At 42.0% G+C, this 144179-nt stretch overlaps 1 pseudogene; it reads left to right on the forward strand.

Annotated features, from left to right (window-relative positions):
- Window positions 1–6688: 6688 nt before the first annotated feature.
- Window positions 6689–6807, forward strand: LOC126482823 (5S ribosomal RNA; annotated as a pseudogene).
- The last annotated feature ends 137372 nt before the right edge of the window (window positions 6808–144179 follow it).

A 144179-nucleotide genomic window follows, 5' to 3' on the forward strand; every position in this document is an offset into this window, starting at 1 on the left:
GATGACCACAGATGTTAAGTTCCATAGTGCTCAGAGTCATTTGAACCATTTTGAATGTGCCGTCCGACGGACTTGGGCAATTCCAGCAGGACAATGCGACACCCTACACGTTTAGAATTGCTCTAGAGTGGCTCCAGCAACATTCTTCTGAGTTTAAACACTTCCGCTGGCCACCAGACTCCTCAGACACGAACAGTATGGAACGTATCTGGGATGCCTTCCAACGTGCTGTTCGGAAGAGATCTCCACCCCCTCGTACTCTTACGTATTTAGGACATCCGCGCAGAATTCTTGGTGTCAATTCCGTCCATAGTTACTGCAGGCATTAGTCGAGTCAATTCCACGTCGTGTTGCGGCATTTCTCCGTGCTCGCGTTTTTCCTACACGATGTTAGACGGGTGTACAAGATTCTATAGCTCTTCAGTGAATAAAGATACGAGATTGCATTCAGGTGGAGGGGAAATGACGAGGTTGATAAGTGGGAGAGAGAAAACGTGAAATGCGGCAGCCTATACGGCGTGTGATTTTCAAATGCATAGGATAAATTGTTGATGAAATGGAGTCACGGTGAGTGGAGTACACTGCTCTACGTAATTGTCATTTCTTTCCCAGATTTAGCCAGCCGCGGTGGCCGAGCGGTGCTAGGCGCTTCAGTCCGGAACCACGCGGCTGCTACGGTCGCAGGTTCGAATCCTGTGTGTGATGTCCTTAGGGTAGTTAGGTTTAATAAGAAATCTAGGGGACTAATGGCCTCAGATGTTAAGTCCCATAGTGCTTAGAGCCATTTGAACCATTTTTCCAGATTTAAACGGCGATGGGCTTATTGGGTTGTGAAAGTTTCTAGTGCGCATGCGAAAAACAGCGTGTTGCATTTGAAACGGCGAGCGGGGAAGGAGACAGCCAAACGGGGCCTACCCGGGGGCAAGGACTAGCTACTTGGGTGGTGAGCTCTTAGAACAGAGTTCGGAACGCCCGTGCCTAGGAGCGGCAAGCTATTGCCCTCCTATACGGCTGCGCAGACTAGCGACAGGCTGATGTCAGGTTGGCGAGCAGTGAAGCGAATACTGCAGAAAGCGGCGGCACCTTTCCGTGTTTTGTGAACCTTCTTTGAGGATAGTCATCTACCGGTTGTGGGCTTCAGGAAAGGAAGTCTATCCTCGTATGGCTGCTGCTTTCTTTCTCGAGCCCTGAGGTGCGAGATTAACAGCGTAGGTGGGAGAAGTCGCCAAAGGCGTAATAGTGTGTGACGTCAAGATCCCAGCACCGAAGTCAGGCGTTTATTTGTAGTTGGGGAGTTTTGGCGGGATTCTCTACTTGGAGGGAATCCTCCAGGTTGGACAGCAGTGCTTCTTAATTTTGCAATTGACAACTAGCCGCCGGCCGCTGTGGCCGAACGGTTCTGGACACTTCAGTCCGGAACCGCGCTGCTGCAACGGTCGCAGGTTCGAATCCTGCCTCGGGCACAGATGTGTGTGAAGTCTTTAGGTTAGTTAGGCTTAAGTAGTTGTAAGTCTAGGGGACTGACGACCTCATATGTTAAGACCCAAAGTGCTTAGAGCCATTTTTTGGCAACTAGCACTGTTTTGTCGGGAGGGTATGAGAAGATGGTAAGACAGAGTCACGAAGAAGCCACAATGCGTTTTGTGGCTTAGGTGTCCACGTCGTCTTGCACTTTGGTCGTGGATGTGTCTGGATCGAATCTGTGGATGGTAGCTACAGAGGACGGATCGACTTGGCATTGTATTGCGGTTAGCCCTGCAACATCTTCGCATTGCGCCAGGGAGTTGACAACATCATCTTCACAAAGGGTTAGCAGTTTTGTCGTGTAAAGCGCGGCACAACACCGCCATACTCAGGGTGAGCAAAATTCGCAGCACTGGAAAAGTAGTTCAGTTTGATTTCACATTTGCGGAGTCAAAATTGTCATAAGTTCATTACACGTATATGAATGTGTGGACTGCTTACTGTCACTGTTTCCGTCTGAATTTTCAGGATTATAGAGACTGGAATAATCGTTGTACTTTATTTGAGTGTAAATTCTCAGGTCGCCAAGTAGTAAATCCCTAGATGGGCAAGTAACACAGCTGTCCATTTAAACTTAACCAGAATTTGGAAACAGAACTGTCACGATTTTCATACTTGCATTTACATGTCATTAAGTGATGGATAAAGTGTGGATAAATTTGAATATCTGTCTGATTATCGTTTCTGTTTGGTACCTCTGCTACATCAAGTTATATGCCGTTAAACAGTGTTCAGGGAGATCTTTTTTATCATAGTCAATCATTCGCATTAAATTATTATAATCAGACAGCGTCAATCACATTCAGATTTATGCAGATTCCCCACTTTATCTATGGCTAGGTTCATAATTTCGCGATATCCATTTACCTTATCGCACAACTGAAATTTAAAGGGTAGATTTCGAGGGAGTGGCTTGTCCGCAGTTATTTTGTAGGGGTTGGGAATATAACCAGCACTGGGTTTTGCAAATGGTGGTTCTCTCTCATAACTTGCAGACACACCCAGGATTCAAGCTTCTCTGCTGACTGCCGACTACTGTTTCGAACACTGGAACCAGAATGAGGAAAGAATACAGCGGGGCAGGAATAGACATATGATAACTTTTTTTCTTTTTTTTTTTTGACATACGATAACTTTTTTTTCTTTTTTTTCTGTCATTTTAAACGTAAGAACACCCTGATCTTATCCAATATTTGACTGAAATAGGCGAGCGAAACTCGAAAGCGACAGAGTGCGACCCAAATACATATTTCCTGAGAACCACGAAAGACTTTATCCAACCTCGAAAACACACCCTACAACTACCAGCTATCGTTTGCGCTCCTTAGCTGCTGCACACTAAAAATAAAGGCCATTCCTCGTTCGACCGACAATCACCGGAGAAAGTCAAGTCATTCTGCGATACTTAACAGTGGGGGAAGATAATTCGTTAAACCTGAAAAACACAATAATTATCTTTATTGCCTTATGGGTAATTTTCTATATTCTTCTGAACGTACAACTTGCTCTCTCGTTCGCCATCTGCAGCGTTTCGCAAGTGTTACTTTCGCACCCAATTTGGGGGGTGGGGGGGTGAGGGGGGTGAGAGGCGGGGGAAAAACTCATTAGATTTTGAAACAGCCAATCATTAGAAGGCTACAATTCTGCAGTTCTGCAATACCGCTGTCTCTCTCACACTTCGACTTTTAACGAAGGGCCGCATAGGACACTCTTTTTCTTTTTCTTTCCCGTTCTGCGTTTCTCTCTACAGTCGATAATTGGCAATCTGTGCCGAGCAGTGGGGAGAAATTTTCCTTAAAATTAGAAAACGACAGTAATTCTCTCCTTAGCGGTCCCGCGTATTGTCCTCTCCTTCGTACGAAGGCCTTTCTTCACTTCCAAAGGAACTCGTGTGTAGGGTAGAGATTTTCAATAAAGTTTGCCGTCTTCCTCACTCAAGTCAAGTCTTTGTGACCCTCAAAGTGACGTCAAGTTTCGGAGTGGGAGAAGTTTCTGATTCCATTTGAAAATCAAACTATCGTTTCCGCCCTCATTGTATTTTTCCTTCCTCTGCCACTACGACGCATTAAATTCGACCTGCCCATACCATCTTCCAACTGCAGTCGCAAATGGAGTGAGGAATTACAGAAACAGTCAGAAATAAAACGCTTTCATGCCCCATCTTCTTTCCAGGATGCTGTTGGTACCATCTCCCGGATGCAAAATTTACATGGCACACTCAATACAGCGTCACTGGCATGACACAAAGATGATATATTTCATTTAGCTGTATGAAATTGGCTAACCACCACTTTTCATTATTAACTCCTTTGAGCAGTTGAGAATAAGATGCATTATTAAGACATCGTTAGCATAATGTGTCCACCGAAACCCAATAACAAAAAGTTTCTGACATGCTGAAAATTCTGTAACGAAGTCAGGAAATTCATTTTCGTAATATTCCCGTGTATCATTTTACAGATTTGTTGCTCCAGGTAAAACTAATGTGAAAACAGTTCGGCTCTTCCAGAAGAGTTCGCAAGTTTAAGTAATATGAATTAAGTGTAAGAGGGTGCAAGAGTTCTGTGCGGGACGTGGCAATTTAGCCGTGTCACATCACGTGTTCTCTCCGAAATGTCAGTCCTAAAATCATTTTGAACAGACTATAGTGAATCAGTTCCTTAGTCAAAATGAAGGTTTTTTCATGTCATTTGTCTGCTTTTCTAAACGATCATTTCAACACCATTTTTTGTACATTCACCGTCATTTTCCAGAAGAAGTTTTATTAGTTAGTCACCCGTTTCGTCAGATGCGGCACCTTGGACTGCGTTCACAGTGTCACCGACATGGGCCGTCAAATGCCGTCGCCAGAGGTCGCCCGATAACATCGAATGATAGTTTTTCACAGTGCCTCCAAACTTCTTTGTCAGTTTTTGGCCGGGTCAGGGAGGTAACGTTAGATTATAATATATTCTATGTATGAAGTAGGTTAGATTTTAGCCGCTCTGGGCGGTATGGATACCGCGACACCTCTGTGCTCGGACTCGAGTTCTGCTTTGCGGCGTTTGCTTTCAAAAAGGTGACGAAAGCATGTGAATGAGCTGTATCTGTCTCGAGGAGAGCGTGGCGATTACAGTACACTCTGTTCTCTGTTACAGGAACTACAAGACTAGTTTTACGACTATAAGAGATGAAAGGAAAAATGCCTTGGCACAAAAGTTAACAAAGTGACGCCACTTTCCTTCTCCCACAACCGATGAGCGTTAAAAAGGGCTACCCTCTTAGAAGCTAACATACTGTGTTCAACGTTTTTCGAATTTATGCGCGTGTATTGTGAAAATACGTAACTTCAGTGATTCGCTGCATTAACGAGCTCTCCATAACACTCTCTTCCGAGTACGGTTAACTATGCTGCAGTGGTAGGATGTGTGACTTCGTTGTATAAAAACTTAGCGAATGAGGTTATGATCACATAATGATTTACGTAAGTGGTGAAAGTGGATGGTGTTTCTGTTATATGATTCTTTCTTTCGCTTCAGCCTGTTTCCCACAATGACGCAGGGTCGGCATAGTTAATCGGATTTGGCAAGGTTAACTGAAGGTGTGGCCGGATGCCCTTCCTGCCGCCACCCCGTAACCGTGGGATGTAGCACTTCCACTTTGCTGTCTTCAAAATTCGCCAAACACTTGACCGACTCACTCCAGTTTCAAGGGCACACTGTGTCACAGACTTCGGTGGTGAGCGAGTGAATTGTTGTAACACACGACGGGAGTTAGCTGGACTTGTTACTGTTACAGGTCGTCCAGATCGTTGTCTGTGTAAATCTGTAACACAGCCTTCGACTTCCAATTTGTCTCGAATGCGATGAATCGTTAAACGTGTCGGTGGCTCTGTTTGATACTCATTTCGCCTTTGCCGTTGAACCTCATTAATGTTTTCGTACTTAAAATACCACTTCAAAACTGACTTCCTATAATCGAATGTAAGCCTTGCGCTAGCCATGTTTACTCGAGTAACAAGGTGCAACTAAGAACAAAACACTGACTATCTGGCGACTGCCATCTGATAAAACAAAACAACGCAATACAACCCTTTTGTTGCGATTGCCGGACTACAAACTATTGCACTATCAAAGATAAGACAACTCCGTCAATTACTTTGCCAGTTATGGACTTTCAAACAGTGGAAACATTTTTTTGGACCCTCTGTATACCACGATTATGATTTTTCACCCTCAGGATACCACAACCGTATCAGTTTCTGACGCTCCATGTCTCGTGTCGTGTCGCCCGATATGACCGAAGAAAACAAAACTGATCTGAATTTTACCGACTGTCGTCCGAAATATGAACGTTCTGGGGATGAGACCGGCTGTATTGTGACCACCCAAGTAGCAGCGCACTTATTTGAAAAGATCGGGCGTCTTCGGCCGATGTCGGTCGTCGGCGGAATCAGCCGATACCGGTGCCGCTGCGACCGCAGCCTTAAGTAGGGTTCTGTCTCGGACACAAGAGGCGACCCACTGTTGGCAGCGGGCGGGCTGTCGCTACAGCGCTAGCGGGCATTTGTCGCTGCCCGGGCAGCATCAGAGGTGGGGGGGGGGGGGGGGGGGCCCACCGTGCGTCACACGAGGACGCCGCTGCCGTAGCCAGTCTTTCATGTGACAGCCGTCCGCCGCCTCTGACCCAGTCCCCACTCCCGTGCCGAGCTGTGCATTAAAGTGACAAACGACGTTACGGACGTCCCACAAGGTGGCTTTTATCTGATCAACGTGTTTCTACAAAGTTGTCGGATGGCCGCTAAGACGTGTCGCCGCCTTTTTCTCTCCTCTTCAGGATTTCTTCTGAGAGCTTTTATCTCCTGCTGCAAGGGACGTTTGGTAGGGTCGCCGTGCTATACCAGACACTCACTTCTATCCGCAAATATAAGTAGAAAACGAGCTCTACTTTGTCGTGATGTTGGCATGTATGGTAAATCTAATTGACTTCATGATATTAACGAGCGTAAATCATGAAGCAAACCAAATATTCAATCGGGAAATTTTATATTTTACGTGTAACAGACCAATACATGGTCTACCAACCCATAAAGAACATTTAAAATATGAAAAACTGTGGAAGTTATAAAATGTAGTAAACAGAGTGGACATGCTACCTAATTTCGTTATAGTATACCTTATTCTGTGGCAACGGCCTTGCCACAATGGATACACCGGTTCCCGTCAGATCACCGAAGTTAAGCGCTGTCGGGCGTGGCCGGCACTTGGATGGGTGACCCTTCCGGGCCGTCGTGCGCTGTTGCCATTCTTCTGGGTGTACTCAGTCTCGTGAGTCTCGTGATGCCAATTAAGGAGCTACTCGATCGAATAGTAGCGGCTCCGATCAAATAAAACCATCCTAACGACTGGGAGAGCGGTGTGCTGACCACACGCCCCTCCTATCCACATCCTCAGTGATGGTTCAAATGACTCTGAGCACTATGCGACTTAACGTCTGAGGTCATCAGTCGCCTAGAACTTAGAACTAAATAAACCTAACTAACCTAAGGACATCACACACATCCAAGCCCGAGGCAGGATTCGAACCTGCGACCGTAGCGGTCGCTCGGTTACAGACTGTAGCGCTAGAACCACAGTGAGGATGACACGGCGGTCGGATGGCGCCGATGGGCCACTTGTGACCTGAAGACGGAGTGCTTTTTGTTCTGTGACACTATGTACTTCGTGATAATGTACTTGGTTCCACAGTAATTTTGTTTTCCACAGTTAAAGTTAACTTAAGGCACTTTTCATTCATTTTCAGCATTGGTGTCACTGTCACTAACATGTGGGCAAATATTACACATCAAAAGCATAGCATCAGATGAACCGGACTGCCCACATTGATGGAACCATTGTAGTCAAAGGCAATACGGAGTCCAGGCACTTTTATTCCGTCCACAACTCCTTACAAGTGGCTCTCAATCATTATTCTTTTGTTCTTAGACTTCGGTTTTCCCTCGTACACTGATACCACTGTGCTACAATTGTTAGTGGATTATTCGGTTAACGTTCAGGTCGAACCCTATTTCTTACATTTGTGTTATGAAATTAACTAACTTCATTTTCCCTTAATCGTAATAACGCTCCGGTTTATCCACTTTACAAATTGCCACATTGTTTTGTCACCATTACTGCGATATGTATGGTTTTTGAAAGTACTCCATGGCATTAGCAAATTATCAGTTGCTTTGTATATCGTCCATTTTCCTTCCAAAACCGTCTCAAGCGCTCCACGAAAGTCATCAGTTGAGTAGGATTATCTTCTCTTGTTCACATATCTCATTTTTGGCTTCTTCTTCTTCAGACATTTCCTTAGAGATGGAGCAATTGTTTCTCAAATAGACAAAAACTTTAATAAGAGTTTTTGCCATTTTCCCAAGCGAATGATTCAGTAAGAAGGATTTTAAATCCAACTATGACTTTGATTGTAAGTATGTTACATTTGTAATACAACTGCATGTAAGTAACTAATTGCTTGAACAACTCACCTTAACGAAATTCTATTAAAGGATCAGAGCAGCATATGACGTATTTCCCCCAGCTCAACAAACAATAAACTACCTGTTGCTGACAGAGAGTTCATTCCCGCTCCGAGTGTTTTACTCGTGTGAAGACACTCCTGTCATTTGTTGAGGACTATTGTAGCTGTGTCTAGCAGGCCTACTTTACTTGAAGATAGAGAAAGTATCTGCTATCATGAAATAAAGTATGTCATAGAGTTAGGTAGGTTCACCCAACAGGGAGCCCCCAAAGACTGACTCATTCTTCACTTTCCTGTAACAAAGGGATTCTTTTTGATATTTCATTACTGAGCTATCAGCCTTCTGACTGGTTTGACACATTTCTATTATCCTTTGCCGTTACCTTTACCGCGTTCTCCGTATTTTCCTTTTTTCTCCCGCTCTGCGGAGATCCCTTTTAGTGTTCGTTTACGTTGTTAATTCTGACTGTATTTTGTAATTTAGGTCAGGAGTAATGGTCTACGTGAATTTGACGTTCTCAATAGGCAATATTTTAATAAGTTATACAGACAATTTAGATGAGTAAACACTTGATTTGAAGATTCATAGAACTCGAAAGGCATTGAACAGCTACCGAATGTACGTTAACAGGTGGTGCTTAATCTAAGAGTTTTTATCAATAATACCAACATGCAAACTGCAAACGTTTTAGTAACACAGGCAATTTAGATGGGAAATATTTAATATGAAGGGCTCGTTGTGCTTGCAAGTGTGCGCGATTTTATATATTTCTAGAAATAATAAACGCTTATTTTGATCAAATTAATATGGGCCTATAGGTATGTAATTATACTTGCATATTACACTAAGCAAACTCGAGGCATGTGTGTGTTTCTGTGGGTGAAATTTTGCTTTAACAAGAGAATATGTACCGACTATTCCCGAAAATGTACCAGCTCAGCTGAAAAGAATGAATTACATACAATGTTGACAGTTAACAGATGACAGTTGAAATTCATCACATAACATTGTAAGCAACCTACACGTCTCTTTTATACTCGGTATATATCATATTATTTTATTAAAGAACTTATTTTTGAGATATCACTTCTCTCATGTAGCACCACCATCTTGGGAGATAATATTTAAAGGGAAATTATCACACGTTATTCGGCCGGAGAGAGCAATTGATAGTGTTAGATAGGAAATTAGGGTAACTGCGGTATATGACGAACCCAACGACAAAACGGATTAAAGATTAAATCTGTGCTTCGCCTTCCATTTGTACCAGCACGGATTTAACAAACCCCCTTTCTGACACAGCAGTATACAGACGATAAAGCTTTGACGTGTGGCGATTCCGTTACCACTAATATGTCATTTTCTTTATCCATGGTACTAAACTGTGTATGAAACCGTTTTCTTGTTGTTACTACTTTGGTGATTTCTTTGGACTTGTCACATACTCCACGGAAGACGAGGCTTCCGCATCACCCCTGTAAAGTTTTCTCGAATGTTAACACTTTTGCCTCTGAGTAATTACTTGATAAAGTTGTTCCCAACTTCATTATCGCCGAAGGATTATTGGTGACGGGAAAACCACCTTCCCCTGTGTTAACGGAATGAAAATTATTGAACTCGACATTGATTCAATTTAAGATTGGCATCTGACCTTAGCTTACTGAATCACTCCTCTGATTACTCCATTTTACCTTAATCTCATACTATATAAGAGGCTCTTCTTCTCTCCCGTTAGAGTCAATGGCCGCAGAAGCGTGCAGCATGCAATGTGGAACCCGCTGCTATCTGAGTAACGTGTTGAGCCATGCACTTGTGGTTTGGCGGTTTGCCTGGAAACAGGATCTTCGGTGTGAAAGTGGGGTGGGGGGTATGACACTCGCACCGCTGTGAAGAGGTCCTCGACATACGAGCGATATTTTTAACTCTATTTAGGGCGTATGACACACCAGTGCTCTAATCATGTGTAAAGAACAGCAGGAGCAGATCATAGCGGATATAAGCGTACTAAAGCAAAATGAGGAGGTTCTTATCTAAGTGCCAAGTAGCGACGAACAACGTCTAAAATTCATATGTATTCACGAATAAACAGTCCGTAAAATTTTACCAATTTCATCCACCACATACGTTTCAGTCGAGAAGAAGAAAAATTTCCGTGGGTGAAGAAATTTCATTGCTGAAAAATTATTGTAAAATTTTCGTTATAGGGATTCGTGGTGCATTAAATCGGCGCATCCCATATGTGTACAAAGAAATTCATTTAAACTTGCAAACTCTGTGCAGTAGAGGAGATTGACAGTCAACACTCGATCCCCCTATCACAAATTACGATTACTTTCTATGTCTATGTACGTTGTCCGAAAGCCACTACACAGTGCACAGCAATGGTTTACAACGTTATCGATTTTCAGTCCTATTCGATTAGCTTACTGATCAAAGAAAAAGTACTGCCATGTTCCTCCGCACTCGCCCTAATCTCTTTTATTCTTGCAATCCCTTCCAATTATACAAGGCGTTCCACAATTCTTATTACAGATTTCTAGGAGTTATAGGGGGACTTACTAGATAAAGTTCTGATAAGGAATCATTGCCCAGAAATGCACCATTTGGAATTAAAGTAAGTCTGAAAGTCACATAAATTCAAAATCTCCCGAAATCTCTTTCCGACTGTACAGGAGATTCCTATACAGTATTCTACTTATGGTCTTCTTCCTGTAGTTACACAAAAGGTATCCATGAGAACTTCGTCATGTTTCTTCCAAAGTTTCCCACTTATATTCACCGAAAATTCCCCGCAGTAATTTCGTGTGGGCTGTACCGGCCAGGTATGACCCTAAAAGGTTTCTGTGAGTTCGTCCGATGTCTGACGTCACTCCCACTCCAAGCTACTCTGAAAGTGGTCGCACTAGCGACTTAAATCCGACTTCCTTTATGAATGCGTTGTACATTCTTAGAATCCTTTCAACGAATTTAAATTTCCGTTCGTCTTCTCTGATACTGATTTTACGTGATCGTTCCACTTCATATCGCTTCTACATACTTAAACTATACGACGTTCACCATTAATCCTGTAATAGAGTATCACTGGACTTTTCCTGTATGTTACATGCATTATATTGCATTTATCCATATTTACACAAGGCTGCTATTCTTTACAGCAACCTAAAAATTTTTTCCGTGTCTTTCTGCATTTCCTGACGCTCGTCCAATTATGATACTATTCTGTAGACTGACACGATAAGCCTCACTGATACATGGACGTGAGCTAACGCACCACGAACGTCGTATTTCATACACATATAAAGGGTGAACCAGAACTCTGTCGAAATACTTTCAGAGGTTATTCCGGGATGCGTGAGTGTTCTTGTGTAAGCGACTAACTGTCTCCTGTGACTTGTTCCGGAGTTATTGCATTTCGTTTGCTTTCTCGCCCCTTACCTTTGTATCTGTACTGCACTGAAAATAGTGCAGAACAGTGAAATTGTCGGCTGTATGTCTCCATTCGCTCGCGGTGTTTGCTGTTGATAAGAGTAACGCTGTTTTTTAACTCGTTTCCCTCGGATTTTCATTCTGTGCTACTCTGTTCTGTCTAGGATTTTCTTTTCCAGTTGCGTTAGCTGTGCGCTGAAGTTGGAAGTATTGGCGCTCGCTGTATTGCAATAGTACGAGTAACGAAGATTTTTGTGAGGTAAGTAATTCATGAAAGGTATAGGTTATTGTTAGTTGGACGATATGCATCCCTTGTATGGGTTCGCTGAATGCAGAGAAACAGCGGCACAACGACGCTATGATAAACAGTTTACGCACCTACGGCAACCGCGTAACAGTACCTCCGCATTTGTCCGAGGATTGTCGTATTACTCTGCAATGTGTCTTTTTACGTGTTGGTAATTCCATACAATAGGCTTCTTCACCGTTGTGAAAGTATTTTTACGAGGGCAAGGCTGACTGTGGTAACAAACCGAATAAATCATGATTACACTGTTACAACGTAACGACCAGCTGAACAACCCCTGAAAGGCTCACGCGGTGGAGTTCTCTAGCACCCCATATATTTAGATACAGGGTGTAACGTATATAACCGCAGACATTTTCATATGTGGTACCTGAATTTGTACACACATCACTGTGTTAGTTGCTTTTTCTCTGTGTCGAACAGTCTTCTCACAAACATGTCAGGAACTTTAGGAGATAATTTTTTTGTATACGGTTGTAACTGCACCGTTAAATGGACTACTGCTGTCAGGATAGTCTAAACTGTTTTGCCTTCACGTATCCACACGTAAACCTGACCTGCAGCCTTGGGAAAAATACCCATCAATGGATTGCACATGCCACATGTACTAGGAAGTACTACCCAACCTAAAAATATCTGACTTGTAATGTCTGTAATTATTAGTGCGCAGTGGACGTAAATACGGATGTAGTGTTGTTCAGTACACCGTCCACAATCACCAATAGAAATATCTGCACTTGTACCTTTTACACTCTGTATTGGATCTATACCGTGTTGTTAGAAATAGTCTGGATAGCTTGTAGGGGTGTTTCAGGGTGGATAGCGCTGAGAAATAACTGTTTAGACGAAAATTCAATACGTTGCGCCGTTTCCGAGTTAATTAGCACTGAAATTGAAGAGGCACGCCAGAGATTGTGTGGGCAAAAATGTACTTAGTTTGGTTTCCTAAAAACAAATAAGAGAGCAATAAAAAAATGGTCATGGGACGCTAGTAACGATCGACCTGAGTCAACGGCAGAGCAATCTCGTTCGCTATCGTCTATGCTAACAGAACAATTGATACTAATTGAATCGGGTGAGCCTCTTGAATTTACGCGTGCGACGGCGTCATTGGCTGAGTTCAGCGTTAATTAACTCGGAAACAGCGCTATGTACCATATTTTTGTCTTAACAATTACGTTTCAGCACTACCTGCGCTACAACATACTTAAAATCTTTTCAGGCTGTTCCTGATCACCATGCTTATGAGTATTTTTCCTTTACTTGGATGTTTTTTCGTGAAAAATTAGTAGCATTCAGATGTCGTGACAATTTGTACGGTGAAGTAGGACATCGGTTCTTGATTATTTATTTGCCGTATTGCTATAGAAGCAACCAGAGAGGACCTTTCTGCTCTTTTCAGTTGACAATTCTCAGATTCAGTAGTCTGTGTATTAAATTATATTTTGTTGTAGTTAGTCATATACGTCGTTCTTAGATGTCTCTTACGTATTTCTTACTCACTGTAAAAATACGTCACTTCTCTTACGGATTTCTCGCTTACTATAAATATAATCTATGTCTCTTACGAATTTCTTACGTACTATAAATACACTCCATGTCTCTCATACATTGGTTATCGTCTATCGCGATAAATCTTTCGCATTAATAATGTGAAGTATAGTTGCTTGAAAAATATTGAAATATCGTTTATCATTTTAAGCTCCGTTGAAGTAAGAACACCTTCACGTGAGATTATTCAAAGGACGAAATGTTTATTTTGTTTCTCACCAATAATAAATCATTTATTTCTACCTTCTGCAGTATAGCAGATCAAAGTGCAAGGCGTTGCTTTCATGCCCGGCTTAGATAATAATCCAGACAGTTTTCTACCTGTGTGAAACAGTATGAAACTGCTTTTTATAGACGTTAAATTCAGTTCTACGTACCGTTTTTCGTTTTACAGTTGCAGTGGAAAGAAATGAGAATTTGGCGTCATTGGCCGGGAGGCCCCTTGCAGGGCAGGGCCAGCCGCCTTGGTGCAGGTCTTATTACATTCGACGCCACAATGGGCGACCTACGCGCCGGATGGGGATGATATGATGATGAAGACAACACAACACCCAGTCCCTGAGCGGAGAAAATCTACCATCCAACCGGGAATCGAACCCGGACCCGTAGGACGGCAGTCCGTCATGCTGTCGTGGCGGACACAGTTACAGTATTAAAAAATGAACAAAGGGAATGAAAACAAAACAGCGTATCACGTCACGGCCGCTGGCCGTCACCTAGTCCGTCGCTTTGACCGACGCGGCGTTCGTCCGTTCACAACGAAGGATATAAAACTGTGTTGCTTCGATTCACGCTCCTTTAACTTGAAACTTAAACAATAAACATTTTGTAATTATTTCCGAAATCATGATGGTTACAATCTCAATAAACATGAATTCTCTTGCGGTCTTCAGTATGAGGAACGGATTGCTCCATCTCTCCATGTTAGTCTATCCTGTGCAACCCTTCTCATCTCTGAATAACTACCGCCGCACTCATCCATTTGTACACGTTTACCGTATTCCCGCCTTTTTACCGCAGTCAACAAAATTTCAGCCCCCCTCCACTCCCCGCTCAGCATTTCATGTCACTACCAAACATGACTCATAAAAAACGGACTCAAAGAGAGAAATAAATAAATAAAACCTACTCTCCATGAAAGAATCATTCGAACGGGACGGAAATCTGTGCTGTGATGTACATGAACAGGCAAACAAACGATTACAGTTTCTGGAAGTTTGGATGAATTACTGAGGAGAAAGAGCATCAGAAATTGAGCAAGTTAAATAACATTGGCCCTTCTCTGGCCCATACGAAAGCAATTAGGGTATTTTGCTTGGCATCGATTGAAGAGTTGATGGAAGTTCACCCGAGAGATATCGTGCCATATTCAATCCAATTAGCGCGTCAGATCGTCAAACTCTTGAGATGATTGAAGAGTGCTGCCCAAAATCCTCCAAACTTTCTCAATTCAAATGTTCAAATGTCTGTGAATACCTAAGGGACCAAACTGCGGAGATCATCGGCCTCTAGACTTACACACTACTTAAAGTAACTTATTACACTAAGGACAAAACACACACCCATGCCCGAGGGAGGACTTGACCCTCCGGCGGGAGGGGCCGCGCTCTACGTGACATGGCGCCTCAAACTGCGCGGTCACTACACGCAGCCTTTCTCAATTGGAGAGAGATCCGGCGACCTTACTGACCAAGGCCGGGTTTTGCGATGACGACGACAAGCGGTAGAAATTCTCACCGTGCTCGGGCGTACATTACCTAGTAACGTTCCCGTATAAATAATAAAAATGATTTTTATATTTAATATCTTAACTCACGAAAACTGATAAATTTTGACGTAAGCAGCGCTACGCCATGGCCCTGTGAAATCAGTCTCAATCTGTCCGTGAGAAATAAACTGAAAAATTCTTACATCATGGTGTCGCCGGATAACGCTGTCTATATATCTGCTCGTAAATGGAACAGCTTAGTGCAATGCTGGCCTATCTACTCATACTGGACAACGTTTGTCTGAGATATGGATTATTAGAAAAAAAAATGACTTTCCTTATTGACATAGGTGCACAGCTGGTCGTCTGATTACTAAAGAAAACATGATTAAAATATGAGAAAATTTCTGAAATACATAAATTTAAATAAATGACTGGATCGGGACTGGCAATGACTAAAGGCAAAATTATTACTTCCTTTTCTTGTTGACTGGTAAAAATTATATTCTGAAAATCTTTTACATTATTGATAAATATGTGCAATCCATTATATGAAAAATTGAACATTACAAATCTGGGTCAACTGGTGCTGACGAATCACAAAAAGATTGAAACAAATTCGTATTGACAACTGAGACAAGTGACTTAATTACACGCATGCCAATAGAAATAATAAAATTTACCTTACAATACATGGTTATGAAGTATGCTGTACCAGCGGTTGACTACAACTGCACTGTAGCAGTGAGCGACTGCAACTACTGCCGAGAGTGCTCAGACCTGCGACTCTATTGCAGCGAAGATACTTTGTGTCGCAGGCAGCGCGTGAGCAATACATCGAAATTACATTTGCTCCAGCAGGGTGGTGAATCTCTTACAACCTTAATGAAATATAGCCCCAGAATGGTTTGCGATCAATGGTAAGAAAACGGGACGTAGAATATCGCCGACGTGTCGCTGTGCTATAAGGCTGCAGCGGATGATAGCCAAAGGAGTCCTGCTAAGAAAAGGAATGTCATCCTAGACCATCATCCCTGGTTGTCGGACCGTATGGCGGACGACGCTCAAGTGGATATCCCATCGCTGCCCGGCGGCTTTCCAGACACGTCTTCGGCGTAGAATCTCATTAACTGGAGTATAATTGTCTTCGATGATGAGTTACACCTCCAACTGAGTCCCGATGATCAGCGAAGACGTGTGTGGATACACCCCAGACTGAGACGCCTGCTAAACCCGCTGGGCAGAACAGGTAATAGGATTGAGGAAAGGGCCAAGGATTGAGGTCAGTTTCTGCTTCTAATTGTCATTTATTTTAGCTTAATAACCTGTGGTGTGCGTACTGTAAGACCTTCGGTACACACACCATCAGATTATTGACTTGTCGCTCTAACGAAGTAGGCGAGTGTCAGCAATATGTCTTGTGGCCTTATTGTGGCGTTTTTATCTTCTGCCGTTAGGTCAGACGATAGAAATGCCACTTGTACACTTAGAGTAGTAGATTGACGGTGACCAACTTTAAACAGAACTTGATTAATTTTCACACACATTTATTAAAATAATAAAAATCATAGATATTACGTAACTTGATTCTGGATGCTGTTTACAATTGACAATCTGATGTTCCTTTGGTCTTGGTACGCTAATCTTATTCTCACACATCTCTAATACTTGACAAAGTGTCTATTCATTTCTCTTCATGGCTATGCACAGGAATATGATAATCTTATTAGGTGCAGACTGAAACTTGACTATAGACTAGAACAGACAAATGCAAACTAATGCCGACTAATGCAGACTGGTGCAGACTGGTGCAGACAAATGCAGACTGACTAATCGGAGGTCTGTACGCTCGTTATAATACCTCGTGCGTTCAGGTATCACTGCGCGAGTGTGATCCGTGAGGAGAAAAGGTTCTACGTTAACAACAATCTGATCGGCTGCGATACATATTAATACGCAAACCGGCGGAAGCAGAATTTGGTCCGTCTCTTAGGCAGCGCCATCTCGTAGTGCGGAGACGGACGAGCGCTGCGCCTACGCTGTTGTGCTTAGCGGGGCGCTCTCTAGTGGGAAAGTTGTGTACGTGCTGACTACACGGAACTATGTACACAACATAACCTTTACAACCAAAGCGGCATCAAAGCCAAATCTTTACCAAATGCAAATCTTTCACGGCTGAAGGCCTCCAACAAGAAATCTTAACATGATGAAAATCCAATTAAGATAGCAATAAAATAATTCATAAACATACGCAAGGTGCAATAAAAATGGCTGAGGGCCACAATGAAATTCCAAAATTTTAGAATATATTACCATAGACCTTTAAAGGCAAAAGCCCAACAAGAAATCTCAAAATATCAAAAATTCAACGAAGATAGCAATAAAATAATTTAAACCCCAAAAAGCAACATATACAAGGTGCAACACAAATGGATGAGGGCCACAGTCACATTTCAGAACTTCAGAATACATTGCCACAGACCCTTAAAGGCAGAAGGCCAGCATGTTTAACAACAAGACATCTTAAAATCCAATTAAGATAGCAATAAAATAATTTAAAGAAGCAACACATGCAAGGTGCAATACCAATGGCTGAGGGCCACAATTAAACATCAAAATTTTTAAAATATATTACCATAATCTTTAAAGACAGAAAGCCGCAGTGTTTAAGCTTGAAAGATAAATTTAAAAATTATTTTTGAAAAATGTTTAAAAAAACAAAACATATAACCATAAGCCTAAAACTTAAAATAGCTGACAACAAATAATTAAACACTGGTGGTACCCAGAAAGCCTCCAGGGAGGTTGGTCTGCCCTCATTCACGTAGGTGAGACAGGTGGTGAGCCCAACTATACTTGATCTGTCGGAACCCAACCACGGGACAGACACAGACCGACCGACACAACGTCTTACTTCCCGTCAATCAGTGCATGAGGACTCAAACCGGCAATGTTACAAACGTGATAATCCACAATGGAGTATTAATTAGCTGTCAAAATTACACATCATGTTTGACAGCGACAACAGGTGAGGAAAGGACGCTGCCTGAAACCACGTTAGTGGCCAGGGCAGGCAACCGGAACACTAACGGCAACTATACAGAAAATTCCACTAGTACATTAGAATTTGAAACACGGTTGTAGTTAACTTCGCCCACAAGAACACTGACTGAATTTACGTCAGCGCCCAGGGCAGGTAACTAGAACACTAACGCCCACAAGATAGAAAAAATCCACAGGTGCACTCAAATTGTAGTCGACCAAAACGTTAATAGCAAGCGCATGGCCTCTAAATCTCAGCAGTAGAACCACTCGGTGTTGCTCACCGGAAAACCTCCCCAACAGCAAACCACCGAAGTGAACCACCACAACAAGAATAGACGTGGCTTGGGTAGCTGAAACCACTACTCAACTTTGACGTCCTGGGTCGGCGAACCACGAAGCTCGTAGCAATCGGACAGCTCCACACACGCTCCGACACTGCGCAGGGGCTGCCAGCGGCCCCAGCCGACTGAACCGCGCGCAGATAAGTTCCCTCGTCCTCAACAGCCGACCGATTCACTCCAGACCCCCTTGCCGGAAACTATATGCACCAAATCAAAGATGTTACACGGCGCAAAGATCGATACACATCACTGCTGCCAGGCGTAGAAGGAAGAAGAACCACGACGTAACGGCGACAAGGGCGGGAAACCAAACACAGAAAGACAACGAAGTTCACGAAAACGCATAGTTGGGAGAGAGCACAGCTCACAGACAGAGGTCGAATATGAACTTCATTGTCCTCCACCGTACGAGCCACAATCAGGACCGACGCTCCTGGGTGACAATACCTTTCATAATAGGACCCCTTTGGCTGTCTTCCTCTACAGCCTTACAGTACAGTGGTACGTCGACGATATTCTACATCCCATATTGTAGCTCTTACTGACAAGCCATGCTGGGCTCACATTTCAGCTAGGTAGTGCCCGTCCATTAAGGGCGATAATTTCTACTGCTTGTCTTTGTGCATGTCAAATGACCTTGTCCCGCAAGGTCGCCGTACCTCTCACAAGTTAACAACATTTGGAACATTATGAGCCCACCAACCAGCTCGGGATTTTGACGATCTAACGCTCCAGTTGGACAGAATTTGGCACGATATCTTTCAGGAGGGCATGCAACAACTCTGTCAGCCAATGTCAAGCTGATGAACCACTTGCTTAAGAGCCAGAGGTGGACCAATACATTGCTCACTTGCTCAATTTGTGAAGCCTCTTCTCTTGAACGAATCATGCAGTCTTTCTGAAGCGTTAACACGTAGACAACATACGTCGCTGAAGAGGGAAAGACAGCGGTTTGATCGGAATTTCCGTCACACTACAAGATAACACCGTCGTCAACGAAAAATCTTATACTGATGCTGATCTCTGAGGTTCTGGTTTCATTTGTTGAACTTCGAGCCCGGTTAATAAAGAAGTAAAGTAAGTTGAAGTTTGACTATAATAATATATTGATCGAGAAAGAGACAGAAGATGTAATTATTACCTCAATGAAAAAATCGCAAATAAGTGGGACATGCAGAAAGGCGATTGTAGTTGCCTGAAAGAAATTATTTGTTTGGTTACCAGGTCACATTGTAAAACACGCAGCTGCAAAATTTGGAAAAGTCTATACGGGGAGTCTTAAAACATCAGTACGTTCGAAATAGTTGATGCGCTTCACTTTCTGGAGTAGTCGCTAAATCTACTGCTTAAGGTTGATTTGTTATTGATTTTTGACGTGCTTTACAGTAGACGCGAGATAATAAAGACCGACTAAGTTGAAGGTGTCGAAACAGTCACACGTGTAACCTATCCAGCTGTAAATTAATTCTGAATTTTAAAATTTTCCGCGTGAGTTTATGTTCGAATATATTTCGGGCACGCAGCCGGTCGTCAGCTACACTCCACGATATTTCAACTGGGCACTGAAGTCATCCTCATGTGAGCCATAGTGAGCCACAGAAGACCAACGGAAATGTTGTCAATTCCGCAGCATGTTGTGATATTTGACTACTTTGCGCGTAAATCAAGATAATGGTGACAGACGGACTACATTACCTGGCGGCAGCGTCCTCGCCGGTGGGACTGTGAAACTCAGTTGCCCTTGGCTTTGCTGCTCGGCTTGAACGTCGGCGTTCTTTGTAGTCTTCGATCAGAGCAAATCGTGGACATAACAAGTTTCTGCCCATTAGCCGACTGATAGCTGGTGCTATGGTTCATTGGATTTTCCGCCATGCTTATTCCCACGGAATCATTAAAAACGGAGCTCAAAATGCTGTTACTGCGATAATATTTATTGTTTTATGATACTGCAGTGAAAGTCCGGTGGAGATTCAATGTTTGGCAACAGCAGACTTTCTTAATTCCAAAAGGCGAGTGCAGCGCTTATGTTCAGTGCAGCGTTCTTCCACGGTGCCTGTCGTCTGGCCTACATGAGGCGTACCACAGTGACTCAGCAGGTCGGCAATCTTAAACGGTGGACAGAAAACTACGTTCACCTGGAAAGTAGGGAGAATTGTTGTTATTCAAATGAGACGTTGTCAACAAATGGGAGAAAAGCCAAAGAATTTGACAACGTAGACTCCTCTTCATCCACTTCTTGGTTCTTGGTTTCAACTGGTAACATTCTGTTAATCTGCTTGGTAGTCTCACAACATTGTATTCAGGAGGGCGAGCTCTTCTGGTAAACTATCTGTTACTGAAACTGTATGAGCTCTGTGAACAATTTTCTGAGTCAAATCGACGATTGTAAATGCAATGTAGCTCAAGTAGTATGATAAACTAAATGCCCTAGAGCGCCATCATTCTTCTGACGAACTGAAACTTCCAGAAAAGCCAGCCTTCTTTCTCTCATTCCATAGTGAATGGGTTGTTCTTAAGAATGGGGTTGAGGTTGATGTAGAAACTCCATTAATTTATCTCCTCATTGAGCCTACACTGTGATAGTATCGTCGACATACCTCCAAAATACATTTTATTTACGGCCATTGATTCAGGCGCTTTCTTCTCAAATTCCTCCATAAAAGTTTGGCTACCAGGGAGGCAGAAGGCACAAAGTACTCATGGTTGAACATGAAATAGATTGAGAAAAGAACATGTTGAATCAAAGCAGTGGCGTCCACCTGAAACTTATTGCAAATTACTGCCAAAGAATACGTGAGAGGAACCTTTGTATGAAACAGAACTGCATGAAAGCTAACTAACCGGTCCGCAGGCTGAAGATAAAATCGGCCAAGTTTCGTGTGTGATGTGAGCATTTGCCCACTAAGGGTCTCAGCAAGGAAGCAAGATGTTCGGCTAAATGAGATGTGGGAAACCAGTGTTGCTTAATGTTGCCCATAAATGTGGACCTTCTTTATGAGTTGTAGGAAGGTCATACAGTCTTGGTGGTGTGCAAACATGTTGTCGTAACCTCTTGATGGTCTTTTAAGGTAAAGAGGAAAAGTTAAAAGTGCAGTAGTCTTCCGCTGCACACGTCCTGTAGGATCGTAAGCAATTTTCCTGTAGGTAGAATCACTTGACAGTAATTCTGCTGTTATGTATTGTGGTCCGTCTGTCACCATGATATTGACACATGAGCGAAATACTCACATATATTACGGAATGGAGGACTTGCTCGTCAATTTTCGAAAGATCATAACTGGCAGTTTCCCAGTCGAAATACCGTGTACTGTAGCTGGCGACGATAAATCTGAGTCACACAAATGGAATCGTCATTAATCTTCTCCTCCAGTGACGACTAATGTCTTTGCTACAGTTGCTAAGAGCACACACACACACACACAACACACACACACACACACACACATTTTTTTTCCTTTATTATATTTCGATTCCCGCCGAAGGGGGCGGGCTAGCAGCAGCTTATTATGCTGCTCTGCGGCCTACAGACTTTTTAAAACGTAAGAAAGAAGATAATAAACAATAAAAGCAGGCGATAAAACGGTGACTGAAATTGTAAAACGGCGGAAAATTGTGAAAAGTTAAAACATAAAGCCAGGGTTGGCAAAGCTAATAAAATATACAGGAAGCAGACAGGGAACATAGCAGACAGCCAATTAAAAAACATGGCGACAGTCTGGTTTCTGTTCGCAAGAGATATAAAAATCACACCCAGCGACAATATGATGTCCGTTCGCAACACTTCGCAGAAGACACACAACACAGAACAGTCACTGTAAACACTGTACTAAAATGTGGGCACAAAGATAACACGCCATAGCCGAGGGCAGGTTGCGGGGGGGACCTGGGCAGATGGGGGGGGGGGCAAGGAGGGAGGAGAGGACAAACGAAAGAGAGGGAACCAAAGGAGGGAGCGGATTCATAAGGGTGGGGGGGGGGGGGGAGGGGCAGGGCAGATGCGAGAGGGAATGGGATAAGGCAGAGCAGGGAAATGCAAAACGACTCGGGGGAGAGAAGGGGGGCAGAGAGTGGGTAGGTGGGGAAAAAAAGAGGATGGAAGGTGGGGGGGAGAGGGAGCCCAGGAAAAGGACGAAGTAAAGGATGGGGGGGGGGGGGTGAGTATCACAGTTCAAAAATGGTTCAAATGGCTCTGAGCACTATGGGACTTAACATCTGAGGTCATCAGTCCCCTAGAGCTTAGAACTACTTAAACCTAACTAACCTAAGGACATCACACACATCCATGCTTGAGGTAGGATTCGAACCTGCGACCGTAGCGGTCGCGCGGTTCCAGACTGAAGCACCTAGAACTGCTCGGCCACATCGGCCGGCGGATCACAGTTGATAGGAGGGATAAATGGAGGGAGAGAGGGCATCATCCGGGAGGGAAAGTTGATGGAAGCCACCTTGGGAAAGGAGATGAAGGGTGTGGAGATGGAGGGTAGGGGGGACACAGTGAAGACGTGGCAGGGGGTGAGGATTGGAGAGGAGAGGAGCAACCAGGGGGTGAGGGGGATCAAGGTGGTGGGAGGTGTAGAGTATGCGGATATGTTCAAGGAACGGGAGAAGATGGGGGAAAGGAATGAGGTCATAGAGGATCCGCGTGGGGGACGGAAAGCGAGTCGGAGTGCATGGCGCTCAAGGATCTGGAGGGACTTATAGACACACACACACACACACACATGAACCCAAAGTATTATGACCACTGCCCACCCATAGTTTTTCTGTCACCAGTTAGGCTCGGGGCGCCCGTGGTTTGTTAAAGTAAGTATATTAAGCGGAGTAGCGACGATGCGTAAGCGAGTTTGACGAAGGTCTCATCGCTTTCTGCAGTCAGAGCATCTATGGAAAGTGGTTGAAAGACTAAAATGGGTATTACACCACGGTCCGCCGCGAACGGTACTAGTCCAGCGAGACAGTCATCTAGCGGTAGAAAGGGTGAAGCTAAGAAAATTAACAGACACATTATCCGCGCGCCAGAACAGACAGCAGTTCTAAACTGCCGTCGATTCTCCCGTGCGCACTAGGCAACTATAACTCGCGCATGCGCAGAAGGGGTACCACGGTGCTTTCTGCTTGTTACTTGCTTATTGTTAGGTGGCTAGTGGCTAATTTCAGATTTTCTCTTGGGGATTTTTTCGCGTATTGTTTGACTAAGTAGGTTTCATAAATGCAGAAAAAAACTTTTTTTGCCAATACACTCTCCTTTATACAAGCTGATTGTGAAAGCATTTTTTCTATTGATTGATTCGTATTGTAGAAATGAAATGGTGCAAAGAGGCGTTAAGCGTCTTAATTCAGGAATATAGCTGTGTCATAAGGTACGTCGGCTATTTTGTTTCATTCTGAGTAATATGCATATATCTTTATACCGTGATTTTTAATTTGTATCGTAATGGCTTAGTTTACGAAAGATTACGTTTGATTTTATTGCATCTCATGCTTTATTTCAGCATTCCAGAAAAGAGAAACAGGCAGTGATAGGGGCAAAGGTCAGTGTAGTTTGGCCCACTGCGACAGATGAGGACTGCAAATCTCTGAGTGGCACATATATATATTCCAAACTTGGAAAAATAACACAAGTGCACCTTTAAGTGCTGGTCCTTTAAAGTGTTGCAAATTGCAGTTCTTATATCGATGACAACTTTCGAAATGGGGGGCTGTGATATACTGTGGCTAGAAGCCAGACTCTTAAAAGATTCCCCAGTCACCAGGAAACATAATGTTACAACCAGCCTGCAACGTAACAGGGCATTTTCTGGTATTTTATTCGTGATCTGTGCTGGTAGGGCCGGCCAAGGTGGCCGAGCGGTTCTAGGCGCTACAGTCTGGAGCCCCGTGACCGCTACGGTCGCAGGTTCGAATCCTGCCTCGGGCATGGATGTGTGTGCTGTCCTTAGGTTGGTTAGTTTTAAGTAGTTCTAAGTTCTAGGGGACTGATGACCACAGCAGTTAAGTCCCATACTGCTCAGAGCCATTTTTTTGTGCTGGTAGGATCACAAACCGCGTAAACATATGGTTTAATTCTTACTTTCGGGAATGCGAGACAGACTGTGTCACACTTGCTAATTCCACATTTTATCATAGACAGCAGCTTCTCGAAACAGGCCATGTCCCTCCTCATGAAGTTCCGAAATTCTTGCGGATCTTAAGGCCTCAGTTCTTCCATAAGCATCGAATATAATCACCTGCCTTCATCCCTTCATTTCAGCAGGGTCTAACTCAACAACGCCTGGCTTTTTGTTTTCGTCCTCGTGCTTCTCTAATCCGAAGATTTCCTGTCACTGCCAGGGCAATAGCTCCAAAAACAGGTGGGTCCTCTGTGTGCAAAATGCTGTATAAACACATATACCTGTATAGCCAAATGTCTTAATATAAAACTAACTGTTGAGTCTGTAATTCATAACAGTAGTAACATACATTAGAGAATAATAATTACTTAATAAATAATGATAAAAAACAATTTCTTATTAAATAGGAATCATGAGCTCACATAAATAACTTCAACGAATGACGCTCCAAAATGTCACAAGGTCCCTCTTCTGTTACGCGCCATAGAACGAATGACTTTACGCAAGATCAGACAGTTCTATTTGCGTTTCGCGCTTTATCACCCTCTACTGCGCATGTGCGCTAGGTATATCCTACGTGGATGGCGTAATAGGTCTACGTGAATCAGCCTATAGTTACAGATATGCACGCTCCAGGCGCTGGTGCATAGGTGTACCACTTACGCGCATCGTGTAATAGGGGCTTAAGAGTTGGAAGGTCCTCGCCTGTCAACAGAACGAGGAGGTAGGAAGCTTGTCCGATATGTAAAGCAGGCTAGGCAGCGATCAGTGCTGATCCAACGACAGGGTACTGCTCGAAACATGCACCGCGCCATGGACGCAGGCCGGTAGGCGCAGTATTATGTTATTGGGGACTATCAGTTGTCCTCCCGTGGCAGCTCTCGTAACAATCGAAGGCATCATGACACTTGTGGGCTACGTGAACATTATTGTGGACCACCTGGACACTTTCATGTAAGATGCCTTCTCTGACAGTTATGGAATCTTTCAGCGTAATGATTGTTCGCCAGAATTGTAATACATTGGTTTGAGGAGCATGACAGCTACTTCACGTTCCACTCCCACAAATTTAGGGAAATTTAGGGAAATTACGTGACCTGTGCCAGACATTGGTGCCAATTATCTCTGGAAACCCACCAAGGACTTGTCGAATCCATTGTGCACAGAATAGCAGCCGGATTACCTTCGGATTGTGGACCAAGGCACAATGAAGAGAGCTGAAAATGATTCTTATATAATAATTTCGATTTCAGTCAGACTATGCATGCGTCAACAGAGTCTTATTAGGGGCGACCAGACTTCTTTCAGCAGGATATACCCGAAGATGGTTAGTAGACTAGAAAGCCTTCTACCTGCGTTTCAAGTCTAGACTTTAATAATAAAATGGGAAGATATTGTTAATCACAACTCAGGGAGAAGTTGTGATCTAAATGGCAATAGATTTATTCACAAGAAAACAAAAATGACTAAAAAAATATCGCACAAACATTTTTATTTGACAAACGCTTTCAATAACATGAGGTCTATGGTGAACAAAGTAATCAGCTGGGGATCGACACACGACACTAACCGGAACACTAAGAGCTATATCTTACTTTATACACGTGAATCCGGGTTATGGCACAAAAACTACGCTACCATCAAGCATCTATATTCTACCGTTTCAAAAAGAAAAATATGGTTCGAAAGAAAAGGGTTCTGAGAAAAATATATTGGAGCCCTACTCCGTAGCAGCGAATAACTTACCCTCCTGCTGGTGAGGGAGGCACACCACGATGCGTTCGGCGACTGAAGTCATGGACGGCCACAATCTGTTATTAATGGTGCACGCCCGATAAATGCAAGTATGCGGTCTCGCGTTCAGTTAATTCGAAACGCAGGTACTTTCCTATGAGCCTCTGAAACTCCGATGGGTTCCAGTGTGCAGGTGGACCAATTTTCTGGTCTGCCAAACTAATTTTATTCCATGCCATGACTATGCATGATGGAATATGTCAAATGTTTAGACAGCTGACTCAAGACAAATAAGTACACCCAATCATCACTCATTCTGTGTGAGACGCTAGAAGCAGTGCCTCTGGCAGCTCAGAAGGTGACTGGCACAAGCTCTAAGTGTCACACTAGCAAAGGACACAAGTCTCACCATTTAGGTAGAGACCTGCAGTTCTTTACTAGCAAAGTGCCAGTACAAGAGTTCTTTTCTTTCTGTCCTCATTCCTCTGCAGCTCGGTAGCAAAAACTTGTTTTCATCTGAGACTTCCCCCACTTTAGCACAAGCCAATCACGAGCTGGAGAACGGCATACACCGATCTCATCAATCAGAGACTTTAAAGTTAATTGGGAGAAAAGAAAAAAAAAGATTCAGCTTTGCAGCCACTTTCCCAAGCATTTATGCTGTGTCTTTTGCTAACAACATGACCAGGATGGAACCACACTCCTCCATAAAAAAGTTTGTTATCTCCCCTGTTGCATCCATTTCCAAGTTTCCAATGAACGGCCATAAACTCGCTAAAAGCCTCTTGCTTTCACAATATGTTTCGTAACAGAGTCTGGACGTATGGCCGCCAGTGACCAATCGGACGGAAATTCGCAGAATGCTCACATTTGGTCTGTCTGCTTCCTGCCTAACAAGGGCGCAACCTCTGCTTTATTGGGGGTGTACAATGTGCTGGCCATTGCAGTGGCGACCTCTTGGCGCTAGTCAGTCTACCCGGACGCGGCTACCTCCTGACTGGTGCCAACTAACATATCTGCACAATGAGACCGCAGAACTCGGCCGTCTGGAAATGTTTTCACCCAGGTTCTGCAGGAAAAACGCTCTTCCTTTGGCCCACCGTCGCTGTGCTCTTTTACTGCAGTCATTTAAATTGGCACCTTATTCCTATACGTTAAGGTAAAGCTTACCATTATTCCTTCCCTAGAGCACGCAAACATGAGCATTAACTACTGCCCACCATTTCATCATGATGTATGAAGTCAATTGCAATAAAGATCACATTCCCTAAGAACATGAAATGGCATAACACCAAATCAGAAGTGAGAGTGCCCTGCAATCTGTCAGACTTTGCGCTGAACTACCATGGTAGCAAATTTGCTGAATCCAGAATGAGATTTTCACTCTGCAGCGGAGAGTGCGCTGATATGAAACTTCCTGGCAGATTAAAACTGCGTGCCCGACCGACACTCGAACTCGGGGCCATTGCCTTTCGCGGGCAAGTGCTCTACCATCTGAGCTACTGAAGCACGACTCACGCCCGGCAGTCACAGATTTACTTCTGCCAGTATCTCGTCTCCTACCTTCCAAACTTTACAGAAGCTCTCCTGCGATAAATCACCCCGGAGGAAATTGTCTGTATATCGTCGGATGAGGATGTACCCGAAGGTTCGCGCTGCACGCCCGAGGCGTTGGATACGCCGACGGATGAATCTAACTAGGCCTATATTTGGTCGAATATGTAGATGGCGTACAGAGTTCACACAAACTGATGGCGTAAGATTTGAGTATGGTAAAATGGGCGCCATTTAGAAGCATGACGAAACAGCCAAGAACTTTGCAAGGCTTCAGCATTATGATATTACAGATGAATTTAAGTTTTTTTTCTAATAAATATGCTTCTGTAATTATTTTATTTTAAATTTGCTGAAATCAGGGAAATTTAATGGAAAAATCTATACGCTGGGAAAGTTTTAATTTCACTTTCAGTTATCTTCAGGGCAATAAACTGGCGATTTTTTATGAAGACACCTGTAATCGGTGTCGAAACTTGGTAAAATTACAAAATAGTTGCAGCGGGTTAGTTACCATATTCTTGTGATGCCACCTGTTTCATTCCATTAATAAACATTTTAAATAATTAACTCTGTACGGGCGAGAGCGAGTCAAGAACTGTAAAATTTTACATTTTTCTTCTACGTTTCTGCCTGAACCGTGTTGCGCGAAAATATTATCATTCATGGAAATATGTGAAGCTACTTCGCAGACCAAAACTGGGCGCAGATGTATAAAGGTACTGTAAATGTGGAACGCATTGTTAAAGACCACGTGCCATCGTCTCTGTTTCAGGCACAGACATTACATATAGCAAGCAAGTGCTCCCTGCGTGCAACTAATAACACTAAAACATTTGTCCATAATTTCTTGTTAAATGTAGATTTCCCTATATTGAATTAAATTGTATGCATACATCATTAACGTGCTGTGTGTCACAATATGGTCGCTATTTTCCTAATTTATGTGCAATGACGATAGAAAAATTTCATCTGTGCGCCCTGAAGTAAATTGCTTATGATATCCAGCAATTATTCTCAGCTTAATACTGTAAATATTTTTTCAGGGCTTTATTTCTTTCAAAATTTTTTGAAATTATTTTATTGCATATATTCATTTTGGTGAAGTTAGGAAAAGAACAAAACAGCTGCACATCATAGCAATCCCGTTGAGATGAACGCTGAGCAAAGAGAGCTTGACACTGTGGATGTATAAAATTCTCATGTTTCTGAGCCCGAATCAGAATCGAGCACTGATACGCAGTGATATGTTTTAGCTGGATATCTGTGTAAATACGATATTCACGCAGACAACACAACACTAAACGCAGACTTTGAAATGGATGAATTTCAGGTGAAGCAAATGTTCCAATAGACAATTTTTCCCATGAATCTGATATGCAAACCAATAATCAACCTATTATGTCAGTGTTGTCCAAACATAATGACTTGCCAATTGAACAACAAGAGTTATATAAAGATCTTAAGAGTTTTAAAACAGAACAGAAAAACAGTCCATTTAAATAACAACTTTAACAGCCAATTTAAACAATTCACCTATGATGTGTCACACTTGAAAATACCTCTTCGCGATATTCCGCAAGTTGTATCAGTTTTGACATTTTGACAAAACTCCAAAAGCAGATATGTGGTTGAGTAAAGGAATTAGAGAATAAAGTAAATATTATCGTCGATGGGAGGGGGGGGGGGGGGGAGTTGGGAGGGGGGCGAAAATGGAAAACCGGCTTAAAGATCAGTGCAGTGACTGGCAAAGAAAGATACATAAATCACTGCTAAATTAAGTTCCGTACTCGAACGAGTTGTGAGTGAAGAAATCACTGCCACCGTGTCAAATCTGGCAATTCTAGTGACTCTGTTCAAACAGAGCTCGAACACATTAAACAAACTATAGGTAAACACATGTCGTGCCCGATGACTACGAACATTTCTAGCATGCAACAAGAGATATTTGCAGTCAGCGGTTTAGTTCGAGATGCAGCACCGACTGCAAACACAATTTGTAATGGTAGCGCTAACTCCACTGTTCTTCCTACGCTGTGTGGTAATGCTATGACTTCTAGTCGTTTGTTACCGAGTAAGGTACCATACAAAAGCTAGCCGGAGTGGCCGAGCGGTTCTAGGCGCTTCAGTCTGGAACCGCGCGACCGCTACGGTCGTAGGTTCGAATCCTGCCTCGGGCATGGATGTGTGTGATGTCCTTAGGTTAGTTAGGTTTAAGTAATTCTAAGTTCTAGGGGACTGATGACCTCAGATGTTAAGTCCCATAGTGCTCAGAGCCATTTGAACCATTTGCACCATACAAAAAAAAAAAAAAAAAACCGGCAACATCTACGTTGCAGAAAGTCTTGCTTCAAGAGAGCCTACTATAATTCACACAATTTTAGCTTTATGTATCAAAAGAATTTTCTACATCAGATTGCACTCATTAAGACTTTAATGGTGTGTTGTCGCCATCCGGCTCGGACCAGCAAAAGATGCGCTTCAGGATAGGATACATGTAAGGAGATGGAGATGGGCGAGACAAACGGCTGAGTACTGTCAAACTTATGATCAGTTGGAGCGAGCATTTCTGTCGAAACATTGTTCATGAGGTTATCAGGAAAAAATTATAAAGCAGATTTTTAACCCAGAACAATTCACCTCAAAGGAAGGCTGTCTCCGTCGTTACTTCTAACAGTGTTTAAACAAGACCCGTTAAAGAATTAAGCCAATCTCGCACAAAGATTTGCTGAGAATTTTGAAGGAAAAGTTGCCATTTGATAATCGTTAACATTTAGTTCACGTACCGAAAGACGACCTAGAACACCTTATGTCGGTTTCAAATTAAATTTAAATCACATAAGAAGATTTGAAGGCCAGTAAAAGTAATAGTAAGGCTACAGAAAATAACTTGGCGCTGACGACCAGCCGTGCGCGCAGAATTACAGGAACGGTCGATTTAATTGCTTCTGCGGTCTCTTTGTGATGTCAAAGCCGACGTACCCCGAGTATGACGAGAGACGATCTGATTATCGCCGGCTGAATACAAAAAGAAGTAATAACACATAATTCAAAACAGAACCAACCACGACATGGTCAGGTGCCAGCCGATCCGCCTGACAACAGTTCGTCATATCAAGGCCGTTCCGTGAATATCATTGAAGTAACAAATGAAGGAATATATTGAAAACACTGACAAGAGGAAGGGCAGGGATGATACGAAATCGATTAAGACATCATGGAACATCTTCCATGGTACTAGAGGGAGCTGTAGAGAGTAAAAGCTGTAGGCGAAGGCAGAGATTGGAATATATATAGCAAATAACCGAGGATGTAAGTTGCAAGGGCTACTCTGAGATGGCGAGGTTGGTAGAGGAGAGAGATTCGTGACGGGCCACATAAAACCGTTTAGGCGAGACAGGCAGCCTCACCAACAATATCTAAATAGGAAGGCAACCCCAAAGACAGAGAGCCGACGCGACGCACTTGTCTCCGTGCAGTCGTGGTAGCAATGATAAATGAAATATTTTCTTCGACTGATAAATTTACAAGTTAACAATTTTCGTAATTTTTGTTTCGCTTGTACTGTGAAACCTTACTTCTTGCCAAATTTCATAATTGGTGATCAACGGGAAATATCTTTTAGGTTTTGATTAGTGGATCTGCAAGTATCGAAGTATGTGGCATAAATGGCCGTAGCTCTTCAATGCATTGACTTAGAAGCTAAAGTTCGTTATACTGCCAAGGGGCCATAGACCTTGCATGTGACATAAATTTCATCCTGACACTGCTATCCGTTCCTGAGAAAAGGGAAGAAAAGACAGAAAGACTGACAACAAAGCAATCCAATAAGGGTTCCGTTTTCACCGATTGAGGCACAGAACTTTAAAAAAGATTGCACTACTCGAGATAGACATCCATGTCAGCAGGCAAGTAACATAAGAATAAGGAAAATAAAAAAAGAAGTAAAATGGAAAGAGACCCACTGATGTTGGTGTAACAGTATGGAAAGAACGCGCAGTGCGTTCAAGAAAGGCAAATATACGATTAGAGAATTTCTTATTTAGAAGAAGCTCTTAAAATTGTTAACAGGACGAATCTCTTTCGAATTCTAAAGGTAGCAGGGATAAAATACTGGAAGCGAAAGGTTATTTACAACTTGAAGAAAAAGTAGACTGCAATTGTAAGAACATTAAAGGGAAGCTGCACTTGAGAAGAGAACGAGACAAGGTTGTTGCCTATCCGATGATATTCAGTCTGTACATAAGGAAATCTGTGAAGGAAACCAAGGAGAAACTTGGAAAGCGAAAGTTCTAGAAGAAAGAATAAATACTTTGTCTACAGCAGCTGAAGGGAGTGTATAGTATCTTGAAAAGAGATTCTAAGGTGAAGATCGTCAAAAGTGACACAAGAGTGATAGGATTGAATAAAATCAGTCAATGCTGAGGGAAACAGATTACGAGAAAAGTACTGAATGAGTTTTGTTAATTGGGCAGCAAAATAACTGGGTGATAAACGACGCAGAGAGATTAGAAAATGCAAACTGGGAACAGCAAAAAAAAAAAAGCATTTCTGGGAATGGCGCGTTGTCTTGTTTGAAGATTTTTCTGGAGTGTAGCTTCCTGTGGATGTGAAACGTGGATGGTAAGGAGTTCAGACAATCAGAGAATAGAAACTTTTGAAACGTGATGGTGCAGAAGAATAATGATTACACGGGTATATCGAATGATAAAAGGGACGGGGGGGTGTTGGGGGTATTGGATCGGAGTAGGAGGAAAAGAAATTTATAGCACAACTTGAATAAAAGAATGGAATGGTTGATTGGACACATTCTGAGGCATCAAGAAATTGTTAGTTTGGTAGTTGAAGGAGGCATGCGGAGTGTAAGTTGTGTAAGAAGACAATGCTTGAACAAATAAATAAGTTCAAATTGTTGTAGGTTGCTGTAATTTTTTTTTCTTTTTAGTGGAGGAAGATAGATTCGTTAGACAGCGTTCATTAGTTTTGTATCTTCTCGATAATGCGACTTCATTATTTCTTGTAGTCGCAGAAAGTTCCAGTGGGTACTCAGTTGATGTCAATTTAAAATGAATTTACTGTAATTTTAGGCATTTACAAGTGGTCTATAGTCCACAATGTTCATTTATACCGTGCATAAAAAAATGGACGTTGCCAACAAATATGGAACATAGCGACTTCAGTCCTCCTGAGTCCCATAAAAGCGCTGGGTTGTATGTAGAATGTGGAATATGTCGTAAAAGAATGTACTGGGAATACCAAACGGTACATATGTTGTCATTTTTGTCTTAAGGTCGCGCAGCTGCAGTTATACAAATAATTTAGTTTATAAACCATCTTTTGAAAAGGTAATAAAAGCCTTGGGTAGGCATAACGCGTTTCGCTTTGTTTTAAGGCATCTTTAGTGATGGCTGCAATAATGTGATTTTTCAGAACGTAAACAGTTCTCATTTTGCCAAGGTCGTAAGCAGCTGTGTTTTAATTTAAAACAAGAAATGGGTTTACGATCTTGGCAAGCAGATTTGGAAAAAAAATCATATTTTTACAGTGACCTTTCAACAACCTTTACAACAAACCGAAACACCTATGTCGTAAAAAGTCTTAAGTCATAAAAGACGATACATAATCTAAATTACCAAATAGCATGCTTTAATTTGAGTTTCACTGATGCCTACACACAGCCGAGAAGGAGTCAATTTTCCGTTCATGCTTAATTTGAGCCGGCCGCTGTGGCCGAGCGATTCTAGGCGCTTCAGTCTGGAACCGCGCGACCGCTACGGTCGCAGGTTCGAATCCTGCCTCGGGCATGGATGTGTGTCAAGTCCTTAGGTTAGTTAGGTTTAAGTAGTTCTAAGTTCTAGGGGACTGATGACCTCAGATGTTAAGTCCCATATTGCTCAGAGCCATTTGAACTTAATTTGAGAACTGGTGAAGGCAAATAAGTAAATAATTTTACTCTTTAATTTTGTCTTATTTCTGATCTGGTCGTACAGCTGAACGCGTAAACCGTTAGCTTGCTGATTACCGACTGTTGGTCTGGTATGTCAGCCACCCTGAGTGTAGCTTTTAAGCGGTTTTCCATACTCATTTAGCCAAATGCTGGTCTAGTCCCTAACAACCGTCACAGAAAATACAGTACACAGTTTACTGTCAACATTAAATTCTCAACAATTCGTTAAAAAAATGGAAGGGGAGAGGGAGAGAGAGAAGAATAAGAAGAAGAATTTCTGTTTCTGACAGGTTGAATACTGTGGATGGAAAATAGATGATTTGAGATAATGTGTTTCAGTATCACATTATTGAAACTGTTTAATTTGACATAATTAAGAAACATATTTTTCACATATATTGCCCTTAACATGTTATTTTCAAATGGTGCAGACTTTATAAAGCTACAATTACATTTTAAATGTTTAACCCTATCAGATCTATAGCACATTATAGTGTTCGCAAACTTGAAATTGGGAAAGATCAACATACCGTTCACAACACTTTCTTTTTGGCCAATTACTGGTATTTTTACTCTGTGTTATGGAATCTTTTTAGATCACATTTAGATTTCGAAGTCATTAATTGGCCAAAAACCGCCAAAAATTTGAAATAAACAAAACCTCCAAAAATGGATTATTGAGGACCATATTTTATAGTGGCCAAAGAATTTGAGTTTATACTTTTAAAATATTTGTGTCGTTCACAAACACCATTTTCGCCTCTTCCTCTTCGTTTCTCGATTAACTGGTTGGTAAGATTCTTCCTCAGGATCCTAACTGTCAATGTCTTGAGGTTCTGTTTTTCCTTCGCGATACAGAACGTCTTTTTATTTCTTTTTGTAACACCTCCTAATGTTTTCAAAAGATAATATTTTCGTTGTGCTGTCATCCCTGTTGGAATCACTGCACCAGAAACCCTACATATCCATTTTCTACCCGAAAAATGTGATGCGCAAATTCTTTTCCCACTATGTCGATTTTGAAATGTACACTCGTCTTTGTGGCTAACGATTAACTCGAAGTGGATGTATTTAATTATGTGAGATACTTCCTTAAAACTGCTATTTTTCAAGACATTTAGCCAGTCTATGTATTCACTGCAACTTCAGTTTTCTCATTTCTAGCAACTACAGCAGAGTTAACATGTGACATAGGTATAGATTTTTGGTGCTGCAGTTACGTCAGCAGTCAGCTGGCATTTAAGGCCTACCAACTGCAAACTGTTAACATCTGCAGGCATTTATAAGCCCTGCATAAAAAGGAACCACTTTCGTTGTTCGGCAGTACTGTATTCACTGAACGTTCTTCTTTTACACAAAGCCACTCTGAGCTCCTTAAAATGCCTACAAAATTTAGGAGATACTATTTTGTAACACGTTGCATACGCAACTGCGAGATTTAAAAGGGGCTTCTGTGGGCTTCTTTCAGGTCAATGTTATTTCCCCATAACGAAATGAGATCCTTCTTCATAACACTGACATCGATCGATTTTATTGATGGTTTTTATTGCTGGTGGATTCAAACAACTTTCAGATCGATGAGAGCTTGTCAAGTATGAAGTAAATTACTACAATATGTATAAAAAAGAAAACAAAGTTTTAGAAACTATTAAACGTTTCTGATTCTCTGAAAATTTACTTCTGTTACAGGAGGCCCCTTCTCAGTTTCCGTCTCACAAACATCGTTTGGTGTTAAAACTGCCATGCTAGAAGTATGCAGGCAGCAAGGGATCAGACCATCTGATTCCGTAGCCGCAATAAACGTAAAAAAATAAATAAATAAATAATAAAAAATATCTCTTGTTTGTATTGTGCGTGTTGGAAATTCATAGCTTTAAATGTAAAAAAAGACAGTTAACCCTTTCCATTCTTACACCGCCTCAAAGCGAACGTTAGGGATGACAAAACCGCATTTGTAGATTCAAGAATTTTAACAATACAGTTCCACTGAAAAGCACTTTATCCGCAGGTAGTAAATGTAACATTTCATATTTTAATGAAACTTCTGAAGTTTGTGGAGAATATTAAATGAAGTAATTTTCGTATCAGCATTCAGTGTAGTATAAGTTACCACAGATTATTGATGAATGAAGAGAAAGAGCCGCTATGTGCTGAAATACGGATAACAGCGAGAATCATCTCTGGGGTTTGGATTCTTGCTCTCCTGTCCATGTAAAGTATAATCACTGAGATTTAAGACTTCCTTCGTGAACATGACTTTCTGTACATTTATGTCAAACTAGGCCTACACTATTGGAAACTTTCGCGTTTGATTCATCTCAAAGTTATCAATCACTCTGGTGTCACAGGGTGGTATAGGAGACTATTTTCTATGAAATAACTCTTGCACATGTCTACTACAACAGAAATTTCACACGTTTGACGCGACCTCAGGAATGTAATTTTCCTTCAGGAAATGAAAGAGGTAAGATGAAAATGCAGTATTTGTAAGGCTGAAATTCAGAAGTGAGTAGTTAGAGAAAATACAAATTCAAATTTTAGCTTTAAGTTGACTTTTTCATTTCATTTTCGTTGTTACATATCGTATACTGTTTCTTTGATCACGAAATAAATTCTCGTTTCCGGTTTCGTGATTGGAACCGAGGGATTCACTCGAGGGACGTTGGGGGACCTCTTTCGCTCAGCTTCATTGACAGGGAAATTGTCCCCCGAGATTAACTGCCGTCGGAGATCGATTGCACAGAGTCAGATATACTACTACTGTATATACTTTCTGCTTTACGGAAGTCCAAGAGGAATTTTCCAGCGTCTAACGAAACGAATACCTTATACTATACACAATATCGTTCGTAGTTCCGGGGAGCTTACTAATACATGTTCCTATATTACCTGTTCCATCAATATTAGATTTAACGATGATTTAATTCGTACCTGAGTAGGTCTTAGATTTCTTACTTAAGTAAATTAGGATAGGCACAAACTATAGGACGACCTCTTCGTTTTGCAGTACTTTACCGTCACGATAATTTTAGTGCTACGCACGCCCCACTGTACTTGACCACTGCAAGTCGTTTTTGCTGTCTGATTGTATCATAAAGGATGCATGAGCGTTGATTTCGGTATTAAGTAGGTCTAATGTTCAGATCTCATGGAAAATTGACTGAATGCAAATGACATTAATTGTAGTATGATAGTTCCTCTCGATTTAGGTGCAATGAAAATCGAAATAACTTCTCCACCAACTTTAGCAGGGTACATGTATGAGAGTAGAAATGTCTTGAATGATTATTAAAGTATAATAAGTACACGCAGATCAATATGGTAACTGTTCAACACTGTAAACAACACGGATATGCAGCATAACGCTGTATTCATAACGCAGTTGAAAAGAACCATGGACGCGGAAATGAAATGGCTCACTTAAGCATGCATTCGTGTCATGTCATGCATGTGACATTCATATACACACAGATAACAACACTGCAGCATTACAACTCTCTCAGCTCTTCCGTCAAGCGTGTGAATTATCCACTGTTAGATAACGTGGCAGCAATAATGAAATTTTCACGCATATGTGAAATGCATGTTAAACACAATTTAAATGTGAATATATTCTCGTTCGGTATTATTAGCTAGATAAACGTAAGAAAAGTTTGTATTTCTGACAATTTACGAACATAATTTATTGAGTTACTTTCAAGAGAGTTATAAATTTTTAAAACGAACATTGCTTTTAACATATAGCCGATTGTATTTATACAAACTGTGTACAATCAGTGTAAATAAAATTTCCTTCAATTTCAGCTGTAGCATTAGCAACATTCAGATATTTAGGGGCGGCGGCAGCATAATCGGCCGTGCACAGATGGCGTAGTTTTCATTTAAGTGAGGCGTTCAAATTGGTACCCATTTCTAGGATGTTCTATGGCTCAGTAATGCATATTAATGACGGTTTACTGCGCCGTAATTTGTGAACGTGAATTCATCACAGAAATAACCCCTGGTAAGGTGTCCATCGCGAAATTATTAAAAGCCTTTTCACAGAATTCTCCGACTGAAATCATTCCAATGCAATTCCTATGTCAGTGGCAGGTGGTACGTGTGAAATTGTGACCGTGTACTTTTCTCCACACAGATGTAATGGTGATGTCGGGGGCTGGTGCAACTTCTTGTAACACGACTTCCATCAGTACATCGAAGAAGCTTGTCGCTCTGTCACACTACCAACTTATCGTCTCGTCTGAATTTTCTTCTAAACGTGGCACTGCATTACGTACTGAAAATGGACTTTTCTTTGAACACCTCACTTAAACGAACATTACGCCACAAAACAGCCCGATGAACCCAGCCAGTTATATACAACATGTTACTCCACCCCTGAAACTTTGAACGTTTCAACTTACGAACTAATTGATAGAAATTTCACTTAAATTTACCTGTACACAGTTTGTTTAAATGCATCAGCTGCATAATAGAAAAAAAGATGTTATAGTAAAAAAATATGTCACTGATGTAACTCCCTGGAAAATAACTTAAATGAACTACACTATTGGCCATTAAAATTGCTACACCAAGAAGAAATGCAGATGATAAACTTGTATTCATTGGACAAATATATTATACTAGAACTGACATGTGATTACATTTTCACGCAATTTAGGTGCATATATCCTGAGAAATCAGTACCCAGAACAACAACCCCTGGCCGTAATAACGGCCTTGATACGCCTGGGCATTGAGTCAAACAAAGCTTGAGTGGCGTGTACAGGCACAGCTGTCCATGCAGCTTCAACACGATACCACAGTTCGTCAAGAGTAGTGACTGGGCTAATGTGACGAGCCAGTTGCTCGGCCACCATTGACCACACGTTCTCAATTGGTGAGAGATCTGGAGAATGTGCTGGCCAGGGCAGCAGACGAACATTTTCTGTATCTAGAAAGGCCCGTACAGGACCTGAAACATGTGGCCGTGCATTATCTTGCTGAAATGTAGGGTTTCGAAGGGATCGAATGAAGGGTAGAGTCACGGGTCGTAACACATCTAAAATGTAACTTCCACTGTTCAAAGTGCCGTCAATTCGAACAGGAGGTGACCGAGACGTGTAACCTATGGCATCCCATACCATCACGCCAGGTGATACGCTAGTATGGCGGTGACGAATACACGCTTCCAATGTGCGTTCACCGCGATATCGCCAAACACGGATGGGACCACCATTATGCTGAAAACAACCTGGATTCATCCGAAAAAATGACGTTTTGCCATTCGTGCACCTAGGTTCATCGTTGAGTATACCATCGCAGGCGCTCCCGTCTGTGATGCAGCGTCATGGGTAACCGCAGCCATGGTCTCCGAGCTGATAGTCCATGCTGCTGCAAACGTCGTCGAACTGTTCGTGCAGATGGTTGTTGTCTTGCAAACGTCCCCATCTGTTGACTCCGGGATCGAGACGTGGCTGCACGATCCGTTACAAAAGTGGTTCCAATGGCTCTGAGCACTATGGGACTTACCATCTGAGGTCATCGGTCCCCTAGACTTAGAACTACTTAAACCTGACTATCCTAAGGACAGCACACACATCCATGCCCGAGGCAGGATTGGAGCCTGCGATCGTAGCAGTAGCGCGGTTCCGGACTGAAGCGCCTAGAACCGCTCTGCAACCGCGGCTGGCGATCCGTTACAGCCATGCGGATAAGATGCCTGTCATCTCGACTGCTTGTGATACGAGGCCGTTGTGATCCAGCTCGGCGTTCCGTACTACCCTCTGAACCCACCGATTCCATATTCTGCTAACAGTCATTGCATCTCGACCAACGCGAGCAGCAATCTCGCGATACGATAAACCGCAATCGCGATAGGCTACAATCCGACCTTTATCATAGTCGGAAACGTGATGGTACTCATTTGTCCTCCTTACACGAGGCATCACAACAACGTTTCATCAGGCAACGCAGGTCTACTGCTGTTTGTGTATGAGAAATCGGTTGGAAACGTTCCTCATGTCAGCACGTTGTAGGTGGCGCCACCGGCGCCAATCTTGTGTGAAAGCTCTGAAAAGCTAATCATTTGCATATCACAGCATCTTCTTCCTGTCGGTTAAATTTCGCGTCTGTAGCACGTCATCTTCGTGGTGTAGCAATTTTAATGGCCAGTAGCGTATGTTACTAACTGCGCAGAAAGCGTAAGCTATTTTACGTTTCAAATCACTTCGTATAAAGGTCAGCCACAGCAGAGAAGACATATTTCAATTGATGAAAACCGCAACAGCTGCGTCAAAGTAATTTTTTAATCGCAATTAGTTTCCTGACAACATGAATAAAGAACACGGGTACCGACTCCCAGCGTCTTGGTTGCCAGCTGTGACAGCTTTGCGGAAGGACAGCTCTCGCAGAGCAACAGGCGCGCGGTAGGCCACAGCGGTGGAGGGTACACAGAGCGCTGACGCGGCCCAGTCGATACTAGGCAGTTAATAAACAATGCTACGGTGTAGCCGCCGCTCAGTCTACTATTCGCCAATTTCCATCAATGGCAAGCAGTAAAGGAAACTCCAATGGAAAATGCCCCTTTCCGCCAAACACAACACGCAATGCAAAGACCAATAAGATGAACTCATAGTACCCTTCCTCCTCACCCTCACATCCAATGACAGCACTCCTCCATAGTATATAAGATAGATACATAAGTATCCAAACTAATCCCTCCAAAACCCAGGCGATCATTGTAGGCAAAACCACCCCTTCCTTCCGCCTCCTTGATTTCTACATGACCATCTGTGGCCGTCCTATCGCCCTCACTCCCACCCATAAGTATCTTGGCGTCACCCTCGACCGTCGCCTCTCCTGGACTCCCCACCTCCGGACAATCGAAGCCAAGGCACGCTCCCGACTCAGTCTCCTCAAGCTCCTCTCCGGCCGTACGTGGGGTCTGGACCCCTCCACCATTCTCCACACCTATAAATCCCTCATCTGCCCTATCCTTTGTTATGCCCATCCGGCTTGGATCTCCGCCCCCCCCTACTTTTTACAAATCCCTCCAAATCCTTGAACGCCATGCTCTCCACCTCGCGTACCACATCCGCCTCCCCTCCCCTACGCGGATCCTGTACGATCTCATCCCCTTCCCCCACCTCCTCCTTTTCCTTGAAAGGATACGGATCCTGTACACCTCCCGTAAACTCGATCCTCCTCACCTGCTCGTCTCCCCGATCCTCTCCCACCCCTGCCCACTGCCGCGCCTGTATTCCCACGACCCACCCGGTCTACATCTCTCCACCCTCTTGACCCTCTCCCAAGGTGGCTTCCGCCAGCACCCCCTCCCTGGTGATGTCCTCCTCCCCTCCATCTACCCCTCCTATCAACTTTGACCCTGCCCCACCCCCCACTTCCAGTGTCCTTTCCTTTAGGCACCCTCCCTCCCTTCTCTTCCCTTCCCTTCTCTTTCCTTTCCCCCCGTCCCCTCCCTCCACCCCTCTTCCCCCGGCCTTCCCCTCCCCCTTATACCCTCCCCCCTATCTCCCCTGCCCGTGGCATCTCTGCTCTCCCCTCTCGCTCTCCCACTCCCCTTCCTCCTCCTCCTCTCTTGGCAGGTCCCCGGACTCGCACACGCATAGTGAACATTCGCGCGCCGGAGATCACCGCCATCAGTGTCTCGTGTGTGTGCTTCGTTTTGTGTTTCGCGTTCTTTCGCAGTTACAACTCCACTGTTCAGATGTACCGTCGCCGTCCTCCGTGTTCTGTGCGCCGTGTCAACAAGTGTTAGTGTTTTTATTGTCCAGCGTGAACGGCTTCATGTTTATTGTTTTTTGTCTCTACTTGTTTTGACTGCCATTTTCATTGTATTGTCTATGTCGCCTCTTTGTCATATGATTGTACCACTTAAGGCTGAAGAGCGGCGTACTACGCTGCTGACAGCCCGCCTGTATGAGGTGCTAAAATTACAATAAAGAAAAAAAAATGTATCCAAACTAGTGCTCATTCAGCAATTAGCAATACAATCTGAGGAACGCGGCTTGAAACAGTCGCCGAAACGTCGGCATTTTGCAGATGACAATGCGGCCTCAAACCCAGAAGAATTTTATTGACTAGTCAAATCTTCCTCACGTAAGAGTATGTCTCCGGTGTGTATAAACGAAATACATCAGTAGATGCGAAGCTGGTTAGAAAGAGACATCATACCGTGGAACTGATAATCACGATCAACAGTCTCTTTCTACAGTTAAGGTCTCACATTTTCATTTGAATCACTTGCAGTTGCTCTGCTCTGTCGCTTGGCATCATATTGTTCTTATTGGAGAAGATGTAGAATAAACTTCCTTTCTTCTGGCATGTCACTCACTGCTCGTCTACATTCTGCTTATTCATGTGCAGTCCTATACATGTATTGAAGTTCCGAATGGCGTTGGTAACTGAAGTAGTGGAAATTGCGGGTTCCCTTCTACCGCCTTAATTCCTTTGTGTACGTCAGTGGTTCGCAGCCTGGAGATAATTAGCCCCCGAGGTGTTCAATTATTTTTCGTTCAAGAAACCAAGTTCTCTTAGAAGATCATTACTCTTATTATTACTTCACAAGACCGTAATGCTCATGATAACTACATTTTTTTCAAATATTGCCATTAATTAATTGCACAGTGTTGTGGAGGTTACAGTTTGTGAAACTGATATATGAACGTCTCCCTCATATAGTCCACCCACTACTCACATACTTTGTACTCTGTATCCCACATCTATGAAGTAAAATAGAGACATTTATGTCATATATGAGTAAATATCTCATGAAAATGTCTTCCCTTTGATATAGGTGATTCCCCAGCAGAGTAGAAATTGCTTCATTATTCACTTCACGACAATAAAAAACTAACTGACAGCCCAGTAGTATGTAATGACTAGTAAGGTGACGCATTATAATGATTATAGTAACAATTGTTATTATTATTAGCAGTGGTCAGACAAAAACTATTTGTTGCCTGAAATAATTTAATTTCTGCCAATTCAGGCGTAAGAAACCAAGTAATTAAGTACTTTACAAACAGTCGGCCACTGTATAGTGTCCTCACTCTAATTTGCGTGATTTTAAACTGTAATGCATTGTGTGGGCGAAGCAAGTGTCGCTAGGAGGAAAGGTGGTGCTGAAGAAGCATGTTTTGTTAGCAGGTACCTACACTTACGGACAGTTAGCTTCCTCTTCGGGGAAGCAGTTTCATATAACAGTCGGAATGCACTGAGAATGACTTCGTCTTCCTATACCAAAGTTTCTCAGAAAAAGAACCGTACCTTTGTCTCTTTGAGTGACAAGTTTCTGGTGTAACGAAACATCCATAAAACCTAAATATCATTTGTCTTTTGTCATTTTAAAACTCAAAAATGTTCAAATGAAATTCTCGTTCAGTTTATGGTTTACTTAATTTGGGGAGAGGGGAAAGGGGTGATGGTCGTTATTTGATTATACCTGATCCACGGAGAGGTAATAGTCTCAGAAAGGTTGGGGACCACTGGTCTACGTTATATACAAGACTTCTTGTGTCTTCGACAACAAAAAACCAAAGTTCTTCTGACAGTCGTTTACTGTTATTGTAGGTGGTGTGTTAAGGACACAAAAGTCATTTTTCAACTTTGGTGTTATAGTTTATTAAACACATGCTGGCGTTATTCAATGAGGCATAGGAAACGACATGCGCAGCCTCCTCTGTGAATACACTAAGTATCCGGCTTAAGGGGAGATTGTACTTTATGTACTTACAATGTTAAATTTGTCAATTTTAGGTACATTTATAACGTGAACGGTTCATTTCGGTATATTCACTGCGGCATACGGTAGGCGCGGCTAATAATCGTACGGCACTGCGGAAATACTCGTACTTTTTCAACACACCGTATCTGACATACAAAATTTCTGAAAGTTGATTGCATCTCCAAAAGGCAGAGCACTGGTCGACCATGCACGTCTGATGAAAATATCCAGCAACGGTATCTGAGACGCATTCACACGGAGCCCTCGGGAATCCAAAATGCTGGCAGGCCAGGAACATGACCTTCCTCAAACAACTGTGTGGCGTGTTCTGAAATGACGCCTTCGTATGAAGCTTTACATGCAGAAGTTGCTCCAGAAATAGCATCCCGGCGACCGTAACACAAGGTACGAGTTTTACTATTCAATTTCCAGGGTATGACACAGGACACTTTCTCCGAAAGACTGATATTTTCGGACGAATGGGCGTTTCATCTTTCATGTACAGTAAACCGCCATTACGGAAGAATTTGCAGGTGAGAAAATCGTGACGTTGTCGTTGAACATGAAAGAGTTTCACAAAAAGTGAATGTGGTTTGTGCAGTTTCTGATCACAATGCTTATGAACCTTTCGTTTTTGTGGACGAAACTGTGACAAGAATGTAATACTTGAGCATGCTGCGTAATTGGTTGTGTCCTTTGTTTCATGACGATTCTAATGATTTCATTTTTATGCACTATGGCACCCTGTTTCAATTTCACGCCGAGGTGCAGCATTATGTTATCAACATCATTCCATAACTTTGGATTGGAAGAAGTGGACAACAAAATCTTGTTCATAGCAATTTGGCCTTCGCCGGCCGTTGTGACAGAGCGGTTTTAGGCGCTTCAGTCTGGAACCTCGCTGCTGCTACGGTCGCAGGTTCAAATCCTGCCACGGGCAAGGATGTGTGTGATGTTCTCAGGTTAGGTAGGTTTAAGTAGTTCTAAGTCTAGGGGACCGATGACCTCAGATCTTAAGTCCTATAGTGCTTAGAGCCATTTGAACCATTTTTTGAATTTGGCCTTCCATGTCATCATGCCTTATACCTTGCGATTTTTTTCTGTGGGGGCACATAAAAGATTGTCTTTACTCCATCTGTGGCAGCTACTATTCAAGAGCTGAGAAATCGAATTGTTGAAGCTGTCGACTCCACAAACAAGAACCTGTTCATTTATGTTTGGAATGAAATGGACTATTGTTTCGATGCCCTCGAGCGGCGCATGCTGCTCATGTTGATGTATGGTATAGAGTCTGTGCGAACATAAAACTTTTAATTCTCCTCTATCCAGTGACATTCACAATCTGTTCGCATCTTTTACAGCTTGATGTAATACCCAACTGAAACTTGTCGTTTCTTTTTTAATCACCCTGTATGGCTTCGGCTGCTGGTACTGAAACCTGCCGTCTGTGAGTGGTCTGTTGACGCTGAACATAGGCGGTAGTCACATTATCGTGATTGGACGATGTATAGCTTAAATTGTTTAACCAACGCATGTTAGGAAAGCTCCAAGGAGGCACGAAAATTATCTGTTCCGGATGTAACTGGTGTTAGGCGTGACACCATTAGGCAATGACTGGAGTTGCGAGGTACCACACCATCCCGCTGCAACTCGAATTCAGCAGCAGTTACTGATTTGCTGACTACCGGACTTCCGACTGCGTGATCTGCCCAAAGACGACATAATCAACACGAGCTATCATCACTTCCCAACCACTCTTTTCCGGCACCAGTCTGGCGCTAGATACATTTTCTGCCTGACATTTTCCCACATTTCCCCTTCCTACCTCTTAAACACTACATAATCGGTTCTTACTATCTGATACGTCCTTCATTGCAGGTGATTTAGGAAGTCGGCTGTAGCTCACGGCGGGCTCACTGTAGCAGCAGCTAGCGCTGGCCTGACGCTGCAGTCGGGTGGCCTCTGCCTACCTACCTCGTGAATCACTTTATTTATCAACGAAAACAGTATCAAAATCACTGCAGTACTTTCTGAGACTAGTCCGAATACAGTGTGGTCCAAAAAAATGTATCCACTGTTTAAAAGTCCATAACTGACAAACTAATTGACGGAGTTGTCTCGTCTTTGGTAGTGTAATAGTTTGTAGTTCCGGCACTCGCCACACAAGCGTTGTATTACGTTGTTTTGTTTTGCCAGATGACAGTCGCCAGATAGTCAGTGTTTTTTTTTTCATCTTAGTTGCACCTAGTTACTCGAGTAAACATGGCTGGCGCAAGGCTTACATTCGATGAAATGAAGTCAGTTTTGAAGTGGTATTTTAAGTACGAAAACATTTATGAGGTTCAACGTCAATGGCGAAATGAGTATCAAACAGAGCCACCCACACGTTTAACGATTCGTCGCATTCGAGACGAATTTGAAGCCGAAGGCTGTGTTAAAAAAGTACACAAACAACGATCTGATTGACCTGTAACAGTAACAAGTCCAGCTAACTCCCGTCGTGTGTTACAAAAATTCACTCGCTCACCCCAGAAGTCCGTGAGACAGTCTGCCCGTGAAACTGGAGTGAGTCGCTCAAGTGTTCGGCGAATTTTGAAGACAGCAAAGTGTAAGTGCTACATCCCATGATTGCTACATGCAATGAACGAGGACGACCCAGATCGTAGAATGGAGTACTGCGACTGGTTTACAAACATGGTGGGCAACGATGAAGAGTTTGCAGAGATGATTGTGTGGTCTGATGAGGATCAGTTCAAACTCAATGTTACAGTAAATCGCCACAATTGCATCTACTGGGCCGCCGAAAATCCGAACGTCCATGTAGACAAAGCAGTGAATTTGCGAGGAGTGGTGTGGGTTGTCTTACCGGGGTTGACTGGGCCATCTTTCTTTGACGGCACAGGTACCGGTGAGGTTTACCTTCAGAAGCTTCAGACATCCATTTTACCTGCCGTCCGAGACTTGTATGGAGACGGAAGAGTTTACTTTCAACAAGATGGTGCCCCATCCCACTACCAAAATCGTGTTAGGTCGTATCTCGACGAAAATCTACCAGGAAGATGGATAGGTCGTAGAGGTGCTGTGGAGTATTCACCACGTTCCCCAGACCTAACTTCTCTGGAATTTTACCTGTGGGGAGCACTAAAGGACGCCGTTTATCGACAAAAGCCACGGACATTGGATGAACTTCGAGAATCCATCGTTCATTCATGAGCAAATATCCAACTGAACACGTTGCAGTCAGTAGTTCCTGCTGCAGTTCGGCGGCATCGTTTGTGTGTGGATGTTAATGGTAACCATTTCGAACACCTACAGTGATATCTTTAATTTGGACTTTAAGCTACACTTTCACGAAAAATGAGACAACTCCGTCAATTAGTTTGCAAGTTATGGACTTTTAAACAGTGGATACATTTTTTTGAACCACTTTGTATATCGACGGAAACCACAGCAAGGGACTTAAATTAATACGGGGTTTTAGGGCTGTAACTATAGATGTTTTTATTGGTGACTGGAACAATATACTGAATGATAGTACATCAGTATTTACTTCAGACTAATAATTATAGCTACACAAGTAATTCGTTTTTTGGTTGGTTAGTACCTCCAAGTGCACACGGCAACTGCGAGCCATTACTGCTTATTCTCCCCTGGGCAGCAGGTCACGTTCACACTACAATAGTGTGGACGCGTAGACGCAAAACAGTGAGTTTACACTGACAGCCGTAGTACACTTAGTGGTGCAGTTACGACCGTGCGGAACACGTCAAGTGGCAGGTTATGAGATGTGTTTGTGGGCAGACTGTGAGACGCAGAGAAAAATATCTAATACACTGAAGTGGGTACAAATCAATGATCTGCACTTACACCTCTTAACACCGTGTATACGTACAGACAGAAGACAGATGTTTGTCACCTGATTGGTGCAAATCGCATCCACGATAAACTTTCTTTAAATTCTGTATTATGCATTCAAAAGATTTTTAATGTCGTACTAGAGACAACATCGGCTCAGTTTTGTGGCAACGTACGAGGGGCATTCAATACTAATGCAACACATTTTTCTGTAAGCAGGTTGGTTTCACTGAGGATTCCAATACACCATATTATTCCCCACTGAACGCCCCCGGGAGCTGAGTGGTTAGCGCGACAGAATGTCAGTCCCTAGGGCCCGGGTCCGATTCCCGGCAGGGTCGTAGATTTTCTCCGGTCAGGGACTGGGTGTTGTGTTGTCCTCATCATCATTTCATTCCCATCGGCTCGAAAGTCGCCGAAGTGGCGTCAAATCCAAAGACTAGCTCCCGGCGAACGGTCTACCCGACGGGAGGCCCAGTCACACGACATTTCTTTTTTTATTTATTCCCCACTCTTCTGGCTACAAAACAGTGTTTCTCAACATAATATCCATTCAATGTGACGGCCTTGCGCCAGCTTACTGGGAGGGCCTGTATGAACGCATGGTACCACTCTACTCGTCGACATCGGAGTCACCGTCTTGCTGCAACGATAACTTCCCCATAAACCACGTACAGTGTCCTGCGGAGTGCATCCTTCACTGGTCTAAACAAATGGAAGTCGGAAGATTCGAGATCTGATGTGTAGGGTGGATGAGGAAGAACAGTCCAGTTCAGGTTTGTGAGTTCCTCTCGAGCGCGCACACTTGTGTGACGGAAGGAGAATTTCGTTTGCATTTTTATAGCGACGAAGTCGTTGAAGTTGTTTCTTCCTGAGTATAGCACAATACACTTCAGAGTTGCTCGCTACATCACGAGGGAGGACATCAAACAGGAAACAGCTTCAGGGTCCCAGAAGGCCGTCGCCGTGACTTTACCGGCAGAGGTTGCGACTTTGAAATTTTTCTTCGCAGGGCAGGTGGTTTGGCGCCACTCCATGGATTGCTGTTTTGTTTGCGATTCGAAGTGAGGGAACCATGTTTCATCTCCTGTGACGATGTTCGACCAAAATTATCATGATCAAACCATAATGCGGAAGCAATTCTACAGAGATTGTTCTTCTTTCCTCTTCATGGTCTGTTAAGCGTTGAGGAACCCAGCGAGCAGACACGTTTGAGTACTCCAGCACGTGGGTGACTCTGTCAGAACTACCAACAAAGACGTGTAGTTGTGCAACGAGATGTTCATTTGTGATCCATCGATCACCTCGAATGAAACTGTCTGCACGCTCCAACACTGCAGCAGTCGTAGCTGTGTGCGGCCGGCCGACACGCGCGGGATAGGACAGATTCCTGTGATCCTGTTGCGATGATGACAGACGTCTCGCCCAACGACTCACCGTGCTTTTATTCACTGCCATATCTCCGTAGACATTCTACAAGCGCCTATGAATACCTGCGATGCTCTGATTTTCACCAAACGAAACTCATTGACAGCTCTCTGCTTGGAACACACCTCCGTTACAGACGCCATTTTGAGGGGTACGTATGGCACCGCAGCCTGTCGAAACTTCATGAAACTCTAAGGACAGAAGCAGGAATATTCCACTATGTCCCACAACAAATTCCGCATGCTTTCGACCGAAACTGGACAAGAAAAAGTATGCGTTGCATTATTTATTGAAAGCCCCTCATACGAAGACAATGACATCTTAATCACGCAGATGGCTGCTACATATCGCCTGTATCGCCTAATGCTGATTGTGCTTTGGACATGTATAGACAACAGCCGCAGAACCAAAGGGAAGCGCAGGCAACCGGAAGTTCATGATCCCACCCAAAGAATGTTTTACCAAAAGCGTATATTTTTTACATATAGTATAACAATTTTATAATTTCTTGACTGAATTTAAGAAGATAAGGTAATAATGGCAAGGAAATATAAAAAATAAAAAGCAGGACTTAACGCAGGAGGGTTTACGATTGCTTGGCTGAGGGCTACCTAGATGCGTCAGCTTGCTGCTTGACAGGTTGCAGGAAACATTCCCGCCAGGAAGAGGCGCCTATTCACTGGATTACGATAGGTGCAGCCAGAAACCCGACACGGTTCGTGAGGCCAGAGGTGGTAAAACCAAGCACAGGAAAATAAGACAAAACAGAAACGGAAATAACCTTCACTAATGAAAAAGTAACAGAAGAAAAAAGTAAGAGAAAGTTTGACTCTCCCAAACTTGGGATTAAAAAAATAGCATTCAATCCGTTTCCACACCCATGTAGTCATAATTTGCAGGTTTGTCTTCAGAGTCATAGTGCCAAATACTAGTTCGTGCAAACTACGAATCTGCCAAAGTTATGCAATTTTGTTGCTATCACAGTTCTTAAATCAATTGCATTACACATGAACTTCTAAATTTTTCGGAGCAATGCCTTGCAAGTAACGTATTCATCTGAATTCAGTTTCTTGGACATTATGCTAAAGTGTTGTACTAACAATTAGTGTAAAGAAATTGTTATTATTGTTTTAATTCCGAATCATTTAAAATTTTATTGTTATTATTATTATTACATAAATCACAAGGTCACGTGGTTTGAGGTACAAGAAACGGTCTAATATCTGTAACAAGTAAAACTTTGTGGTTCCCGCGTTCCACTTCAGCCACTGCATATTTTTACTATTTTTTTATGTCATGAGTCTTCTGACTGGTTTGATACGGCCCACCACGAACTTCTCTCCTGTGCCACACTCCTCATCTCAGAATAGCAATTGCAACTTACGTTCTCAATTATTTACTGGATGTATTCCAATCTCTGTCTTCCTTAACAATTTTTATCCTCTGGTACATTGGAAATTTTTCCCTGTGTCTTAACAGATGTCCCATCATTCTGTCCTTTCTCCTCATCAGTGTTTTCCATATATCCCTTTCCTCGCCGATGACCCTCCTTATTTCTTACCTAGTCAATCTGCCTAATTTTCAACATTCTTCTGTAGTACCATTTCTCAAATGCTTCGATTCTCTTCTGTTCCGGTTTTCCCACAGTCCACGTCTCAATACCATACGAATCTCCAGACGTACATTCTCAGAAATTCCTTCCTCAGGTGAAGACCAATGTTTGATACTAGCACTTCGTTTACTTCGTAATCTCCATTTCAGATGTTAAGATTCTCGTTGTTCTTAAGTCCACTACTTCTCATTACTTTTGTCTTTCTTTGATTTACTCTCGATCCATATTCTGTACTCATTAGACGGAACATTCCATTCAACTGATGCTGTAATTGTTCACCACATTCCCTGAGGATAGCAATGTCATTTATGAATCTTATTGTTGATATCCCTTCACTCTAAATTTTAATGCCACTGTTGAACTTTTCTTTTATTTTGTCTCATTGCTTCTTCGATGTATAGAGTGAACAGTAGAGGAAAAAAGGCAACGTCTCTTTGTTACACCCTCTTTAAGCCGAGAGTTTGGTTCTTGGTCTTCCCTCTTGGCTCTTGTAGATATTTTACATTATCCGTCTTGCCCTACAGTTTACCCCTATTTTTCTCAGAATTTCTAACATTTTGCACCATTTGACGTTGTGGAACGCTTTCTCCAGGTCGACAAATCCAGTGAACATATCTTGATATTTCTCGTCTTGCTTCCATTATCAGTTGTAACGTCAGAACTGCCACGCTGGTGCCTTTACCTTTCCTGAAGCCAAATTGATCGTCATCTTGCAGATCCTCAATTTTCTTTGCCATTCTTCTGTATATTATTCTTGTCTAGGATACTGATGTACTGAGGAATGATGAAATATGTTTGAAATTCTCTAAGCCAGTATAAACTGCGAAAATTACTATAACAGTATACAAATCTATTGAAGAGGGAGTCACATCTTTAAAAAGAGCAGTCACTGAAGTTGAGCTGACAAAAAGGGTACAAGTCTTTAGGTAAAAGAAGAAGTAATTCAAGTGACTGACGAAAGAAAGGAACATAAAAATGATCACGAAAAGACACATTTCAGCAATATAAGTCAGTCAAGAATGAAATAAGTAGGAAGTGCAGGGATGCAATGGTGAAATGGCTGTAGGAACTCAGTGAAGCACTCGAAAAAGAAAAAGTTGCCGGGAGAGTCGGAAGAACGTTCGGTGTTGAAGGCCTCTACGAGGAAGAGGAAGACTTAACTGAAGACGTGACAGAAGATGAAGTCAGAGTCAATATGGAGAATATAGTAGATCCGGTGTTACAGAGTTTAACAGGCATTTGGAACGCTTATGATCAAAAAAGGCAGTAGGGATCATTAAATCACCAAACAACTATTCTGCATGATGTGTAGAATCTATGAGAATGGACACATGTCATCAGATTTTCGGAAAAGCGTCAGCCACACAATCTCGACGATAGCAAGGGCAGGTACAATAAGTGTGGAAGTTACGGCACGTTCTGTTTAATAGCTCGTATATCCACGTTACGGACCGGAATAATGTACGGATGGATGGGAGAGAAAACTGAGTATCTGTTACATAAGAAATAGGTTGGCTTTCCGAAACGTAAATGCACAAGAGAGGCAGTTCTCACATTGTGCTTCATAATGGAAGCAAGGCTTAAGTGAAATCGAGATACATTCTTAAGAATTGTCGACCTAACACAGCGTTTATCAGTGCGAAATAGTGAAAAAAAGTTCGAAATTCTGAGAAAAATAGGAGTAAGCTATAGGGAAATATGAGTGATATATAATATGTACAAGAAGCATGAGAATAGAATAAGACTGGAAGACCAAGAAATGTCGGAATTTAAAAGAGTGTCAGAAAGGGATGCAGTCTTTTGCGACTACAATTCACCCACTACGTCAAAATCACAACGACGTAAATAAAAGAAAGGTTTAAGAGTAGGATTAAATAACAGAGTGAAAAGATATCAGTTATAAGATTCACTAATGACACTGCTGTCGTCAGTGAAAGCGAGGAAGAACACAGGATCTGTTGAATGCGACGAATAGTCTAAAGAATACAGGATATGGATTGAGAGTAAGTCGAAGAAAGACGAAAGTAATGAAAAGTAGCAGAAGCGGGATAAAGTTAACATCAAACTGGGCACCATGAAGTACACGAAATTCAGCAATTCTGCTACCTTGCAAGCCATCTAACACGAGACGGACGAAGCAAGGACGACGTAAAAAGCAGACTGGTACAAGCGAATACGGCGTTCACGGGCAAAAGAAGTCTACTAATATCAAACATAGACCTTGATTTGAGAAAGAAATGTACGTTTGGAACACAGGATTTTACGGCAGTGAGTCGTGGACTGTGAGAAAATCGGAAAACAATAGATTTGAAGAGTTTTCGATGACGTACGATTTTGAAAATTAGGTGGACTGGTAAGATGAGGGATAAGGGGGTTCTCTGAAGACTCGGCGAAGAAAGGAAGACATGCTAAGTACTTTAAAGACGACGATACGGGATGATGGGACATGTGTTACGACATCCAGGAAAATATTGATGGTGCTAGAGGGAACTGTAGAGGATAACAGCAGTGGGGGAACACAGAGATTGGGATAATTTCTTCAAATAACTGAGGATGTAAGGTGCAAGTGTTACTCTGACATGAAGGCTGACACAAGAGTTGAATTGGTGGCGGGGTACATCAGATCCGTCAGATGACTCATGACTCAAAAAAAAGCATCATTTTGTTTTTCACAGTGGTGATGAAAAGAAGCTATATTCGAAGGAAGGTGAGGGTGGGGGATGAGATGCAACCTGTCATCTCCGCCCCCCCCCTTCCCCCGAGAACCAAATCCTGCATCTATGTGAGTGGTCGACCTCACCAAACGAAGACAGTGGGAAGAGACGCAGAGCCGACTGTAATGGCGCCATTGCGGGTACTGGCAGGCGCAGGTTGCTGGTAGTGGATGCTCGGTCAGTGGGCTGGCGGCGTGTCCTTGGGTGCGGTCACTGGCCGCGTGGGCCCACGGGCCTGGATCATTGTCGGACGGCTGTGAAGTTGCGTCACGCATCGCCGGTACAGCGACCACCCACACGTGATGCAGCATGGGCCCTCGCATACAAAACCTTACGGCAGAGTGTACGACTGCGGAAAGGAATATACACCGGCCGAATTTACAATAGTAAAAGGTAATTAGAAGCAAGTTAACACAGAGCCGTAACGAAACTAGGTTAAATGTGGAGACCGAGAATATATACAATAGTTTACTGCGCAAGTAGTACCTCAGGCATCAGTGCTACAAAGAGATACATAAAATAAATTTGTTCTGTGCCTTCATATAGACCATCATTGTATGACAGTAGACGTAAACATAGTGAATTTAAAAACTTTGAACTTTCTGACTGTACACTGAAGACCAAAGAAACTGGAACACCTGCCTAAAATCGTGTAGGACCCCGAAAGCACGCAGAAGTGCTGCAACACGACCTGGTATAGACTCGACTAATGTCTGAAGTAGAGCTGGAGGGAAATGACAATATGAATCCTGCAGGGCCGTCCACAAATCCGTAAGAGAACGAGGAAGTTAAACAGGACGTTATAAGGCATCCCAGATGTGCACAATAATGTTTTGGAGGGTTTGGTGGCCAGAGGAAGTGTTTAAACTCAGGAAGTTATCCCTGGAACCATTCTGTAGCAATTCTCGACGTAAGAAGTGTCGCATTGTCCTGCTGGAATTGTCCAAGTCCGTCGGAATGCATAATTGATATGAGTGGATGCATGCGATCAGACAGGAGGCTTACGTACGGTCACCTGTCAGAGTCGTAATTAAACGTATCAGAAGCCCCATATCACTCAAAATGCACACGCCCCACATCATTACAGAGCCTCCACTAGCTTGAACAGTCCCCTGCTGACAAGCAGGGTCCATGGATTCATGAGGTTGTCTCCACAACCTACACGTCCATTCGCTCGATACAATTTGAAACGACACTCGTCCAACTAGGAAAGATGTTTCCAGTGATCAACAGTCCAATGTCGGCGTTGATGGGCGCAGGCGAGGCCTACAGCTTTGTGTCGTGCAGTCATCAAGTGTGCAGGAGTCGGCCTTCGGCTCCGAAAGCCCATATCGATGATGTTTCGTTGAATGGCTCGCTCACTGACACTTGTCGTTGGCCCAGCATGAAATCTGCAGCACTTCTGTCACGTTGAAAGATTCTCTTCAGTCGTCGTTTGTCCCGTTCTTGCAGCATATTTTCCGGCGGCATCGATGTTGGAGATTTGATGTTTTACCGGATTCCTGACATTCACGGTACACTCGTGAAATGGTATTATGGGGATATCCCCCCTTCATCGCGACCTCGGAGATGCTGTGTCCCGTCATTCGTGCGCCACGTTCAGACTCACGTTCAGACTCACTTAGATCTTTTTGTTGGCGCGTTATAAGAGGAAGGGGAGAACAGCAATATTTTCTGTTCAGAGGATAAGCAACCCCGTACCCCACGCAGGAAACTAACGTTTGAACAATAAAGAAATATCCGAGGACTTACGACTGGAAATTTTTTTTTTCGGACTGATTTAGTGCTGCTCGCAGCAAATTCAGCGCCTGGGCAACCTCCCCTCTTCAGTGTGGAACTTACACTCAACTTCGTCAGTAATCTGTTGTATATATTTCTGGCTAATAGAAGTCAACTGGTATCGAACATTCGTCCTAATCTAAGGAAGAAATTTCTGACAAAATACGTTTGGAGCTCCTTACTGTATGCTAATGAAACACTGACTGTGGGAAAACCAGAACAGAACAGAATCGAATCATTTGAGATGTGATGCTACCGACGAATGTCGAAAATGAGGTTCACTGTTACACCAAGGAATGAGGAAGTTCTCAGCAGTCCGTAATATTTTTTGAACTTCACATTTGTTCTACTTTAATTTCAGTGCAGGTATCTGATAAGCGAATTATATAATTTATCTAATGTAAATGCAAGCAGTAACACCTGTTACCACACTGCCGCCTAGCGGACATGTGAGGTAGCTTGCCTGTCACGATGCGCGACTCAGTACAGCTCCAGACGAGCTTGCCGGCCGAAGTGGCCGTGCGGTTAAAGGCGCTGCAGTCTGGAACCGCAGGACCGCTACGGTCGCAGGTTCGAATCCTGCCTCGGGCATGGATGTTTGTGATGTCCTTAGGTTAGTTAGGTTTAACTAGTTCTAAGTTCTAGGGGACTAATGACCTCAGCAGTTGAGTCCCATAGTGCTCAGAGCCATTTGAACCATTTTTGAACCAGACGAGCTTGTGTATGGCCGCACGTAATCGGTGGATGTTATGGGACAACATGACTGTAAACAATATTTTTGGTAATAATTTGCTGATTGGTAGCGATCTACCTGCTGCTAGAGCTTGCGTTTCTATTTCAATTTCCAATCTTGTCAAAACATAGAGAGTAATAATGAAAAAGATGAGTTACGACATTTATGAATTTGATTACGACTGGTATAGAAAATATGTTTACAAAAGCAATGTGTGACAGCGTCGTATGAAAACCCGAAGATGACAGCAAAGTACTACTGAAAGTGGTCATTCAACATAAATATTTAAATTTGATCTTGGGTCTGCATTTTTTTTTTTTCAAATGTATCATACTAAGTTCGCTATCAGTCCCACTTCTGCTGCTTCTCATGACTTTCGCCCTTCTTTTATTCACTATTTATTCATGTTCAGTTGATTCTTCATTACTTTCGACAAACCCATTCTTCCTCATTTTCACAGAGGATAACAACATCAGCGCATGTTATCACTGATGACGTTTTCCCTTTATTTAATCCCATTCGCGAATCATATTTGGTTATGTCTTCAATGTAGAGGACGAATAATGAAGGATAAACAAAGCATCCTTAACTAAAACCTTTTTAACCTGAGCTCATCTCTTCCGGTCTTTCATTGTTATTGTTCCCTGTTGATTCTTCCACACACTGTACGTTACTCGCCTTTTCCTATCTGTATTTTCCTGAGATTATAAATGTCACACTATTTTACGTTGTTATTCTTATCTCGACGATTACTCTGAAACTGTCTTAAATTGGCTACAGTGTTACTTTCATTATTAAACGCAGCGTCAGAACTGCCTGTATTGTGCTTTCTGCTGGCCGTTGTGGCCGAGCGGTTCTAGGCGCTTCAGTACCGAACCGCGCTGCTGCTACGGTTGCAGGTACGAATCCTGCCTCGGCATGGATGTGGGTGATGCCCTTAGGTTAGTTAGGTTTAAGTAGTTCAAAGTTCTAGGGGACTGATGACCTCAGGTGTTAAGTCCCATAGAGCTCAGAGCCATTTTTTTTGTGCTTTCTCTTTCCGAAATGCAAACGGTTCTGCAGTTATACTTGCCATTCTTTTGCATACATAATCCTGTTTATAAAACACACTGCATTTCACCAGTAAACTACAAAACCAATGTAACCGTTTTGAAGGAGAAGAGAGTAATACTATAGTCAGTGTATAAAGCTTCCAGCAACTTTATACAGAAGGCAAATTAGCGAGAGGGGTTTTAAGTAGATGCTTCAGGAGTGTCAGCAGTGAGTTGCTAGAATACAAGGTGACGGATCATAACCACAAAGTGGACAAGGACTGTGAAAGGAATCAAAAACGCTATTGATTAAAGAAACCACGCCTGCATTACTCTGCAGTGATGCAAGGAAATCATGGAAATTGTAAAAGCAATGGCCAGTCAAGGCTATTAGAATCCCGATTCTCTAGATTTTGCATCTGATACTGATATCTCAGGCCCTCTAAAAGTTGTCGCAGATGTAATGGGTGGTTCCAAAGTAAGTTCGATCGGTGGGCATGGGATTCCATCGAATGTGAGGACAGATGAACTACAGTAAAACTCATCTCGGGTATTAATAATCGCTTCAGCTGTATTTAGTCCTTTATTATCGGATCACTGTCGGTTTCATGGCACTATAAGCGACATCTTCAAGTGAAGATCTGCGTAACGAAAAATCCAGAAGCGATAATAAACCTGATATATACACTGGTATGGTAAATTATTAAGATTTAAAAAGAAATTAAAAGATGTTAAAAACTTTTACAAGAGAATACCAAACTGTGGCCATTCACATGACTAAAACATTAAAGCGGAAGAGGTCGGAACCTTTTTACCCAACATTCGTTGTCTATCAGAACGAAACACCGCTAAAGGGGGGTATTTCGTGGAATAAAACAGCTGAATTCCAATATAGTGAATGGGTCCTAAACAAATCAAACCATCGTGATCCATTGGTAAGGAGAAAATAAATGAAAATTTTGGATCAAGAATGAAAAACCAAGAAGTGCTTGCACAAAATGGAGAGATGTTGTACATGGACAAAATCGTCAAGTAAGTAGCTATTGGCGGAAAAGCCGAAACCAAAAACCGCACTTACAGCTTCTCCGGCCTGTACGGAATCGCGATCAAGTGACGCGGTCGCGTGTCTTGTGATACTAACGGCAGGGAAGTAAATAACTAGTCTGCGGACGGCTCGCGCATGCTCTAAGCGGGCTCGACCGAATGATTGGTGGTATTTTGCGGATTTCACGAATGGTGAATGAGAACAAGGAATATTGGGAAATAAGTACAAAACCTTTTTTTGAAAAACAACCTGTAGAATAGCACTGAGATGGTGACAGTTGACATATTTTTCGTTAATAACGCTAGTAAGTTATGCTAAAGTTAGAGCATAAAAGAGAAATACCACATGCATGTATTACGGCAAAGAAACAGATCTGCCGGCAGAGTCCACTGAATAGACCTTACAACTTTAAAAAACTTTAAGTACATTAAAATTCTAAATATTATTATTTCATAAAAATGTTTAAAAAAATTCTTCACTTTGACAGTTAAAAAGACCCAACACTGAATTTTAATGCTTATGAAGAGTAGATAAAAATTAACAAATCTATAAAGATTTTAAAACATCCTTGAAAGGAAGACGTGAAAAACCTAAGATAACAAGGCGGATGCATAGGAGATGGGGAGGTGAGGTGAGAAGGGGGGAAGGGGGGGGGAGGAAAATGAAAAGACCAAGGACAAACAAAGGGGCACTAGGTAAAGAAAGTACACTAAGTCAACTAATTTAGGCAGTCGAAATTTACCAAAATGCTATGGTGTCTCAACTCCGTTTGTCCATTAAGGGTTTGATGTGGAAAACGATTGGGTCCCATAATTTCGACCTCCTCCAGGATACCTAATGTGTGGCCCTTGTTTTCTCGATGTAATCTACAAAGTTGTCTACAGCAGAACTCTTTATTCCTACAAGAAGTCGGACCATGCCATTGCCTGCTGTCTGTTGGCGTCCCACGGCGTCTTCGTACCTCTGAGGTCGCGCACAGGCGATGCGCTGCGGCAGCGGCCAGCTGGTGCTAACATGGTCAGCTTGCAAACTGGCTCGGCTGTGGTTAGCGAGACAGGTGGCGACTTGGCGAAAGTCTGCTGCGTTCACAGGATTCCACTGACGGTACGGAAACTAAAAAGCGTGGCCGATGGCTGTCAAACGAAGACTGTCTAAACTGATACATAGGTCTGCTGGGATCTGTTGTCGAACTCTTCGTTACTGTGGGGATCATAGTTCCGGCCTATTTATAGTTTTCCTGCATCAAGCTGTTTTGCCTCCAGGCGGCCAAGGCGCGTACGGACAACAGGTGCAATACTGCGTTGGTGACTCGTTACTTGCCACACGTTGATGCGACGCAATGGGTGGTCAGCAGGTCGAGTGTGTCGGCATCTACGATTGTTTGGGGAAGGGGAGTTCTTTCTCAGTGACGATTTATGCTCTCAGATAGTCCAACGCATCAAAATATCGAGATGCCGCACGCTCACGACATCTGTGTAACAATGTCATCGCCTAGAGATCTTAGGAAGGCGGCACATATTCTCAAAGACTTCACAACAGCGACAAGTGGCAAGCTCAGTACAAAAAAGACGGCTCCGTTAAACATAGGAAAAGTCATTTACGGTCTGCTGGAACTGACTTTAGTAAAGACATTACATGTGCGTTAAAAATACTTATGCCCAAAACGCAACGCGAATCGAACCCAAGACATAGTACTGAGTAGCGTGACTGTGTGTTACGTAAAAGACCAAGACATTACGAAAAGTTGGTGGTAAATGTTTTGTTTGATAAAATGTTTCATCTCTCTGGCTTGTACCGCTGAACTGAATGCACACTCTAACATTTTGCTCGATGTACATTATATCTCTCAAAATCTGTAACAGTTAATAATTTCTTGGTTTTTGTTTGAAAATTTATCTAATATAGTAGAAGTTAAAACAATATTCTATTTTTTGTGTAAAAGTAGCGACATTTCCTGAGTAGTCCGATGTTAAGATTAGTGGGCTGTTCGCATCGTCGGCCGTCTTTATCGTGCATAACATTAATTGTGTTAAACACAGTCCACAGAGGCAAGTTTTGCTAAAGAGAAGTGATAAATTCGTAACACCTTCTGAAATATCGAATAACAGTGGTAAGAATTTTCAGAGTTTCCTTTAACCTTCATTCGTGAGTACCGGACTGCATGTGCTGACGACGTCACCTAATAGCAGCTACTACGAGGAAATTTTACGTTACGTTAAGTAAATGGTATTCATGAGGTTAACCAAATAAAATATGTATGGTCGACATACACATCGAACCAGATACCTGAGCTGAATAACAGAGCATATGTTTCAACGACTTTGCTCAAAGTTTATTTAAAAGTGAAATAATCAAAGTTTCCATTCGGATTTTTAATACACGTGTTTAAAGCAAAGGCAATATTCACCAAGTATGGTTCATGGTATATTGACAGTCATAACAAAGCACACCTCAGTAGAGAGGGTTTATTTTTTATTATTTCGCGCTACAATGGCACCCCATAACGCTGGACTTCGATAAATAAACATTGTTGGATACATTTATCAGATTCATGTGTATGTAGATGTACATAACCTATGGGTTTATCAAGGCAATTATGTTTTCTTTTCCATGTATTTGGAAAAAGAATTAAGTGGGATTGACGATCAAGCAAGCGCTTGAGATACACACTGTACTGAACGATACGTGAAGAAAAACTCAGCTAAAAGCCACACGACAACAATAACATACAGAATCTACCCAAGGTAAGAACTTATGAGCATGTATTGAGAAATTCCAGGACGTGTAGTAGTGAGCCTGCGGTGCACGCATTGTTTATTTCTCAATAGTCGATTTAAACTGGCAGTAACAGTTGCTGCAAGGATCACGTCAAAAGCACCTGTAGTAAATACAGTCTTCAACTATTTCAATACAATCGGCTTCCAGCCAGGCAATTTCTGTGTATATTTGTGTTTAGTTTTAAGCTCTTCTATACGATGTCATATGTGTGCCCTACGTGTACAGTACTACCTTATTAGAGAAAAAAGATAATGGCCAAAACTTAAGGAGAAGACTGACATGTCTTAGCACAGCGCCTTGTAGGGTCCGAAATTCCCTGTATAACAAAGCCACTCTAACGAACCAAAACACTGTGACCACCGGCTTGGTAAGGTGCTGGTCCGTTTCTGAAACGACAAAAGGAGCGATTCCAGGTGACTTGGACTTGACAAATCTCTGGCAGGTTTCCAGATGTATGTGCCATCAGTTGCCTATGCTCATGTCATGCAATTCCCGTAAGCTATGCGCCTGTGGTTTTTAGGTGTGTAACTGCTCCTCGATTGGGCCTAGATATGTCAGCATGACCTCAGACCAGACGAATTTGGTGGTCATGACATCGACGTGAGTTCAGTATCACGCTCCTCAAAGCACTGTTGCATGATTTTGTGCCTCCGATTACCGCCACAGCATCCATGTAAGTCCAGGTGAATGTCCTCCGTAGTATATAATTTCCACCCAGGTAGCGTATTAAGCGCGAGCATGTTTTGAGCAGCCAATATCCTAATTGACGACCTATCGAGACACGACCGTCGACATAGTTACAAGGAATGTGATTCTTACGACCAGGCAACACGTTTCCATTGCTCCATCATCCAGTATCGATGATCCCGTGTCAACTACAATCGTAACTTGAGATGCCATTAGATCAGCATGGGAAAATATAAGGGTCATGTGCTGTGGGACCCCATGTCCCACAACGTGCGCTGAACGGCTTGCCAAAAACGCCTGTGCTACCACCACAGTTGTAGTCTGTCGTCAGATCTGAATTAAATCGACGCCTGTCCTGCTTTCCGCCGGAATCGTATGTTACATTGCGAACACCAAGTATTTTTAAACCTACTTGCTTTTTTCTGAAAGGATCGTTTCTTTAGTTTTTCGTGGTGGACGGAGGCTCTGCCTGGTGCCAAATTTTCCTATTTTGTGTCTTGCTTTGCTTGATTTTAAGCCGCTTGAATCGAATGAATGAAACTGGATTAACTTTTTCCAACCATTTGCTGAACAGCTTAGGACTTTACTGGTGAAGGAAGATTATGTTTGTATCCTGAAAAAACAAAGAAAAAAGAGACTTATACAAGTCGGCACATTCTTGAAACGTTTGTTTACACCTCTAGATTATAGCGGACTGAAATTGTCAAGAATTAAGTCTTCCAGACACGATATAAAGACTCGGTCTTGATGTCATGTAACAAACACTTCAGCGTAGAAAAAACGCCATGGAACAGCTGTAATGAAGAATAGTCACACGTAAGTGAAATTTAACAAAACTTTATCAGTAGGTTTATGAACAGTGAGTTCTTATCCGTATATCACCACTTAAGCACATTAAAAGCATATGCTAAGCTTAGGCACAAGTGAACTATCAGTAGCTATAATAGTACAGTCCCCAGACAACTACTTGTTACTTGCTGTCGTTCGTGTTCTTAACAGCAAGTAAATGTAAGTTAGTTGTTTGTAAGATCTTAGCGTTAAATAGTACATAATGAATTTGCTGTGAAATAATCCATCTGTTACGTAAAAAATAAAATGAACTGATCGTATGGCATTGCTGGCTGGGAGGCCCATGCGGGTACTGCTGTGAAATGGGAACAGCTATTAATATTAAAATTTCGACGAGTTCCACGACTCAACTCTTTATTTCCAGGAGTTACGAGAGGTACCTCTTCTAGTTATTCTTGTTATGGCTGGCCAAATTCGTCCACGGTGTCAGTTCGCTTCCTCTTCCAGCGGATACAGTTGTCTTGATTACGCCTGTCGATACGAGCCCGCACAGCAGAGCCGCTTGCGCGGTTGCCTACATGTCGGTGACGTTTAGGGTTTCACTCAAACTGGTAGGTATATATCCATTCATCCTTGTTGCTACCACACTTCTCGTTAGTGCACATTCATAGGATTACATTTTTCTGTATCAGTTTATCGCAGCAACGGTATTGCTTAATATTAAACCAGTTTGCCCCACAAAATTGAAGAAAATGTCTTGAAACGTAGACTACCAACATTTCTCATCTTTGTGTGGCAGACATACGAGCTATTACTCACATGAAAGCATAAAAACCACAATTTTAAGTTAGTGAATCCTTCAAAATTGAGACAAACATGAAATTAAATTTCCTGACAATGTAGATAAAGTAAACAACAAAATCAAAACTTTGAAAGTTATTTCATCTGAGCACAAATATTGGAAAACTCATTATATGCGAAACAGATTTTCTGATTTTTGCTATTGCTATTAGTTTTGAGAAATTTTCAACACGAAACTGTATATTATCAGGACTATCGTAACAGACGAAATTAGGCCTACAAACAACTATACACGCTTGCTGTGAAACGTATGGTTTGTAATGATTCAGACTCACTTGTTTCGAAATCAGAGAATACTAATCTGATAACTGTCAATATTTCGTTACAGTTTTTCATTGCAGGGTTCGAACATGATGCGTATTAGGCACCTGTGAAAATGATGGATGCCTTTACAACAGTATGTTCCTCCCGATGCCACAGAAATGTCAGAAAGCTCACGAAACATGTAACCTCTTTTTTGTGTATTTTCGGCTCTTGACAGTTTTTCCCAGAAATAATATTCTCGGGCGCTAAATGTGTCTTGTGATACAAAACCTTCAGTGAGAACTTCGTTACCATCGTCATGTGGCAAAGCAGAATACCGTGTGACTGTCAACGGTATCCTTTGGTCGGTGTGCTACATCACTGATACCTAATCAGTTCTCACGTAGGTGTTTTCTCCGACGCCACGTCCCCTGCGCCTGCTTCGACCTCACGATGAATGGATCCGAGCTGATACTAAGTTTCAAGCCACTGTATGGAATAGTGTTTTAAATTTTGTACTTCAGTTTATGATAATACTCCAAACACGACTGCTTAACCTGTCGACAGTAAGAAAAGGTAAAATCTGTCACGCAAGCCATTGACTGGGTTGTTATTAACCCTGCTTCCCCGCGGTACTTTCAGTCGGTGGGTGGCTGCCCGTGCACTCCAGGTGCCCTCCACTGCCAAGGAAGTTCACCGGTACTTGTTTTATAGGAGGTTGAGTTGACCTGGGGCCATCCTGTAAGGACTGGAATCAAAAAATATCCCCACCCGCAAGCTGGACTGAACACTTCACTTCCAGGGCTCATGGCCATCGACGACAATAGCTTATGAAATATAATTCCAAGCTCATTTTCGTGTATGTGATCTGGCTGGTGGGGTGAAGGGACTCTTGGGAGGGTAATCAATCTTCTGACTCGTTTGATACGGCCAAACACTACCTCTTCTGCGACTACTCAGAATGTAAAATGTGTCCATCTCGCTCACTTGAAAATATTCTGATGTCTCTCGTTCCCTAAATTTTTTATCTTTGGCGGTGTCCAGTAGTACCATGGCAGTTATTTCCTGAGGTATTGACTCTTATCCTGCAGCCTATTTCTTTGTCTTGTCAAAGCTTCCCACATATTTCTCTCCTCGCCGATTCTGTGGAGAAACGCCTAATTTTTAATCTTATCTACCAATACGTTTTTGGGCGCACATTAGCGCATTGTTACGAAAACAGCTGGCATAAGTTCCTGTATATAAACGATATAACTGCACGTGCATAAATTCATTCTGCATTCTACGTAGGGGAGAGGGGTCGTGTAAAAGCGACGTACGTGAGTTTGTGCAACACGATCCTGCATGAGAACTTGTCCACTTTTGACCGTCCCAGTCGAGAAATTTTTTTGGTAAATATTCCAGCACATCAAAAAACTGCACTGTCCAGTCACATTAATGTAAACACCGCCTCTGTTCGACGTCAACGCGCAATGACCACTCACAGACGACGGTTGGCAGCACTAGCAGCGCAGGGCATATAAAGCGTATCGGAGGTATGATGAAATAGTGCAGTCGTCCTCGTAATACTTAAACAGAGTGATTTATCTGACGTACTGGAGGTTAGATTAGATGATTATTATGAAGATCCGATAGAACAGATACCACTTCATATAGATAAGGTGTACTGGCCAATGATCTTCTTCAGTGCGGATGCACTCACATTGCTCAAACTCTTACGCAAATTGGTAGACTGACTGCCGTGAGTATTGAGTATAGTGGGTAGACGCACTACATATGTAGTGTGCGGACAGTAAGTTGAAAATGTGGATCTCAGGGGAGCGTACCCGAGATAAGTCCCTGCAGTCACAGCATCCTCTGTGTCCTCGATAGCTCAGTCGGATAGAGCGTTTACCATGTAAGTAGGAGATTCCAGGTTCGAGTCACAGTCGGGCCACACATTTTCAAGGGTCTCCGTTGATATTCATCAACGCCTGTAAGCAGCTCATGGTCAAGATTTCATTGCAATTTCATTAGATGATTATTGGTTTTCGAGCCAAGGGTGGAAACATTTACGAAATGGCATACCGGCGGGGATAAAGTATACTGTGCCTGGAAAAATAATGTCAACCAAAACTGTTGCCAAGCCCACTGCAGTGCAACATGAGCCTTAGATCACAGGGGTGAACGACAGCTGCGGAGATGCGTGCGGCCGAAGAGACGTGCAACTGTTGACCAGATGACCGCCCAGATCTACATCTACATCTACATTTATACTCCGCAAGCCACCCAACGGTGTGTGGCGGAGGGCACTTTATGTGCCACTGTCATTACCTCCCTTTCCTGTTCCAGTCGCGTATGGTTCGCGGGAAGAACGACTGTCTGAAAGGCTCCGTGCGCGCTCTAATCTCTCTAATTTTACATTCGTGATCTCCTCGGGAGGTATAAGTAGGGGGAAGCAATATATTCGATACCTCATCCAGAGACGCACCCTCTCGATACCTGGCGAGCAAGCTACACCGCGATGCAGAGCGCCTGTCTTGCAGAGTCTGCCACTTGAGTTTATTAAACATCTCCGTAACGCTATCACGGTTACCAAATAACCCTGTGACGAAACGCGCCGCTCTTCTTTGGATCTTCTCTATCTCCTCCGTCAAACTGATCTGGTACGGATCCCACACTGATGAGCAATACTCAAGTATAGGTCGAACGAGTGTTTTGTAAGCCACCTCCTTTGTTGATGGACTACATTTTCTAAGCACTCTCCCAATGAATCTCAACCTGGTACCCGCCTTACCAACAATTAATTTTATATGATCATTCCACTTCAAATCGTTCCGCACGCATACTCCCAGATATTTTACAGAAGTAACTGCTACCAGTGTTTGTTCCGCTATCATATAATCATACAGTAAAGGATCCTTCTTTCTATGTATTCGCAATACATTACATTTGTCTATGTTAAGGGTCAGTTGCCACTCCCTGCACCAAGTGCCTATCCGCTGCAGAACTTCCTGCATTTCGCTACAATTTTCTAATGCTGCAACTTCTCTGTATACTACAGCATCATCCGCGAAAAGCCGATGAATCAATGTGCTACCAATAGTGTCTCCTCAGCGACCTTTCAGCGAGAGCTGCTGCGTATGGGCCTCCGCAGAAGGCACCTGGTTCATGCTCCCACGCTGACTGCTGCTCGTCGGCGACGAAAGCTGGAATTTACACGCCAGTATCGCAATTGGAAGTCAACTGAGTGGCGAAAATCGGCTTTTTAAGTCGACGGACGGCCGTTGGCGTGTACGACGTAAAACGTCTGAAAGCAAACACCTTGCAAGAATTGTCGGAAGGGTCCAAGCCGCAGGACGGAACTTTACGGTCTCCGAAATGTTTTCATGGTTTTCCCGGATGGCCTTGTCATTCTGGAAGGCACGGTGGACTAACACAAGTGTTTACTATCGTTAGGGGCCATGTACACCACTACATGCAGTTTGTTTCTCATCGGCAGGATGGCATCTACCAGAACGACAATGCAAAGTCTCACGCAGCTCGCCGTGCGCGTGCGTTGTTCGAAGAGCACAGGATGAGTTTACAGTAATCCCCTAGGCACCAAACTCCTGGAATTAAAACCAATCTGGAACCTGTGATACCACCTCTATCGAGCTGGGGGGGCCCTCTACAGAGAAACCTATTGCAGATAGCCACAGCACTGGAGTCGGCATGACTTCTCATCTCTTCTGTATCTTCCAGGACGTCACTGACTCTCTTTCTTCACGACTCGAAGTGGTCCGCTCCACGAAAGGTCCTTAATAAAGGCATTTGATAGAGGGTCACATCAATATGAACGGACTGTGAAACTATCACGTAAATATACTCACAGACTTCATGTTTTTCAAACGTCGTATTGAAACTCATGCACTGCTATTTCATTAATCATTACCATCATATTTTTCCAGATTCTCATTGCGTGTTCGTCGGCCTTGAAATTTGAAATAGTAGGGTGATAGTCCATCAAAAAGCACGAAACTATAGACCAGCGATCTGAGATTGAGGTTTCCTTTTCATAACTGATGAGGCCTCCCCTGTACGTCACTTAGGCTGGCAAACTCCTCACTGAAACTTTATTAACAACAACGAAAGTGCAGTGCAAAACACAAATAAGTAAACACACATCAAATAGGTAAAATAAAACGCAGGATGGCTTAATCAATACGCTAGAATGTCTGTGCGTTAATGCACTCAAAATAATTAAGGCAACCATACCATGTTTGGCATAAGGGACAGACAAATTCTCAAAGTTTTGTTTGTGAGTGTTCTAGGTTTAGTGGCTGAAGCATAATGACAACGGTTCAAGCAAAGGCTCATTGTTTGGAATGGGTTATTCAAACTAAATTGGACACACAGGTTAAATGAACTTCTAAACACGATATGGGAAGCACCCACACTCACGGACGTCGATACGTCGGTGGTACAGGAATATCAGTAGATGTGAAGCATCGTACTGGACGATCTGGAACATATGAAGCCGATAGAGTATGGATACTATTGGCTTCTCAACTTTCACTTCAGACGTGTGTTCGAAGATAGCCGCAGGAGCTGCAAATCCCTATGGTGAACGTGCACGAGGTTCTTCGGAAACAAGTACAGATGTGTCCATATGTAATGGAACTGTTTCATGCATTGACACCAGATTGCAAGCCACAACTTACTAAATTCCCTGTGGAAGTTTATCATAGTTTAAAGGAGGATGGAAATTTTCCAAACTACCTAGCATATTCTGACGAACTAACATTCCACGTGTATGGTAAGGTAAGCGAAAACAAAGTTCTCATCTGGAGCACAACCAATTCGCGTACTGTGACCGAAGACAAACGTTTTGTTCCGGTAGGGAATGTGTAGTGTTGTTTGATGGCTGATTTCATTGTGGTACAAATTTTTCTCAGAAAGAACAGTTAATTCTGACAATAATATTGATATGTTCGAGCTGTTGGCTTTACCACAACCAGCTGATTGCCAATAAACAGTCGTTTTTCAGCAAGATGCTACGCTGCCGCTGTGGGCTCAGACTGTGCGAGATGTCTTGCACCAGGTTTTTCCAGATCGCTACAATTCCCTGAGGTCCTAGGTCGCTGGACATAACACGGATGGACGTCTTTCTGTGTGTTTATATCAATGATAGAGCGCGTCAACCACATCAGTGATTTAAAGAACCGAAACGTTGCTGCCATTATGCTACAGTGGATGTAGATGCGTTGCTCCGAGTGTGGATAGAGCTTGAGTACAACTGGATGTTGAGTTTGTTGATAGTGATTGAACGGCCTAAAAACTTTGTGAGATAATGTGTCACTTAAGCCAAACATAATCTGGATATCGTAATTAATTTGAGTTCTGTAGCTCATTAAGGTTTCGCCTTATCTTCTGAGTCACCACTTATAGACACAGATACGTACACCAACAAAAGTATAGATAGACATACATCGAAAAACGTACAAAGCACAAACCCAATAAATAAGTACACAGATACAAATCACAAAATACAAATAAATGCAGTTCCAGATACGCAGATGCAAAGCACAAACACGAATAGGTAAAAGTCCAGAAACACAGATACAAGAAAAAAGATGGGCAGTTAGAGGTCCAGATACACTGATATAATATACTAACACAAAAAGATATAGATCACGGTACAGACAAATTACAAGTCGGAAACTTAAGCAAATGCAGACACTGGCACACAAATACAAACATTATCTGAACATAAAAGCACAAAAATATTTGGTAAGTATTAAAAAAAAATTGCAACTGTGGCATCGGAAACTCCTACCGTAACGTCTGTGGTTCCAGCAGCTTCAGCGACAAATATTCTGCAACTACGGAGACGGCATCCTCTACGCAGCTGCGAAACGGTGCCGGCAGAACGTAGTTTGTCTTCACGCGTACCTGCAATGACGCCCCCTTCCTCTGTCTCTCCTCTTCTTGCTAACTAATAACGCCTCCGCGACGTCAACAGATTCTTCCGATAAAGCGCTTGTAACTTCCTGTTTGCAGCTGCGTCTGTTGTGAACTGTTCCCCGACAAATCCTAGCGCTTTGTAATTTACAGATGCTCTACAATGCCAGTCATGGTTTCCGTGGAAATGGCTCTAGACGTCACACTTTCACCGATTCTTTACATGAGATACAACCTAAAACACTCTTACTGTGGTATTGCCCAAAGGTCTTGGTGCAACAAAAAAGTCGGCACCTCGCATCGATACCACTGAAGTTAACGACGCCTCGCCGCTTTCCGTAACGATGAATGGGAGGCGCTGGGGAAGCCACACTCTCTCTCGTAGTCCGTAGCGCTATGCGAGGAGGCCGAATTCACAGACAAGGATATACTCTGTGCTGACATACTGAGGAACGTTCGGCAATTTTCGTGACATCCGATCATATGGACAACATAATCGACATCGTCTAATTAGGACACATTTGCTACTGATGTTTTAGACTGAAATGTCATTCTGAATTTCGTGAACCTTGTATTTCAAGAGAAGTGTTTAGTAAAGGTGTGCATCAAGTGATGTTCTGAGATCGCAACAGTTGTAAATATTCGCTACATTCCTGTGGCAATGGTTTCTATAAGGATAAGCAAATATTTTTATCTCTTGTAATAAAGTGAGGTAATATTTCATATGCTCTAGTTCCTCTCCATCGTCTTGCATAGCAATCGATGAACTCCGAGTTAAACCGGACGATTGCAGTTTCGTCAGATCGCAACACTTACAGCATGTTATTCGTAAACTCTAAACCAAACAACAAGGCAAATGGTCGTTCATTGGTCTAACGCTGGCTGTTTGTGCTGTAAATCGTGATACATCGTTCATCGGATGGTTATCACACAAGCCACTGACGCCTTTTACAACATGAGTTTCGATCTATTCGTGTTGTCTCCCAGTTTCTGACACTGCGCACGAGCATTATTGCATTTTTATAGGGTTACCCTAAGAAATTTCGAAAAGACGTACTGGATCCTATACCGAAGGAACGCAAACAGTTGCTTCTACCCGCTCCGTATTTGAAAAAAAAAAACTGACCATTGACCGTAGCAGGCACTATTGTACCTCATATAAATAGCTGTCACGTGTGCAGCGGTTTTCATGACTAGGATGCGTAACTCTCTTAACTCGCCATTTTTGCTTTCTTCTTTATGTATACCTTGATATTAATCTTTTCGACAATCTATTACACTGCAAGCAATAATTAAAGTGTATTTTCGCTTGCTTTCAAAACTGCCGTGTCCATTGCTAAATAATCGGATCTGTTATACGTTGGCACCTACAGTACTTCAGAACGGATAATAAGGCCGAATTTGTCGTAGAGTGCAAAATTAACTATGTACATACGAGGTTATTATAAGTGATTGAAATGACCTCATACATTAGGTGCAGCCATATTACTCGACATACTGTCACAGCGCTTTGCAAACACACATAAATACTCAGAAAGTTTTTTACATAGTGCTATATGTATGACCCTTCCCCATTGCTGATACTGCTGATATCAAGTCATTAATCAAGTTCTTCCCATTTTGGGCGCAGTATGTGCCTATCAGTGTGTTCAAATGCCCTGTTGATGCGAGCTCGCAGTTTTGGTTGGTTTGTCGCTAGGGGAGGCTTCGACACTGATTCTTCAACATCGAGTTAGGTCAGGACAGCGTGGAGGTAATCATCAACTCCACACCGACCACTCCTTTCTCAGTTTCCTGTTTAAGAATTCAGCAAAATCATTATTGTGAAGTGGAGCACCATCTTGTTCGTAGATGAAGTCAGCACTATCAGTTTTCAGTTGTGCCATGAACCAGTTCTCCAGCATGTCCAGATACATGTGTCCCATAACGATCTTTTCAGAAAAGAAAAAATTGACTGCACGGAACATATAAATTTTTGGTGAATCGCGTATGTGCTGCACGGTAGCGTGGGGATTCTCTGTCTCCCAAATTCGAACACTGTGCCAGTTCATTGTGTCATTCACAAAAGATGATCTTTCATTACTGAAAATCAATTTATCGTAAAACCCATCCTCTTCTATAAGCTGTTGCTATTGTGCCGAAAATTAAAAACGTCTCAATTAGTCATCGGGACTCAGGATTTGCAAGAAATGCAAGCGATAAGGCTTCAGCTTCATTCGTTTCCTTAAGACCTTCTCAATAGTCGGTTGTGGTATATTTAGCTCTCTGCTTGCTTCTATGGCTACATTCGAGACTCGCTTGCACGCGGTCAATCGCTTCTTCATTCACTGCAAGGCCTACCAGTTGATTTCCCCTTGCAGAGGCGTCCTGAAGCGCATACCATCGCAGAATGGAGTAGGCCGTTGGTCGGCCTTTGTTGAACTTCGTTTTGAAGTGTCTTTGCACTGTTACGGCAGACGGATGAGAATGCATTTCAAGCACATCAGTGCTTTTCTCGGAGCATGTCGCCATCTTGCCTATCTGCTCACTGCTGCACCCCCGTTGCAGAAATCTGAAGTACAGCTGCAGCAGTACAAAACCTTATGAGTCTCTCTATATCAGGGTCCGGTTTTGTGACAATATGTCAATTAATGTAACTACAGTGAATTTATGAAATCGCTTCAGTCATTGACAATAATTCATAATACATGTAATCAACAGCCGTGGTGGAACCACTACATTGTCCTTCAGTTACTTAACGTTTGTGATTTCTGGGACTTGCCAATATATACAAAACTGTATATTCCTAGATATTTCTGTGCTTGAAAAATTTGTAGCCCTGTCTGCTGATGCAGGCGTTTCATTTCTGTGTGTACTTCCCTGTGTGTTAAGTGAACAGGCTTCTGCTGTTAAGTGCTGAATCTTATTGATGATCCTGCTCTCTTAACTGATACCTGAGACCGGCTGCTACAAGACTACGTTATTTTCTTTTTTGTACATGATAATTGCAAAAAAAAATGTTTTAAAATTTTCATTACTATAAAGGGAACTAGGGATATACAGTTACTTGTGAAGCAAGGCATTGTGTTTCAAAGTGAAAACGCTCACTAATGCAACTGGGTTCGAATGAAAATGTCATTTAACGGGTCAAAGAGTTAATTTACGTGAAGGATATCACCATGGCTGTCGTAGGTCAATAAAAATGCGCTGCCTTTACGGACAGGAACATGAATACAACCGGTACACTTTTCCTAGAGCCAGCATTGTCTAGCTGCCAATGGATACAAAGCACTGGTGAATCAGATCCAAAATGTACATTCAGCAGTGTTGCTGGGAGACCATGACCAGGATCCATCTGACAAACAGGCTAAGGATATCTGAATGTGACGCTAAAGACAAGTTAGATGACATGATGTGTTTTGATTTTCTCAACTTTTAATTCAACACTAACGGCCAGTAGTGATTTGAGTCGAAGACCTTGTTGACTGGTAAACAAAGGAGAAGAGAGAGTGCTGGAAATGGTCAAGGCTATTGACGTACATAGCAAAATACTGTTATGAAATTAGAGTGAAATGTACCAGACCAAATGTTTTGTTCATACGAAGGGTAACTGTGATATAAAAATTAACCACAACGAGGAAGCACACTCCATTACTAAGTTTACAGAACCGAAAGTAGTCGAATCTGACTACTTGAGTCTGCCATAGCAGCAAGAACTTTCTAAGTTTTTGAATGATTGTCGAGACGTATCTTCGGAGAAACCAGATGTTATTCGAGGACACGCCTATCATAAGCACGTTTATAAACAACAAACCTATTGTCGTGCTGCCTATACTGAACCGTGGATCCCGAAGGAAGTCATGATGAAGGAGATCAGAAAAAAATGTTTTCTCAGATAATAGTAGTTGTAACGATTCCTTTCTTTCAGTAGTTGGAATTTATTCCTTGTGTATGTTACTTATAAGTGTAAATAATAAGTGCATGGATGGATGTGCATAATTAATGTGAATGTTAAGATTTTTCATAAATGTTAACGAGTGTGCTCTTGAGAAAAGATACTACGTTAAGGAGAGTACTGAAGGAGGCAGAAAAACTTCCTGATGGTAAGTCTAAATAGTTTTTTCGTATATCCTTATACACTCCTGGAAATTGAAATAAGAACACCATGAATTCATTGTCCCAGGAAGGGGAAACTTTATTGACACATTCCTGGGGTCAGATACATCACATGATCACACTGACAGAACCACAGGCACATAGACACAGGCAACAGAGCATGCACAATGTCGGCACTAGTACAGTGTATATCCACCTTTCGCAGCAATGCAGGCTGCTATTCTCCGATGGAGACGATCGTAGAGATGCTGGATGTAGTCCTGTGGAACGGCTTGCCATGCCATTTCCACCTGGTGCCTCAGTTGGACCAGCGTTCGTGCTGGACGTGCAGACCGCGTGAGACGACGCTTCATCCAGTCCCAAACATGCTCAATGAGGGACAGATCCGGAGATCTTGCTGGCCAGGGTACTTGACTTACACCTTCTAGAGCACGTTGGGTGGCACGGGATACATGCGGACGTGCATTGTCCTGTTGGAACAGCAAGTTCCCTTGCCGGTCTAGGAATGGTAGAACGATGGGTTCGATGACGGTTTGGATGTACCGTGCACTATTCAGTGTCCCCTCGACGATCACCAGTGGTGTACGGCCAGTGTAGGAGATCGCTCCCCACACCATGATGCCGGGTGTTGGCCCTGTGTGCCTCGGTCGTATGCAGTCCCGATTGTGGCGCTCACCTGCACGGCGCCAAACACGCATACGACCATCATTGGCACCAAGGTAGAAGCGACTCTCATCGCTGAAGACGACACGTCTCCATTCGTCCCTCCATTCACGCCTGTCGCGACACCACTGGAGGCGGGCTGCACGATGTTGGGGCGTGAGCGGAAGACGGCCTAACGGTGTGTGGGACCGTAGCCCAGCTTCATGGAGACGGTTGCGAATGGTCCTCGCCGATACCCCAGGAGCAACAGTGTCGCTAATTTGCTGGGAAGTGGCGGTGCGGTCCCCTACGGCACTGCGTAGGATCCTACGGTCTTGGCGTGCATCCGTGCGTCGCTGCGGTCCGGTCCCAGGTCGACGGGCACGTGCACCTTCAGCCGACCACTGGCGACAACATCGATGTACTGTGGAGACCTCACGCCCCACGTGTTGAGCAATTCGGCGGTACGTCCACCCGGCCTCCCGCATGCCCACTATACGCCCTCGCTCAAAGTCCGTCAACTGCACATACGGTTCACGTCCACGCTGTCGCGCCATGCTACCAGTGTTAAAGACTGCGATGGAGCTCCGTATGCCACGGCAAACTGGCTGACACTGACGGCGGCGGTGCACAAATGCTGCGCAGCTAGCGCCATTCGACGGCCAACACCGCGGTTCCTGGTGTGTCCGCTGTGCCGTGCGTGTGATCATTGCTTGTACAGCTCTCTCGCAGTGTCCGGAGCAAGTATGGTGGGTCTGACACACCGGTGTCAATGTGTTCTTTTTTCCATTTCCAAGAGTGTAGTTCAAATGGCTCTGAGCACTATGAGACTTAACATCTGAGGTCATCAGTCCCCTAGAACTTAGAACTACTCAAACCTAACTAACCTAAGGACATCACACACACCCATGCCCGAGGCAGGATTTGAACCTGCGACCGTAGCAGTCGCGCTGTTGCGGACTGAAGCGCCTCGAACCGCTCGGCCACCGCGGCCGGCGTTATTCTTATAGTAATTAGTGTTATTTCTATGGAAGTATTCATTTTGTGCACATCTCATTTCTTGATGTCCAGAACCCCGAGTAGTACTTGTTTATTAAAATATGTCATGGAAGTTAACAAACAAATACAAGACAACGTATCACTGACGTTTAAATGCATGCAGCGTAAACTTCCAGGTACTGGTTCAATGTCATAATCAATCTTACGTATATCGGCCCGTATTTGTCTATTTGCTTTCTTGGGTTGTTGTTGTACATGGTAAGATCGCCATTTACCCTTGCTCTCGAGTTTGTTTTTCAGTGTGAAGAACAGAAGTGCATGCATACTGAGCTGGTGCGTTGCTGGCGCCAGTTTCCATCAATTGTCTTTTCATCGTTGACTTCGATGCTTATTTGTCTTCTTCACATCTTTGGCGGTGGGGGATTTTAACTGCAGTGCGCGCGCTTTTCTGAGGGCTGGTGTGCGGGAATCCGCGGTGTGAGGTGGAGTGACGTGGGACTGTGTTTGTATGCAGCCGGCGAGAGACCGAGTCGGCACGACGAAGGAGCGTGGCCAGCCGCTATAGCGAGTTTAACCGTTACAGTGCAGGTATTCTGCCCATGGTGATGGGGATTTCCTCGAGGTTGAAAGGACAAGTTCCATCGAGTTGGTTACAAGTTACACGGGCCGATTGAATTGGAATCGTCGAGTTGCTTAGGTGGGTGGTGTTCATATTAACTAAATAGTCAAGAGTACTAAAAACATTTGGAGTTGTTCCTGTTGCTTACCACTGAATTTGGTGTCGTAACTTGATATCTTGACAGCAGTTAAGGAAGTGCAACGACGCCCACCAAACAGACACGAAGCGTAGCTAAACACGTAGCTAGAAGTGTAACTAAGTGGTGCGTAAGTCTGTGTTTGGCGTTGCAAGCTGCGCTGAATTATTTTTCCCGTTCTGCCTGTTATATCATTATTTTAGTCTGACCTTTAAATGAGCGCCGAGATTATTCTTGCTATTCTAACATTCATGCCATTACTTTAGTGAGGGTTATAAGGGATTGGCTAACCAAATTTTAACAGTCGTAACTGCCGAAGTAAATAAATTTAAAGGAAGGACGTCCGCATAATACCTGTGTAAATAAATAATAAGCCGGTACAGTCAGACGTGAGAGATGTGCTATTCCGTGTGGAAAAGTAAATGCGGTGTCGAAAATTGTGGGATAGACTGTGTCGGTGCAGTGCTCAACAACTGACATTCCAAACGGTATCTCGGAAGCAGCTAGCATCGTGGAAGGTGACAAAGCAAAATGTAAATAAACAGGCTCGTGCATCGCTAGGTATATTGATTTACGTGAAAAATCGTGGTGCAAAAGAATCGAGACTATGATTAGCGGCAAATGAATAGCAGTATGCCGAATAGAGGCTGCATTTTACAATGCAAAAAAAGTGATACTACAATAAAAGTTGAAAGTAATGTGAATGACCAACATTAACCACTTCTTTACAAGTGCTATTAAGTGTGTATTTTGTGATATGATGCTATCCTTTACTTTTCATGACCACTCGGCGAGTTCATAAGTGTTGGGAGCTTGAGCCTGAAATTCGCAGTCAGGAGAGGGACACAAGGTTTCTTTTTATTTCTTTACTTTCGCTATGGGTTATGAGGACCATACAGCTAGGAACGGTTATGAAGTGCCAAAGAAACACAATCGCAAAAAAGCAGAAGAGCTCAAAATGACAAAATTAGCATGCAAACACGCTCTTAAAGTAAAATAAAAGAGCAATTAGACAGACGCCAGAGAACCGACGGCAGTGATGACAGTGACATTGGAGCAGAGTTACAAACAGTACTATACAGCAACATTATGAGAAACATACATATGCCCTTAGAGAAAGGACAACACATTAAAGGGCAAACACCGTACATCATACAGTAACTACAACAATAGCTGAAGAACAGAATTGCAAATACTATCATATAACAATGTGAGAATTATGACATACAGATAGACGTACTTACAAGAAAAACCGAAAATTAGAAACAATACAACCAACGGTACGTTCAATAGTGCCAGTAGAACAGAGACATAAAATGCACAACAGAGCAACAATGAAAATTTAATGTACAAATACAGGACTGCACGCAAATTAAAACACAAAATTACGAGTCCGATTACTAACAGGGGTGATGCCATTTGAAAATGGAGACCACGGCCACTCATAAATTAAATTTGGATGCCGGTGGCTTTCGAATGTTCTGTGAGCATATTATATTTAACAAAACGGTGGAGTAAATCACGAGTACTGTCAGGGGGGGGGGGGGTATTGTCCCGCAACCACTTTCCTATACATGTCTAATTGGGCAGAAGTGTACTTGGAACATGCCGATATGATGTGGTTATGATCCGCTACTGCCGTTGTGTCCTTATCGGCGACGCAAGTTTCAGCCCTTCTGTCTCGAAGCTAATTCACTGAATGGACCGGCCGGGCGTGCGTGGCACACCAAAGACCTACGGCTTTGTAAGCCAAACGATGTCTTCAGTACCGAAGGATATAGTCTTTACATAAGGACAAAACAACCTAGGTAACTTAAAAAAAAGAATAAAGCTCCACTGTACGGAATGTTTTCAAATTGTCAATTAACACTGAAATTTACAAGTGTTTAAGAAACATCTGCGTAAATGTTCTAGATATTTTACAAATTGAAATTTTCAGCCGTAATCAATGTGTTTCCCAAGCCATGGTGTAATGAAAAAAAAATATTTATTATGTAAAAAATGAATGGATGAAAATGGGGAAGAAATGTCTTTAAATATTTTTGTTATTTACTCTTTCAGTACGAACTTTGTTGTAAAACCCTTTTTTTTGCTTGTGGTAATAAAAATTCATTTAGATAGAATTAAGCACATTTAAAATTACGTGAACTTTAGCAACCCTCTCATGCTGACAAATTCAAACTAACTGATTAATAACATTTATGACTTTGAAAATTATTTAAATTATATTTTTTATGTATTTCGGCCTTGGCACATATTTTCTAGATGCAGTGGGTTTTTAAATATTTACTAAATTATTTTCCGGCGTTAGCTATGGATCACAAGACTGTCTCTGTTAGCAAAAAATGGTTAAATATTGCCAAGCCGACCTGAACGTTTAATTATTATTGACAAAACACACTTCACTATACGTTTCAGTTATTTGCTTTAGAAATTGAAAGAACCAACAGATCAACAACTTCAACGTTAATTATCCGCCTATGAATGCACAAATGTAAAACCAGTAATAAAATCAGTCAGCCTCAGGATCGCTGTAAAAGAAAAAATATTTCGTAATTCACTGCTAATTTTACCTGCTCCCGATTTACGGGTTTGGTTAATTTTATAGCGGAACAATTTTTAAAATGTGCCGCCGCTGCAAATCGTTCGGTCGCGGCACAGCCCAGCAACACCAACGATAATCGCTAAAAATGCTGAAAATTCTTTAAAGAAATATTATAGATGACATGGGCAAGCTAATTTACATTAGTAATACACAATTTTGATATAATGTATTTAGACCATAACAATAATTAAAATTACACACCTTTATAATTTCTCCTCTAATGGCGGCTAAAGATAGATACAAACAAAAGAAGTCTGCTCATTCATATAATGCTACGTCACAGGTTCCTCTCTCTCTCAGCTCTCGAGGAAGACGACAAAGAATGCACATTATGTATTCCTATTTATACTATTGCTGATTGTGAATGTCTCTTTGTAATCTTACATTATTTTCCTCTGTGGCTGTATTTTACATTTTTTTCATCGCAGATATTAACATATTTCGTAATTACATTATGAGTATAGAAATATTACAATCATAAATACATCGAGAATATTATTACAGAAAATATTACAATAATAACCAACGTCCTTTATACAAAATTAAATAATATTTTTTGTTAAACAATTACAGTTTATACGAATTGGTTCTTAGCGGCGTATATAGTACAATTAAATTTTAGTTTATTAATAGCGTGTGTGCTGCCAGGGAACGTTACAATGGCCATAATTTTATCTGTGATAGTATATGTGTCATTAATATTAAGGTAATCTGAATCACAGACATACAGGTCTCAACACCTTACACAAATTAGGTGGTGTAGTCTGAGGGATCGAGGCAGGTTTTCCATCCCAGGTTTTTACATGGCTTGTAATCCAAATTGGGAAGAATTAATTTACTTACATCCCGAGAAGTAGCCAAAGTCTTTTCTGAACTAAATCCGTTCTGGCACACAGCACACAGTAGTTTATCCCACATTTTCAAAGACAACTTCGTAACCATTTTAGAATAGGAAATGATCTATAACACATGCTTCAGCTAATTACTTATGTACTTATCGTAGCAATATGAACGAATTGTGTATTAGTGAAAGGGCAAAAATGAGATATTCTCTTTATGTAACTATGTGTTACTAACTCGACGATACGTTTGAGCCCCAACACTTTGTTTTCCGCCCTAAATTTTCCAGGGGGCATTGTACCGTCTCATGAAACTGACGTCAGTAAATACGTTAAATCTAGGTTAAAAATATTCATGTCTAATCAGCTAGGCGTATTCAACAAAAGACGTTATACTGAATAGCATGTTTGTGTGTGATCTCACAGAAAAAGACATTACAAAAACTAGATGGAAAAATTTTTGTTTGCTAAAATCTTTCATTTCCCTGTCTTGTACCGATAAACTGAATGGACGCACTAATATTTTGCTCGATGAATATCTCTCAAGGTCTGTTACAATTAATAATTTGTGTTTAAAAATAGATTTATTATTTTAAAGTTTAAAATAATATTTTCTTTTTGTTTGTGTAAAAGTAGTAAGATTAGTGGATTATTCCCATCGTTGGCCGCCTTTCCGGAAAATAATACTAATTTTGTAAAATACGGCCCGGAGAGCCAAGTTTTGTTAAAAGGAAGTGATAAATTCTTAACGTCTTATGAAATACTGAATAATAGTCGTAAGAATTTTCAGATTTTCCTTCAACTTTCACTCGTACCGGGCTGCGTATGTCGAGTTCGTCACCTAATAGCAGCTACAACGGTGAATTTTACATTACGTTCAGTAAATGATATTCAATGAGCCTAACCAAATAAAATGTGTAACGTCTACATACACATCGAACCATATACCTGAGATAAATAACAGAGCTCGTGTTTTAAAGAAATTTCAGTTCCTGATATCAGGAAAAAGGATTGCGTGTAACTTAACAACTCCACAGCAACGAAATTTAACGGTATTATTGAAAGTAATTCTACGCAAAGTTTATTTAAAAGTGAAGTCATTACTTTTACAATATGCATTTTTAACCTACAACGTGTTTAAGACAGAGATATCATTCACCAAGTGTTTTTCATGCCATACTGACAGTCATAACAAACCACGCCAGTGTAAACAGCCTTTATTTTTTATAATTTCACGCTACAGACATCATAAAAGCTTGCAGCACAGACTGGTGCAAATCCGGCACATCGCATACGTAACTTGGTCTCGACTTCAATGCACTTCCAGCTCCGACGATAATCTACAACTGGAGCGAAATATTAACAAAATAAGAGCTATCTTGAAGATTCACTCAAACGGGGAGATCGGCTTACTAAAAAAACTGAAGACGACAGACGTATCCACAGCAATTAAACTGTTGTACATGGCACCAGGCTTTCCCAGATCCACTAGCAAACAACGTCTTATCGAAGGGCAACGTCTTTAAAGTACAGTTCGACATGTTTACTCTAGCACCAGGAAAGGGGCCCTTAATCTTGTGTGCGTGAGACGTAAGTGGCTAACTCTTTTAGACGATTGTATAAAAAGGGGAAGTCAGCAATGAAAATCCAAATCTAATTAAACATCTAGTAGGCATAAGACAGGAAGCACCAAGCCACCGATAAACTTAGCTGAACTGACACACCAGGCAGTACACCCGAACTCCGTATCAAGACAGATATTTACAATTTTCTGACAGCTAGAGTCCATTGAAACTGAATCAAGGAAAAATATTCTCGATTGAAATGGAAAATCATCTGGAGGAATGTGCACAGTTTTCATCTCGCGGCGGCAGTGAAATCTCGTTCGACACCATCGCCAATGACGAATTTTCCGACCAATGAAAAACTGCAAAATACACCTTAGTCAGAATACATTATATATAGGAATTTTTCCTCAACAACTCACATATTTACTTGTCGATATGTAGACGATATGTGGGATTTCCCCTCAGTCAGACGTTGGCAGTGAACTGGTAGGACAACCCCTGCAATGCAGGTAAAACTTCATTGGTACGACAAGAAAGGTTCAGATATTTGGGAACAAAGAAGAACGGTGCAAACTGGAGACATGAGCATATAAATTAAAATTTAAGTCCGTCCGAACAGGTCTCAGAATACCCAATGGCACCGACAGACCGCCACGTCATCCTCAGGTAATAGGCATTATTCGATGCTGATATGGAGGAGCACGCTCTCCCGGCCGTGGTCTGTTTTCATGCCGCTACTTCTCAATCAGGTAGCTCTTCAGTTGGCCTCATTAGGGTAGAGTGACCCCGCTTGTCAACAGCACTCAGCCGACCCGGGTGGTCACCCAACCAAGTGCTGGTCAAGCCTGACAGCGATTAACTTCGGTGATCTAACGAGAACCGATGTTACCACAGTGTCAAGGCCTTTTGCACTTCAACAAACTGCGTCATACATACACTGAAGAGCAAAAGAAACTGGTACAACTGCCTAATATCGTGCAGGGCCGCCACGAGCACGCAGGGGTGCCGCAACGCAGCTTGGTATGGACTCCACTAATATCTGAAGTAGTGCTGGAGGCAATTGACACAATGAATCCTGCAGGGCTGACCATAAATCCCTAACAGTACGAGGGGGTGGATATCTCTTCTGATGCACATGTTGCAAGGCATCCCAGATTGCTCAATAATGTTCATGGCTGGGGAGTTTGGTGTCCAGCGGAAGTGTCTAACGCGCATGCAGCCCTCTGTGTGTGCCTTTTTCATGAGGAAATCACTACATCTTGCTTCTCAGCACCGCAGCTATGTCGTCATGTGCCCAATGCAATCTGAGCCGTGTGTGGTTCACAGAACCATCGAGCAACGCATTGCCAAACGTGTTTATATAGTGAGCAGCAATCAGATTTACATCATTTGCGCCGCTCCCGCGCTTTCCGCAGTGGACCAGTCAGACGGTGCGTTCCTACTAGACGGACAAGTTCATCTCATTGCGTTATTCACAATCCTTTTTTATTGCGTATGACACTCTGAATTCTGACCTGGTTATAAGAAAGGTGATTCATACGGCCAGGCAACACGTTTCTACTTTTTCACTATTCAGTCTCGATGATTTCGTGTCAACTTCAATCGTAACTTATGACGTCATTGGGTCAGCATGGGAACAAATGCGCGTTGTCTGCTGTGGTGCTCCATGTCCGACAACGTGCCCTGAGCCGTGTGCCCGAAATGCTTGTGCCACCCCAGAATTGTATTCCGTCTTCAGATCTGCCTCAGACCCCCACCTGTCCTACTTTACAAGGAGGTCTAGCCTCAGACCTCCATGTTCTGCGATGATCCGAGTACGTCCAACACCTAGTCGTCTTCTCACGTATTTCAACAAATTTACATCGATGCTCCAGACAGTGGCACGCGAACAGTGGTGCAGCATCGCCGTTTCCGAGATGTGAGATACAAGTCGTCGCACGAGAACATTCTTTCGTTTGTCAAAATCGATTATGTCAATAGATCTCCACATTTGTGGCTCGTATCGTCAGTAGAATGATTCCTCATTCGCCTTTGGACCGTATACACGCTTTCCACACCACCCCAGTGTCCGCAACGCTACCTGATGGCAGTAAACACTGCGATGGGCAGTGGACACAATGTTTTGGGTCATCAGTATATTTCACGGAGAACATTGTGTACCTTTTAACTACTGCCCCTAGTACCACCACTTCTCTGACGTATCTACCTTGTTTCACGGTCTGCAATTACTGAGCTTGACATGAAACTTAACATTAAGCTTACACGAGGGAGGAAGCTCCTGGGTTTAGGTCTAAACTTCAAACTTAATATTTTATTTCTGAGGGGTCGTTCTCCAGGAACGGGTTTATATTGTACGTAGCGATTTTGTTTGTTTATTGCAGTATACGTGTAGTATTAATAGTATGTAAGATGTGCCTGTATGGAGTGGATAGTCCAGAATGTTCCAGGAGGAAATTACTATGCCGCTAGGTACAGTAACGAATAGGTAGTCCGATGTTAATGTAAGACTTGAACGATTCTGACACTGACTTAAGTCAAATAGTAGGAATGAAAAAATTTCTTGGGGTTCAAAGAGGGTCATGTACGAGTTAAAATATCACAGGCTTCAGGTGCTGACTCACCAGTGTGAACGTGTTTCTTATACACATTACCGGCCAAAAGGTTTCGATCTCCCTCGATAAATGCAGTATACTTTACTTTAGTGTACAAACACGTCATACACACTAAATGGACCAATAAAATAAATACTGTCGCTCCATCATTAAGTACGATACAATACGCTTTGCATAGTAGTCCCTTCCAAGTATCCACCCTTTGCCCTCAGAACAGCTGTAGAATCTTTTGGCATTCCGGAGAGAGGATTTTGTTGTGTTTTCGTAGATATTTCAGTCCATCACACCTATAAATTATTCTGTAGGTCTTATAGATTAGAAGACCTAAGTTTTCTGAACTCCTTGTGACGTTCACCTCATTTGTTCAATGGGATGCAAGTCAGGTGACTGACTAGGCTAAATCAAATTCTTCAGTTCCTCACATTTCTCTGTTCTGTTGACATACTCTCTGAAAAATTTAGAAGCATGTTTGTGAGCGTCGTCCTGGTGCAGAACAACCACGCGACCAATAAGTCTCTCGCAAAAAGACTGAACAGCATTCTTTATCACTGCTGTGTGATATGGTTCTTTGTTCCTAAATACTTCAAATTTAGATTCATCTTTGCATAAAATTTTAGACCATTATTGCACGTTCCAGCTTGTATGATGCTGCGTCCACTGAAATAGTTCACCTTCTTTTGTTTGCATAATGCAAGATTTTCGCCGGTATGTACCCCTTAAAATCTTTATCATGAAGACGGCGTTGTGCTGTTGATGTTGAGATTGGAGCAGCTCGCATACTGTTTCGGTTCGGTTGTATCAGGGAGGAGACCAAACAGCGAGGTCATCGGTCTCATCGGATTAGGGAAGGAAGTCGGCCGTGCCCTTTCAAAGGAACCATCCCGGCATTTGCCTGGAGCGATTTTAGGGAAATCACGGAAAACCTAAATCAGGATGACTGGACGTAGGATTGAACCGTCGTCCTCCCGATTGCATACTATTTACTTGTTCGCGTGTTTCAGGTGCTGTACGAGTCATCTGATATTTATTCTGTAACATATGAACTGATCCTCCTGTATGATGTTACTCAGGGTTATCCAAATAGCGAAACACTTGCATTGACAGAAGTTTGTTTGAACGACTGCAATTTATATACCGCGGTAAAGAGGGATATGGAGAGGCTTGTTGCTGGTGTCTTACTAGAATCGCTTTCCTGATACGGAGCTACAATTACAGCACGTTTTTCCAGTCCCAGTCTCCTGCTCCCATCCAGTTACGAGCTAATATGAACTTTGTCACACATACAAGCGCTCTGCTGGATTCACATAGTGTACTGTAAACTAAAACGATCTGGTTACCGGGCAGGCAGCTGAAGGAATGAGGCGTCTTCGAATGGAACCGTCTTAGATAAAGGCATGCCAGTGTCGTCGTGGATACTCGTCAGCGCCCCTCTCTGATAACAGTCAGTAAAATATGCGACAGAGGCGCTTAGTCTTTACATGTTTATACTTGTTTCATTATCAGAACGAGGGTACGCTAGAATGTTCAAACCGAAATCATTGTTTTAACCACAAATCCATAGTTGCGATACCTGATCTAAAGTTTTTCACTGGTAGGTTACTAAGGCTGTGGCTTACTGTTTATCGAGCTAGGAAATGAAGAGAGTACAGTGCTTCTCCCCATCGTATCCCGCTCCCGCCCCCTTAGCACTCCCATATCCATCATGAGAAAAAGATTAAATACCCAATGAAAGCATAACATTCTACGAGTCGGGCATGGAACGTCAGAAGCTTGAACGAGGAGGGAAGCTAGAAAATCTGAAAAGCCACAGTCTAGATAAAGTGGGGGTCAGTCAAGAGAAATGAAAAGAAGACAAGGATTTCTGGTCAGATGAGTATAGGGTAATAGCAACAGCAGCAGAAAATGGTATAACAGGAGTAGAATTCGTTATAAATAGGAAGATAGGGCAGAGAGTGTATTACTGTGAACAGTTCAGTGATAGGATTGTCCTTATCGGAATCGACGGCAAACCAACAATGACAACGATAGTCCAGCTAGACATGCCGACGTCTCTAGCGGAAGAAGACAAGACAGAGAAGTATATGAGGATATTGAAAGGGTTCAGTACTTAAAGAGAGATGGAAATCTAACAGCCATGGGGGACTGGAATGCAGTTGTAGGGAAAAGAGTAGAAGAAAAGCATATAGGAGAATAGGGGTTGGGACAAGGAATGAGCGAGGAGAAAGACTAATTGAGTTCTGTAACAAGTTTCAGCTAGTAATAGCGAATACTCTGTTCAAGAATCACAAGAGGAGGAGGTATACTTGGAGAAGGGCGGGTGATACACGAAGTTTTCAATTAGATTACATCATAATCAGACAGAGATTCCGAAATCAGATAGTGGATTGTAAGGCGCACTTAGAAGCAGATATAGACTCAGATAACAATATACTAGTGTTGAACAGCAGGCTGAAGTTTAAGAGATTAGTTAGGAAGAATCGATACGCAAAGAAGTGGGATACGGAACTTCTAAGGAATTATGAGATGCGCTTGGAGTTCTAGAAGGCTATAGATACAGCAATAAGAAATAGCTTAGTAGGCAGTACAGTTGAAGAAGAATGGACATCTCTAAAATGGGCAACCACAGTAGTTGAAAAAATAACACTTCTGAGAACAATAGGGGTAAGCCGTAGAGAGGGACGGGTAGTACATAATACGTAGAAGAGCCAAGAGGCAATAATAAGAGTGGACGACCAAGAACGAAGAGCTCGGATTAAAAAGGGTGTAAGACAGGGATGTAGTCATTCGCCCATACTGTCCAATCTGTTCATCGAAGAAGCAATGATGGAAATAAAAGAAAGGTTCAGCAGTGGAATTAACACTCAAGATGAGAGGATACTAATGATGGTATTCACTGATGACATTGCTATCCTGAGTGAAAATGAAGAAGAATTACATGATCTGCTGAATGGAATGAACAGTCTAATGAGTAAAGAATATGGACTGAGAATACATCGAAGAAATACGAAAGTAATGAGAAGTAGCAGAAATGAGAACAGCGAGAATCTTAACATCAGCAGTGATGGTTATGAAGTAGGTGAAGTTAAGCAATTCTGCTACCTAGGCAGCAAAATGACCAAGACGGACAAGACAAGGTGGACATCGAAAGCAGACTAGCACTGCCAAAAAGGGCATTCCTGGACAAGGGAAGTTTACTAGAATCAACCATAGGTCTTAATTTGAGGAAGAAATTTCTGATAATGTACGTTTGTAGCACAGAATTGTAAGTAATGAAACATACAGTTTGGCGAAACCGGAACACAAAAGAATCAAAGCGTTCGAGATGTGCGCTACAGACGAATGTTGAAGATTAGGTTTGCTGATAAGGTAAGGAATGAGAAGATTCTGCGAATAATCGGAAAGGAATATGTGGAAAACGGAAGAAGGAAGGATTTCTTTTGAGGCATCAGAGTATGACTTCCAGTGTACTAGAGGGAGCTGTAGAAGGCCAAAACTATAGAAGAAGACAGAGATTGTAATACATGATCCAGTAAATAATTGAGGACGTATGTTGCAAGTGCTACTCTGAGATGAAGAGATTAGCATAGGATACGAATTTATGGCTGGCTTCATAAAATTAGTCGGAAGAATGAAGACTCAAAAAAATAAAATAAATAAAAAATCCAGCCTACATCCAGTACTCTTAGTTACGGTGAACATTGATCAGAATGAATATTTCAACCTGTGGCAGAATGTGCATTGTCTTAGAACTGGGTGCTTGCCCAGTAATCTAAACCAGATTCCAGAACCCAGAAAGAAGACCCTACACCAGCATCACAACCTCCTTTTGAAATCAGTTTTTTGATTTTGGTTCTTCTAGATACACAGTACACAAACCATACTCACACGTGGTGAACGATACCATCCATAGCTAAGTCACTTACCTGTGAACGATCCGTTTCTGAGCCCAACACAGGGCTCCACTTACAGTTGCTTAGTTGATGGAAGTGACGGATATCTGTGTTTCGATCGTTTCTTTTTTGTTAGAGTGTACGAGTACGTCGAACTATAAAATTAAATCATCTTATCATCACAGGAGATTTTTTGTCGTTTCGAAGGTTACATTCCGCTGTTCTCTCATTTTCCACAGAATTCTGTACTTGGTTAGACATTTATGTTCAGTACAGTTTTCGAAGCTGTGCGGACTGTCTGCTATACGTAGTTTCCGCCACGTTCGTATGGCACACTGTGACCAACAAGTTCTTTTATACCAACTAGTTTTTTTTCTGAAATGTCATTTCTTTAATTTTTCACGGCGGACTGAGAATTGATCTGGTACCAAATCTGGATCTAGAATCCAATGAATGCCACTGGATTAACTTTTTACATCCATTTACTGGATAGCTTAGGACCTACGTTTACTGGTGAAGGCAAATCAAATTTGTATCCTGAAAAAATAAAGAAAAAAGACGTATACAAGTCGTAATACGCTAAAAATATTTGTTTCCACCAGTAATTTGTAGCTGACTGAAATTGTCGTGATTTAAGTCTTCCACGCACGATACAAAGGGAACCGCCGTGGAACCGTTGCAATGAAGTATAGTCATCCGTAAGTTCTCTGAAGTGAAGTTTAACAAAATTTTATCAGCAGATTTCTGAGCAAGTGAGTTCACATCCCGATACAGTCACTTAAAAAAATATCTCAGCCCGGACAGACCACGAAAGCCCAACGGTACAGATAGGCCGCCGTGTCATCTTCGGTCTACAGACGTTACTGGATACGGATATGGAGGGGCATGTGGTCAGCACACCGCTCTCCCGGCCGTGTGTCAGTTTCCGAGACCGGAGCCGCTTCCATTCAATCAAGTAGCTCCTCAGTTTATCGTTAAATTGTACATACTGAACTTGCTGTGAAATAATTCATTTGTTGGTTTATTCCACCTCACTCCTGTGAGAAGGCAACACCAACTAAAATTAAAATTTTGATGAGTTTCCCAACTGAACACTTTAATTTATTGCCAAGAGTTACTCTTCTTACGACTGACTAAATATCGTCCACGATGTTGGTTCTGATTCGTTCCTCCTGGTACAGTTGTCTTGATTACGCCTGTCGATACAGGCCCGCACAGCAGAGCAGCATTCTGCTTGCCTGCATTTTGGCGACGTTTAGGCTTTGACTCAAACTGGTAGGTATATGTGTTCCTCGTTTCAATCACGTTTTTCGGTAGTCCACATCTATAGCACTACTTTTTCCTGTAGCAGATTATCACGGCTACAGCGTTGTTTAATAGTAAACCACTTTGTGACACAAAACCGTTAATGCTTCATTAAAAAGATAATGTCTTGAAACGTAGACTAACAATGATTCTCGTATTTGTGCGGGAGACATATGAACTATCACTCACATACAGGCATAAAAACCACCATTTTAAGTTAGTGATTCCTTCAAAATTGAGACAAATTTGAAATTAAATTTTCTGACAACGTAGAAAAAACTAACATCAGAATTGAAAAATGGAAAGGAACTTCAACTGGGCAGAAGGATTGGGAAACTCATTGTGTGTTAAATAGGTTTTCTAATTTTTACTGCTGTTATCAGTTCACCACCAAACTAGATCAAGTATGAGAACGATTTTGACAGACGAATTGAGGTCTACAAACAACTATGAAAGCTTTATTGTGCAAAATATAATTCGTAATGATTCAGCATAACTTGTTTCGAAATCAGAGAATACCAATGGGATTAATTATTGTTATTTAGTTTTAGTTTTCATTGCAGGTTTCAAACATGAAACTGTGAAAATGGCAGATGCTTTTACAAGAGTATGTTTCTTCCGATGCTACAGCCATGGCCAGAGAGCTCAGAAAACATGTAACTTCTACATCGTGTGTTCTCAGATGTTAACAGATTTTTTTCCCAGTAATAATATTCTCGGCCGCTAGATGTGTCTTGTTATACAAAACCCATGAGCATTCAGTGAGCACTTCGTTATGATCGTCATGTGACAAAGCAGAATACCGTAAGGCTGTCAACAGCATACTTTAGTCGGTGTGCTACATCACTGATACCTAATCACTTATCACACAGCCATTTTCTTCCACCCCACCTCCCCTCCACCTGATTCGACCTCACGACGATTGGGCCCGAGCTGCTACTAAGTTTCAAGACACTATATTGAATGATATTTTTAATTTTGTACTTCATTTTACGATAATACTCCAAACATGAGTGCTGAGCCCGTCGACGGTAAGAAAAGGTAAAATCTGTCACGCAAGCCACTGACAGTTGTTACCCTTACCTCCCCGTGGTACTTGGAGTCGGCGGGTGGGCCATCCGTGCACTCTGGCTGCCCTCCACTCCCAAGGAAGTTCCCCGGTACTTGTTTGATAGGAGGTTGAGTTGACCTGGGGCCGAAAACTGGAACGAAAAAATAACCGAACCCCTATACGGGACTGAACATGTCACACCCAGGGTTGATGGACACCGAGGACACCGATGGCAGTAGCTGATAAAACGTGAGTCGAAGTTCAGTACGCACTCGTGTTTCTTTGGCGATGTTTCATGCTCATTTTGTTATTCTGTATTTTTTTGGGTGAGTGTGGGTGGGGGGTGGGGGGGGGGGGCTTGCGAAGAGATTCTTGGAAGGGTAATCGGACTTCTGACGCGTTTGATACAGCCAAACACTACCTCTTCCATGTCTTCCTCAGAATTTGAAGCAAATCCAACTCGCTCACTTTAATACACTCCTGGAAATGGAAAAAAGAACACATTGACACCGGTGTGTCAGACCGACCATACTTGCTCCGGACACTGCGAGAGGGCTGTACAAGCAATGATCACACGCACGGCACAGCGGACACACCAGGAACAGCGGTGTTGGCCGTCGAATGGCGCTAGCTGCGCAGCATTTGTGCACCGCCGCCGTCAGTGTCAGCCAGTTTGCCGTGGCATACGGAGCTCCATCGCAGTCTTTAACACTGGTAGCATGTCGCGACAGCGTGGACGTGAACCGTATGTGCAGTTGACGGCCTTTGAGCGAGGGCGTATAGTGGGCATGCGGGAGGCCGGGTGGACGTACCGCCGAATTGCTCAACACGTGGGGCGTGAGGTCTCCACAGTACATCGATGTTGTCGCCAGTGGTCGGCGGAAGGTGCACGTGCCCGTCGACCTGAGACCGGACCGCAGCGACGCACGGATGCACGCCAAGACCGTAGGATCCTACACAGTGCCGTAGGGGACCGCACCGCCACTTCCCAGCAAATTAGGGACACTGTTGCTCCTGGGGTATCGGCGAGGACCATTCGCAACCGTCTCCATGAAGCTGGGCTGCGGTCCCGCACACCGTTAGGCCGTCTTCCGCTCACGCCCCAACATCGTGCAGCCCGCCTCCAGTGGTGTCGCGACAGGCGTGAATGGAGGGACGAATGGAGACGTGTCGTCTTCAGCGATGAGAGTCGCTTCTGCCTTGGTGCCAATGATGGTCGTATGCGTGTTTGGCGCCGTGCAGGTGAGCGCCACAATCAGGACTGCATACGACCGAGGCACACAGGGCCAACACCCGGCATCATGGTGTGGGGAGCGATCTCCTACACTGGCCGTACACCACTGGTGATCGTCGAGGGGACACTGAATAGTGCACGGTACATCCAAACCGTCATCGAAAACCATCGTTCTACCATTCCTAGACCGGCAAGGGAACTTGCTGTTTCAACAGGACAGTGCACGTCCGCATGTATCCCGTGCCACCCAACGTGCTCTAGAAGGTGTAAATCAACTACCCTGGCCAGCAAGATCTCCGGATCTATCCCCCATTGAGCATGTTTGGGACTGGATGAAGCGTCGTCTCACGCGGTCTGCACGTCCAGCACGAACGCTGGTCCAACTGAGGCGCCAGGTGGAAATGGCATGGCAAGCCGTTCCACAGGACTACATCCAGCATCTCTACGATCGTCTCCATGGGAGAATAGCAGCCTGCATTGCTGCGAAAGGTAGATATACACTGTACTAGTGCCGACATTGTGCATGCTCTGTTGCCTGTGTCTATGTGCCTGTGGTTCTGTCAGTGTGATCATGTGATGTATCTGACCCCAGGAATGTGTCAATAAAGTTTCCCCTTCCTGGGACAATGAATTCACGGTGTTCTTATTTCAATTTCCAGGAGTGTATATTCCAATCTCTGTGTCCCTGGTCGTTTTACCCTTTAAGGTTTCCTCTAAACCCATGGTAGTCATTTGCTGGGGTATTAACTCTAATCCTACAGCCCATCCCTTTGTCTTGTAAAAGCTTCATACACCTTCCTTTACTCGCCGATTCTGCGGAGAAGCACCATATTTTTCATCTTATTAATCTATACATTTTTGTGTGCCCGTAAACGCATTAGCTACCAAAAGATATGGCAAAAGTTCCTGTATGTAAGTAATACTGTTGCGTGTGCATAAATTCATATTGCACACCACGTACGAGAGAGGTCGTGTAAAAAGGACGTGCATGTCTTTCGTGCAAGACATGAGAACTTCAATCCTTTTGTCCATGAAAGCCGAGAATTTTTTTTCTTTTTAGTAAAAAACACATGAAATAAACTTATTCCGTAAACATCTCAAAATTGCACGGTAGAGCCCATTAACTTCAAAGCTGCCTGTGTTAGACGTCAAGCCACAGTAACCCCTCACTGACGACAGCTGACAGCACTAGCAGCGCAGGGTATATAAAGCGTGATGGGGGGAGGAGGTAACACGGCAGTCGTTCTCAGAATGCTTCAACAGAGCGGTTTACATGACGTGCAAAGATTACATTAGATGATTATAGGTTTTCATACCATGGGTGGAAGCATTTCGGAAACAGCGTGCCGCCGTGGTTAAAGTATACCGTGCGTCGCAAAGTGGCGCCAACCAAAACCGCCACCGAGGCAATTGCGGGGCAACACGGGCCAAATATCACAGGGGTGAACGACAGCTGCAGAGATGTGTGCGGCGGAACAGATGTGTAGCTGTTGACCAACTGACCGCCCAGATGAACCAACGGGCTACCAGCAGTGGTTCCTCAAAGACCGTTCAGTGAACGCTGCGGCTTATGGGCCACCGCAGAAGGCGCATGGTTCACGCTCCTACGCTGACTGCTGCTCATCGGCGACGAAGACTGGAATTTTCACACCAGACCGCATCTGGACGTCAACTAAGTGGCGATAGTTGGCCTTTTAATATCGCGGACGGCCGTTGGCGTGTACGGCGTCAAACGTGTGAAAAAAAAAAACACCAGGCAAGAACTGTCGGAAGGGTCCAAGTTGGCGGATGAAGTTTTATGGCCTGTGGAATGTTTTGGTGGTATTCCCTGGGTGATCTCGTCAGTTAGGAAGGCACGATGAACAACACAAGTATGGGTCTATCGTTAGGGAGCATGTACACCCCTACACGCAGTTTGTTTCTCCTCGGTACTATGGCATCTGCCAGAACGATAATGCAACGTGTGATACAGTTCGCCGTGTGCGTGCATGGTTCGCAGAGCACCAGGATGAGGTTACAGTAATCCCCTAGCCACAAAACTCCCTGGATTTAAACCAAATCTGGAATCTGTGGTACACCTCGATCGAAATGTTCGCGTCATGGATCCTTTACCGAGAAACCTATTGCAGATAGCCCTAGTACTGGAGTCGGCATGCCTTTACATCTCTGTCGGTATCTTCCAGGACGTCACTGACTCTCCTTCTTCACGTCTCGCAGTGGTCCACGCTGCTGAAGGTCCTTATTCAGGCTTTTGAGAGGTGGTCACATTAATATGTACGGGCTGTGAAACTGTCACAGAAATAAACTCACAGATTGGTGTTTTTCAAACGTCGTAATGAAACGTACGCAGTTCACTTTCAGTAATCATTATCATCATATTGAAATTTTAAATGGTGGGATGGTAGCCCATCAAAAAGCATGAAACGATAGACCAGCGATCTGAGTTTGGAGTTTCCTTTCTCCAAACAGACCACTTACATCTCATATGACGTGATTCACCTTTGAAGTGCGTCAGTCATGGCCTACCCTGCATGTTTAATGCAAGGTATCTACCGTGACTGAAGAGGCCTCCCCTGTACGTCACTTAGGCAGGTGCCCGATGGGAGGCTGGCAAACTCCTCGCGGGAGACTTTACTAACAAAAACGAATATAGATACACAACTAAAAGCTAAAATAAAACGCAGGATGACTCAAAAGGTACGTTACAGTTTTAGTGCGTTATAGCACCCAAAGTAATAAATAAAACCATACCGCCTTTGGCTTACGGGACAGAATAGTTCACAAAGTGCAGTTTCGGTGTGTTCTAGGCTATCGTGGCTCAAGCATACTGGTGAAGAAAACGCTAATTGTGTGATGGTTTATTAAGACTGAAGGACAGAGTCTGTGAACCTCACCAATGATTTAATGAACTTAATCGTTGCTGTCATTGTGCCACAGTTGATGTGGATATGTTGCGCCGAGTGTGTATAGAGGTTCAGTACAAACTGGATCTTGAGTTTGTTGATAGTGATTGATCACATAAAAACTTTGTGAGATAATGTCTCGTAAGCCAAACATGCTGCGAATATCGTAATTAGTTTGGGTGCTAAAACTCATTAAAATTTTACCTTACGTATGGAGTCACCCTTTATAAACACAGCTGTATACACCATAGATGTAAATCAAAAGACATACAAAGAACACACACAATAAACAAACAAATACAAAACAGAAAGTGCCAATACATACAGTTTCATATACGCAGATGCAAAATACATACACGAATAGATAATGGTCCAGAAACACAGATACAAGATAAAAATATGACTAGAGATCCAGCAACACAGATATGAAACACTAACACAAAAATACATAGATTACGATACAGACTAGTTATAAGTCGGGAACTTACACAAATGCAGACTTTGATACACAAATACAAACATTACCTGAACATGAGAAGCACAAAAACATTTGGTAAGCGTTAAAATAAATTGCAGTTATGGCGTCGGAACATCCTACCGTAACGTCTGTGGTTCCAGCAGCCTCTGCGGCAAATAATCTGCAACTATGGAGACGCCATCCTCTAAGCAGCTGAGAGTCGGTTCCGGCAGAACGTAGTTTGACTTCACGCGTATCTGCAATGACGACTCCTTCCTTTGTCTCTCCTCTGCCTGCAAACTAATAACGCCTCCGCGACGTCAACAGAATCCTTCGATAAAGCGCTTGCAGCTGCGCCTCTTCTTGCTGTTCCCCGAGAAGTCCTAGCGCTTCGTCATTTACAGATGTGCTACAATGCCAGTCATGGTTTCCGTGGAAATGGCTCTAGACGTCGCACCTTCAGCGACTGTTTATAAGAGATACGTCCTAAAACACACTTACTGTTGTATCGTCCAAAGGTCTTGCTGCAACAAAAATGTCGGCACCTCGCATCGATACCACTGAAATTAACGACGCCTCGCTGCTATCCGTAACGATGAATGGGAGGCGCTGGGGAAACACGCCCTCTCTTGCAGCTCCGTAGCGCTATCCACGGAGGCCTACATCACACACAAAGATATACTCTGTGCTGACATACCGCCGAGCAGACATCCGATCTAGCAGATAACATAGTCAACATCGTCTAATTAGGACACATTTGTTACTGATGTTTTAGATTGAACTGTCGTTTTGAACTTCGTGAATTTTGCACTTCAAGAGAAGTTTTTAGTAAATGTGTGCACAAGTGATTCTTTAATATTCAGTCAGCTATAAAAATTCAGCACGTTCCTGTGGCGATGGCTTCTATAGAGTTAAATAAATCTTTCTATCATTCTTGTAATGAAGTTAAGTAATACTCCATATGTTGTAGTTCCGCTACAAATCTACCACAGCAATCAAAGAACCCAGAGTTAAACAGGACGATTGTAGTTTCGTCAGATCATAACACTTATAGCATATTATTCGCAAATTGGCAACCAAACAACAAGTCAAATGGTCGCTCACTGGCATTACATCGGTTACTTGTGCTGTAAACTTTGATACATCATTCGTCATATGGTTACCACGCAAGGCATTGACGCCTTCTTCAATACTCGTTTCGGTTTCTTCGTGTTGTCTCCAATTTGCTTGCATTACGTTTCATCGTTTGTAACAAGACGCTGAGCATGAATGTTATTGTGTTTTTCTGGGTTTGTTCTAAGAAATTTCGAAGAGACAGGCGCACTGGGACCTCTTCCGAAGAAAAGCGCTCAGTCGCTTCCATTCTCTCTGTAGCTGGCGAATACCTGACAACTCACCACAGCAGGCGGCATTGCACCTCATATAAATTGTTGTCAGTTGTGTAGCAATTTTCATGACTAGGATACGGTAGTCTCATAATGCGCAGTTTCTGCTTTGTTTATTGCACTTACCTTGAGTATAATCTTTTACCCAATCTATTAAACTGTAAGCAATAACTAGGGTGTATTTGCGCTTGCTTTCAAAAACGCCAAGTCCGTTTGCTAAATAATCGGATCTATTACATATTGGCATCTACAGCACTTGGGAACTGCATGTAAGGCCGAATTCGGCCAGTTGTCCAAACTTAACAAAGTGAATACAAAGTTATTATGAATAATTGAAATGATTTCACTGATCTTCTGTAGCTGTATCATTTGAAATATTGTCACAGGATCTTGCACACACATAGAGAAACTCAGAAAGTGTTTTTTCAAAGTGTTCCGTATATGAGCCCCCCCCCCCCCCCCATACTGATTCTGCAGATGACAAGTCGATAAACAAGTTATTCCCATGATCCCAGTATGTTCCTATCAATCTGCCGATGCGAACTTGCAGTTCTAGTAGGTTTGTTAGCAGAGGAGAAGTCAGCTCTAAATCTTTAACGTAACCCCAGACAAGAGAATTGCGTAGGACTAGGTCAGGAGAACACGAAGGCCAAGAGAGGAACTGCTGATCATCTACACAGCCGTGACCATTGATTTCTCAGTTTTCCGTTTAAGAATTCACGAACATCGTGATTGTGGAGCACTATCCTGTTCGTTGATGAAGCCCACACTGTCGGCCTTCAGTTGTGCCATGGACCAGTTCTCCAGCATGTCCAGATAGACGTGTCCCCTAACGATCTTTTCACAAAAGAATAAAGGGACTGCACAGACATGTTAATTTTTTGTAAATCACGTCTGTGCTGCACGATAGCGTGCGGATTCTCTGTCTCCCAAATTCGCCGTTCGTCGTATCATTCACAAGAAAATGATGTTTCATTACTGAAGATGAATTTCTCACAAAACCCATCCTCTTCCATAAGCCGTTGCAACTGTGCTTAAAATTTAAAACGTCTGAATTGGTCATTGGGATTTGCTGTATTTGCAAGCGACAAGGCTTCAGCTTCAGTCGTTTCCATAAGACCTTCCAAACGCTCGGTTGTTGTATTTTCAGCTCTATGCTTACTTCTGTGGCTACATTTGAAACTCGTTCGCACGTGGTCAACGGTTTCTCCACTCACTGTAGGCCTACCAGTTGATTTCCCCTTGCAGTGGCACCCTGAAGCGTTAAACTGCGCGTACCATCGACGAATGGAGTTGGCCGTTGGTGGATCTTTTTTGAACGTTGTCCTGAAGTGTCGTTGCACTGTTAAGGAAGAATGATGAGAATGCATTTGAAGCACAGCATAGTCTTTCTTGGAGCCTGTCACTATCTTGCCTAACTGCTCACTGTTGCTGGCCGAGCGGTTCCAGGCGCTCCAGTCTAGAACCGCGAGACCGCTACGGTCGCAGGTTCGAATCCTGCCTCGGGCATGGATGTGTGTGATGTCCTTAGGTTAGTTAGGTTTAAGTAGCTCTAAGTTCTAGGGGACTGATGACCGCAGAAGTTGAGTCCCACAGTGCTCAGAGCCATTTGAACCATTTTTTTGCTCACTGTTGCGCTCCCATGGCAGAAATCTGAAGTGCGACTGCAACAGCAGAAAACTTTCTGGGTTTCTCTAGATGAGCGTTCATATTTGTGACAACATATCAATTAATGTAACTACTGTTAATTTTTGAAGTAGCTTAAATCGTTTACAATAATTCACAATATGTGTAAACAATGGTCGGTGTAGAACAATTACACTGTCCTGGAAACTGTCGTTTAGTTACTTAATGTTTGTGATTTCTGGGACTTGTCGATTTATGGGATATTGTAATTTGCTAGCTATCTATATGTAGGAATAATTAGTAGCCCTCTCTGCTGATGCAGGCGTTTCATGTCTCTGTGAACTTGGTACGTGTTAAGTGAAGGAGCTTATAGTGCTATTTGTTAATACTTTTTGATGATCCTGAGCCCGTAACTGGTACTTGAGACCGGCTTCTACGTACCTTGCTATTTTGTCTTTTACACATTGTAAGTGCCAAAAAATGTTTTAAATGACATAATTTTCGTTACTATAAAGAGAACTAGAAATTCACAATTCTTTCTGAAGCAAAGCATTATGTTTCAAAGCGACTACACTTACCAATGATGTTGGGAAACCATTCGAATCTAATTGTGATTAACAGATTTAAGAGTTAATTTACGTGAAGGATATCGCCGTGGCTACAATACGCTACCCAGAGTCCGTTGGCTTCACGGGCAGGAACACGAATACAGATAGTACACTGTTCCTGCGGTCAGCTTCGTTTAGTTACCCATGGATCGAGAGGACTGGTGAATCAGATGCGAAACATACATTCAGCAGAGTTGCTGGGATATGATGAATCTGTCCGACAAAGACGCTAAGGAGATTTGACTGTGTCCCTAAAAGCAAGTTAGATTACTTGTGTTTTGATATTGCCCGCTTTAAATTCTGCGCTAAAGCCCAGTGGTGATTTGAGAATAAAGCAGGGATATACGAAATCTGGGAAAAATTTAAAGCAGAAATCTACAAAAAGTTTGCCGACAACCAGCATCAGGTCGTCACAGCCATAGAACAACTGAGTCCAAACAAAGGGGAGGCGTCACAGTCGCAAACCCAGATATGCTGGTACTGACGAAGTTTCATAGCTTGTGACTGGCCTGGAAGATGATGTCTGTCAAGCACATCCTTACGGGATGTCACCATACAACAGTAGTTCATCAGGTGATACCAGCACACAGGCTTTCGCAACACGAATACAACTAATAAGAGGGGGTGGACGAGTGGCCTCTGCTCTGAGCACGCCACAAAACGCCCTCAATTTTTTTTGGGTAAATTTCAATCTGTGTCTTCCCCTACAGCTTTCACCTTCAACGGTTTCCTTTAGTACCATGGAAGCTATTCTCTGATTTCTCAATACATGTGCTATGACGTGGCCCTTCTTCTTGTTAGGATTCTCCACGTGTTCCGTTCCTCATTTCCTCACCTTATTTTCATCATCTATTTATAGCAACGCATCTTAAAGGCTTCGATTCTGTTCTTGTCCGACAGTCCATGTTATATTTCCATAGAACGCTTGCTCAAAACGTACATCCTCAGATCTTTCTAAATAATTTCGATATTTGACACAACTCAGCTCTTCTAAACGTCTGGACTGGAATCGATGTTAATAGACTGTTAACTAGAATTCAGCACAGAAAAGTCAAGGAAGACTTAGAACAAGTCCTTATATAGACTCGTCGGTTTTCTTCGCTATAATTTGTGTGAAAAGCAGCTTAGAGATTATTATACCGAAGTTTTAGAATAACTGTGATCTACCTTGCTCTGGGCACCCGTGGACTAGGGGTAGCGTCTTTGATTCATAATCAAAACGTCTTCGGTCCCGGGGTCGATCCCCGCCACTGCCTAAATTTTGATAAATAATCAGCATTGGCGGCCGAAGACTTCCGGCATAAGAAGTCACCCTCATTCTGCCAACGGCCTTGTCAAAGAGGGCGGAGGAGCGGATAGAGGTTCAGGGCACTCTCTTGTCCTAGGGGTGGGAAATTGCCCCTAAAGGCAGAAGAATCAGCAATGATCAACGACATGAGGATGCAGAAGGCAATGGAAACCACTGCATTAAAGACACGTAACGTGTATCCACAGGACATGTGGCCTGTAATTGAAGAAGTGTCATGATGATCTCTCTATTGGCAAAAGATTCCGGAATAGTCCCCCATTCGGATCTCCCGAAGGGGACTGCCAAGGGGGAGGTTACCATGAGAAAAAGATTGAATAATCAACGAAAGGATAACGTTCTACGAGTCGGGGGCGTGGAATGTCAGAAGCTTGAACGTGGTAGGGAAACTAGAAAATCTGAAAATGGAAATGCAAAGGCTCAATCTAGATATAGTAGGGGTCAGTGAAGTGGAAGGAAGACAAGGATTTCTGGCCAGATGAGTATCGGGTAGTATCAACAGCAGCAGAAAATGGTGTAACAGGTGTAGGATTCGATATGAATAGGAAGGTAGGGCAGAGGGTGTGCTACTGTGAACAGTTCAGTGACCGGGTTGTTCTAATCAGAATCGACAGCAGACCAACATCGACAACGATAGTTCAGGTATACATGCCGACGTCGCAAGCTGAAGATGAACAGATAGAGAAAGTGTATGAGGATATTGAAAGGGTAATGCAGTATGTAAAGGGGGACGAAAATCTAATAGTCATGGGCGACTGGAATGCAGTTGTAGGGGAAGGAGTAGAAGAAAAGGTTACAGGAGAATATGGGCTTGGGACAAGGAATGAAAGAGGAGAAAGACTAATTGAGTCCTGTAACAAGTTTCAGCTAGTAATAGCGAATACCCTGTTCAAGAATCACAAGAGGAGGAGGTATACTTGGAAAAGGCCGGGAGATACGGGAAGATTTCAATTAGATTACATCATGGTCAGACAGAGATTCCGAAATCAGATACTGGACTGTAAGGCGTACCCAGGAGCAGATATAGACTCAGATCACAATATAGTAGTGATGAAGAGTAGGCTGAAGTTCAAGACATTAGTCAGGAAGAATCAATACGCAAAGAAGTGGGATACGGAAGTACTAAGGAATGACGAGATACGTTTGAAGTTCTCTAACGCTATAGATACAGCAATAAGGAATAGCGCAGTAGGCAGTACAGTTGAAGAGGAATGGACATCTCTAAAACGGGCCATCACAGAAGTTGGGAAGGAAAACATAGGTACAAAGAAGGTAGCTGCGAAGAAACCATGGTTAACAGAAGAAATACTTCAGTTGATTGATGAAAGGAGGAAGTACAAACATGTTCCGGGAAAATCAGGAATACAGAAATACAAGTCGCTGAGGAATTAAATAAATAGGAAGTGCAGGGAAGCTAAGATGAAATGGCTGCAGGAAAAATGTAAAGACATCGAAAAGGATATGATTGTCGGAAGGACAGACTCAGCATACAGGAAAGTCAAAACAACCTTTGGTGACATTAAAAGCAACGGTGGTAACATTAAGAGTGCAACGGGAATTCCACTGTTAAATGCAGAGCAGAGAGCAGATAGGTGGAAAGAATACATTGAAAGCCTCTATGAGGGTGAAGATTTGTCTGATGTGATAGAAGAAGAAACAGGAGTCGATTTAGAAGAGATAGGGTATCCAGTATTAGAATCGGAATTTAAAAGAGCTTTGGAGGACATACGGTCAAATAAGGCAGAAGGGATAGATAACATTCCATCAGAATTTCTAAAATCATTGGGGGAAGTGGCAACAAAACGACTATTCACGTTGGTGTGTAGAATATATGAGTCTGGCGACATACCATCTGACTTTCGGAAAAGCATCATCCACACAATTCCGATGACGGCAAGAGCTGACAAGTGCGAGAATTTTCGCACAATCAGCTTAACAACTCATGCATCGAAGCTGCTTACAAGAATAATATACAGAAAAATGGAAAAGAAAACTGAGAATGCGCTAGGTGACGATCAGTTTGGCTTTAGGAAAAGTAAAGGGACAAGGGAGGCAATTCTGACGTTACGGCTAATAATGGAAGCAAGGCTAAAGAAAAATCACGACACTTTCATAGGATTTGTCGACCTGGAAAAAGCGATCGACAATATAAGATGGTGCAAGCTGTTCGAGATTCTGAAAAAAGTAGGGGTAAGCTATAGGGAGAGACGGGTCATATACAATATGTACAACAACCAAGAGGGAATAATAAGAGTGGACGATCAAGAACGAAGTGCTCGTATTAAGAAGGATGTAAGACAAGGCTGTAGCTTTCGCCCCTATTTTTCAATCTGTACATCGAGGAAGCAATGATGGATATAAAAGAAAGGTTCAGGAGTGGAATTAAAATACAAGGTGAAAGGATATCAAAGATACGAATCGCTGATGACATTGCTATCCTGAGTGAAAGTGAAGAAGAATTAAATGATCTGCTGAACGGAATGAACAGTCTAATGAGTACACAGTATGGTTTGAGAGTAAATCGGAGAAAGACGAAGGTAATGAGAAGTAGTAGAAATGAGAACAGCGAGAAACTTAACATCAGGATTGATGGTCACAAAGTCAATGAAGTTAAGGAATTCTGCTACCTAGGCAGTAAAATAACCAACGACGGATGGAGCAAGGAGGACATCAAAAGCAGACTCGCTATGGCAAAAAAGGCATTTCTGGCCAAGAGAAGTCTACTAATATCAAATACCGGCCTTAATTTGAGGAAGAAATTTCTGAGGGTGTATGTCTGGAATACAGCATTGTATGGCAGTGAAACATGGACTGTGGGAAAACCGGAACAGAAGAGAATCGAAGTATTTGAGATGTGGTGCTATAGACGAATGTTGAAAATTAGGTGGACCGATAAGGTAAGGAATGAGGAGGTTCTATGCAGAATCGGAGAGGAAAGGAATATGTGGAAAACACTGATAAGGAGAAGGGACAGGATGATAGGACATCAGTGCTACTCTGAGATGAAGAGCTTAGCACAGGAAAGTAATTCGTGGCGGGCCGCATCAAACCAGTCAGTAGACTGATGACAAAAAAAAAAAAAAAAAAAAACTTGTCCTAGCACTATAAAGTGAACGTATCTTTCTCTGCTCCATGGGCTATCTGCCATGAAACGTGGATTTCAAAGCATAATTCCATGTGTCTTCTGTAGCCAAAGCACTCATTGGGATTTCAGTAGTCTTTCAAAACTTTAAAGATATCATCTTGTCGATCATGAAGCTATCATTTAGCTTTTCAAAAACTGAAATGCCTTTCATATTTTCTCCTGTTCTGTGATTTAGACCATACTTCACCCCAAATCAAAAATGAAAATGATCAATGCATGAATACTGAGGCAGAACCAGCAGTGCAACCTTCGTTCTTACGAGGGCAAGGTGGAAGGACTTAGACCCGGCTTACGGTATTAATGAAGATTAGTTTTCATTATGTTCGTACATGTAATCAATTTGACGAGTTTAGCTCTAATTATCATGGCCTTCTCATACACGGAGAAGTAAAATGCTTTTGCGTCTAAGAAGCTTCCTATACGCTATGTACATGGAAGTCAGTAATCCAACATTAAGCTCAGTGTAGTAAGTCAGTAGCTACAGTGAGTGGCCATATTTTGTTATCTTTGAATAAATAAATCTAGATTCTGGGTGTCCAATATCCAACAGTCCAATTAAACAGATGAATCAACTACTTAATCTTACGTTATATTAATCCAAGATCTAGCGTTAAATGGTTGGAAAATGGGTCCTTAAGAAATGTCACTCTACCTATGTGTGTGTATAAAGCTGGAAGTTGGGTTTTGTGGCCAGGGTGAGTGAAATGATCACTGCAGAATTTTTCCCCGGACAGTGCTACTGCCTGCCGAGAATTGGTCATATTAGGTCTAAGACACACGTCAATGGGTTGAACAGAGGAAGATTGTTCCGTCGTCTGATGTAAAGGATGTCTTTTATATTATTCTTGTTACCACACTTAAACATAGAGTAACACTTTTAAAATAAGGCTTGCAAATGTAGTTCCTTGTTGTGTCTTTCGTTTTGAATGTTTCATCTGTGAACCGTTAATGCCGACATGGCATCTGATCGGGAAAAGTGGACACTATACTAATTTTACCGCAGTAACAGTGAGTCACTTCAGTACATCACGCATACTACTACGGACAGACTTCTAAAACCTTTGGCATACAAAGCTTTCTTCCACCATTCAGTGCCTTAGTAACGATTTTCTGTTATATCTGAAGTAATAAAAAATTCAACTGAAAGCGGTCCGCTGCAGCCACGTGGTTATCTTTTACATACTAGTCCACCAAGATGCCTAGAAAGTGGGTCCAGGAATCATAGCAAGAAACATGGATCCTCTTACGACGGAAAATACGACTGACGCGGAAAGGAATGTAGCAGCAAAGCAGTTTCATGCTTTATTTAGTACACTGGAAATGAGGGTACTAGGAAAAAACAGAAATGTAATTGCTGTAAAAGGATTATGGGAAGCTTTTGATGTTCAATAAAAAAACAAGGACAAGAAATCTTCGATTATGCTTTTGAATCAGAAAAGCGATTTTAAGATTTACAGTGCACGATATATGCAGATTAGCACTCCAGTCAGCAAAATGCAACACAGTACCACTTAGTTAGTCGGACATGACAGGAAAAGATAGCACACTAATATTTGTCTTAGCAAGCCTACTTCAATGGCTAGAGGAGTAGGTTTTAATAAAGTCATTCCAGACCGCTTTTTTGATATCATTAAAACAGTGCAAGAAAAGCATCCTGTTCGTCATATTTACAAGGGGAATGAAAACATTGACAGTACAGTCAAAGAATAGGGTAGCGTTCGTACAAGAAGGAAAACGCCAGCGGCATTACTTAAGTCGAAAAACGGTTGCTGTTCATTTTCGGAGTATTTTTGTTCACTCTGGCAACATCACCTTGTTACCTTTGGAGAAGTGGTCACTTTGTAAGGGTCCTTATGAGTGGATACGATTCGACGTGAATTTGTGGCAGGATTATTGGAGAAGGAAAAGAGCCACCTACAGTTACTTCCTTCAGGATGGAGCAGCTCCCACACAGCCAGCCGAATCTTGGGGTATGTTTACACAATATTTAGAATTGTTGCATAGGTCAGTCTGGTCGTGATCCCAGCTGGCCACCCAGGTCACGTGATGTGACAGTGGGCGCTTACTTTGTTTGGATAGCCCTGAAGTATAAGATGTATCGCAGCAAACGTCATGAACTGCAGCAGGACATTTAGGATGATACTGCTGGAATTGCGGCAGTCCAGCTTCGATTCACCATCAGCAACATGCTGACTCGTCCCAAAAGGGCTGGACACTTTCAACATGTGCTATAGTAAGGTTAGTACTTTGTTTCCTTTCCTCTGCTGTGTTTCTTCGTACCTTGGAACTCCGTTCTCTAGGCTACTTTTAATTGCCCTATCCTGTATACAGGGTGAGTCACTAACTATTGCCCACCCGGTTGGACGTGCGGTCTAACGCACTGCTTTCTGGGCGGGAAGGACCGCCTGAACCCCTGCACGAATCCGCCCGGCGGATTTGTGTCGAGGTCCGGTGAACCGGCCAGTCTGTGGATGGTTTTTAGGTGGTTTTTATAGGTCCCCGGTTAACATACAATACAATACAATACACTAACTATTGCCACATAGACTAACTCCGAAAGTATGATAGTAGCTGACAAGTTTCTGGTACAAATGTTGCATGGGACAGTGCGGGCCATAATATGACTTGGGCTTTTTGTTGCTAGGTGGGGACGCCTCAGTGATATGAAGGTCAACTTTTTTTTCTTTTTTTTTTTTTTGAAATGGGATGCTATAGGTTGATGCTTACGTTGTGATAGAGGCTATCGAGACGAATCCAATGATGTGTAACAGTAAGGTCAATAAAGGTCAGGAAAGGTCAAAAAGGTGGCATGAACGTCCATTTACAGAAGGTGTTTGAAGTGATGACAATTGGTATCAGTGCCTTGCTGCAATCTTCTTATCATGGATTGAGTCGTATTCTTAATCACTTCGGAACTTATCGAAGTGCATGCTCTGATAATTCTCTTTCGTAAATCGTGCAAATAGTAAATATTCGCCGGATACGGCATGTCCATCTAACGTGCCATTGACATTCGACGGTTTCGCAATACAACGCTACTAGGAACGGTAAGACTAGTATCGTCGAATAAAGCGAATGTGAGTGACATATTCTTTGGAAGAACAAGTCGATATGCTTCTCATTTACGGAGAATGCCAACGAAATTCAGTGAGAGCTAGAGACTCATACACTGAAAGATGTCCTCAACGTACTCACCCTACACGTCGTACATTCAAATATGTGTATGATAATTTGAGAACAAGTGGATCTTTAACTCATCGGAAACACATCCGGCAAAGGAAAATTACGAACGAGGAAACGGAAACTGGTACTCTTGCCACTGTGGTTCCAGTTCCTTGTGTTATTTCACGTCAAATCACATGGGACTCTGGCATCAGCCAGAGTAGTGTTGTTTGTGTTCTGTATCGCCATAAATATCATCCTTACCATATCAGTCTCCACCAAGAATTAACTGGTACGGATTGTATGCGTCGCACTGAATTCTGCCGATGGGCTCAACTTCAGATTCAGAGTAATGACGCATTTATTAATTTGATTTTATTTGCTGACGAGGCTACATTCACGAACCATGGAAATGTTAATTTGCATAACATGCATTATTGGGAAACTGAAAATCCATGTTGGCCATGCTGGTCGGTGAATGTATGGTGTGGGATTCTGGAGGAGAGAATTATAGGCCCCTATTTCATCGAAGGAAATCTTAATAGCAGATAGTACACCATATTACAGCAAGAAACATTAGGTCTGTTATTGGAAGAAATACCTTTAGGAACAAGGAAAAGAACGTGGTATCAACACGATGGGTGTCCGGCATATTTTTGGCTGATGGCTAGAAATGAGTTGCAGAGCCAATTCCTAAATCGTTGGATTGGACGCGGAGGAGATGTGTCGTGGCCGGCTCGTTCGCCAGACTTGAGGCATCTGGATTTTTTCTTGTGAGTATTCGTGAAAGACATTGTTTATAAATGCGTTCCAACTACACCCGAAGACATACGAGAGAGAATTGTGAGAGCATGTTCTTCGATAAGCGCCGATGTGATAAGGAATACCAATCAATCCATGATAAGAATATTGCAGCACTGCATTGATACCAATGGTCATCACTTCGAACATCTTCTGTAGATGGACGTTCATGCCAACTTTTTGACCCTCGTTAACCTTCAAAGACCTTACTGTTACACATCACTGGATTCGTCTGGATAGCCGATATCAGAAAATAAGTACCAAACTATAGTATCCCATTTAAATAAACACAGTTGACCGTCATATCTCTGACGCGACCCCACATACCAACAAAAAACCGTCGCATTATGGCCCCCGTTGTCCTATGCAACATTTGTCCCCCACACTTTTCAGCTCCTATCATACTTTTGGAGTTATTGTAGGTGGCAACAGTTAGTCCTATGCAACATTTGTCCCCCACACTTTTCAGCTCCTATCATACTTTTGGAGTTATTGTAGGTGGCAACAGTTAGTGACTGATTCACTCTGTGTATAGAACCTGATTTACCTAATTTATACGTATATCAAGGGGAAAAGGAAAGATTACTTGTGGCTTAGTATTTCTTACATGTCAGATGTATATGCAGTAATACACATCATATTTTTTGCCGAAGAAAACTTACAGTGGGACTACATGTGTAAACTTCACAATTGACGAAGGTAAAGTACAGTATTAAAAGAAGAAACATAGTATTCGGGCCTGCCTTGGAGAAATTAGATACCGTATTGTAATTTGGCTCTTTCCACTGTACAAACAATAAAGATGCAGTATTAGAGAGAAAATACATTATTTTGAACTCTATTCTCCTTGACAGAAATCAAATAATTTCGCTTGTTTCACTTCTCGTGTAATAAGCATATACACCTCACTTTCCATGCTTATTAATGAAATCAGAGCGTTTTCGCAACAACTTTTGGTATTGATGTAACGCCTGTACACATCGATTACACTTAATACTCCACTCATTTTAGGTGTTTCATAATTCTACCCGTCATCTGCATCTGTGTCATTTGAAACTGGTCCACCTTCTTGATCCTCACCGAGTTGTTTCCACACATCAGCAAAAATCTCCTCATCCTGCTGTTCCTCACATATGGTGAACTATCATTAAAATGTACAAAACTGTCGAATTCGGAATCCTCCAGTAGAACTAACTCACTGCTGGACATGACTGATCCATCAGCGGCAGTATCTACCAGAAAGGCATAAGCTTTAAGGAAACAGTTGTTTGTTGTGGAGTATGAAAGTAACTGCCAGCCAGTCGAAAGAAATTCCATGGCTTGTGGTAAGTTAGTGGAGAGATTTTCGTTTCCTGTCTCAGTCAGTGCTATCAAATTTTGAACCAGTTTTTTTTCTGTATTGTACTCTGAAATTTGCAGGTATGTCCAAATCAAGAGGCTGTTGAAGATTGGTACAGTTTGTAGCAAAAAAATTCTCTCGAACATTTCCCAAAACTAGAAGAGGTAGATCTGCTGCACATCGGTCCATAAGAAGAAGGATTCTCTTATGTTTCTAATGTCTAATTTTTCTAAACCACTGTTGCATTAAAATAATACTCATCCAAAATTTTTTATTGATTTAGAAAACCGTAGGTTTCGTCTTTACACTTGAAATACCTCGGATTCTTGGATTTTCGTAGCACAATTGGAGAAAATTTGTCAGATCTGTCTGAATCCGTGGGGAGAAGAACTGTGACGCGAAGTTTACTTTTCTTCCTTCAGTGCCACGCGTCACCCTTTTCAGCTAAAGTTTGACTAGCAAGCAGATTGTAGAACAGACGGACGTCGTCACAGCTGTGGATGTGTTGAGGTTTGATAATCTCATATGATACCCATCAGAACCTCGTAAATCCAGTGTTGCGCCGTGACGTCGTCCACAGCTTTCGATTTGCCGGAAATTGTTCTCCCTGTGATTCCATGACGATCCTTAAATCCTTGTAACCTTCCTGATGTGATATCCATACTTCTAGCTGAATCTATTGCCTTTACTTTTAGTATCTCACCACTGATCGGTATGGTGTCTTTGTTCTTTGTCTCCACGGCGCTGTCGCTCGCTGTACTGGCAAGCGTCAACAAAGTTAGGGAAAATGTCACGGGGCTTCTTTTCAAACAACAATGCTTATTACAGCTACTCAAAACCCAGTTTATTTCACTGGCATTTGTTACTTACAACATTTAATTACGTAAAAATGCGTTACGTATGTGTAAGGTTTAATTAACTCATTTTTAATTTATATTTTACCAGAGCCGACAAAACTTTACGTTTAAGAATTACACAGAACCGAGTGACGTATAAATCGGCTTCAGTGAACCAGAAAGAGGTGGGCGATGAGCTCTGACGCAGTTTTCAGTCACATCCCAGAAGTGTTCGATCGAGCTCAGATCTAGCGAACTTGGGGCCAACAGATCGATTGGAAGCCCCCACTGTGTTCCTTGAACCACGTTATCACAATCCTGGCCATGTGACATGGCGCATTATCTTGCTGAAAAAAGCCACTGCCTTCAGGAACCATGATCTTCATGAAGGAGCGTACATTGTCTGCAACCACAGTACGAAACTTCTTGGCCATCATGGTGCCTATCATGAGCTACACTCGATCCATGGTTGAACACGTGAACGTCCCCAAGAGCATAATGGAGCCGCCACCAGTTTGTCTCCGCAGCACAGGTATTAAGGAGCTGTTCCTCTGGAAGACGACGTATTCGCGCCCTCCTGTTGGGATGATGAAGAAGGTACCGGGATTCATCAAACCATGCAACGATCTGCCACTGCGCCAACATGCAGCACCGAATGATTACACGGCCAATTCAGTCATAGTTGCCAATGTCATGGTGTTAACACTGACACATTCTACAACTTCATCTACATCCATACTCCGCAAGCCACCTGAAGGTGTGAGGCGGAGGGTTTCTTGAGTAACTCTATCGGTTCTCCCTTTTATTCCAGTCTCGTATTGTTCGTGGAAAGAAAGATTGTCGGTATGCCTCTGTGTGGGTTCTAATCTCTCTGATTTTATCCTCATGGTCTCTTCGCGAGATATACGAGGGAGGGAGCAATATACTGCTTGACTCCTCGGTGAAGGTATGTTCTCGAAACTTCCACAAAAACCCATACCGAGCTACTGAGCATCTGTCTTGCAGAGTCTTCCACTGGAGCTCTTTCGCGCTTACTAAATGATCCTGTAACGCAGCTTGCACCTCTCCATTGGGTCTTCTCTATCCCTTCTATCAAACCTATCTGGTACGGATCCCACACCGGTGAGCAGTAGAACAAGCAGTGGGTGAACAAGTGTACTGTAACCTACCTCATTTGTTTTCGGATTGCATTTCCTTAGGATTCTTCCAATGAATTTCAGTCTGGCATCTGATTTACCGACGATTAATTTTATATGGTCATTCCATTTTAAATCACTCGTAAAGCCTACTCCCAGGTAATTTATGGAATTAACTCCTTCCCGTTGCTGACCTGCTATATTGTAGCTAAATGATAAAGGATCTTTCTTTCTATGTATTCGCAGCACATTACACTTGTCTACATTGAGATTCAATTGCCATTCCCTGCACCATGCGTCAATTCGTTACAGATCCTCTTGCATTTCAGCACAATTTTCCATTGTTACAACCTCTCGATATACCACAGCATCATCCGCAAAAAGCCTCAGTGAACTTCCGATGTTATCCGCAAGGTCATTTATATATGTTGTGAATAGCAACGGTCCTACGACACTCCCATGCGGCACACCTGAAATAACTCTTACTTCCGAAGACTTCTCTCCACTGAGAATGACATGCTGCGTTGTGTTATCTAGGAACTCTTCAATCCAATGACACAATTGGTCTGATAGTCCATATGCTCTTATTTTGTTCATTAAACGACTGTGGGGAACTGTATCAAATGCCTTGCGGAAGTCAAGAAACACGGCATCTACCTGGGAACCCTTGTCTATGGCCCTCTGTGTCTCGTGGACGAATAGCGCGAGCTTGGTTTCTCACGATCGTCTTTTCGAAACCCATGCTGATTCATACAGAGTAGATTTATAGTTCAAAATTCAAATGGCTCTGAGCACTATGGGACTTAACATCTGAGGTCATCAGTCCCCTAGAACTTAGAACTACTTAAACCTAAGGACATCACACACATCCATGCCCAAGGCAGGATTCGAACCTGCGACCGTAGCGGTCGCGTGGTTCCAGACTGACGCGCCTAGAACCGCTCGGCCACACTGGCCGGCAGATTTATAGTCTCCAGCAAAAGTCATTATACTCGAACATAATACGTGTTCCAAAATTCTACAACTGATTGACCTTACTGTACATCTGTTCGACGTCCCTTCTTGAAAACGGGGATGACCTGTGCCCTTTTCCAATCTACTGTACACCGCTGGAAGAAGCGGGGCAAGTTCCTTCGCCTGCTTTGTATCAAATCGAACTGGTATCCCATCAGGTCCAGCGGCCTTTCCTCTTTTGAGCGATTTTAATGGTTTCTCTATCCCTCTGCCATCTATTTCGATAACTACCATTTTGTCAACTGTGCGGCAATGGGTCATCGGCTGCGGATGCCCGTCGTTAGGAGTGTTCGGTGTACCATGTGTTCAGACACACTAGTACTATACTCAGTGTTAAAGTCTAAAGTTAGTCCCGCTATAATTCACCGCCTGTCCTGTTTTACCAGTCTGTCAAGCCTACGACGTCTGACGCCTGTAAAGAGTGGTGACCGCCCAACCCTACGACGTCTGGACGTCGTTTCACTTTGGTTTCGCCACGTGTGAAGACACTCACCACAGCACGCCTCAAACACCGGTCAAGTCGTGCAGTTTACGAAATGCTCGTTCCGGTCCTCTGGGCCATCACAATCTGGCCTGAGTCAAACTCAAATAGATTGCGTGCCTTTCCCATTCTTCACACGAACATCACGCTCACTGGTATTACATGCATCCCCTGCTATATATATATATATATATATATATATATATATATATATATATATTCTTCATGTGATGGTTTCGTGAATGCATTAGATCGGTTATTATAACAAGTACAATTTTTATTGTAAAAGCAGCTGGCTTAGTTTATAACAGCATTAAATAAATAAAGGTCCTAAAATGTGGCATAACCGAAGGAAACGGTTTTTAAAAGAAAAGAAAAAACAACATTGCCAGATCAAGAGAGCTTTTCACGCTATCCTCGTATGTTACAGTATATCAATAAAAATCCTTGGAACTCCATTTCCTGACATTTCGTCTTCCTTTTCGAAGGTTCTTGTTATCGGTGTTGCTGCATTGTTGTTTGTTGCACTGAGGAGATTCTTCGTCTTCTTTATCAAAAGTTCTTGTTGTTTCTGTGTCGTGCGTTGCAGTGAGAGGATTAGTGCCGACGGATGAGCGTGCCTGTACGGTTGCTGGCGTTCCACGGCAAATGCCACAGGCTGACAGCCGCTTAGGCGAGACGTCAACGACTTGCAGACGAAATTAAACCTGTCTGCGAGCCACCGGGCAAACTGTGCAGTGCTATTAAAAGAGCACGGATCAACAAGTAAGTCGTTCAGTGTGACTTACCACTACCTGCTCTTCGTATTAAAAACTAATACTAAATGCACCAAATATTAAGCTCTTATCGAAGTTCATAACTATAAGACACTTGCTGAAGGTGGACAGAGTATGGCACATTGTCGATAACTGACAAAGAAATGTAGAGATCAGGTTATCTCACGCTGTGAGAGCATGGACAAAGTGGTAACAGAACGGCAATTATTCTGCTCGAAAGGAAGACGTATTACCTTTCAATGCCTAAAAAATAATCGTGCCACAAATAAATCGGAGTAACCCGACAATATAAAGAATGGTCATCAGATTCAGTTTCATCTCACTTATTTATTAAGCCTGTAACTGCGGTCTACTGGCAGTGATATTGGTCAGAGCAAAGTGCTTAGAAATGTCAATATACAATGAGCAGTCAATAACAACGCCAAGGCAATGGAATACAAGACGGTCGTCGGCTGCTGAAGCCTGTGCGGTGCATTTTGTCTCCGGAAAGTCCCAGTAGAAGTGGCTTCCTGAAGTACCACATCCAAATCGGTGGCGATCCGACTCACAGTTGGATCCTCGCTGGCTATGAATAGGCGACATGACGGCCGTTCATAATCGTAGTGTAAATTCCTTTTATTTCCGTCTATGAATACAATTTTTTTTATGTTATGAACAGTTGCGCCATTCACAAGATGACACCGCCACCGTAGTGGCCTAGTTGTCACCATACTTTATGTGCCACAACAGTTTTTGTGTGTATTTTTTGTTAATGCCATTATGGCTTCATTAAGTTAGGACTTGTTTTAAAATAGATTTGATGGCGTACTTGTAACCGGACGGGAAAAAAAAATTGTGATGATAGACTGAAATGAAAAACTTTTTTTCTACACTTTCTGAATCTTTGTTTTAGATGAAGTTTGTGAAACTTGTGGTCCCCCTGCGATGTAATTTCCGCGTGTGGATACGTTGTTTCTGCGAAATTGTATATTCACTCTATATTAGTTGACACTGAAACGCATGTTATGGCCCAAACGCCTTGCAGTGATAATTATCACTCCACGATCAAAATCTGTTGTCTCTCGACGTGCTGCTACATTCACACCACTCCTATCTGCAACAGACTGCTCAGTTACATTGGCTGTACTCGCACCATACGCTACACCTAACTTTATTCTGTTGTCATACTGCACATCTTCAGATGTGACAACACTCTCGTGGCGTTTAGCCACTCCCTTTACATTAAAAAAAAATCCAGTCACAAATGAGATAAAACAGAGAAAATCTTTGCAGGTGTCAACGATCCGAAGAGCAAAAATAAAAAAAAGGCCATAGTAAATGACGTTAAAATGGTGCACAAAATAAAATGATATTTGAAAAGTCTTTTTTGTGTGCTGTGGAGGTACACAAATAGTGGGTCACATGGTTGCGAGATATCGTTGCTAAGTTGGGAAGTGCAAAAGAAGTTGTTACGCACTGTGTTGTGCTTATAGCTTAGAAAAATGCCACAACTTCGCTAGCTTAAACTGGTGGATGAAACACAATGTACCAGTAATTTAACCTCCTCTACCCTATCAGCCTTCCTTTTCTCTTCCCTGACGGTGTGACGGAAGAACATTTGTCTTCACACCTAATTCTACCGCATAGCCGGTCGGGGGGGGCCGAGCGGTTCTAGGCGCTACAGTCTGGAACCGTATGACCGCTACGGTTGCAGGTTCGAATCCTGCCTCGGCCATGGATGTGTGTAATGTCCTGAGGTTAGTTAGGTTTAAGTAGTTCTAAGTTCTAGGGGACTGATGACCTCAGAAGTTAAGTCCCACAGTGCTCAGAGCCATTTGAACCATTTTTCTACCGCTTTACCGCCATGGCGATTACAAGACATCTGAGAAAAAGTGCTGTGTTACTAGGCTCGTCTGGGAGCGTCCACCCATAAAAATGGAAGCATAAGGCACTGTGAGTGTGTTGTGTATTTTAGTAATGCTCTGTAGCTGATTATAAAAACGCAACCTTTCGCTGAATCTTTTCATTTCCTTCTACTTCATAAGTGTCATAACCAACAGTTAGTTGTAGACAGTTCTTAAAGCTAAGAATACACACACTGACCGCTATCGCCACGCCTCGATCCATTACCGTCCGTTACACAGAAATTAGGGGCTGCAGGCTCTGCTCCATGGAGCTCGAACACTTTCAAACCAGTGGAGCCTCGCCGGAAAATTACTACAGCTTACGATTGGTACTCCGACGGCACGGTTACTGGGAGCATCAGATTGGACGGGTGATGAAATGGCAAGAACTACAGAGAAAGATTTTAAGACAAACCTAGGAAGAGAAGCCAAAAATCGCTTATCTACCTTATTCTGGCCAAATATCCGGATAGATTGGTAGACTCCCAAGGAAACATAGCATCCAGTGTATTTCTTAAAGCTACTTTTTCTTCATAGCTTTTCTTGTCATGAATCTTGAGTGAAACGTCTTATTTCCCCACAATGTGGTCGAAACACATTAAATCGCTTAATATTTATTAGCTGTGATTAATTCAGATTATCGATAACATAATAAAACTGTATCTTTTTGCCTAACAGTATATGTTACAGTCAATTTGGTTGTGTTGATTGTCACTAGCAAGTATTTGCTTCAGCTAGTGATCATACAATGGTATTCCTGTGTTTCGAATCAATTTTATAACAATATTGCCTAACTGTATACATGTGCGTCGACCATGAATAGTTCCAAACAGTTCCCGACGTTAATACTTGAGAATGACAATTACTTCGATGGGAAGGTATCAGTAGAGGAAACCTCTTAAGAACTATGGGAAAGTAATTCCTCCTGGAGCTTCATATTAATAGATTATGTCAGATTTGTAGAGGAATACACTAGAAAGTACAGATGAAAGTAATAGAAGTGCCACGCTTTCCGGAAACATAGCACTGTAAAGAAGACACTGGTTGCGTAATTTACGGCAAAGAGGCAAACGGAGAAGTACCTCTACGCATCAGTTTGCGAAATGAAGTGAAGAAACTCGATATGTGTTTTCCGGGCACATCAAGTATCCGACTCGCGAACTCTTAAATTGCGGACCCCTCTGTCTTTTATTTGCTTTTAAGCTTATTTTTAAAATGCTTCGTTAAGGAGTCATGTGGCCGCTCCAGCTCCGCTACGAGTGTAGAGAAAACGTCGGGAATCGATTCGCCGCGTCACGCTTTAAATGCGCTCTTGAGCTGTCGACGTAAATATCTCTAATTTGAGACGGAGAGCCCGTTATTCTTAATCTGTCATATGACGTCAGAGCTAATTATGAACGCAACATCCTTCAGCAGCGGCTAACGCGCTTAGCTAGCGAGACTGATGATCTCATCCACAAACGAAATTTTGCGGCTATACCAACGAAAGGTCTACAAAGGGAGCCCACTTACGACTGTTGCTCAAGAGTGCAGTAAAATTGATGAAAGTTTATTTTAAGGAACGCCAATAGCACAGTCGTGTGATCTGTGAAGAGGATGTGCAGTCACTAATCGATCCACTTAGTATACGTGGACAACGTAAGTTGGTGATGAAATCGTAGCATTTCGTCCGAAGATAACTGACAATTTATAGTTAACTTCCTATTTTAGTATTATGCTAAAGAATCCAGTACGAACGGACTCGTAACCTGCCAAAGCAAGCATTTTTCTGTTGTCTGAATATAGTCCAGAAATAAAAAGTGAATTATTACTCTTATTGCTGACTTCGTTATGGAAATCTTGTACAATTTACGCAAGAAGATAGGGATCAACTTTAAAAACTTTTCTTCGTATTCTAGAGGATTCCAAGGTACATAATGTGACGGTAAGACACTGGGGTGACCATTCCAGAGCTCCAGAAGTCTTAGGTTGTAAATGGAAACATACTACAGATATAAAATCAAAAAATAGAGAAATTCGAAGTCTAACGACTTGGTGTGTGACATTATATTACTACTGCGGAGACAAAAAGTTAGTGGTGCCAGGAAAATATTCATTTTCATCAAATAAGAAAAGAAATCAAATTAAAGGAGAACAGTGAGTCTGAGAACGAAAGAGCACACCGTAACGGCCAATATGTAATAACTTCATACCAAGTATGTGAGAAAATCTTCTAAGAAGTTTGAATTAATTATGACACCGTGTAAATATTTCTCTTGTTGACATGAGTATTTATCGTCAATTTGCCTATTTATTCATCTCACAAAAAACATGCACTGGCCAATTTTCTTTCCTTTCTACCTACACCAAAGAAACAAAAAGCTATTAGAAAGACGAAAATCATATAGAATAGGATTTACACGTTTTGCAGAAATATGTTTCACTCAACTCTCCCCGCTTACGTTAAGGTGCGTCTGTCCTGGAAGGAAGAGTACGCGTCTACAGTATAGTATAGTATGAGTTCGTTTCCACTACAGTCAACCACTGAAAACTTCGGTACAGATCAGAATACACGTTAATTAGACACACTGGCTGCTGATATCCAACAGTAGATACGAAGTTTTCTAAAAAAAAAAAAAAAAAAAAAAAAAAAAAAAAAAAAAAAAAAAAAAAAAAAAAAAAAAAGGAATGTTGTTGTTAGTACTTGTCAGTCATCAAACTGAGCACAGACAAAACAATTGCTTGTACTTCGCAGACATTGTTCGGTAGGAAATTTATCATGACAACGACTACGAACTGAAGGATACTCATTATCAGCACCTGACAGAGTTTGAAAGTGACCTCATTGTGGACCTCCATTTGGCGGGCTGGTCCCGTTTTGCAGTATAGAGATTTCTTGGGCATTCGGGTGTGACAGTGGCCCGGCCCGATGTTGGACAGCGTGGAAACATGAGAACAAGCATACTGGTGTTTATGGCTCCAGTCGACCCCATATTACCACCATAAGTGTGATTAGACATGTTGTAGATCAAGACGTTGTAACCTCTTCACATCTGCGCCTGTTAACAGAGAACGAGTAATGGAGTCCTTACAACAGTCTGTGTCATCTGCACAACTAGCCTAAGACCAGCAGCAGATGGGCGGTGGCATTACTGTCACGTGCGTTGGATGCAGTTAACACCACAACGTAAATGGCTGGTTTTAGCGTGGTGCCATGACCGAGAATTAAGGAATGCCAGCCTGGCCTCTGTGACCGAGCGGTTCTAGGCGCTTCAGTCCGGAACCGCGCGACCGCTACGGTTACAGTTTCGAATCCTGCCTTGGGCATGGATGTGTGTGACGTCCTTAGGTTAGTTAGGTTTAAGTAGTTCTAAGTTCTAGGGTAATGATGACCTCAAATGTTAAGTCCCATAGTGTTCAGAGCCATGTGAACCATTTGAAGGAATGCCAATGAATGGCGTTTAGAGCACTGGTTGTCCATCATCGGCGAGTATGATAGCTATCGGGGGAGAGGTACCACTCTCTCAATGGACTGGAGAGGCACAGTAGTGTTACCCCTGCCTTCGGGCTTGTCGTCAGGTCAGGCCTGATAGTGACCGAGGGAGCTATGGGGCCTGAAGGGATATCATGGACATTCTGTGTCTTCATGTTGTGCTACGTCTCATGCAGTACTGTCCATTTTTCGACAGGATAACGCTCGTTCGCAAATGGTACGTGTCTCTAGGAACTGTCTGGGTTTTGAGAAACTCTCATGTTCACCAAGATCCCCTGATCCATCGCGAATGGAACAAGTGTAGGACCAGCTCAAACAGCAGCTCCGTCCCACTGCCGGTGACCACGATATCAAGAACCAGAAGCAATGGTTGTGCGCCAGCTTGCATCAGGAGAGTATACAACGCCACACTCGTAAGTTGGATCATAGCGCCAAGATCACTACAAATTTGACTCGCTTTTATGATCACTGAACCAATATCACATATCTTGCCAACACATCAAGTTTAATTTCGTTTCCTCCTACTCGTCTGGGTTCTTCACGTCTTTTGTCACGCAGCATATTTTACACTTATCACCGTTTCAGTGATTTATCACCATTAGTGTAATCAAACAACAAGGGATATTTCCATGCATTTGATGCAATAACTTTTTGCCGCAGTGGTAACACCGGTTTGCGTCAGATCACCGAAGTTATGCGCTGTAAGGATGGGCTAGCACTTGGATGGATGACCATTCGGTCTGCCGAGTGCTGTTGACAAGCAGGATGCACTCAGCCCTTGTGAGGAAATACTGAGGACCTATTTGATTGAGAAGTAGCGGCTCCGATCTCGTAAACTGACATACGGCCGGGAGAGCGGTGTGCCGACCACATGGACCTCCATATCCGTATCCAGTGACGTCTGTGGGCTGAAGATGACTCGGTGGCCGGTTGGTGCCGATGGCCCTTCATGGCCTGTTCGGGCGGACTGCCAGTCACTGGAGCAAATATTCATCCTACGTTGCTCTAAAAAATTCTGTCACTGAGTTATCTGAAAACACCAGCATCATCTGACTACAGCTTCCTATGGCTACTGATCTATCCATCCATCATTTACATACAATTCAAAAAGCAAAAATTTTGTACTGTATCTTTGCCATGCTTCCAAAGCTACTTTACATCTAACTGTACCGTCTCGTTAATGGTAATGTGTAGAGGTTGTTTGCTTGAAAGTCCTGATAGTAATAAAAAATTGAGTCCAATATACTGCAAGCTCATGTTTTGTTCACTAGTGACGTCACAAGTGGTATTAACGTGAAAGCTCAGTCAGTCAGGGTGCAATCATTTACCACACTCTTAACGTCATGGATGACAACAGTGCCAGGGAAGTGCAGTGAGACCCTTATTTTTCATGTTGTATGTCAATAACAGAAGTAATGTAGTGTGGGTTCTCTGCGAGATAACGATCATGTCTCAAGGTCACTGGAAAGTCAGGTGAAGGTGCTGACCTTGAATGTAACTAGCCCAAGTGTGTAACCTAACACTGGAAGTCTTTACCAGTGACCTGGAGATATTATAATTTTTGTGACTGAAACACATACTGCCCTTGTATTAAGGACAGATGTTGCAATTATCTATAATGGAGTACTATCTGGAAAAACGTACATCAATATCCAATCAGATCTTGATAAAATTCCAAACACTGGCAAACCGTTTTAAATGTTCAGAACTGCAAACTTGCTAAATTCTCAAACTGCAGAAGTATAGTGTCCTATAACTACTAAATTAATTGATCACAGCTGGAATCAGTCAACTTACATACATATCAGAGTGTAAAGATCTGTTGGCATATGAAATGGATTGATGACATTGGTTTGTTGTGGGAAGGGCAAGCAGTAGACACCGGTTCATTGGTAAAACACTGAGTTAATGCAGTAATTCTGCAAGGAGAATGCTTATAACTCTCTTGTGGGTCCCCTTGTACAATATTACTTAAGTGTCCAACTAGTGATAAAAGAGGATATCGAACCATGCAGTGAAGAGTGGTATGAATGGTCACGGTTTTGTTTGACACTTGGGAGGACGTCAAGGAAATGGCTCTGAGCACTATGGGACTTAACATCTGTGGTCATCAGTCCCCTAGAACTTAGAACTACTTAAACCTAACCAACCTAAGGACATCACACACATCCATGCCCGAGGCAGGATTCGAACCTGCAACCGTAGCGGTCACGTGGTTCCAGACTGAAGTCCCTAGAACCGCAAAGCCACACCGGCCGGCACGTCAAGGAAATGATGAAGAATGTGCCTCGCAGACGTTTGAAGATCAACATCGATTCCCCACTGAAGAAAATTAGATTAACTGAAACTAGCACAGAAGCCTCTCCGCACTCAGTCTTCTATCACTCGATATGTGAATGGAACGGAAAGAAACCCTAACATGTGGTAACATGCTGATTGCTCTCTGCAAGTAATGCAAACTCGTTCGTTAGGTTTAGTTGAAACTTTCACGATGGAGTGCTTGGACCGCAAGTTCTCAAGAACTTGTGGTAATAATTTCGGATAAAAACCCAAAATTTTAACGATATCCGTCACTGTTGTCGTCAGGTGCTTACTCTAACGATCGCGAAACTTTCCGAGCTTCCACCTTTGTGCTTGGAGGGTGTCATCTGATGGACAAGTTTACGTCATCATGACTTTGTTACAATTGCAAATGTTGAAGTGGCGCCCTCTGTTCCAATACTGTCCCACAAATTACTGATCGGTTTTATTTCACGGAAATAAATGTGTTACTGGAAGTTTATTTTGGTCGTTGCTGAATAGTTCGTATAGATATTGAATCTGTTGGTAACAAAGAAGCAACACAGGCAAAATTATATAATAAGTAAAAGGTGTTCATTGTGCCTACAGTCATAATACTCTAACTGCGAAAATTATACAATAGAACTGAATAATAACTTACAAATATTAATATGAATACCTAAATATCTGTAAACTATCATTTTAATGAAATTCCAATAAAAGTATATAAAGAATTAAATCTGCATCACCTTGTTGATCTAGATAATAGTAGTATAATGATTATGATGCTAACTATTCTGTGGGAAAATCTATGACACAAACTTTTTCTGTCATTGCTTTATATGAGGAACCATATCTACATCACACACCTAATGTTACTTAGAACGACATTGCAGAGATGGGGAGGGAGGGTACTGTATCTTGGTGCATTTTCAAGAGTTTCGCCTGTAGCCAAGCTTGTAATAGACATTTAATATATTTTCATATTCCATTTTTAATGACTGAATTTCTGTAGTCTTTTTCTGAATTTACTGAAATTACTCTGGGAAACTGAGGTCTTTTCCAATAAGAAAGGTGTTCAAAGGTAGAACATGACCACGTACATAATCCTTTCGTTGCTGTGGACGTTTGACATCTGTTTGTGTCCTGAGCTGCTGATCTCTCACTGCTGCGGGCGGATGTCTTCCATATCTCAGCGAAGAAAAAGATTTCTAGTATCTATCACCCATCGTTTATGCAGTGTGACAATTTTTATGGCCACAATATTTGCGATGAGTAAGGACGGAAATAGACACACCTTGCTCGACTGTACTTCGGATGTAAAATCCATTAACTCGAGAAAGAAATGATGTATCAATGTGTTCTCAATTTTGAGTAAAATTTGGTATCTTATATGCATTTCATTCACTGAATCGTATGAACTGAAATCAATCATGCACAGAGTTGGAGGGTTTATACCTCTGCAAATTCAAAATTTAGTGCAATCTTTTATTTTATTTGATACAGTGCAATAAGTACGACATACAACGAAAAGAAATCCAGTTCTCTATTGAACAAAAATTTCAGATCCTAAAGTGTCCAAAAATTTTGTTACTGAATAGTATACTTAAATTCGGATGGTAAGTAGTTCGTATTGGCCAGTATACCGCTGCTATGTTTAGGCATCAATATTTGGCGAGCAGCTCAGTCATACAGCCATAAAAAAAGCCCACCTCAGCATCGAATCCAGGGAGCACATCTGTAGCAGCAAAATGGCTAGGAACAGATATTCCATTGAAATTTAAAAACGTTGCAATCGAGAAATTTTGTCTGTACTGTATTTAATCGTATGTCTGTTGCATTATTACTGTACTAGACACCAATGACGAATAAGTGCAATCAAATTAAGCAGAAGCACTATCGAAAACCAGTCACAAGTAAAACGTATTTTGAAATAGAAGCTATTGGAAACCAACGTAAAGCAACATTTTCAACACAGGTAAAACTGTTAAGACGCTAACCCTCGAGCAGGCAGTTTGATTTTCATAACAAGAGCGGGATAGCGTCATACTTTGTACACAAGGAGTGAATAGCTGTCTTAATGTTACCAAGGCAAACGTGTAACAGCAGAATCATAGTTTACTCTCAGCTTAATTAAATAATAATAAAATAAACATACGTTATATACATTAAAGCACTGTTTAATTTAATAATAATGAAATACAATTCCATTATATCACTATGTTGCCACAGGCAGGTGTTACCCCACAGTAATGACACTCTCAAAGCATTACACAGCGTAGTTACATCAGATCCCAATCAACTGTTTATTAGCCGGCAGGAGTGGCCGAGCGGTTAAAGGCGCTACAGTCTGGAACCGCACGACCGCTACGGTCGCAGGTTCGAATCCTGCCTCGGGCATGGATGTGTGTGATGTCCTTAGGTTAGTTAGGTTTAAGTAGTTCTAAGTTCTAGGAGACTTATGACCACAGCAGTTGAGTCCCATAGTGCTCAGAGCCATTTGAACTGCTTATTAGATGATTCATTTTCTCGTAACAATTGCTCATTGTTGGATTGCGCTGATAACTCCAAATGTGGGTCATTTTGTTGTAGGGATCGTAAATTTTTTCTGACGTATCTCGTTGTTTATTTTATATTATTGATGCTCACTTCGGCGTATGACAATACAATTTATCACTGTGTTAGCTGAAACAATAACGGGGCAGTAGGTATGGAATCGCCATTGTGAAACAACACTAGAAGGCTACAAAACGATTTTATTTGTGTTTGGCGCAGTTTGTACATAGAAATTCGTACATAAAAAAGTCAGTTGTTTTTCAAGTATCGGATGTTTGATGGTAAAAGATATTCATTTTTTTTTAAGTTCAGAATTTAAGTCAGCGGAAAGCCTAAGTGGCTAAGGCGACCGCTTGCGTAAAGTGGGAAATATGGTTTCAATTCTCGGTCGGACACAAATTTTCAACTTTCGCGACTGAATTATTTGAATCAGGCTGACGTCAGTACCTCCTTCGAAGTGTGGTGTAACTGTCAACTCACCATAAAATTGTATACCAGAAGAATTAAAAATATATTCCAAATGGCTTCCATGTATTAGAGCACTTATATGTGTACAATGTGAAATATTTAAAAATGCTGCACGAGACACAACATCTGTAACAACAACAAAAGAAACTGTAGAAATTCGTGGAAACATCTTATGGTGGTTTCTAGTGTGCATTCATTCATGTGATTCTAACATCAGTCACTAGAATTAAGAATTGTCTATAAAACATCATGTGTTCCAAGGTACACTCTTCTCTATGTACAACACTTTACCACAAATAGCAGTGTCCAGTGCAGACCCTCACTAATTTCATCGCAGACAGGAGTGTTACTATAATAGTAACTCAATTCACATCATGAAAGGTATACTAGCAAATGCGTAATAGGAACAGGAACAGAGTGACAGATAACAGAGATTTTTACATTTTAATGCACGGGCCATGTACAATAGAGCTAAACTCGTTTTCGGAATGCTTCAGGGGATGTATTACCAAGCAAAATTATTTTAATAGTGTGAGTAATATCCTGGCACTATAGTACTAATTCATCTTTAATTCGATCCTACTTAAAGTAACTGCTCTTCGCTCGCTGCCTGGAAATAGGTCAGAGCTTTGGTGAAAACCTTACCGACTTCGTTATCCGCTCTTTCATCTCTTATTGCCGTCGTTTATCTTACACGTGTACAGCTTAGAGCCAAAGACGCTCCTCCCTTTTACTGCGATAGGTATCATTATCGAGTTAAGTAAACAGATAATTTAAACCGTCGTACTTCTGATTACCCATCTTCTCCTTTCAAGGCTCAGTTCGCCAAAGTCGTGGAAAGTAACGGCCCCACCTCTTGGGAGACACCACTTTGCAGTATTACTGCAGTGTGTACTCTTGTTAAACCGCAGAAAGAGCGTAGCCTCTAAACGTATAAGCTTTGTGTAACTGCTCAGTTAGTCGCGTTATCATTGGTACCTCCAGCATTTTATGCTCAATGAGTAGCTCATGACTTTTTAGTTGCCGTGAGTTACTTGAATTTGAATGTAAGGTTTTGACTATGACGTTTTCACTCACGCCATTCATCCTCCGTAGTTAGAATTTTTATTTTTATTTTTTTTTTATTTTTACAGAGTTTCTGATAGACAGGAATACAATGAGATTTTAGGGATCAGGGTGGAGTACGTTATGAAACATACGAATTAAACATCTAAACCACTGTCAGTCAACCTGGTCCTTATTGACCACTAGCAGGTGTTCCAGTTTTCATGGTGAGCGGCTGGCGGTGGGGATTTTAAAAACATTAGGTTTTCATAAAATTTTGACATGAAGTATTTAATAAGTAATCATCATTACAAGCTTCCACTTACTGTAAGTCTCACTAACAAATGTTGTAAAGCAAAATTACTTCCCTTTTTTTTATAAGACGTCGGTACCTTGGAAAAGGTGGGCAGTAAGAAAATTTTACCACTAACGGAGGTACGTAAGTGGGTGGTGGGTAAAGAAGACTGCCCCTTCTCTAAACAGTTCACATTTCATAGGGATGGTGATGCACACTGAATGCACAAATTCACAGATCGAATCTGCCCAGCGGACTAATGGCGAAGGCCAGTCTGCCGGCCAGCCTGGATGTAGTTTTTAGGCGGTTTTCCACATCCCAGTAGGTGAATACCGAGCTGCTCCTCACGTTCCGCTTCAGTTACACGACTCGCAGACATCTGAAACACGTTCGCACAATTCCATGGCTTACACTAGACGCAGACAGCTGGTGTGCACTGCTTCCGTCCTGGGAGGGGGGGTACGGGGTGGCGACAGGAAGAGCATCCAGTAACCCCTTAAAATTGACACGCTACGTCCTTTTAACCATAACAACAGACCCCACAATGGAAAGAGAGAGAAATAAGCAATAATAATATTTAATATGTAGGACTATAGCAAATAACGACTGATGTGATCACTTGTCATTTTCACAGAAATGTTCATCCTCTTGAGAAAAAAAAATATTTTGCATATTCAAAGAATCCTCGGTTACTTGTAGAAAGATAGAGACAACCTATATTGAGCACGTACAGTGAAGAAGGTTAAAAGACGGACACTACTGGAAATAGTAAAAATCAAGAAGTGTATGACACAGAACAAAAACAACGCAGCTTTCTGTTTCACTCGCTACTAAATTTCCGTGTACGCACTTATGAGTGTGAGACAAAGTTAAACCAATTTTAAACTGTAGCTATTCGTACATCAAATATGAATTTAACTTCAAATATTAAATATCATATACTCTGGCTCTCGTTACTTTATTTACGCTTGCGACGGACTGTTAGCATTCGCTGACTAAGAGCTAGTGTTGTTAGTCCTGCCCTCCAGTGCTCCAGAGGTTACGATTTTTACTAAAAGTGAGAATTTCCTGTATTCTGAGTTCGAACGAAGCTCTGCTTAAATGCTGAATAAAAATCATCAGCAATCATGGCTGAAAACTTCAGGTATGAGGAGTCTCCCTCGTTCTGCCAACAACCATATCAAAGAGGGCGGAGGAGCAGACAGAGTTTCAGGACACTCTCTTGCCCTTGGTGTGGGAAACTGACACTAAAAGGCTGAAGAATCGGCAATGACCAACGGCATGAACACGCCGAAGCCAATGGGAACAGCTGCATTAAAGAGACATAATGGGCATCCACTGGAATGTAGCATGCGATTGAAAAAGTCATGATTATCACTCCACTGCAAAAAATTCAGTGTTAGCCCCCATTCGGATCTCACGAAGGGAATTACTGAGGATGAGGTAACCATGCGAAAAAGGTGAAACAGCCAACGAAAGGAAAACAAGTGGATGTCAGAAGTTTCAATATAACATTCAGCTAAAAAGTTGAAGAGCCAAATGCAAAAACTCAGTCAGGATATAGTGGCGATCAGAGAAGTGAAATCGAAACATGTAAGGATTTCAGGGCAGAACAATGCAGGATATTATCAACAGGAGCGAAAAAGATGTAACGGGAGTGGAATTCATTATAAATAGGTAGTAATGCACAGAAAGGGGTTACTTGAACAGTTGAATTATGGAGGTGTTCCCATCACATTCGGCAGCAAACCAATACGTCAACAATAGTTCTGGTACAAATTCCGTTGTGAGAGGAAGAGTAATAGAAAGTATATATTGATTTGTTGTTAATTTTGTATTCAGTCCGAAGACTGATTTGATGCAGCTTTCGATGCTATTCTAACCTGTGCAAGCCTTCTCATAAATGAATAACTACTGCAGCCTACATCCTTCTGAATCTGCTTACTGTATTCATCTCTTGGTCTACCTCTACAGTTTGCACACCTAACAACCGAATTCTCCTTCTAATCAAGTTACGCCACAAATTTCTTTTCTTCCCAGTTATATTCAGTACCTCCACATTATTAATGTGGTCTACTTATCTAACCCTCAGCATTATTCTGTAGCATCACATTTCAAAATCTTCTATTCTCTTCTTGTTTAAGCTGTTTATTGTTCATGTTTCACTTCAAGACATGGCTATGTTCCATGTATATACCTCTAGAAAAGACTTCCTTACACTTAAACTTATATTCAGTGTTAACAAAATTCTCTCTTTCAGATACGCTTTTCGTCCCATTGCTTGTCTGCATTTTATATCCTTTCTCCCACGGCTGCCATCATTTATGTTACTGCCCAAATAGCAAAATTCATCTGCTATTTTCAGAATCTCGTTTTCTAATCTAATTCCCTAAGCGTCATCTGATTTAATTCGATTACATTCCATTACCCTTGTTTTCCTTTTGTTGATGTTCATCTTATATCATCCTTGCAGTACACTGTCGATTCCGTTCAGTTGCTCTTCTAAGTCCTTTGCTGTCTCTGACAGAATTACAATGTCATCAGCAACCTCACAGTTCTTTTTTTCTTCTCCCAGAACTTCTACTCCAATTTTTTTCTCGTTTCCTTTACTCCATGTTTAATGTACAGATTAAATAACATCAGCGATAGGCTACAACTCTGTCTCACTCTCTTCTCAAGCTCTGTTTCCCTCCCATACCTCTCGATTCTTGTAACTGCCTTCTGTTTTCTTTCCATGTTGTTAAGAAATATAGGGAGCAAAAGGCTATTTACAAGCTGTAAATAGCATTTTGCTTCCTGTATTTTGCCTCTTTTACCTACAGAATTTCAAAGAGAGTATTCCACTCAACATCTTCAAAAGCTTTCTCCTAGTCTATAAATGATACAAACGTATGTTTGACTTTTCTTACCCTATCTTATGAGATAAGTCGTAGGGTGAGTATTGCCTCGCTTGATTCTGCGTTTCGCCAGCACCCAAACAGATCTTTCTGAGGTACCTTTCTATCTTTTTCCATTTTTCTTTAACGAATTCGTATTAGTATATATATAGGGTGTTACAAAAAGGTACGGTCAAACTTTCAGGAAACATTCCTCACACACAAATAAAGAAAAGATGTTATGTGGACACGTGTCCGAAAACGCTTAATTTCCATGTTAGAGCTCATTTTCATTTCGTCAGTATGTACTGTACTTCCTCGATTCACCGCCAGTTGGCCCAATTGAAGGAAGGTAATGTTGACTTCGGTGCTTGTGTTGCCATGCAACTCATTGCTCTACAGTACTAGCATCAAGCACATCAGTACGTAGCATCAACAGGTTAGTGTTCATCACGAACGTGGTTTTGCAGTCAGTGCAATGTTTGCAAATGCGGAATTGGCAGATGCCCATTTGATGTATGGATTAGCACGGGGCAATAGCCGTGGCGCGGTACGTTTGTATCGAGACAGATTTCTAGAACGAAGGTGTCCCGACAGGAAGACGTTCGAAGCAATTGTTCGGCGTCTTAGGGAGCACGGAACATTCCAGCTTATGACTCGCGACTGGAGAGGACCTAGAACGACGAGGACACCTGCAATGGACGAGGCAATTCTTCGTGCAGTTTCCGATAACCCTAATGTCAGCGTCAGAGAAGTTACTGCAGTACAAGGTAACGTTGGCCACGTCACTGTATGGAGAGTGCTACGGGAGAACCAGTTGTTTCTATACCATGTACAGCATGTGTAAACACTATCAGCAGCTGATTGGCCTCCACGGGTACACTTCTGCGAATGGTTCATCCAACAATGTGTCAATCCTCATTTCAGTGCAAATGTCCTCTTTACGGATTAGGCTTCCTTCCAACGTGATCAAATTGTGAATTTTCACAATCAACTTGTGTGGGCTGACGAGAATCCGCATGCAATCGTGCAATCACGTTATCTACACAGATTTTCTGTGAACGTTTGGGCAGGCATTGTTGGTGATGTCTTGATTGGGCCCCATGTTCTTCCACCTACGCTCAATGGAGCACTTTATCTTGGTTCATACGGGATAGTCTACATGTGCTGCTAGAACATGTGCCTTTACAAGTACGACACAACATGTGGTTCATGCACGATGGAGCTCGTGCACATTTCAGTCGATGTGTTCGTACGCTTCTCGACAACAGATTCGGTGACCGATGGATTGGTAGAGGCGGACCAATTTCATGGCCTCCACGCCCTCCTGACCTCAACCCTCTTGACTTTCATTTATGGGGGCATTTGAAAGCTCTTGTCTACGCAGCCCCGGTACCAAATGTAGCGACTCTTCGTGCTCGTATTGTGGACGGCTGTGATACAGTACGCCATTCTCCAGGGCTGCATCAGCGCATCAGGGATTCCATGCGACGGAGGGTGGATGCATGTATCCTCGCTAACGGAGGACATTTTGAACATTTCCTGTAACAAAGTGTTTGAAGTCACGCTGGTACGTTCTGTTGCTGTGTGTTTCCATTCCATGATTAATGTGATTTCAAGATAAGTAATAGAATGAGCTCTAACATGGAAAGTAAGCGTTTCCTGACACATGTCCAAATAACATATTTACTATCTTTGTGTATGAGGACTGTTTCCTGAAAGTTTGGCCGTACCTTTTTGTAACTCCCTGTATATCACTAGACTGATAGTTCTGTAATATCCACACCCGTCAGCATCTGATTTCTTTGGAATTGGAACAATTACATTCTTCTTGAAGTCTGAGGGTGAAGCCTCTCTCATATATCTCGCACACAAAGTGGAAGAGTGGGGATCTTGTTGCAACTTAGGTCTTCCTCGCTCTATCGCAACTCCCATCTCATCTTCATCTACAACCTCTTCCATTTCTATAATAGTTCATCTTCCTTGCATAGACCTTCTCTATACTTCTTCCACCTTCCAGATTTTCCTTCTTTGCTTAGTACAGGTTTTCCATTTGAGATATTGATACTCATACAGCTACTTTTTTTTCTCCATATGCCTCTTGAATTTTCCTAAAGGCGGTATCTATCCATCCCTTAGTGAAATATGCTTGTAAATGCTTACATTTGTACCCTGGCTATTCCATCTTAACCATTTCGCACATCCTGAAAACCATTTTTTATACTTTTGTGTTCCATTTCCCCAGTTTCATTTGACGTATTCATATTTTCTCATTTCATCAATTAAATTCAATATCTCTAGTGTTTTCCTAGGATTTCTACTGGACATCATCTTCTTATCTATTTGAACCTCTACCGCTTTCACTACTTCGTTTATCAATGCTACCAGTTCGTTTTCTACTGTGTTTCTTTCCCCTGTTTCAGTCAGTCGTTACCTAGTGCTCCCTCTGAAACTCTCAAAAGCCTCCGTTCTTTCAACTTATCCAGGTCCCATCTCCCTAATTTCCAACCTTTTTGCAACTTTTTTAGTTTTAATCTCTAGTTCATAACCAATAAACTATTGTCAGAGCCCACATCTGTTCTGCAAATGTCTTATAGTTTAAAGTTTGATTTCATAATCCCTGTCTCACCATTATGTAATCAGTCTGGATCTTTCCGGTGTCTCCCCACCTCTTCTACGTATGCAACCTTTCTCATGGGTATCAAACCAAGTGTTTGCTATCATTAAATTATACTCTGTGCAAAATTATACCAGGTGGCTTCTCTTTTATTTCTTTTCCCGAGTCCATATTCACCTATTGGGTGAAGATATTGAACAAGTAATCAAAAATGTTAATGGAGATGATAATCTGATAATCTAGGAAGACTGGAATGCAGTAGAAGGGACAGCAATAGAAGAGTTATGGGATAATGTAGGATTATTAATAACAATGCGGAAGGAGAAAGACTAATTGAATTCTGCAATAAATGTTAGCTAATGATAGCGATCACACTGCTCAAAAATTACTGGATGAAGATGTTAACTTGGAAAGGGCGCAAAGACTCTGGAAGGCTACAAGTAGCTTACGTCATAGTCAGACGTAGCCTCCGAAATCAGACACTGAATTTTAAGGCGTACCCAGCATCAGACATGAACTTAGCTCACAATTTAGTAACGATGAAGAGCAGACTGAAGTTTAAGAGAATCGTCCAGAAGAATGAATACGGATAGAATTGGGATATGTAAGTACTGAGGAATTATTAGATGCATTTGCACTTCTGTAAGACTGTAGATTGAAAGTAAATCGAAGAAGGATGAAAGTAATGAGAAGTAGGAGAAATGAGAACTGCGAGAAACTTAGCATCAGGATTGATGGTCACGAATTAGATGAGGCTAAGGAATTTTGCTACATATGCAGCAAAATAACCAATGACGGCCGGAGCAAGGAGGACATCAAAACAGAGTAGCCCTGGCAAAAAGGGCATTCCTGGCCAAGAGAATTCTACAAGTATCAAAAATTGACCTTAAGTTGTGGAAAACATTTCTGACAATATACGTTTGGAGCACAGCTCTATAGGGTAGTGAAACATGGACTATTGGAAAACCGAAACAGAAGAGAATCGAATCATTTGAGATGTGGTGCGACAGACGAATGCCAAAAATTAGATGGACTGATAAGATAAGGAATGAGGAAGTTCTGCGCAGCATTGGAGAGGAAAGGAATAAGTGGACAACACCGACAAGGAGAAGGGACAGTATGATAGGACATCTGTTAAGACATCATAGGAGTGACTTCCATTGTACTAGAGGGAGCCATAGAGGGCAAAAGCTGTAGAGGGAGACAGAGGTTGGAATACATCCAGTAGATAATTGAGGACGTAGGTTGCAAGTGTACTCTGAGAGGAAGAAGTTGGCAAGGGAGAGAAATTCATGGCGGGGAATTCCCGGCGGTGCCTTTACGTGAGGTTTTTCTTTTGCATTATGATTGAAACTGAAATTTAAATAATCTTTCGTGGAAGTACTTATTTTTGCTGATTGTTGATAACTGTGTTCCATTGGAATCATGTTGCGGATATTAACTGTTGTAGCCAAATAATGTAATCATACGTGAAATTGAATTGGCCAGCTGGGGAAATCCCTACAAGTACATTAAAAGTAGTGCCTTTTAGTTCAATCAGTAGATAACAGTCGGCCTTCAGATGTTTTAGCCTGCCAGAAGTAATTTCACTGGAGCCTCGTGATGTTATCATATTGTTCTGTTCCGATGGTTTCCTTTGATAATCTGTGAACATATTGTTTCATTTCAGTACTAAAAACTGAATTTGCTTAATATGACTTGTATTCCACTCAGTGACGAAGTTGCTGCACAAATTCCACTGTACAGCTGAGACCTACGTTGCTTGCTATCACAAGTTCCAGATGAGTGGCGTAAACTAAGGCTTACTTTTTCCCCTTCTGAAATAGTGTCGAAAACAATAGAGTTACGATCCATTATGGTGGATTAGTGAGATGCAAGTGAGTGATTAGCTGCACATTTTACTTCATGACTTCTGTGATATAGGGCTCCAGGTGGTAAGTGTTAAACCTGTGGACAGGAGACCTTAGTGTTGGGTGTAGTGATTTTTGAGCCAAAGGTAATGTGGGATGTTTAAGGCGTACAGTAACTGTTATTCTTGTGTTGATATTTTCTCTCTTGATTGTAGGGAATTTTTATTTTTACTTAAATTCTTTTATACTTCAGTGCCACTTATGAAGTGAAGTACTGATTTTCAATACTAGGATAGGCTAGAGTCTCCAAACATTAGCGACACACTCATAATGTTTTCTTCTTCATTAATCGTATTTCTAGTACATTCTTCATTGTAAAACAGTATTGTTATCTCAGTTGTTGCGTCTTCAGAAGAACTGATGGAGCTCTGTGCTGATAATGGAAAATGTTGATGTGATTTTGCTGATTCAGTGTTGTAGTTCTTACATATTTCTCATTTAGTTGATAATATTCTTAATGTGTCACTGAGGTGAAATAAATATGATCTTTCCTTGACATTAGGGGGGCTGATTTAATGAGTTTTGAATTAGTTTTATTGGTCTAATGATAGTCAATACCCGAGCACGGACCTTTTAGTTGGTTAACGACAGTTTACATATTCAGTTTGCTGAAGCTGTGTAGAGTGAGAAAGGGATTTTCTTTTTCAGTTGCCTTGTGGATATACCAAGTGATAATGCAATTAGGTGACTAGATTTTCTCACTAATATGGAAAGTACATTACATTTCGGGAAATAATTTTTATGCCAATTATGTACGGTGTTGCGTTGAGGTGTTGTTTTTCTTTTATTTGATCAGTTTTTCATTAGTGACGGACAGTGTTCATAGAGGGAACCCAGTGTATACTCAGATGTATAGGTAAACAATATTTAATGCTGTATACTGGGCACTGTGATTCGTTGCTGAGTCAGAATACGTTTGTCCTTTAAAAATGTTGTGTATTGTTTACTTTTATATCTCAGATGCGTATTTTTTACTTTATGGCTAGTGTCAGTCATACTAAAGAAATGTCTGACTCAGATGGGAAAATAAACGATAAAAACCCTTTAGAAAAATAAAACAGTTGCTTAATTCTCTTGTGATAAATATTTCAGCTTCTTAAAAATTGATGCTTCGTCAACTGGAAGCAAGTAATCTGTTTAAACGTTTCTATAATAATTTATAATGTCATGATCACTTACATATATATGAAATAGTCACATTACCAAGTGCAGTAATCAATTGCCAGCTTCAGATGTGACGCATCCACTAAAGAGATTCGTACAAAATGTATAACAGAAACGCCTTGAACACCATGAAGTCAATTAAAATATTCCAATTAATGTACATGATATTGTTACATGGTAAAAAGACTGAAATTATGGGAGATTATACATTAGTGTGGGGACTAAAGGAGGAACAGGAAAAAATAGATCAAACAGGGTAGATACTAACATAATCTGAAAGATTCAGAGTTGTCATTATGAAAAAAGCTTAGGTAAGAACACAAATAATTAAAATCGTAAAGTTCAGAAATTTTTTAAAAAGGTTTAAAAATTTCTTAAGAACTTCCAAAAAAATTTAAAAAGTTTTAAAACTGCTGGGCAACTTGATAACGTTGGATTCCTGGTACTGACGTCATTGCTGTTTACTGCACTAATCTAAGTAATGTAAAGCAGACTTCGAATGGTCGCCTCCATCAAATGTCACTTCTCTCCAAGCCTGGCGCTACATATTCCACTGGAGGATTAGGTTGACAAAAACACTGAAATAGGAACTTCAGAATGAACCATTCTAATATTTCAATACAGTTATACAATTACAAATGTCGTGCCAGATTTATTTGAAGGCATTCAACGCAATGTCTGTGTTCACAAAAGTTTACTCCAAAAGCTACCGTATAGTTATGGAAATGTGAGTGTTCTTTAAAACTTCTGAAATACCATCCTGTTTGCTTTATGTATAAAGTCAGTTTACTCCTGAACCTCAAAATGTAATCTTGGAATTATCAACATTGTGGTGTGATTGGATTTTAAATGTTTTTCTATCTGGAAACATATGTTAACTTTGATATCATGAAAGTATCTTCCAGTGTCTCCAATTATTCATATACTAATTCAGTAAATAAAAGGATGTGCACATAGTTATAGTTTTGGAGTACTGCAGTAAATAAAATGATATACACAACAGGAAAACTAATTTCAATTTTGGATGGTTTTATTTTTATGTAAGATAGAACAACTACCTTTTAGAACTAATACATTTTTTCACTTTTACATGTTTTACAATTTTAAATATTTTCTGAACATGAAATTAGGTTTTGTAATACAATAAGATGTCAAGAAGTGGGCTAAAGAGAAATACAAGAAAATATCAAGCAATATCAACCTCAATTGATACAGTTTTATATTTGTAGCTTGTGATACATGTTTACAGATGAATTGTGATACACATACAGGCCAATGAAGAAACAATATAACTATAATTTACGAGCAATTAATGTGAGGAGTCCTATTACTCATGATTTTACACAATATGTATACAAAACAATTCTCAATTAAATGTTGTCATCCTATCACTTCTTTTGAAAGAGGAAAAACAAAACAAAATGTAAGAATAGGAGATAAAATGCAAATAATATTCCATTTTTTTCTTTTGTAGATACGGATAGACACTTAATGACAAATATGTGAATTACGTACTTGCAAAAACTTTATTTGGAAGTTTCCAATCAAAATTTTATTCTTTAATACTTAATTACAAACCTCCTGAGACTGACTATGGAATTAGTTTCGTAAAACACATTTTACGCATGGATATATATATATATATATATATATATATATATATATATATATATATATATATATAAGTTAAAGACACAATGTAAACTAATACTTCTGTTTGCTATCTTCCAAATATATATATAGGTCAAACATTTGACAATTGTTCCTCTCAAATGCTTGAATGTTGTTACATCAAAAACAAGTCTTCTTAACACTAATATTGCTCGAATTGGAAGTCAGTTGTTCCATATATTTCACATCTGCGAAATGTATATCAGTTTTTCTGGAGCTTTCAGAATCGGCAGATGCATGTCATTTGTCTTTTGCTGCATAGCTTCTGATACATGTCCTGTAATACATATCTTATCCTGAGTCATTTGTCAGAAATGAGTGTTCTGTGAATTGTGTTTTCCAGAAGATGTGAACTGATGAAGACTAAATCATGAAATCAATGGCAGTTAGTATTTTATTTAACACAATTTCAGTTTTTGGGAACCTATACAAATCAACACAATGTTTGTGACTGTAAATGAACTTTAAAGTGCAAACACTGGATATAAGTAATATAACTAAGCATTATTGTAATTCTCACTTTCCACTATTATGTGATTATGTGCCGAAATTGTAAATAATGCTAAAAAGCACAAATAATAACAGTACATGTTGCTCGTTGTGAAAATTTGAGTTGTCATATACTTTCACTATTGTTTATTGTACTATTTGTGTGAGTTAAATCATGACTCGGCCAAGTACAATGTGACTTCCCTTGTGTTTTTGCTGTTCGTGATCTATTAAGTGACAATTTTCAAATGTGTCTTTGTTCTACGAATTTTATTACGAATCTTCATCACTAAAATTCCTGAGTCATTATCTTGAAACTGTATTCTGATGAACCTTCTACTCTGAAGAAGTATTCTGCTAAGAATATGTGTTACCTTTAGAGTGACAGTGATCTCCAATTCAGTCTGTCGATTTTTCCTTTTCGTAGAAAATGATTAAATGGAAAGACAAGCTTACAACTATTTGTTTTGAGATATCTTTTGTTGTTTCCAATTTCTCTCACGTCACCAACTGTTACCAGATGACATTTTCATCGATTAAACCATTTATTTTCACGATTTCATCGCTTTGTTAAAATGAAACTTGCCCAATGGTTTTCTTATTCAATAATCACGCCGACGTTGTACCCTCAGTATTTTGTCTACAGGTGGTAGTTATCTAAATATTTCTACAACACTTACACAGAATTCTCCATCGTTCACTCTTACGTCCACCACACTCCCGCTCCTCTACTCCTGTGATGTTACAGTAGTTTGGGTTCCCCTCCCACAGCATAGTGTCCCCTGGATTACTCACTGTGTTTTTCACCGATTGCACTAATTGGCTTCACGTGATTTGCTGACGATTCAAATAATCTTCCAGACAGTTTTCATTTCTTACTAGTGCATCTTGTTTTCAAGCTTCTGCATAAAACTGCGGCCGATTACTGTGTAAATTTAACAAGTCATTTACCTAAGCAAAAATTTTAATTTATTTTTCAATTAATCAACATTTGAGGTGACGTCGAAGGCTTCCGGTTACCTTCCAAAACGACGTAGGAACTGTGGCCGAGCAGTTCTAGGCGCTTTAGTCTTGAACCGCCCGAACGCTACGGTCGAGGTTCGAATCCTGCCTAGGGCATGGATGTGTGTGATGTCCTTAGGTTAGTTAGGTTTAAGTAGTTATAAGTTCTAGGGGACTGATGACCTCAGATGTTAAGTCCCATAGTGCTTAGAGCCATTTGATCCATTCGACTTAGGAAATTCATCCCCTTCGCGCTCTGACCAATACGACAGTTGTTGACATAGGTTTCTTTCGCGAAGAGTATTCGTTTTGAACTACTAATTTATACACCTATGAACTTTCGCTGTAATTGCTTCAGGAACCTTAGATACGTTTATTTTCATATGCCACCTTACACCTACTCGTCTCTATTGCTACGGGTGCTTCTGATTGTTTATTCTCATACTTTCGTTGGTAGGAAGTAGCACACATGCTAACTTTACTTGAAATTAACGTGTCAGTTGTATACTACTTACGACTGCTATGATCCCAAACGTTCCATAGCTTTGCTTTCATTTACATGTCACCTTCATCCCAACCCCATTATTGTTGAGTGTTTATGGAAAAAGTTCAAGGCAATCGTAAAATGCGTTTTAGACAGGTACGTGCCGAGTAAAACTGTGAGGGACGGGAAAAACCCACCGTGGTACAACAACAAAGTTAGGAAACTACTGCGAAAGCAAAGAGAGCTCCACTCCAAGTTTAAACGCAGCCGAAACCTCTCAGACAAACAGAAGCTAAAAGTTGTCAAAGTTAGCGTAAGGAGGGCTATGCGTGAAGCGTTCAGTGAATTCGAAAGTAAAATTCAATGCACCGACTAGACAGAAAATCCTAGGAAGTTCTGGTCTTACGTTAAATCAGTAAGCGGCTCGAAACAGCATATCCAGACACTACGGGATGATGATGGCATTGAAACAGAGGATGACACGCGTAAAGCTGAAATACTAAACACCTTTTTCCAAAGATGTTTCACAGAGGAAGACCGCACTGCAGTTCCTTCTCTAAATCCTCGCGCAAACGAAAAAATGGCTGACATCGAAATAAGTGTCCAAGGAATAGAAAAGCAACTGGAATCACTCAATAGAGGAAAGTCCTCTAGACCTGACGGGATACCAATTCGATTCTACACAGAGTACGCGAAAGAACTTGCCCCCCTTCTAACAGCCGTGTACCGCAAGTCTCTAGAGGAACGGAGGGTTCCAAATGATTGGAAAAGAGCACAGGTAGTCCCAGTCTTCAAGAAGGGTCGTCGAGCAGATGCGCAAAACTATAGACCTATATCTCTGACGTCGATCTGTTGTAGAATTTTAGAACATGTTTTTTGCTCGAGTATCATGTCGTTTTTGGAAACCCAGAATCTACTATGTAGGAATCAACATGGATTCCGGAAACAGCGATCGTGTGAGACCCAACTCGCTTTATTTGTTCATGAGACCCAGAAAATATTAGATACAGGCTCCCAGGTAGATGCTATTTTTCTTGACTTCCGGAAGGCGTTCGATACAGTTCCGCACTGTCGCCTGATAAACAAAGTAAGAGCCTACGGAATATCAGACCAGCTGTGTGGCTGGATTGAAGAGTTTTTAGCAAACAGAACACAGCATGTTGTTATCAATGGAGAGACGTCTACAGACGTTAAAGTAACCTCTGGCGTGCCACAGGGGAGTGTTATGGGACCATTGCTTTTCACAATATATATAAATGACCTAGTAGATAGTGTCGGAAGTTCCATGCGGCTTTTCGCGGATGATGCTGTAGTATACAGAGAAGTTGCAGCATTATAAAATTGTAGCGAAATGCAGGAAGATCTGCAGCGGATAGGCACTTGGTGCAGGGAGTGGCAACTGACCTTTAACATAGACAAATGTAATGTATTGCGAATACATAGAAAGAAGGATCCTTTATCGTATGATTATATGATAGCGGAACAAACACTGGTAGCAGTTACTTCTGTAAAATATCTGGGAGTATGCGTGCGGAACGATTTGAAGTGGAATGATCATATAAAATTAATTGTTGGTAAGGCGGGTACCAGGTTGAGATTCATTGGGAGAGTGCTTAGAAAATGTAGTCCATCAACAAAGGAGGTGGCTTACAAAACACTCGTTCGACCTATACTTGAGTATTGCTCATCAGTGTGGGATCCGTACCAGATCGGTCTGACGGAGGAGATAGAGAAGATCCAAAGAAGAGCGGCGCGTTTCGTCACAGGGTTATTTGGTAACCGTGATAGCGTTACGGAGATGTTTAATAAACTCAAGTGGCAGACTCTGCAAGAGAGGCGCTCTGCATCGCGGTGTAGCTTGCTCGCCAGGTTTCGAGAGGGTGCGTTTCTGGATGAGGTATCGAATATATTGCTTCCCCCTACTTATACCTCCCGAGGAGATCACGAATGTAAAATTAGAGAGATTAGAGCGCGCACGGAGGCTTTCAGACAGTCGTTCTTCCCGCGAACCATACGCGACTGGAACAAGAAAGGGAGGTAATGACAGTGGCACGTAAAGTGCCCTCCGCCACACACCGTTGGGTGGCTTGCGGAGTATAAATGTAGATGTAAATGTAGATGTAGTAGATGTAGATTGTTGCTGCTGAGAGGACCTCATATTCGCAGTACGTTTTCTTAATTTGTAAGTAAAATGTGTACCATCATCATACAAAATGATGATCTAGGCTCCCAGGGCTATGTTGGAACGAACATACCAACATACTTAACACTGTTATTTGCCGGTTGTTACTGTGACAGCGATACTAATTTGCAATGCGGGAATAAAAGGGCCCATGCGTCAGTGCGAGTCACAGAAGCTTAGCTGGATACGTTCGATTATTCCGTCTCAGCTCCTCATGATTTCCGCTAACACCTTGCTCGGGTTACCTACCCAACAATGTTAGCTAGAACATGCATAAAACATCAGTTTCTTACACAGAGATTCCCATTGGAAGAGTTGTCTCACGATATGTTTGGCTACATTTCAGGTGGCTACACGTGTACACTGACATGGTCGGTCCTAGTGTCAAGGTCCATAAATTTGCAAGCCCGTGTTTACAAGTTGATGTCTATAGCGGATCATCACCACTAAACGGGAACTTTACATGGGTCAGAATTTACTGGTATGATTCTCTTTTGAGGACAGTTAAATGGAAACTAAGGGGAAGGTGACAGGATGCGTCATGTCACGTAACGAGCTGGGAATATCCGATGCACAACATATTTCGCAGACCCATTCAATGATAGTGAGCAACAGTGGCAGCTGTACTAAAATACAACGACTGAGGAGTGTGTATGAACCTTTCTAGCCTCTGATGCACTTACTGTAAGAAACTTCCTATATGAAGTTTTAGAGTGTTTAAAAGGTTTTAAAAGAGACTTTTTGTGTGACAAAAAGGTCACACGTCCGTCGTTTCTCCGCCAGAAGCCCATGAAAGTTTTGACGTTGAAGATGTTGAGAGACAATGTTCAGACTTCTATGTGATGAATGTTACTTTAGAGATATAGTGGATATGTTGTGAATTTCTGTTTCTGGAGGGCAGGTGAAGCACTTGGTTTATGAGGCACCGATGGACACTGCTAAACAGCTGCTTGCTCATGTCACTGAAGCTACTGGTTGTTTATGAAGACTTATTTCAAGTCATTGATACAGAACAACACACGAAACTGATATTCTGTGAATAACCATTGAATTATAACGTATTACATTTTGTCACATTTATAAGTTGATAGATTTTCGTATAACCCGTTATATGAACCTGTAAACACACCTGCCGTACAAGCGAAGAGACGAACTGATGATTAAGAATATTACTTAATGTTGAAGGCAAAATTGACACATTCGTCATTACTGATGTACTACGTGTTACAAATCATTTGTGGAAAACTTATATTCAATTAAGTTTGTAGTGCAGGAGACGTTCTTGTTTATAAGCTGTTACAAATGTGACGTAATTTCTCAAAATGAGCTATAAAGTAGGCCCAAGCTCAACAAAATATTGAAACATATTTCTTCGATTTGTATTGAACACTGAACAGAAATGACAGAATTTCATGAAGTTCACTCTCCAACAATATTACTCTAATATCGTGCCAAATTTAAATGCTTGACATTCTCTCATGCCACTGCTGAGAAACAATGCCTTTTATCTAAGTTTGTTGATTAAATAGCTCTTAAATTATTGATAAGATTTGTTTTAGTTAGAAAATTTAAAATCTGTTCGTTTTCAGTGGTTAAATATAAAATTGTTTGTCTTTTGAAGAGTACTGGCATTAAGAAAACTTTTGTAAGAATTTTTCGGTGAGAATGATGTACTTCTTAGTTCTCTGTTTAGAAATTCAAATGTATTTCATTGCTTAGTAATAGCGAAGAAATATTGCTTAGTTTCTTTGAAGTAGTTTGTCCATCTCTGTGGTAAAAAAAAGTAGTTTATGTAATAACTGATGGTTAAATAATGTAACTGTTGAGGCCAAATAGTGTACTCAAGCCGAAGGCCAAATTAAATTTTTTTTTTAAAAAGTGAGCTTGCTTTAATAATAACAATGCACGCAGAAAATGAAAGTTTTCTGCGCAGTGTGAACTCTTTCGAGCAAAAGCAGACCAAATGTTTATGCTTACGGAAGGTGACTACGACACCTTCCAGACCACTGCTTTGAGCAGCGCTGTTTTTATACCGCGTGATTCTCTTGGCGCAGTTTCCTGAAGAATCGCTTCCTTGAGAACCATTCATCTATGTCTCTCTAAAGGCAGTGGTAGTTTATATGTGCAACGAAATAACACTTAAGCAGCAGCTCCAGGGCCAAGCGCTTTCCTGGGTGAATTCCTTCAGTAGTACCACATTCGTAAATTTCACTGATTCGTATAAAACAAGACGGTTACACACATAAAGCACTTATAATTAAGATAAACGTAAATTTAGATATCTGAATGTTGAGCCAAGTTGTTCTTCACTGAATATAACAAGAATTTCCAATGGAAGGTTAGATTCACCTGTGACCTGGCAATGCTGTCGGGAAAGAATAAAGCTTCAGTCTTACATTAACTTCGACGTGCATTTGCTGAAGGCACTGGAAGGGTAATGCTGCATTGAGGGCCTCGCAAAAACCGATAAGAGTGCAAGAAGACCGGTGACGTGTTCAGCTCACAGCTGGATATAGAAGAGTGCTTCTACCTAGTTTTATCAGCAAGGAAACTGAGTTGCAGATCAATAAAGACACTAGTTAGCTTGAAAAGTGACGTTAGACGTAATTCAGGATATCAAGCAGTCTCAATCTTAATAATGAAACGTCATTCCTGTATCACACAAGATAATTCATTATCTATCAACATGCGCCCATCGACAGTCTCACAAAGCTGTGCTCGGACTGGAGTTCTCAACTATTAAACGCCGATGAATTAGCAGCGTAACGTGAAGGTTACGTTCTGAGTTCGTGTAATTTAGTTTCATAAGACGAAACATGTTTTAGTGAAAATAAACTGATTAATTTAAGATATAGGAAAGAAAAGGCAATGACTGATTCATTTTAAGATTCATATAAGCATAATCAAATCAGATCTTTTCAGACATAAATATTAATAGATAGTTACTTACCTGGCATTGCCTGGGTATGTATTTATTATAGTCTTTTATTAGTCCATCTCCTACTTCTCCCTTTCTCTGTCCATCTTCTTTTCTCTCTGTCGACCTCCTCCACTCCCCCACTCTCTGTCCACCTCCTCCTTCCCCTTTAGTTCCATCCCCTCCTCTCCTCTCTCCATCAATATCCTCCTCCTTCCCCCTCTGTCGATCACTTCCTTCCCCCTTTTCCTGTTCATATCCTCCCCTCTCCTTTCTCTGTCCATCTTGTTCTCTTCTCTTTCTCTGTCTATTTCTTCCTCTCACTTTGTCTGTTCATCTTCTCCTCCCCCATCTCTCCCTCTCTCCCTCTCTCTCTCTCTCTCTCTCTCTCTCTCTATCTCTCTTCCTCCCTCTGTCTCTGTGCACCTCTTCCTCTTTCCTTTCTCTGTCCATCTCTTCCTCTTTCCTTTCCCTGCCTATTTCCCACTTCCTTGTTTCTGTTCATCTCCTCCTCTCTCCTATCTCTATTCCCCCTTCCCTATTTCTATCCATCATCCCTTCCACCTTGTATCTGTGCCTATTCCACCTTTCCTCTCACTTCCTGTCCATCTCCTCGTCCTCCCTTCTCTCTCCAAGTTATTAAACTCACCCAAATAGGAGGCTAGTGATTCTTACTACTACAGTATTTCCTTGCAGACTGTAACTGATATATGTACCAAATTTGACTGAAGCCGTTCCAAGGGTTTGCGATGAGATTTTCACCGATGCCTTTCCTCGCATAATATGGCGTTCCACACACATCTCAGTGTTCTTGAACTATGTGCCGTACAATAATTACTATTTCTAGGTGCATTCAGCAGAATATCTGGATACTATCTGTGAAATGTGTTGCGAATAGAAGCATTAGAAGAGAAGTGCTAAATTAAAACATCATTCTTGATGCGGCAGTTCTTCTCGCATCTCAGTATTTGACGTCATATCTCCTGAACTATGTGTGGGTCAATGCTGTAATGTTTTATTACATCCCCTGGAATACGTGAACACTGTCTTCAAAATTTGTCACGAATGCAGCTAGTTGTAAAGAAGTAATAAATTTAAACGTCATACCTCATGTGACAGTTTTACTACATGCTCAGCGAAAATGTACTGAATGATAAACTTTTTTGTTTTCATCGTTGTGTGGGGGTCACAAGCGATAAGAAGTTTCCAGAATGAGATTTTCACTCTGCAGCGGAGTGTGCGCTGATATGAAACTTCCTGGCAGATTAAACCTGTGTGCCCGACCGAGACTCGAACTCGAGACCTTTGTCTTTCGCGGGCAAGTGCTCCACCATCTGAGCTACCGAAGCACGACTCACGCCCGGTACTCACAGCTTTACTTCTGCCAGTTTCTCGTCTCCTACCTTCCAAACTTTACAGAAGCTCTCCTGCGAACCTTGCAGAACTTTGATAAGAAGTTTCTTTAAGGATTGAAATTATGTGTAAAGTCTGTGGCAAATCTCTAAGCTTTCACATTCTCAAATGCTGGATGACTGAAGTATGGGTGTTTTCGTCTCCTGGGCTGAGCTGCTTTCTCACCCCCCACCCCCGCCCGTTTGATAGGTGGGTTGTTCTTATCCGCACAGTGATTCTTTTCATACAGTAAAATACCTGTATCAAGTTTGGTTGAAATCGTTACAATCATTTAAGAGGAGATATGTAACATACATACACATATACAGACATTTTTCTAAATTGTATGGATGTTACGAGGGCAAAACTGTCTTCATCATCAGCGTTCACAACACTATTCATTTTCTCTGAGAAACCGGTGAAGGTAACCTTAGTCTTTCCACCACTCTGAAAAATGACGTGTAGTGCATGAGAAGTTCACGCAAGTCTCATTAACGTAAGTTATATGACAAACCTTCCATTATTACCGCATTCAGTGGTTCGGCAATGTTGCAGCTAATCTTCGTAAATATTTCCCTTCTTTAACAATTATAACTGCTTGTTTATGGGAGGTTGTGCAAAGTTGCGATCAAACCGTTCCTTAAACATAGTGAAGTCCGTCAACAGCACAGCACGAACCGTTTAAATAGAAGACCTAAACAAAATTAAAGTACAAAGCAAGGTCGCCAACAGTGAGTTCGTGTGGAACGTTCCGAAATGCTTCATACAAAGGAGTGATTTTCTCTGCGTAGAGGAACTCGAGGAGTTGCGTGGCGGAAAACTACACAAGATCTCCAGAGTAATATATTTATGGTTATTAAATTGTATTAACTGACATTTTTTCTTTTATAAATTGTAAATAAATGCACGATCAAACATATTTTAAAAAATAAATTTGCTGAAATAAAGTCAACGTTTTTCCAATTTTGTCAGAGACAAAATTTACCCTATGAGCGTTGTGCAAGATATAATATTACCCACCAGGTATGAAATCCGAACAGACATTAGAATTTTCTCTCCTACATTTTCGCTCATTTTTTGTGATAGTCACTGGAAAGATGTAATAAGTGCCCGAGTGTAAAACCCAGCACCCGGTTGGTGCTTAAAAGACTAGTATCCGTGACGGTGGAGGAGATCGTGAGTTTAGTCGGAAGAGGACCTGTACACAAAAACAACGCCACCCTGAAATCGAGGAGATAATAGCGAAGCAGAAAGTACGAAACATTGCGCTGCTTCGTCGAAATTACGAGGGCTATTCGGAAAGTAAGGAACGATAGGTCGCAAAATGGAAACCACAATAAAAATCAAAAGTATTTTATTTGCAACGGTTAGCTACACCTTCCAGCTACTTCCTTACACAGTCACCGCTCAGACTTACATCTCTGTCATAGTGTTGTACCAACTTTTCAATTCTCTCGTTATATAAGACAGCCGCCAATGCTTTTCGCCAATTTTCTACTCTGTACTGCAGCTCGTTGTCTGTGTCAAAATATTGCCTTCATAGCCAGCGGTTCATTTGAGCAGAGATGAGCCTCAGGAGTGGCAAATTACGGGCTGTATTGTGGGTGATCAAACACTTCCCATCGAAAACGCTACAGGAGCTTCTTCATTGCCCCTGCATAGTGCGGCCGAGGATTGTCATGTAGAACGAACCGTATGACGGTTATGTTATGTGGATTGCATACCTTCAGGGGAAATCTTTCGCCAGGCTCTCATACTTCACGGCAGACGCTAATTTCTAGCCATCTCTACGTTCTCACTGCGAGCTCAGAATTGAAAAGAGCGACATGATGCGATCGGGAGGCGTGCTAGACACAGTGCCCAACGCATTTGTGCAAAGCCTCATCAGATTTTACTGTATTTTCCATTTCACGACCGATCGTTCCTTACTTTCCGAATAACCCTCGTATTACCG

The sequence above is a fragment of the Schistocerca serialis genome, chromosome 5, assembly GCF_023864345.2.
Source record: "Schistocerca serialis cubense isolate TAMUIC-IGC-003099 chromosome 5, iqSchSeri2.2, whole genome shotgun sequence".
NCBI lineage: Eukaryota > Metazoa > Arthropoda > Insecta > Orthoptera > Acrididae > Schistocerca > Schistocerca serialis.